Source organism: Melozone crissalis, unplaced genomic scaffold (assembly GCF_028551555.1).
Source record: "Melozone crissalis strain CALT ecotype California unplaced genomic scaffold, PUWL_Pcris_2 ptg000042l_1, whole genome shotgun sequence".
Lineage (NCBI taxonomy): Eukaryota > Metazoa > Chordata > Aves > Passeriformes > Passerellidae > Melozone > Melozone crissalis.
This window is the reverse complement of record NW_026535820.1, coordinates 36,476,907-36,621,085: the sequence shown is the minus strand read 5'-3', so window position 1 is coordinate 36,621,085 and position 144,179 is coordinate 36,476,907. Positions and strand designations below refer to the sequence as shown.

The 144,179-nt window shown below is 39.1% G+C and overlaps 1 protein-coding gene across 1 annotated transcript; it reads right to left on the bottom strand.

The window, feature by feature from the left end:
* Positions 1–71,960: 71,960 nt before the first annotated feature.
* TMEM245 (transmembrane protein 245) lies at positions 71,961–143,031 on the bottom strand. Its single transcript, XM_054285340.1, has 18 exons — positions 142,396–143,031; positions 132,524–132,641; positions 131,278–131,379; positions 130,265–130,372; positions 126,141–126,365; positions 121,899–122,068; positions 117,023–117,046; positions 111,478–111,582; positions 110,084–110,166; positions 107,827–107,917; positions 106,934–107,032; positions 104,935–105,066; positions 98,076–98,198; positions 94,228–94,373; positions 77,953–78,053; positions 76,473–76,647; positions 74,158–74,352; positions 71,961–73,139 (listed from the first exon to the last, which is right to left on the bottom strand). The coding sequence occupies exons 1-18, from the start codon at positions 143,029–143,031 to the stop codon at positions 73,094–73,096; spliced, it is 2,679 nt and encodes an 892-aa protein (XP_054141315.1). The 3' UTR covers positions 71,961–73,093.
* Between the last annotated feature and the right edge of the window lie 1,148 nt (positions 143,032–144,179).

The window sequence follows — 144,179 nt, the reverse complement described above, 5'->3', positions numbered from 1 at the left end:
TTTCATTTCAGCACTCCAGTGAATTTATTCAGCTGAGAACCAGGGAATGCTAAGTACTGTGGCCCTCAGAGATGTTATTCCTGTATTAACTGTAGTACAGTGGAAGTGCAGATACTGGCATTAACAGGGACTAGGCTTGCTCAGGCACCAGACACCACAAAATCTTATCAGTTCGCTGCTTTATCTAAGGCAATTAGCTCTGTTGAGAGGCAAAGTTTATTAGCTCAAAGTAATGCTGTGCTAACAACACCAAATTGCTTCTAAGACTTCACATGTTACATCTGCAGAGAACTGATGAGCTTCATGAATATAAATCTACTCGGGAAGCACAATGCTACAAGATTTAGGCTGACCTCAGAGGATACTCACAATTATAACTATCTTCAAAGTAACCACACAGCAAGAATGCAAAGAGGCTGACAACAAGACAAAAAATGGAGTTGCCTTCAGACTAACAAAATGGCAAGGAGCCACCTGCAGGCAGTATACACAGAAAAAAAAAATCTCTTTTTTTCAGTTTTATTTTTCTGGCAGCAAAGTCATTATATGCATATACACACATACAACCCAATAGGCAGAGATTAAGATTGCTAAATGTTCCAACCTGATATATAGCTGATTTTTAAGAGTTGTTTTCCATCTTCTCAAATTTAAGAAAACCTTGTGACTTTGTTCTTCTCTAATCCATTATTTCTACCAATCAGTGGCATTCAAAGGTGACCTGAGGAGACTTGATGTATTTCTTGTAACTGTGAATGCTAGACTGTATTAATGATGAGGCTTTTCATTGATTTACTGTAGCTTACTAAATAACACAGAATGAATGTATTGCATATGAGGCTTTGCACACAACAGCAGCAAACAGGATTCAAAATGTCTACAAGAGCAGATTTTAAGAGAGCGAAAAAATGAAAAGGAATCAAGAGTTCTCACTCCCTTCCCTTGCCAGCTAGTCGCCAATCCTTACTTCAAATAAACATATTTTACATGCATACAAAGGAACAACACATAAGAGATTATATCCTTCTAATTATCTTTTTTTTTTTACTATTATTGAATAAAAATGGTAACTAAAGAACATTTTCTTGATGCCTCCATAGTGCATTCTACAGACTGGAGGGTGAGGTGGCAATACCTATGAGGTCAGCAGAGAAGAGCTACAAGCATTTCTTGAGCTTTACTAAGCCATAGAGGATTTAATGCCATATGTTGCTCACAAAACAGTTTTTGAATTACTGCAGCAAGTATCGTTTTATAGCCCAGATTTAGATGAAAGAAGTGTTAGGTGGCTCAGAGGGTTAAATAAATAAATAAATCTTGTTTACTGCTTCAATACACATTTGACCATCTTGTCATGCCACTCTTCTTGTTTCTTTTCCTCAACCTCCAGCTGCTCTCTGACTTTTGTTTTTGGGCTTCAGGCATCCTCCTAATTCTGAAGGTGGAACATGTAACCTTGGAAATAAAACCTAAGGACAAAGGAGCCCTACATCTTATTGTATTTCTGCAGCTCGATTTGAAATATATGTAAAGCAGGAAGGAAAACTAGACACCTTTGTGTTTTGAAAAGCATCACACCTGACCCAAAGCATCAAGCAGGAATTATTTTCCCTCTGACTAAAGTCAAGGATCTTAAGAAAATAAAAATGGAACACTTCTTCCATGCAAGAACCCTGAAAGCATTTTTGGTACTATTTCAATTATTCTCTGATTTTAAAAAATGCTGCTATTGGCCATGCCATATTTAAATTACAATTGATAGCCTCTTGCCTCCTAAAATTTTTGTTACACATCTGTACTAGTTCAAAAAATATCAGATCTGGAAACAAGGCATGCAATATGTGATTTGTGCTGCTGCAGACAGGACAGCTGCCACAATTCCAGTCTGTTGTAGAGGGCTTTGCCTGCATTTATATTGCATTATTACCTTCTGTCATGAGAATCTGGTTGAATATCTTATCCAGGCTCTAACACATCTTCAGTTGCTCCCCAAAGAACAACTTAACAACCCATTCCACCATGTCTGTCAGCCTCACGGACTGGAATGACCATATTTTCAACACTCAGCCTTGCAATTACATCTGCTGGAAACAGCTGTCTGGACTGAAAGCCATTGCTTGTTTTCTGAAGAGCAACTTAGGAATGTTCATACCTTCTCAAGAAAGCAGAAGACTGCTGAGGATGATGAACATCCATCCTCCTGGCCATTACAGTTTTCCTCCCATTGCCAGTATCCTAGTGTACAAACTAGTGAGAGATTTCTTAAATAGCATACCTCCTGCAGATTAAACACATGCAGGAGTATGTAACAAACAAAAAGAGTTTACATGTACGAAAATCTTGAATGCAAAATTACATTTCCGAAGTACCAGAAAACAAAAACCTTATCCCTTGCCTACCCAGGGAGCACCTGTGTGAGTACAGTCATTTCCTGTACTAGGTTTTTGGCTGCTTTTTGAATGCAAGTTGTACTACATAAAGACTTGATGAGTAGACACAGAGGATGTTCCCACACCCACTCATGCCATGAGTTGAGCTAATAAGGAAAACACCAAAGCATGCTTCAGGACTGTGGTACCCCATGGGATGTATCTGCCTCATCAGGAAGCCAAGTCATTGGCTAATACAAGTATAAGTAAACGTGGCTAATAAGAAAGCAACATGATAGCAATTCCAGAAGAAAAAAAAAATTTTTTGACCTAGCTACTTTCATTTTCACTTTGCTCTCTTCAAAAGACAAGACTGTTTTAGATATTTTTCCTGAGTAAAAACCAGGTCAGTTTACTTAAAAACTCCAGGAAAAATTTCAAGAGTGCTGCTATTTTTCACTGACCCCCATTGTTAGCAGTAGATACATGAATTACCAATTTATTACACCCCACATTTTGGCTAGGATGTTCCAAATTCCAAACCACTAGCATAAAAGTGGATATTGTTACCTTAAAAATTTATTCTAAAAAAATCAATCTTGTACATGGGCCAATGGCTCATCTGTCAAGGGATAAGGTAGAAAGAAGCAAAATCTGCGATTCACTGTATAAAGCAAAGATTCCTTAATTTGGTAGACTAGAAATAGGGTTTTTTTCTGAACAGTCAATAAAACTAAAAACTGGGTGAATTTTCTTGACAATATTCAGAGAAAACCAAGTTCCTCACTTTGGGATTTGGGTTTCAGCAGGAAACCATAAATATATTGACAAAAGCTATCTCCTTTTGCAGGGGGTGAAGGGGTAAACATTCTTCTGATTTTTTTTTAGAACCATTTGTTTTAATCCTTTTGAGAGCTGATCACAAGTGAAGGGCTCACATGATCTAGGACCTAAGCCGATTCCAACAAAACATGAGATCTGCTAAGAATAACAGACAAAGTAAACCAACCTCCTGATGCCAATACTAGAAGGCTTGAACACAAATCATTCCCTTGGAAAATCAATACAGATACAAAAGATAACAGCTATTCCAGGAAATTGCATGACATCTATGGATGGTATACCCTCCTCCAGGCTTTGAGAAACATCTCATGCCCTGGCAAGCAGTCGAGGGTATGGCAAGACACACGGCTGCTAAAATGAGGTTATAGATACTGAGCCAAGCAGCACAATGAGGGTGTAACTGCTGAGTCCACTGGCATGGAGAACTCCCAACCCAGCCTCACCCACTGGAGCTGCACTTCTGTTGCTCTAGGATGAACTTTGCAGTATGTCTGCTTCTGCTCAGCTCCAAGAACCATGGGATAAGCAAGGCAAACCCCTCACCTTCAGTTAAAATTCTCTGGAGCTGGCACTACCTCCATTCCTAGGTGTTACATGGCTTTGCAAAGGTTCCTCAGGATGAGAGATAGACGAGAATCTTGGCTTCATGATCAGAAGGCTGGATTTATTACTTTATGATATATAATACATTGTGACTGTACTAATAGGAATAGAGAGAGAAGTTCAGAAGCTGCTCAGCTAAGAATAGAATAGGAATCTAAAACAAAGTTCTGTGTCCAGGCAGAAAGCAAGGACAAACTCTCCCATGAGTAGTCAGTAAATCCAAACACTCACAGAAGACCAATCACAGATGCACCTGTTGCATTCCACAGCAGCAGATAATTATTGTTTACATTCTCTTTCTGGGGCCTCATCTTCCCAGAAGAGGAAAACTTCTAAAGAAAGGATTTTCCACAAAAGATATCTGTGACACCTAGGAGAGCAACTTCCCGACTTTCTCACACTCACTCCACACAAGCTTAGGAAAGCTTGAAAGAATTCATAATGCTACCTTAGAGACTTGAGAGAGCAGACAGTTAAACAAGGACAGAAACATGTATGCTCTCATCTACAAAAGATTTAAGCCATTCTTTAATAAAGAAACACGTAATAGCAGTTCCTGATCTTAATTAGGTCTAGCCATCACACAGAAAGGGGAAAAGACCAGATCCATATTGCCCTTGGGAATTTGCAGGAACATTAAGTTGGAAAAATTATCTGCATATGCAACAGCACTCAGCCCACTCCTCTCAAGCACCTTGCACTGCATGTGCATGACACCAACCAGCAACTTCTCAGTGACACTGGGTTCAATTGTCTCAAAATTATGACATCAACATTCACACATTAACAAGAAGCTTATTTCCTTCTGTTTGAAATAATTATATAAACTTTATACTGTATGATAAATGTTAAAAGCCACAACAGAGATACATTACATGATTCAAAAGAGGAAACAAAAAGGCAAATAAGAAGAACCTGATGTTATTAAAATCTTGTGATTTCAGCCCGGTCTGTTGAGCTCAAGCCTTTCAAATACTTATAGCCACCAACACTATCTTGACAGAAGTTTCCATCATAATTATCATTAAGTTCTTATTGTTTCCAAGGACAAAATGTTACAACAAACTTCTGGTATTCAAAGATTCCCAGAAACGGCATCTTCCCACAGTAATCTCCAGAGTAGTAAAACCCATTTCTACCTCAAAAAAAGATAGCTTACATCAATAGGTGCACTTTTTTTAGATACACTGACAATCATATCACACCAGTAGTACTGCATGGCTTATCTGAGAAAGGTTGAGATGAGCCATGGGCCTAAAGCTCAAAACAATCCTCCAAGACCATCTCAGAAGGGAGGGAGGGACCAGGGTGGCACACCTATGCTGCAGTTTGGGCACAACTGATTCACTGTTAAAGTACTCCAGTAAGCTATCTCAGGGGCATCCATCTTGCACTGCTTTCCCCACAATTAGCCACATCCCACTAAAGTCCAGAGCCTTCGTCATGTTAGGGCACCAAGGACTGCTTACATTAGGGAGGCCTGATGAATTATGTCTTCACACATTCATCTATTTCGGAGACGACTACAATCCCATCTATATTGTGTTACGCTGCTCTCACGTACAAGCTCTTTGTAGCAAAGCCCCACTTCACAGAATTAGGAGTATTTTCTCCCTTATCACAAACTTGCCAAAGGGAATTTGGGGGAGGTCTCTTAGTGCACTCAGAGTTTCTTAAACACGCCTTAATCCACCTTCACACACAACAAGACACCTTCACCCATTAAACCTTGCCATGCATTTCTGCACATTTTTTCTTTCAGATGGGCTCAATATCAAGCAGAAAATGCAGTGGAAAAAAGCAAACACATTATGAAATTTTGCAAATTGTGAAAAACTCCAGTTTATGGAGGAACTTAACAGAAGTTCATCTAAGTAATATAAATTACAGAAGTTTTCACTAGTGAAATCACTGGAATTAGTTGATTGTTTATTTGGTTGGGGATTTTTTAGTCTTCCAATATATTCCTGAAAGGGAGCCATACCAACTGGGGACACGAGACACCGAGCTGGTAAATATTGTAACAATTAACTTTGCATTTATTTGATTACTTGTGGTGTTGTTTTTCCTGTGGGTACAGAGGAAACAGCAAAGGATAGATGGCTCATTTGCTTCTTCTCATTGCCCTTCATATCCTCCTCTCTCTCTCTCTGTTGAAGGCTGCTGAGCTGCTGCCCCAGATGCAGCAGCAGTGTGGTTCAACACGTTGTATAAACAAAGGGTATGCAGGCAGTGTTCTGCAGCAGCAACATCAGAGCCTGCTCGCATCTCTCCCCACAGGCTAGGACTGCACCAGTCCTCTAATCTACACTGCTTTTTCTGGTCTGGCAGCTTTTCTGCTGCCTTGCTTCCTGCATTAGAACAACACAGGACTTTTTGAATATTCAGAGAACCACAAAAAAAAGGTCTGGGAGCTTACCCAAATCTAATCCCCTGTCTCAGGTAAGACCACTAGACACAAACCATTCATAACAGTTTTGCCTCACCTCCTCTTATCAGCCTCCAATAAGGCAGTCACACCTTTCCTACGCAACCTAATCCATCACTGAGTTCTCTTTGTGGTTACTTTTCTCACCTAAGCCTACAAAATCTCTTGTGCTACAATGCGGTCCCATTATTTCTTGTAGTCCCCAGCACAGACATAGAGAACAAACAGTTCTTTCCTCTTATTGTCATTTTCATATACCAGTCTTCTGATTAAATTTGGTCTTGAGAGCAAAATCTCTCAGGTCTCCCTTGCTAATTATGCTCTGGATTCTCCATGTTTTTCTTTGGGCTTAGAGACCCAAACATGACATCACAATAAACAGAAAATGTAAAAATGCTAACTCTTAGGGTTATTCATGCCTTATATATATCCTTCCTATCTCTGATTCTACTTGCCAGTGAGAATATCAGTTTGGCAGCCATCATGAAAGTATACACTTTTTTTTAAAAAAGCCTGATCTTGCCCATGGGAAATCTGAGAGAAGAAAAAGTAGGTTAGAGGATAAGTTATATGTTACATCACCAAAGTTCAGAGACTAAAAAAGCAGAGCTTAAACATACAGGAAGTTATTACCATTATCTTCTTGTTCTTCGACAGCTGCGAACAGAGTCAGCTGAGTGAGCATCTTAACTTACATTTCAACCTCTTCCCTTGCTCTACAAACCAAGAATATTGCTTATGCTTCTCTGGCTACTTCTAAAAACAAAGCAGCCTGCCTGTGAAAGCCCAGGGCCAAGTCCTACAGCATGACCATGTCTTCTTGAGCATGACCAAAATCAGCGAAGTGCCTTGATATGAACAGTTCCCAGTTTCTGAGTTTCTTCCAGCTTGCTGACAATTGCTGGCAGCAGTAGAGTAACAAGTGGAATAGGCACCTTAAGTTACAACAAAGGGAGACCATTTATCACTTCTGGAGCACAGATCATCAAGGTTATCTGCTGGGCAAGCAAAGAGTCTACTGAATGCTTTGCCTGTTCTGTACCTCCAGATCCACAGCATTGTACAGCAGCAGTGCCCAAAACCAAGTCATCTAAAACTGTCTTACAGAAAGTGAGAAAGAACATCTTGCAGATAATAAGGAATAATACCTGAATGGCTTTACAGAACTGTAACACCCCCACTTGCAGTGCCTTCCCTCAGCCAGGCAGGAGGGCTTCCACCATGCCTTTCCTTTCAGTTATGCTTTCAGTCTTAATGCAACAGAATCATAAAATATTCTGAGTTGGAAGGGCACCATCAGGCTCATCAATCCAAGTAGTATCCTGTCTCTACCCCAGGCAGGCTAGGTCACCAATCCCCTCTCATCTTTTCTCAGGCCTGCTGACTACAAGCACCTGCTTCCTCCAGCTGAGCCCCTGATGGCTCAGGAGACAAGTGATGAGCCTCAGGGCAGGCACTGCCCAGCCCTCTCAGCCGCAATTTGAGAGTTAAGGCTCTCAGACACTGACTTACTGCTCTTCTCCAGGTTTCTGCAAATCCTGAAAACTAGTAGACCTTGTGGATCTAGTGCTAGTTTGGGAATGTTTGTCCAGACTCAAGAAGAGTCTGTACAAGCACTTAGATTCATTTGTATGCCATATATTGCACTCTAGAACTCATGCTTATTCCTATATATGTGAGCCCCAAACCACCTTTCTTGTCCATCTAGATACTTAAGTGTAGAAATACTGCACTTGCACAGATCCATTAAGCAAAAGTGAAAGTATATGAATAATTTAATAAGGGACTCAAAGGAAAAAATGACATTTGAAATGCTTTTCTGTAACCTTCAATACTGCAGAAACAGAAGAGTTCGCTCCCATGTCCCCAGACAAGGGAGTTCAACTAGTTGGCCTGTCCACACTCCAGTATAATTAGCAACCTCTTCACAGAGATCTTCCCAATATTTTCAAGTATCTTTTGCCTTCTTTTTAATTTCTTACCCTCAGCTGTTGTTGTTCCCTATAAAATAGCAGTTATGATTTAGTCTAAAAGCAACTGAGTATGCCTGCTATCAGTGGAATACCTTTATGTATTACATATTACTATCCACTACTGTTTCTTCCAAAGAAGCATCTATTAACCAAGACATTTATTCTTGTGAATAAATGCTGCTGGATTTTGGGGTGCCTTTGTGTGCTCTATATAGAGACACATGCATATTTGCATGTGTGTGTTTCTACATAGGCAGATAAACATACACAATGTATGTCACAAAAATGTCAATGGAAATAAGCTAGAAAAATTTATCAAGGAAAGAAGAATCAACTCAATGAAACACAGAGCTGATACTGCTATAAACAAAAGGAATAATGGGCCTTAACTATCTCTGGTAACAAGGGATTTAACAGTCTTTGTTAACAGGCCACAAAATGTGTATGAACTCTTGTCATGCCACTTAGTCTATGACTCCTGCATGATATCCCAAGCAAAGGGCACCACATCAGTTTTAACAAAGCTTCCTGATCTCTGTGTGTTTTAAGTGAAATGACTGCAGAGAAAAACCCTACAGGATGGAGCTTGGGAGACTCGGCAGGAAGCCTGGCTTGCACTCCATTTTTCCCTGCAGTCAACAAGCTTAAAGCACTTGCACAGAAGCAACTCTAAGATGTTTCTGCAGCTGCTGCTCCCTAAAATGTTACAGACCTAGAATAAGGTAACATTTACTGTTCAGGGGATGAAATTATGAAATAGCCTGCTCAGACATTGAGAGAAACCCGCTGTGGTGAGGAAAACATTTTGTTCAAGCAGAACAGGACAACATAAACATCGCTGGCCCTCCCAGTACAGTTCTGATTTTTGGATTTAAGGTTTGAAAACTTATCTCCTAGTTTTCAGCTGTTCGTAGTTCACTTTTATGGCAACAGCATGCACTGGCCTTTATTTGCCATGGGAGAAGACAAGTTGACATTGTTTAAAATAACATTTACCTACACTGTTGGCACTTAGAAGCACCAAAATACACAGCCAGACTGAGCTTTAATGAAGTTAAATGGATATGGAATTAAATTTTAAATTATGTTTTAAGTTGAACCCTGTTCCATAAGTTCCTCACTGCAGGGAAACTTTTTACAGGAGAAACCTTTCAAGATAAGAGGTTTTCAGGACTTGTGCAAGAAAAAAAGTGATACCTAGAACACAGTTTAGTGGAATCCAAACAATAAAAAAGATTACAAACATCAAGAGGAGATTATGCTTAATTTGAATTGTTGTACAATGAATAAGCTTTCAAGATTTTGAACCACTCAAAGGTTAATTTGATGTCTTTTTGTCTAATAAAAAAAGAAAATATGTGGTAAAACACTTAAAAATTCTAAACTGCATAAGCAGGGCTTCCTGCAGATTTGACATAACAGAAAAAAGGTTCATTATGTATGTTTTGTACTTCTAAATCAACATGCCACTCTGAGTATGTTAGAAAAGTGATGTAAGGAAACAAACATGGAAAAAAAGAAATGGTAAATACTAACATGCAAATCTTACCTCTTGGATTCTCATCACTTCCCTTACAGAAGTGATAGATATTGTTCTGGTTTTAATACATCTGTATAAATGAAGAGAAATCACGAGCAAAAAAAAAAACCAGTATTGTTATAACATGGGTCACGTTTAGTGATCTTTTCAATTAAGTTTTAGCAAATGTTTCTCAGTAACTGAAAGATTGTTGGCTCTAAGGTCAATTGTAATGGAGTTTTTAAGGTCAGTTCTTCTCCTTTAGAATTAATCCTAATTTTCACCCACTGAAAAATTATCAGGAAGAAGGCCATTTCCAAACACTTAAGTATATTTATTACTCCCATTTCCTCCCTGATTATGCAGCTAACTGACTAGAATAAACCAATTCACTGCATATTCTAACAAGGGTGCTGTTATTGGCAATCTACTTCAACAGAATGACCTACACTGGCAACCTGCCTGCAAACAGCAGTGAAATTCCATAAAAGCCAAAAGATTGCTGTGGGCACCTTTTTGGCACAAGGACACAGCCTATGGAAGGTACCAGCCTCAGAATGCATAGCCTAAGAGCCAAATGCGTGTGCAACATTGGGTCCAGGCCTGTCTTGCCAAACACACTTATGCCGATTTCCTCTGATTCGTCGAACGCAGTAAGGGCTAACAATGAACACTGAATCACAGAATTGTCTAGGCTGGAAAAGGTCTTTAGGACCCTTGAGTACAGCTGTTAACCCAGCACTGGCAAATTCACTTCTAAACCAGGTCACCAATTTCCCCATCTACACCTCCCTGGGCAACCTGTGCCAAAGTTTCATAACCCCTTTTCCATGAAGAAATTATTCCTAGTAGCCCAGAAAAACCCTCCTTGGCACAACTTGAAGCTATGTTCTCTTGCCCCATCACTTGTTATTTTGGAGAAGAGAGTGTTCCCTGCCTGGCTACAGCCTCCTTTCAGGGAGTTATAGGGAGAAATAAGATATCCCCCTGGGCCTCCTCTTCTGCAGGGTAAACAACCCCAGCTCCATCAGCCACTCCTCAGCAGACTCATGCTCTACACCCTTCCCCAGATCCTTTGCCCTTCACTGCAGCACCTCAACGTCTGTCTTGTATTGAGGGGCCCAAAACTGAACACAGGATTCCAGGTGCAGCCTTATTACCGCTGAGTGCAGGCCCATGGCAAGTGCCCTGGTCCTGCTGGCCACACTATCTCGGATACAGGCCAGGATGCCACTGGCCTTCTTGGCTACCTGCGTACATACTGGCATTTCCCTTTGGATTATGAGGGCTCCATTCTGCTCCCTGTCTCCGTCTTCCATCTCAAGAGGGCTGGGTACCCAGAGAACACTTGGTCTTATTATTAAAGGTTTACTATTAATGCAAAGAAGGCATTAAATTCCCCAGCTTTTGTCACTATGTTTCCCATCACATCCAGTAAAGATTGGAGATTCTCTTTAGACCTCATTTCGTTGCTGTTTCGTTACAGAAACATTTTTATTGTCTTTTACAGCATTAGCCAGATTATTGTTCTAGTAGGGCTTTAACTCTTCTAATTTTCTCCCTGCATTACTTCACAACATCCTTGTATTCCTCCTGAGCTGCCTGCCCCTTCTTTGAAGAACTGTAAACTCTCCTTTATTTTCTCTGAGTTCTAGTCAGAAAGAGCACTCAGATCTTGTCTGCTGCAAGAAGTGGGCCTTTCTGTCTGGTTGGTTGGCTTGATCTTAGAACCTTCACTGTGTCACAAGTAGAGAGGAATTAATTTGACCTGTAAAAAAAGAAATAATTAGGCAGGTCAGTTCAGAAAACAAAATTATCAAATTCTATTTTAGTGGGATTTGCTGCTTAAGGTAATTATCTCTTCATGATCTGAACTGGTGTGCCCTAATGCATTCAAACGAACACACCAGAGATCCAAGAATGAAAACTTCACATTTCTTTACTAGAAGGCTTCAAAAATACTTGAGGTCAGTGACATCTGAAAATGAAGTGAAACAAAATTGCCTACATACCTTGCACCTCTAAAATCTCCTATCTTACAGACTAAAGGCTTTTGCTAATTATGCCCTAAGCATAATACCTTTATAAGTCAGCAGGGTAAACGGCTAAAAGATTCATGTTAGCATAAGCCAAGCCCTCCCAGTCACTGGCAATGTTACACAACTGAAAGGAGGCAGGAGGGACACTTCTTGAAAACATATTGTGATTCTGGTATTCAACCTCAAACAAAACAGGAAAACGAAAAGCCACTTCAAAATTAATCGCACAATAAGTGTTCCTGGCAAAAATTATTTCTACTGTACGTCATGGCAATAGAACCAGGGGAAAAGTAAATGAAAATGTACAAATTGTTTGTTCCTGTATGAGGTATGAGAGAATAAAATATTGCACATTTAATACACATTATCTTTTGAGAATGATTGTTAGAGAAAGCATTAATCATATCTCTTTCCAGTCACATCCAGACTATGAAGTGTTTTATGCACAGTTATCCTATATTTAAAAGCCAGGCAATTCGATAGGACTTTCAAAATTTTAAGTTTGCTGTGCTTCATGTTGCATAATTACAAACTAGTGTGTGAATGCTACAATTAGAAACATATTCATTATCAGCAGCATTATAAGGTAACTGAAACACAAAAACCAGACAAATTGAGATTTTGAAGATGGAAAGAGACTCTAAAAACATCTAGTCTTAATCATGCACCATTATATGACAAAAATCAAGGTATTTTAGTGTATTAAACAGCCCCAGTCTGACAACATGATTGAAAGGTAATGCACATTCCACTCTAAATAAAGCAGCAGAACTTACTCAATTATAAATAAAAGCTACAATAAACTGAAAGTAAAATAAGAGATGGTGTCTGAGTCACCAAGAAAGCCACCTCTATAAACTAATGGATTTTATTAGAGGTCATTAAAATGAGTGAAGCAGAACGCAATGCAAAAGCTGACAAAAATAAATAAGGATTCCAGGGTAAAGAGTGTCAGTAAACAGCTTCAATACAATCATTGCTTTTGTGTGTGAAACAACTCACTCACAAAAGCAAAAATTGAAAAAAAAAATTGAATCCAAGAGTAGACTCTTTTATGCCTTAATCAGGGCAGTGTTTTGTACCCAGAGACGCAAAAGGATGGAAAACAATTTGGGAGTACAATTGCAGGAGCAAAATCTGCATTGGCCCCCATTTATTCACAAACACTACATGCAGCCCATGTGTCGTTCTGATGATTTGCTGCCATCTAGAAACGGAGCTTCATCTATGCAATCACTGCTTGGCTGGTCAAAGACTTTGATTTCCAAGCAAATCAATGCATCTCCTTTTATTAGTCCTAATGTCTTTAGTCAATAAAGTTGAAATGTTCTACATATTTTTTAAAAACCTCAACCAAATAAATTTAGGTATAAGTTAAATTCACCTAGAATAGCATGTCAGTAACAATCCCTAAGCTGTCCCCAATGTTCATAACTGACTAAGTTGCTTAAATGTGTCTTGTAACCACTGTATGATTTTGTTGCACCTCCTCATATTTCAGAGGATCTTGCACACCCCTGCTCAGGCTCACAGCTTCTTTACATGCTAACTGCTGAACTATTACCCAACTCACATGTGCAATTTCAAAGTGAAACAGAAATTATTTCTTAGGTAACCGCCACACATAGGAAATGTAGAAAGGAATGTCTGTATAGAAAGTATCCCCATGGCCCCTCAAAGGCAAGTAAATAACCCAATGGATTGGCAAAGTTTTACTTTTTTTTTTTTCCTTGAAAGCAAAACTCAGATTGTACTTTAGCAGTAGAGCTTTCAGCACAAAAAAATAACAGGGTGCTGTGATAATTTTGTGTTGTATCGGCAAACCAAAGATATTTTTTTCCCCTGGCTGTAGAGTGCCCTCACTTTTAATGTGGGTCTTTTTGAGGGAATGGGTTGGGTTTGCTCTCTGCTGCCAAAGCAGACTAATTCCAGTGCAACTATTTTTTATTTGTGGTGTTTTGTGGGGGTTAGAAACAGGCTTTTAATGATTATTAAGCAGTGAAGAGTGACATTGGAGACAGCGCTGTGACATAAATCAACCCAATTTATGATCTAGAAGCCAGGCTGTTCCAAACCAGAAATTACCTCTGTTCTTGGTCACAGCTGTGATAGCCTTACAAGCACAGAACTTTGCTCTGTTAAGCCTTTTCTCTAACCCATCCTTACTGGAAGGCAATGGTAAGTTTCTTCAGAAACAAGAAGTAACTGCATTCAGCTTCTTCTGAGGCAGAAGGAGAGATTCAGTCCATCTAACATAGGCAGCTAAGAGACATGTAAGCATGAGCTCTTTCCAAGCCATTCTTTAAAGTCAAAGTAGATAAAAAGGTATCTAAAGAAGGTAGGCAATTTCATCCTGAAACCACTTTCTAAAGAAGGTTAGAAGAACACCTCTCAGGAGCTGCCAGTTTTTCTCCAATGACAGTAAATGCAGGCTAGGGTACCTAGTGGCCATGTAGTTTTCAGCTATCTAAAGGCAGGAGACATAAATAGTGAGTGTCTGAAAGAAAGGCATAAAACTTCTGAGAGCAACCACTGAACCATCTTACTTTGTAAAGATCACACAGTGATGGCACCACCCAGAAACAAAGACCCTGAAGAAAAGGATTCTTCCTGTGCTACTACTTCACAGCATCTCAAAAGATTTCCTTCAAAAGGTTTCCATCAAAAGACTTCCATTTTCTTCCAAAAGATTTCCATCTTCCAACTATTTTTTCCAACTCTGCTTCAAGGTCTCCACTATGATGATAGCAGCCAGGTGCTCAAAGCAAATTACATTGATCTTATCGTGATGAAAGTCAGTTTTTGTAAGGCTGTTTCTTTTAAAATGTTTTCACATAAAGCACTTCAGAGTCCAGGTGAAGGAAGAAAAATAAGAATGCTCAGCTTAAAACATTCAAGCAACATCTCGTGCTTTAAAATAGGAATTTCAACAGTTGGGAAGACTGCTCTTAAACCCAGAATATTTTTTCTCATTCATTAGAGCACAAGTCCAAGTATGCCTTAGTCTCAAAGGGAAGATTTGTAAGCAAATAAAATCCTTAACTTGCACTTTATACATAAAAGAGAAATAATCTTTATAGCAATGTCCTTTAATAAGTTTCAAAATCAGTAACAGACGTAAGGAATGTGTGACATCCCTATTGTATATCATTCTCTTGAAATGTTTATTTTCCTCTTGGTCCTCCACAGCACATTCATGAGTCACACAAGTTCATATCACTTGATCTGCTTAACTGTACACTGTCCTTCCTCTGCCAACTGCAACCCACATGAGACTGAAAACAGAGCCAAAACCAAACAAGATCAATTTCAGAGAAACAAAGCAGGGCATCCAATGCTAATAGGGAATCTTGAGATCAAACCATTTCTAGTTTTACCACAATGTTTTAATGAGATTAAGCAGGCCTCTGACAATATCTACTGCATTTTCTCTACCTAGAAAATTTTGTCTTCTACCTGTACCACTCCCATTCTTCAGTGAAACAAATTAAGTAACAAGGCTGATTAAATAGCATTTCCAGCTCTCATGATGGGTTTTGAGTATTTTTAAATCATCCTCCCTATTAGCTTCAGTACTGTGGCTATTACCTGAGAATCATATTTCACTTCAGCGCTGCAGAGGCCTGGAATATGTGGTTTTAAAGCTTGTACATGTTTGCGAATATAAAAATTTTTCATAATCCTCAAGAAACTGGTTAGATTTTTTGATAGGCTTGCAGCAAAAAATAAAGTGAGTCTAAAATCACATCACAAATCTGTGCAAAGTCCCAAAGGCATCTTACCAGTGCTCTAAAAGGCAAATTGCTCCAAGATAGGGAACTCAATCTGAATAGCAGCAAAAGGTTGAAATCTCAGACAAAGGATCAACAGAAAGAGAAGACTCTATATTGGATATGTTTTAAGAAGAAAACTTGGAAAATGATGGCAGCCCTGGGTCTTTCCATCACAACATGCTCTGTTGAAAATTTATGACACTGCCTTTCCCAGCACCATACCTCACACTGAAATAGTTTCACAACAAAATTAAGAGGACCCACAACAGCTCTCCTCACAGGCACCTGGATCAATTTATAATTGCCACTTCAAAGAGCATACATTAGGACACCACAATTATTATGGCTATATCCAGGCAAGGAAAAAAAATTGAAAAAGCTAAAGCAAATTAGGCATAATGTTGCTAAGCTGTTCCACCAATAGCAAATGTTTCCCACAGGAACCCATGAAAACTGACTAACAGTATTTCTTCAAAAATTCCCTTTTCATCCTTGTTTTCTTCTCCACTATCTGCAAAAAAGGACTTTTAAGAAACAACTTTAAAAGACTAAAAAGACAGAAGATATTAAACCACTTAATATCTACTATGCATTTCTACAGTGATGCAAAAGCATTTTGTCCTATGTTTAAATAGCTAAACGCAGAAATGTGAAACAGAGCTTCAGAGCTCCAGATCTTCCTTTTACTTGCACTCCTACAGTGACCAGCAAGCACTGCCTATAAAAAATGCCTCCAATGGCCACTACTTTTTGAGAGGCAGAATGAACACTCAAGAGCTGGAAAGAGGTACAAGATCTAAAGAGAAGACCACAGTTTGAGCATCAGTTAGACATGTCCTTCACAGCTGTAAGCAGTCAGCTGAATGGGTATTTGCCACGGTTACACATGCTCTTAAGCAGAATCTTGCAGGTCTTGACCCCCTCATCAGGAAAAAAAGAAAGTTATGTTTCATTATATCTATTTAATCTCAGAAACTGCATTTTTTTAGTAGAGTGAGAGGACAGGCCACTAAATACATCCATGAGAGATGGCAGCCTGTGTTTTTTTATGTAGGAGAGAAAGTTTAGCAACACCAACCATTCATGGTGCCATTTTACAGAGACTGCATAAAAATCTCTAAGTCCTTTCTGCCATGACAAAAGAGCGATTCATGTGCAAGAGAGCAGGAATCAACCCTTTATATTAAGCAAACTTTTGATGCCATTGAAATTGAAACTAAGGAAGATGGAGTTGAATGTCTATGGGTAAGAATAAAGGGGAAGGCCAACAAGGCTGACACCATACTGGGGGTCTGTTATCGTCCACTCGACCAGGAAGAAGAGGTAGATCACTTATTCTATAAGCAGCTAGGTAATGTTTCAAGATCATCAGCCCTTGTTCTTATGGGTGACTTCAACCTACCAGACATCTGCTGGGAACTTAATACAGCAATAAAGAGGCAGTCCAGGAAATTCTTAGAATGTGTGGAGGACAACTTTTTGTTGCGGCTGGTGGGTGAACCCACCAGGGGAGGGACTATGTTAGATCTGCTGTTTGCAAACAGAGATGGGCTGGTGGGAGATGTGGTGGTTGGAGGTCACTTGGGGCAGAGTGATCACAAAATAATAGAGTTCTCAATATTTGGTGAAGTCAGGAAGAGCATCAGTAAAACTCTTGCGTTGGACTTCCGGAGGGCAGACTTTGGCCTGTTTAGGAGACTTATTCAGAGCGTCCCTTGGGAAGCAGTCCTAAAAAACAAAGGAGTTCAGGAAGGGTGGGCATACCTCAAAACAGAGATCTTGAGGGCACAGGAACAGATCATCCCTGTGTGCCGAAAGATCAGTCAACGGGGCAAACGTCCAGCCTGGCTGGGCAAGGAGGTTTTGGAGGAACTTAAGAAGAAAAAGAGGATGTATCAGCATTGGAAGAAGGGTCAGGTCTCTAAGGAAGTATTCAAGAAGGCTGCTAGAGCATGCAGAAAAAAATTAGGGAGGCCAAAGCTCAGTTTGAACTTAGAATGGCAACTTCTGTAAAGGATAATAAAAAATGTTTTTACAAATACATTAATGGTAGAAGAAAAAGTAAGACCAGCCTTTGTTCTTTATTGGACAAAGGAGGGAACTTAGTATCTGAAGATGAGGAAAAGGCAGAAGTGCTTAGTGCCTACTTTGCCTCAGTTTTTACTGGGAAGATGACTTGCCCTCAGACACCTGCCCGCCTGGGCTGGTTGATGGTGACAGGGAACAGAATGGTCCCCCCACTATCCAAGAGGAGGCAGTCACAGAACTACTGAAATGCTTGGATATTCATAAATCTATGGGACCAGACGGAATCCACCCCAGGGTAATAAGAGAGCTGGCAAACGAGCTTGCAAAGCCACTCTCCATCATTTACCAACAGTCATGGCTCACTGGTGAGGTTCTGGACAACTGGAAGCTGGCCAATGTGATACCCATTCACAAAAAAGGTGCAAAGGAAGATCCTGGTAATTATAGACCAGTCAGCCTGACCTCAGTACCTGGCAAAATAATGGAACAGTTTATATGAAGCACCATCACGCAAAATTTACAAGATGGCCAGGGTATCAGACCCAGCCAGCACGGATTTAGCAGGGGTAGGTCATGTTTGACCAACCTGGTCATCTTTTATGACCAAGTAACCCGCCTAGTGGATGCAGGGAAGGCTGTAGATGTTGTTTACTTGGATTTCAGCAAGGCCTTTGACACTGTCTCCCACAGCATTCTCCTAGACAAAATGGCAGGCCGTGGCTTGGACAGGAGCACTCTTTGCTGGGTTCAGAACTGGCTGCATGGCCAGGCCCAGAGAGTGGTGGTGAACGGTGCTGCATCCAGCTGGCGACCAGTCACCAGTGGTGTCCCTCAGGGGTCTGTGCTGGGGCCAGTTCTGTTTAATATTTTTATTGATGACATGGATGAGGGTTTAGAGTCCTTTATTAGCAAATTTGCAGATGACACTAAGCTGGGAACATGTGTTGATCTGTTAGAGGGACAGAGGGCTTTGCAGAGGGACTTGGAATGGTTGGATGGATGGGCAGAATCTAATGGGATGAAGTTCAATAAGTCCAAGTACCGAGTCCTGCACTTTGGCCACAATAACCCCCTGCAACGATATAAGCTAGGGACGGTGTGGCTGGACAGTGTTCAGGTGGAAAGGGACCTGGGAGTGCTGGTTGACAGTCGGCTGAACATGAGCCAGCAGTGTGCCCAGGTGGCCAAGAAGGCCAATGGCATCCTGGCCAGTATCAGGAACAGGGTGGCCAGCAGGAGCAGGGAGGTCATTCTTCCCCTGTACTCAGCACTGGTGAGGCCTCACCTGGAGCATTGCATCCAGTTCTGGGCCCCTCACTTTAGGAGGGACGTTGAGATGCTTGAGCATATCCAAAGGAGAGCAACGAGGTTGGAGAGGGGCTTGGAACACAAGCCATATGAAAAACGACTGAGGGAGCTGGGGTTGTTCAGCCTGGAGAAAAGGAGACTCAGGGGTGACCTTGTCACTCTCTTCAACTTCCTGAAGGGTGGCTGTGGTGAGCTGGGGGTTGGTCTCTTTCTCCAGGCAACAACAGACAGAACAAGAGGACACAGTCTCGAGCTGCGCCAAGGGAGATACAGGCTAGAATTAAGGAGGAAGTATTTTACAGAAAGAGTGGTCAAATACTGGAAACATCTACCCAGGGAGGTGGTAGAGTCACCATCCCTCAAAGAGTTTAAAAAAAGACTGGATGTGGCACTTGGTGCCATGGTCTAGTTGAGGTGTTAGAACATGGGTTGGACTCGATGATCTTAAAGGTCTCTTCCAACCTAGAATTTCTGTGATTCTGTGAACCCTTCCCTTCCAAGCAGGGACTATTGCTGCTGGCTGGCAGAATAGGGCACTTCATTAGGTCCTGGCATTCCAATGCACTTTTATAACAGAACCTTAAGGCAGACCCTTCAGAGTATTCAAATCCCATAGATCACAATTAGAGATTGTTTCTTTCACAGCTAACTTGGCAAGTTCTGCTGATCTCTCTGTGATGCAGCAAGCTTTCTGGAATACTTTACTGATCCAAAAGCCCTGGAACTCAAACCCGCTACATGTATGTTTTAAAGTTTAAAATGGCTATTTGTTGTAACAATTTTGACAATAATTGCAGTGTCAAAATAGCTACTGAAACCAGCCAACGTCAGTCCCCAATACACATTACCCTTATAATAAAGAGAAAAAAGCTAGGGGGTTAGGGACTGGGAAGTGAAATTAAATCTTGTACCATTTTTTCACTGAATGGTTTCTGAATTGATCAACTGAGTGAGGCAAATAAAAACAATAACCGAACCACCTTTTCTAAAAAAAGAAAAAAACTGATAGAAATGGAGACAGTGCTCTCAGCACATAAAAATTCTTCCTCAATCCAATTACTGGTGTCAGATAAGGTTGCTGAGGGTACATTCTACTGAATATAGCAAGAATGGATTTCCAGCAACTATGCAGCATATTTGACTGTACATGCCAGAGGTATCAATTTGATTAAAAAGTCACTCAGAATATGGTTTCTCCTAAAACATCAGGAATATTTTTACTTTTAAGTCAATCCACATTGAGGCAAGCCCCTTTAAATACCATGACTGAACCCACATCAACTCTAAACGGCCAAACTGACCCAAGACTATAGCAGCCCCACAAGGACCAGTCCTGTTCTCCCCCAGGCTGAGGAACATGCCCCCAGCAAACTGATGCCAGGACTTCAGTTTTCAGGGTCTCTGCTCAGATGTTAATGTGACTGAAAATTAAAATTTTAATTTTTGCTTGGCTTGGGGTTTTTTGGTAGGGCTAATTTTTCAGCAACATCTACTCTCTTTTGCAGGCAGTATTACTGCCAGCTGGGTTTCACTGACAGCTAGACAGGAAACTCCACTGGATTCCAGAAAAACCAAATAAGGTGTTACCCATACCTCTTATAACATCATGACTGCTAAGGAGAAGGGTGGGAAAGGGCATTTACCTTTGGCTGAGATGACTTTTACTCTGGAAATTGCCTTTTATTTCCATTTGCTATAAAAAGATGAGAGTGAGCAGCTCACAGGTACTTGTTTAACTTTGAAAATGTGCTTTCTCTAGTTCGGCAAATGAATAGACAGTGGGATGTTATGTCTCTCTTCTCACAGAATTTCACTTTGTTCTGCTTCCCAGTTACATTTCAAATACTTTCATGTTGGATCTATCTGTACCTATCTTTTTTAGGTGCCCACACTGGGCATAAGTTAAACATCTGAACAATTAAAGGCAGATATGCAAGTTTAAGATGCTCACCCTCCAACTCCTTTCACAGAAAATGGGAAGTCTTTTCTAAGAGGAAAAAAAATCAAAATTTATTCAAGCAACAACATGTTTCTTAAAACAAAGGTGGTCATAATGCAAAAAATACCCAAAAGTAAAAGATCAAAGATACTACTTGGTTCTGATATATAGGAATCAAAAGTGTTCTCTCTAGAGGCCGAGAAAGAAAGTCCACAAATGCAAATTGTGATGTAGGCATTTGGTGGGAATTTTTTTAAGGGGCCAATATAGAAGATGAAATGTTTAATAGATTGGGGGACGCATTACTTCTAAAATGATAAATAATTGCAGCAAAAATACTCCCCCTAGCTATGGAAAGTAAAATCAAACCGAATTTGACTTGTTAGCCAGATTATGACTGAGCGAGGTCAGGTAAAAACAAGCTGTGTTGAAAGGAATGGTAGATTCACACAGCTCAAGCACAGGTCAGAAGCACAGGTCAGGCAGTTAAACAACTGGAAATTATCAGTGAAATTTTCAAGAGCACTTTTGAAGCAGACACAGGCTCTTATGGCCTGAATATGATGCAGCAGCTTTAGCTAGAGACAGGAGAAGCACAAGCCAAAGATTATTTGATATAATAAAGACAATACACAAGCCAGCCTACTGTTTCTTTAGAGTAGGCAGGTTTTTGTGAGATGTGCTTAAGGAATTGCTGCAGGACCTGAATTAACCTAGTATTGGAGTGTTTTCAACCAGTGTACCCTCTCCAAGTATTCCAAAGCATACTGCAGGGACTTTTTAAAATGTGTTCTTCTGACATAGCAAAAGAAAGAAAAACTGCCAGAGAACTGAAATTGAGTAAGTGTGAGGCTTCAGAAAATAACAAAACAAATCACAGAATCTCCTCCTAAAACCTAGAAAATCTCTACAAAACCAAACTGCTGATGACTGGAAATAAGAGCAATATATTTATTGTGAGTCTGTAGTGCTGCATTGTTTAGCAAAGACACAGAACCACTGGAAGATGCAGGGAATCCTGACAGCCAGAGGAACACTGCAGCATTGAGAGTGTTGGAGCAGCAAGGCATGCCTTTGGAGCTCAGAGGCAGAGCAACATCTCTGATCAAATTTACCCTTGACTAGCCATAATTAGATCCTCAATCAGAGAGCTGGCTGAGGACAGAAGATGCTGACAAGGAGAAAAACATTTTGGAAACTTAGACAGAACAGCTATACGCATTCATAAACTGAAGGCTGGATCTGATAAAGGGTTTGGGTGAGCAGGGACTAGAGGCTGCAACTGCAGCTTCTAGTGCCTGGCTCCTAAAGAGGGAATGGCAGCAGGATGCAGTCTGACAACGGGAATTTACAGAAATCTAAAATCACAATTCTACACATCCTACCAAGTCTCACAAAATAATTAGTGAATCTGTGACTGTAGTCACACAAAAATTCATTCCCACCACCATCTCATTTGATTTCCAAACAAAACAGGAAGGCAATGCTACTACCCACACATCGTTATCACTAATTGCACAGACACAAAGGAGAAAGCAAACACCTATCAGGACAGAAAGTCAGGAAGCAGAAAACTTGACCACTCTCTAAGCCAAGGGTGACTCCAGCACAGGAAGCGTCATCATCACAGGGCCACAGTCCTGTACAACCTGAGGGCAGCAGGCAGATCCTGATGTTGAACAGACTCCACTGGCAGCCCCAGATATGGTGACGGAGCAAACCAGGTATGAGGTCTGTCCAGGGGTACAGCCAAAGGCAAAATATGAAGCAGAGACAGGCAAGAGCAGAAGCCTCCAAGGCAGCTGCCTCTATCCCAATGTGTCCTCCTCCTCCCTCTCTTCCTTTCCTGCGTGTGAGCCAAGGGCAGGAACAAGCAGCTCCTCAGGACAGCCAGAGCCAGACCTCAGCACCCATGGCACAGGCTGCCACCACTCCCCTGCCCACAGAGCTCCCAGGATGCTGGGAGTCACCAAGCCATCATGTCCAGCAAGATGAAGGATCCATAGGGGCTAGAGGAGAGTGGCCAGGCACTCCCCAGGTGCATTTCTCCAGACGGAGACAATCTACTCTGCCACAGCAGCTGGACAGCCTGAAGGGGAAGCAGCTCCAGCAGCAGGAGGCAGAGGAGCAGCTTTCCTCCCTGACATGGTCTTGGTGGCTCATTGGTGGCAGCTGAGTGCCAGGGACAGGATGGTATGGCATGGGACAGGACAGGTTACACAGGAAAGGATCCAGCGGGACTTGGAATGCCTGCAGAGAAGGAGACTTTGCAGGGCAGTCCCTTCCAGAGCTCTGCCACCCTCAGTGCAAAGAAGTTTTTCCTCAGGACCTGAGGAAGAACTCCTACAGAAACCCCCCTCTCTTTCTTCTCATCTGCCAGGTGAACTCAATTCTCAGCCTTGGGCAGCCAGGGCGGGCAGGCCTGGAGGGGCTGGAGGCCATCCCGAGCACACAGAACACACTGGAGTGGCTTTAGGCCCATGTCCCAGTGAGCCAGGGACCTTGGCCAAGGACTGGAAACACAATATTGACAGAGGCCTGTCCCAAGGGATGTGGAAAGACAACTTACAATCCCCAGTGCCCATGGAGATGTGGGAATGTTGTCATCTTATTGCAAAAGTTCTATACCTCACAGCATCTCCTCACAACACTGACTTCTTCACAGCACAGCCAACAAACTCCAGCTCTCCCACTCTTTTATAGCACTCATCCTTATTAGACACAGCTGTGGCCTGTTAAGGGCAGGCCTGTTCCTAATCTTTAGTGATTAGTACAGCTGCAACTCCTCAGGTGTGAGATTACCTTCTGCACTATCTTTATTTTCTTACATTCTATCCCCCCACATTGGAAGAAATGCTGGTTTAGATGGAGCTCTGAACAACTTGATCTAGTGAAAGGTGTCCCTGCCCGTGCAAGGGGGCTCAGAATTAGGTGATCTTTGAAGTCCCTTCCAACCCAAACTCTTATATGGTTCTATGATCTACAATAACAGTTCCACTCCTCTAGTTTATTTTCTGCTTCAAGGAGATGTCCAGGTTTTATAAAATTACTTCTTTTCCAGAAATAACTAAAGCTTGGATTGGTTTTACAAACATTATAGATATTTATATTTTCCTATTTTTCCTTGTCTTTTTTATTTTGGATTTTTTTTGTTTTTCTTGTTTTTTCTTTTTTAAAAAATAATGTATTTATTAAGAGATCTATTCTTATTTTTATGCATATGATAAATACAGCTGATTTTTGGAAAGAAAAGTAGCATTCCAAAAGAAAACTGAAGACACAGAGGAATCTGATGGCTGATCTGTATACACATGCCCCCAAACAGAAATGCACAAATTGTGATCAACACAACACCATCTCTCAAAAACACATCCTTTAACTCCTAAGAAAATTCTACAGAGTAAAAAATGGAAAAAGTTTTCTTAATGGGTTTTAGTGAAGGAAGGCTCATTTAAAAATCACTTTCTGGTTTGTGCATTAAGATTGGAGCTGTCAGACTCCAGAGAGGTTTTATATTTTATCCTTAAAACTTTTCAGCAGTATGACACTTTATGTCAATTTTCTCGAGGTCTCCTTCCTTCCTATTTTTTTAATGCATTTTAGTGCTTCTCTCTGTTGGTTCTGTTATCATACATTGCTGTTCCCCAGACCTTTCCTGTACCAGCAGTGGTGAGATTACTTGCTTCCACAAGTAATTCGTATATGTGAAGAATATCCACAGAATCACTCTCTCTCTGAACCCTACAAGCAGACATTTTTTGCACAGATACAAAAAAACCTAGAGAGTTCACAAATCAAATTTAAATCTACTTATATAACTTGCAACATGTTTTTTATTTTAGTGGGGTCAGAAACTATAAAGAAGTCTCTCCTGAAAAATAAGTATGTCAGCAAAATGCATGTACATTCATATTTTCTCTGTTTAATGTTCAAAAACTTGAACCTGTTCAAAAACCTGAAACTGTTTAATGTTCAAAAACCTGAAGGATGGACTGCACACTATTATTTACTGAAATACTCCAATAAAATAAATTAATCAAGACTGGTTTTAAATAATGAACATGGGAGTTTAAAACTGGAGAGCAGCACGCAAGCCTGGTCAGCAGCATCACACACAAGCATTGGCCATTTTTCCTGAAGAAGTGCAGCCCATGGAAAGACCAGTGTTGGAGACAGGGACCAGTATGAGGAGGGAGCATCAAAGTGTTATGCATTGAGCACAACCTCCCACCTCTCAAGCCCCCTGCACCATTCAAGGTTGAGGGGAGAAGGGTTAGAAGTGCGTGGTTGAAATAGATCCTATAAAAAAAAGGGAGAAGGTGTTGTTTTATATTTTTTGTTGTTTTTCACCACTCAAATCTGTTTTAATGGGAATTAGCTGAAGTAATTTTCCTCAGTTTGAGTCTGTTTCACCTCCAACTGTACCAACTGTAATTGGTAAGCAGTCTCCCTGTCTTTATCTTGACCCGTTAACTTTCTCATCCCATTTCTTTTCTCCCAACTTACTGAGGATGGGACAGTGAGAGAGCTCAACATTTGGCTGCCAGCTCACCATAACACCAAAATTCAACAGCCTCCTTACCTCCTAATGCTTTCCAAATTTACCAGATCTCTTCCCCGCATACTTCAGTTTGTGCAATGAGCTGAAAGGAGCTAGCTTACACAAAGTGATGAGTAAAATGATGACTCCCTTGGGAAATGGAAAACTAAATAAAATAAATTTCAGTTAATTGAAATAAATACATAATAACATCTAAAGTATTAATTAGAATAAAATTAGGCAACAGGATTAAGAGTTGTGAGCAAGGTCTCCTCAATCTAAAGTCCCAAATCCTCTCCTGCTAATGAGATATAGCTACATGTTGAGAAAAAAGGAAAAGAACATTGAGCAAGGGATCTTCCTTGGAGAAGTGAGAGAAAGGTGTCACAGTGGGCTACCTTTAATGATTTCCTTCTTAAAACAGCAAGCCAGAAAATAGGAGACCTGAGGTCAATGCTTAACTGAACCAGAATGGATTCAAATTTATATTTTCTGCCTCCTCAAGACCCCCCCTTACATACTTGGCTAAATGGGGGAGCCTTTTTGGGTACTCTGGGCCAGAGTGCAGAGGAGAGGGTGATAATCAGCCCATTAAGTCTTGCTGGTGGTGGTCATGAGTTCTGCTTCCTCCTTCTGTAAAGTCACTGAAGCAAACAAAAGCATAACCCAAACCACAGAGAAGGCCTTAATCACTGCAGTAATGCCCTTCCCTGTGCTCTCTTTCTTTAGATCAAAGAAATGTTCAATTTTATACTAGCCCTGTTTACTGGAAGGCAGCCTGATTCAGGCGAGGAAAACAGTTGCCACTCTGCACTTCCTCTGCTCTTGGAGGTGAGTAACAAAAGATGAAACTCCTTCAGGCTGAGAAAGGAATTTATCCTGGTCACACATTCTCTCTGCATGTGTTCTAGCCAATTAGGCTGTAATACAAAAGATGTGTAGCTGGACCATCACATCCCTTCTGCAGCTTTAGAAAGGATCTGTTTCTCATGAAAGAGTCTCTGTATGCAAGCATTAACTGAAATCTATTTGATCTGATTAAACTCCTGAAAGATGAAAGAATGACTGCCTCCTTTCTGAGCCTTTATCAGAGTCAGGGGGCTTTGGTGCTAAGAGAAATAGCTTGGGGAGAGCAAAGCTCAAAACCAAATCTTGGCCCCCATAACTGCCTCATCAACAGGGAGCTACATGTAGGGAAAGATTCTTAAACTTCTAGCTCTGTATTTTTGAAAGGAATTTGCCCTTATGATCTGTGCTTCTCCAGCACTGAACTGGATGATCCTGCTCAGTTTTCCAGATAAAAAAAACACAGCTTTATGTCTTTGCCTAGTTTATCAACCAGTTCGCTTGCCATTTTATCCAAGCACAGTGATTGCTTATCAGTTTTCTTTTCTGTCATGGACTAACCTTTCTGCCAAGCAGTTTGACTTCCAAAGTTCTTTTAAAAAATGCATAGTTCTCATTCTGAAATTAAATTACACCACAGGAGCATTGATGATAAGCAGTATGCACACCTGCATGCAAAAAAACCCAGGGTTAAATGAGCAGCTCTTTTATGCAAAGGAAAGAGCGAGCAGTGGAAACTCAGAAGGGTGAAATAATGAATCAGATACTTCACTGGCAGGCCAGCCCCCAGCCTTTCCCTCAACATCTGGAAGTTGCTGCTAAAGCCAGAAGCAGCAGTTATTTAAAAGACTTCTCTCCTAATTCTATCCCATTGACCAGGCTGAAAGAGTCAAATTGCAGGTGGGCCTGTCCCTTGACACTGAAGAAGCCCAAACTTTTTAAGTATTCTACTACCTATGCCACAGAAGCAATCACAGCTCTGTCTCTGAACAAGAAGACCCTTGTCTGCAGGATGTTCTTAATGATACAGCAGGATTAAGGACTTCACAGCAACACCAGTCTCCTCATGTCAGCCTCCACTTCAATTAAAAACCCTCTCACTTCAGCTTATCAACTGTGGGATCTCAGTCTCTCAGAACTGGGGTGCAGGGTGAGCAAGACCCCCCCTGGGGGGCTCGGGAGTCCTGGAATGCTGCCAGAAATGTCTGGTGGCTGGACTTTGATCCCACATGGGAGATGACATCAGTATGAGGATAGGAGGATTTCACTGGGGTGAATGGTGAAGGGACAAGTTAATTGGAGTGTGAGATACAGGGTTTAAGATCCCTGTACAGGGGGGTCTAGAGAGGCAAGATGGAGGGATTGGGGCGTGCCCTTCTCCTTCTTCTTCTTCCTCTAGGCCTCCATCTTCTGTGGTGATGTTGGCACTCCGGGATTGGACCTTACTAGGGGAACACTGGTTAATAAGGGTAGAGGGTATTGGAGAAAAATGATAAATATTGTATACATAACTCCGGGTATAAAGATAGGTGACCGCCCCAGGGGCTTTCAGTGTGTGCCCATGGCTGACTGCTGAGCAGAACTCTGTCAGGCCAAGAGAAAATCTTTTAGATAAGCAATTAATAAACACCAAGACCAAGAACAAATCTGAAGCTTCCTCTCGTCCTTTCGAACCCGGGGGCCCAAGGCCATCTTTGGGCTTTTCCCCAGACCATCTGAACAGCCCAGAAATCCCACAATCAACCATTGAAATACTTTTTTTTTTAGGGATCCAGGCTTTTAGGCATGCAAAATTACTAGGAACTTTAAATGATTGTCTCAAAATTGCCAGCAGGTTTTGACTTTCAAAGCAGCGTTCCCTGCCCATATCCACATAGCACATCAGGATGAGAGCAGGTTTCACATCCATTCCTCCCACTCCCTCCTATCCCTTGGAAGACCTCGGTGGCATAAGCAAACGATGTTCCGTGTATACTCCAAGATCTCTCCCCGATCCCATGAAGGATGTCTGGGGATCTGTGCTCAACAATACTCGCACAGCAGCAGACAGTCCAGGACAGGACATCTAACATGCCTACTGACTTTCAAAGCAACTTCATCCCAAAGCCACTTTGGCCTGTGGGAGAACAGAGAGCTTTCTGCTTAGGTTAGTAATCAAATCCCAGACTTCTACAAATTTCACTTCCTAAATCAAATAAAATTTTAACAAGAGCGCACCAAATATTTTAATCTACCAGAATCCTAAGGGACACCTGCCCTGCTCCCACTGCTCCACAAACTGCGCCTTCACCTAGTTTCGTCTGGAAATCCCATTTATTCTTGTCCATACTCACCATCAAATCTCAATGCTGAGTTCACCATGATTTTTTCTACTTATATTTTGAAGAAACATCACAGCCAAGTCAGTGTATGCTGAGGCTCTTTTTGTCAATGTATTTGTCACGATATCACTTGGAGCGGCTGTTGTTCTCTGCATAAGAATTTAATTTGATCTATCCCATGGGTTCACACGTGTCCATGGTCTAGCAACTAAGGCCAAGTTGCTTGCAAACTGAACTGCTAATTAATGATCAGAGCTGGGGGGAATGATGATGTTTCCAATTTTACCTCACTTCAAGATGGCAAAAATACCTGGAGAGCCTGGGTAATGTGAAACACCAAGAAAAACATGGCATGGACACTTACAGCACTGTACACAAAGCCACCTGTGCTCAAGTCAGTTTGAGGTGGGCATTGACTCTCCTAGACCCAGACTAACTCCACAAGACAGAGGGCTGTCTCTGCCCCAGGCTGCTTAGCTTCTCTACATTCTAGCAAGATCCATTAGTCTATGAATGGCAGTGGATGAGGCCCTTAGCTAACAGGCAAGCAAGACAGCCCAGCAGGGAGAAAGATGAGCTCTTTTTTATGTTACTAGGCAAGTAATTGTGGTAAATAAACAGTTAACCTGGACAGTAACTCACAAAAATTTTGGGTGCCTTCTGACAGCAGAAAAAATTTGCCTTTTTTTTTTTTCCAGGGCTTCCTCTTTTCAGTAAATAATTCACTGTTTGGACAGTGTTCAGCAGAAATTAGTCTTTAATTAGTATTTAACAAAATACATTCCTTAAGCTGGCTGGCTGGACTGCCCTCAACAGTCTCATTATCCTTCCTTAATGGGGTAAACAGCACATCTACAATCTTCAGGAGCAATTTAATATTTTTGCTTTTACTAGTAAAAGCGCCTTTATGTTCATTTCCTAGCATGAAATCAATGCCTGCACCATGAAGACAATGCAACTCTCCCTTAATAAGGTTAGTTGTGCCTGTGATTAATTACTTTTGGGTCTTAATGATTCTCAGCATGGGGTGTCTTTTCCTCCTGCTTCACTTCTTGGAACATTTGAGTAATTTTTTTCCCTTTCAGCTGTTGTCAAATATCACTGGTTTGGATCCTAATTAAAGTACTTAATTGTTGAGCTGACTTTGTTTTGTGCTAAGGTGGGACAAGACACTGTTTGCCTATATTATTTCTCTATTTCTATCTTACATCTTTTAAGGGGGAACTTTCTCATTGCATTCATTTAACAAGGGCTTTTACCTACTAGAGGTGAGTTTCTCTTTCCATCATATTCATTTTTCAGTCATTGCGAATATAATGCCTCTAATCTACTATCTGGCACGTCTCAATCCTCTGCTCAAATCACTTCAAAAAGGATTCCAGGCAGAATATTCAATTAGGAAGACATGACCAAAAAACAAAAATGAAAGTTTAATGATTTAGTTAAAGTCCATGGCTACTTCAGCTAGGCTATCTTCAGTTCAGCTCTCATGAGCCTGAACTGTATTCAATCAAAGCTCTTCTGGCTATCATCTATTCATTAGCAAACACCCCCCCTCTCCCCACAAAAAATCCCACAGAAAAACAAAACCCAACCAACCAAAACAAAGCCAAAAAAAACAGACACAAAAAATTCACACAAAAATGAAACAAGAGAAGGGGAAATAAAAAGCAAGATGTCTGATCATAGATCTAGATGAATATCTCCTGTAGAAACAGCAGATCCAGACATAAGAAATGACAATGACATGGAGAAGTGGGCTTCACATTGATTAGTGCTTATGGGACAAATGAGAGGTAATTTCTCACTTTTCACCATAGTGGTTCTTCTAAATCAGCACAAATGAATTGCTCAATAGTCCCTGTCCTAGCACATGAGTCACAGCATGGACTCCAGCTATGCTTAAGGATACAGGGGACAGAAACAGATAACCAAACTTCAAACAGGTGGAGCCCATCTCACAAATTGTTTCTATTTTGTAACCAGCACTCTCAGAAGATGTAGCACACAGACAACCTAACTGTCTTATCATCCAGACAGTTGACTTTCACCTTGCAAGGTGGTTATGATTATCTACTAGATTATAGCCTGGCAAGAAATTGGAATGCAGAACTGTACACCTACAGGGCTTCTGGCAACAGTTCTCAATGGGATCATTAAGGAGAATAAAAGCACACAAAAGTGGAAAAAGAGAACTTTCTCCCATGACTAACTACATATTTTATAAATGCCCAGCTATCATTAGTAGCTATAAATATTACTATCCCCAAAAAAAAGCAGAAAGGTTCAATACAAATAAGAAAAAAATCTTTTCAATATGTTGGTAATTAGAGGACTGACCGAGTCACAAAAGTTTAATGTGGAGGTAAGGGAAAATTCATTAAATGCCTGAGACAGAAAAAAACCCCAAGGCTATGCTATGCTTCTGAGGTTTCACAAGCAAGGTGGAAAAAATCTTAGCTAAAATAAAGTACCACCAGGGCCTCTTGCCAAATATAACAAACAGTGGGAAAATCACTCCTCAACAACAGGATACATGCAAAATGTCCAGGGCATGATACCAAGAAGGCTGCAGGGGATCAGGAAAACCACAGGAAGTAAGACAATCTACCTTGCTAGAAGATGTTAAAATATCAGCCTTGACAGAAACCAAAGGAGAAAAATTATCATTAAGGCCACAAGAAATTGCCTGACAGGAGCTTTCCCACAGTACAAGGAAATTACCTAGCTTACCTTGCTTCTGCATTTTAATCACACTGGTTGTTAAAATGTTATTTAAGGCATTGAAAGGATAAGGATTAGAGAGTACAACATAGGTACCTATGACAAGTCCAAAATATCCAACGCATTGCCAGAAGGGTTGTGGGGGCACAGTGGGGAGCACTGAAGGGTTACAGATAGTGAGAAAGCACAAGTGTATGCCATAAGCATTACCAGTCCTCACTACAACTCTGGATAATGCAGGCTCACATGAGCTCACAAAGAGTCTACATCGAGGAGGTGAACTCAGCACTGAAGGGGAATTAGACCATTAGTCTACAGCAAGCAAGGATTCCTGGAAATCTGTGATTTTAGCACTACACTGACAGATCATAATATATGTCTTATGGCAGAAAAAGTTCATAAGCTTAGGAACTCATGGATATGATGAAAGCAAAAAGGACCTGTGACAAAATAAACCCCAAGCCTCCATTTTGCTGAGGTGATAATGGTGTGGTGGACTTCATTAAAAAACCCACCAAAAAAAAAAAAACCAACCCAAAAAAACCCTACAAAACAAAAACCACAAAGACAAAAAACTCAAAAACAAACCAACAAAAAACCCAACCCCCCAAAAAAAACTGCACAAAAGAAATAATCCAAAACCCCCAAAGAAAAAAAAAAAAAAAAACACCCAAAAAGACAGCAACAAGAAGATAAAACCCAAAAAAATTAACCAAACCAAACATGTTTATATACTGTATGACTTTTCCAGGGGTTTGTGTACATGGATGGTAAGACAGCCACATCACTAAATTGTAAGACAGAAAACAAAAAATAATTTGAAGGCTCTAGCACTCATCAAAACAGTCATTTGGCATTATAAATGTTTCTACTAGAGCATTACCCATGCTGCAGATAATTTAGTAATTTCTACCTGAAAGTACAGCAGGCAGTCACTGAGTGCGACTATTCCAGAGTAGCTTCATGCTGCAGCATGCAACGGTGTTTACTATGCATTTCTAATCTTTTGCTACACAGATTTTGCCCATTTGGACTTTTTAACCCAAAAAGTGTTGTTTAGAAGAGGAGACCAAAATGGTTTTAAAGCATCCCTTTTGAATGTGGGATATAGGTTTGGCTGGGAGAGGGGAAGAAGTACAGTCTGAGCTCAGTTTCCATAGTGACTTTAAGAAATCACAGCACAGATAAAAACTTGTTCAGAATGATTCTAGTTTTGCCTCCCAGCAAGGTTTTGTGCTTTCCGCATTAGTGACGCTCTGAAATCAGTCATGCCTGCAGAGATAAGCCTTTATCATATTAAGATCTAGGATACTTCTACTTTTATGAAAACACATAATTTGAAATATTCATTTGACTTTTCTGCTTGAAAATTCTGGTTTTGGCTTCTTTTTCAATTTTGCTGCAGACCAAGGAAAGAAAAGTCTGAGCCTGTGTGGCAAAATTTTTCTGAATTCTCTACTTCTTGTAATCAGAGGGGAGAGGTCACAATGTAATGATAAAAATGTGGGAAGCCAGCTATGCTAGAATTAAATTAGAATTCATGCTCATCCTCTCTGGAGCAACCTGTAACTTCTCCTTTATTAGCAGAAGGAGGCTGAGAGGGGAATGCAATGCAATAGTATGATTTAAACTGCAAATCTGAAGAGGGAATGTGATAACCACAAGCAATCACTACCAAATGTGACTATATGGAAAACACCAGTATACAGTCATTTTGCCTTCATACATTTCCCTTAAGGAAAACAGTAAAAAAATTAGATGTTCAGAGATTTTGCAGTCACAGGAAACAAAATGCCTCTCGGAGTATTCACTCTGAACCAGTATCACATGACAGAAAAAGTACTCCAGCATTAGCTTTCAATCTTTACTCTGTCTACACCTAAGGAAAACCTGGAAAAACAACAGCAGACTTCCTTTTGTCTCACTCACCTACTTAAGAAACCAAGACATAGCATATGCATATCCAGCACTGGATATCTAAGGAGCAGAACCACACATCTATCTAATGAGAGCCTATCCATAAGGAAAACACCACACTTCTAGATTATATTTTATTGTGAATGTTGGGCATTCTCTGATCCAATTGATCCATTTCAGTGTATGATAAATTGTTTTCTGGGAATACACAAGGTTGCTTTCAAATGGAGAAAAATTAATTTGCACACAGCTCTTGGCATAAAGTGGTGAAGCCCAACAAAGAACATCTCCTGAAGAAATACTTGGGAATCTATTAAGAAGGCAACTCACTCAGGCTCTTCGTAACCTTCTCCTTGCTCTCTGTAGGGAACTCAGATGACTGTTGGCAAATACCTCTGAAGGCCAAGTCTCACAGTTGGAAGCTTCCCACAAGGCCATTGGAATTTGACCCTAAACTTGCTAAGTGCTGCACAAAAGGCCATCAGCTCTCTGCCCAGCATATGTGCCACAGGTGCTTCTCATTTTGGGAAGAATAAAATTGAATCTTAAAATGTGATCTGCCACAAGGCTTTTGAGGAAACAGGCAATCTGATGTGAAAATCAGATCTAAAAGGGCAGGCCTTGTATGTCCTCCTGTTGAATATGTTCACTGAGAGGGCAGATCTGTAACTTGTGAAAGAAAGAGGAAGAGTTTTCTAAGGTATTAGAAGTGTATTCCCATCTGTCACTAGCTTTCAACACCAGTGATCTAAGGCTAACCAAAGGGATGAGCTACTTCAGCAGGGATTTTTTCATACATATTTGAGGTATGAGAATGGATCATTTCCCATTGGAAGGATGGCCACTTCTTTCAGAAATGTCATGAATGCAGTGAGTTGAAACCTCTACTGCAAAAGTCGAATAGCTCTGTTGTGCTCTCTCTGTCTCCACACACATACATATACACATGCCATATATATATGTACACACACATATACACACTACTCATATTTTTTATATCATATATGTGTATGTTGCATTGTTGTTGAATAGCTGCAGTTGCTTTAGCCTCAAAGTTCTTCTGGACATCTGACAGGAGCAAAGTATGTATTTTACAGGCAAGCTAAGCATCTTCCCAGTCTGAGAACTGAACTCTGCAAATAAAATCATATTTTTCCTGTTGAAGAAAAACCCAGAACATTCATTTTTTTAACTCTTAGTTAAGAACAAGTGTTTCACTGTTGTAATTTTGATAGACCAATCTATGCCATGAGTCACATTAAGATTCAGTTCCAGGCAGGACAAATCGTGTCCTCTTCACAACTACCAGGGTGACAGGTGTCTTAGGCACTTGAGCAGCAGAGGACTTTTTGTACCTCCAAACTCTTCCCTTCACACTGTGATACACTCACTGATCCAGCTCTGAAGAGAGTAAACAAGTTCAAATAATGGCAGCACTGCTGGTAAACAATTTACAGACCAAAGCATAGCTCAAAGATCCTGCAAACATCTTGGCTGAAGCTAAGAGTTACCTGTATTTTTGGGTAGAAACACATGGGAGTGCCTTTCTTGCTAGGAAAGCCTCTGGTCCTTCCCTATGTATGAAATGCAAGGAAGAATAAGGAAGTTGACAGAAAAGTTACAAGGCTAGTACCTGCAGTCGTATAAGAGAGTTTTGATTGCCATTTGGGGGCGAAAGCAGACACTGATGAAATGGAAAAATTGAAAAATGGGTCACAGCACCAGGATATCAAGAGTAGCCATCCCCCACAGTAACAATATAGATCTAGTATCATTACCAAATCTCTCAGCATTTTGGATCAAAAAACTTCAGCCTTGATGTCTTTCAAAGCTTTAGTCACCTAAAATACATGGGACAATTTACTAGGAAAACAGACCCTCAGATAAATGTATGGACAAAAGATGATAGTAGGGACACCTTACTAAGTGGTGACTAAAGGATGCACTGTATCCTCAAAGGATCTCCTTGACCCTGGATCTTGGAGTGCAGGTACCTAGTTCAGGAACTGCCCTGTGGTCCATTTCTCATCCCATGAGCAGGCACAGTCGCTCAGCAGAACACAGACTTAAGAGCAACTAGCACAGGGCTGCTACAGCACTGCTGTTGACCTTGGATCAAGGATAAAACAAGACCAGGGCTCGCTGTGGGATGCTGATGCTTGTGCACAGCACCTGGCTTATCCAAACCACAGGGTATGGGAGAGGCTGACATCACTGATAGGACAGCTCAGGAAACAGATTTTTATTAATAAACTGCTATATCTGATATTCTCTGACACCCATACAGAGAGGCAGGACTGTGAAACTACTGCAGAGTAACAGTGATGTTCAAGGCCTGGTATTCACCAAAAGGAAGTACTGTCTCTTTTTTTGGTTTTTTTGGTTTCTTTAACTAAACTGCATTTCTTTCAGCACAGACATAAAATTCATTTCACTTCTATTTGACACTTACTGTCAACATAGGGTCAGTCCTTTGTGTGTTGGGTTTTCACGCAGTTCAGAGAAATGCCTTCATTTGTTTATTTTAAAATGAGAAGATTTTTTTCCCGTATCAGGCATAGTATATTTTACAGCTTATTTATACAAGATGTTAACGATGGGTGAGATTTAAGCTGACAATGTCTCTTTAAGTTAAGGCTAGTTAATTCCACAGTCTAATAAATTTCAGCGTTCCTATAAATATATGAACTTCTCCTTCACGCCAGGCCTAGCCTGACTTTGACAGTCTTTGAGAGAAGGTTACCAGGTCCCTTTATAAAGCTGGTACAAGAATGGAAAGCAGCCCAAAAGCTGGACCACACTTTGAAGGGCATCTCACTAGTATGATGAAAAAGAGCTGCTTTCCACCTAGCATCAGTATGACTGTCTCCTTCTCGCTTGCCAATACACTTAGAGTAATACTAGTAAAATATCATTCTTGAAATGGAGATAGTTCAGCTGGTACACAGGAAAATAATGCTAAAATAGTATTAAAAAGCAGCTTAAGGGCAAGTGAAAATATGACTGATTAGGCACACCAAATTACCAAGATACAGTTACTGTTTAAATGTGCCTGAAGAAGAGGGAATACCTTTTTGTTGCTTTAATGTTAACAGACTCACTCAGTTTTTTGCCACCATCAGTAGGAATTATTGCATTCATCCTTCATCCATGGATTCCTCACAGAGGAAGAATCTTGGACAGATAGGTCATGCAAGGCCAGCATCAGCAGCATAAACAGCCCAAGTACTTTGTCTTCCCACTCTGTTCTCCATCTGCCTGGTACACTCCATGCCTCAGGTAAGAGCAAAGAGGGGCCTGAATTGGTTACAGGGCAGATTGCCTTTCTTAGCATCCAGCCACGCACAGCAAAAAACTACTACTGCCTGTTACTTCTTGCCAGGTGGATATTGAAATGCTATCCTTGGTTATTTGGGCATAAATTGTTCAGGTGACAGTGCCCTTTGGCTGTGTCCTAATGTTTTTGCATTCAAACCTGTCATTTCAGTCTAAATCTTATGTGCAGCTGCCTACATCATAATGAATGAATTATTTTAACTTCCCAAAAATAAGTATTCACATCCTTTAAAAACATCTAAGCTATTTGCGCTGCCAAGGTCTTTCCCTGTCTCCTTGACATCTCTTCCTGCACTGGGATGTAAAACGAAATTCTCTGCTCCTTAGAAAAAACTGGAAAGAGCTAAAATGCAAGGAGAGGAAGGAGAGTTGCTTGTTGCCACTTTAAAGAAGTGTCCGTCAAGTGTCTGTAATTTGTCCTCATGTCTGTCCTTGCTCTTTGCTTCCAGTCCCCTCTGGCTTTAGCCAAGCTCAGCTGGACAGCTTCCAGTCATTTACAGGAATGAAAAGTTTAAAAATAAAATAGGAGCTTTGATCAAGAAAGAAGTTCAGCAAGGAAGGAAAAAGGGAAACACAAACACTGACAACTCAGGCAAAAACCAAGGCAAAAGCAGGTTCATTATGAGCTGACAGAAGTTTCTATGTCTGCTTGCAAAGCCAAAACCTTCCCTGCTGCTCTTTCTTCTTCAAAACAGTCTGCATTACAATGAAAATAATGTTCTGTTTTCACCTCTGGTTTTCCCCCATGTGGCAGCCTTCTTTGCTTTTTCAATCGCAAAAAGTTATTTTGCAGGAGACATCAATTGTACTGTGTGCTTCTGCATGTACGTATATCCACACATGCACCCCCAATCATCAGCTCTTGAATTCCTGTTTATTCACAGCCAATTCTCACTCATCCTCCTTTATTTACTCATGCCTTAACTTGAAAAGTCCATGTCAGCTGCTGTTAATGGAGAGACCTCTTCACTACTTTTGTGTTATAAAGAAGGCATAAAGCTGACATGGAAAGTACCAGGCTCCTCTCAGATTTTTTATTGTGGACATAACCTAGCACATTTTGTATTATATCACAAAATCCTCCACCAAAATTTTAAATATCCAAAGCAACCTCCACACAAACATCTTGCTTGCTTTAGTGAAAAAGATTGAAAAAACCTGCTCCATATGAGCAATCTGCATTGTTTGGGACCTCCAAAAATGCCACTCCTTGGGGTGTGCCCTAAACTGCAGACAGGATGAAGAGTAGGGCAGCTCTGGAGAGTACATTTGCAGTAGTTGGGGTAGTTATACTGCATTCATGACACAGGGGAGCCAACTGGCTACTGCCAGAAAAGTGGTGAATGTCTGCAGAACAGGCCTGGTGGAGAAACTTTTGGGCAAGAGGTAACAGCACTCTGGGCAGTATGCATTGGTAACAAGAAAAGCAGAACGAAGTTATTGCAATCCTAATATTCCTAGCTTCTTATCTTAAACCAAATATCTGCAAATGAACTCTGGGCGCCCCATCTTGATCCTTTACTTTGTTGGGTTTTTTTAAGACAACAAAATAAAGTAACTGTCACATTAATTAAAAGCACAAGTGAACCAGAGGAAGATTATACTCAAAGTCATAAAACTACAGGGCTTATTTGACTAATTCTTTTGTATATTGCACTTTCAGATCGTGTTTTGAAATTGAAAGAAAAAAAGCACACATAATCCAAAATGAATACACTCTCTGCCCTTCAGAGTTCACGTTGAGACACTGGAAAAATGCCCTTTCTTCAAACTCAAATACATGTTTTAACTTGTGACTAATTTTTTGCTTGGCTTTGTTTTTCACTTTATCATGAGAAGCCTAATTTGCAATAAAGAAAAATTACAGCAAAAACATCAATAAAGTAACTTCAGGTACTGGAAACCCAGGCATTTTTGAGTAATATCACATTTCTATTTTGACAATTACCTTTATACCCCATTTTTACAACTACCTTTATACCGAAAAGTGATTTTTTTTTAATTATTATACCTGTAAATTAAATCAATAAAAATTGCATGTGTCTGCTCAGTACTATGTATTTTGGAAAAGATGTTAAATATTGTAGAGGTGTAATCTACGCATATAGTTCAATATTTATTATTTTAAAATTCATGCATACATATGGATGAAGAGATGTGCTATGTGCACAGAATTCTGTGTTTTAAAATCAGAAATGACTACTAGATACTTTACTTCAATCTGCCATGCCATAAAAGCCTGTGAAGCCTGCTGCAACCCAGACATTTATATTTTGCTACAGCATATCTTGCGACAAGGCATCACATTCTTTGTTGAAAATTTCAAGGGCTTGTTGGTTTATCCCAAGAGTTAAGCACTCTCCCTGTTAAAATCACATCCATTGTCCCCCAAACTCAACTGTTTCTCTTCCAAATAGATTTTTTCTGGCTTTGATTCCTAGCCGTTTCTTCTTGTTATACTTCTTTCCACAAGATAAAAGCTTTTTAAGAACCCAGCATTTTCTTCTCATAAAAGTACTTGTGGAATTCACTCATCAAGTCACCTTTCTGCGCAATGAGGCTAAACAAATGGAGTTCTGTAAGCCCTTCACTAAAAGATGTATCTTACATTTTCCCAGTCATGCTTTGCAACCCTATCTCCACTTTTTCAATGTCATTCCCAAAGTGTATGCAGGAGATCCAAGCATGACATAACAATCTTGCGAGTGTGAAGCCATTACAATCCTCCACAAGTCAATAAACTCCCACCTATTTTAAAATTAACAAAACCAAAGCAGTGAAAAGGATTGGCTCAGCTCTTTGAAGAGCAAGTACTAGAATCAGGATAAAAATACAAGAATAATTTGGTCACAGACCTGATTCTCATACATTATATATGACTAAAACTCTTGCCTCTTCTAAAGCAGCTCCTAGGCAATGTGCTACAGTGACTCTTTGCAGTATTTTTAAAAAGGGCTTGTGTCAGATTCTGGGGAACAAGATTTTGGAGAGAAGTCCCACAGAAAGGGACCTGGGGGTCCTGATCAATGACAAGTTGAACATGACTTGCACCCTGGCAGCCAGGAGGGCCAAGCATGTCCTGAAGGGCATCAGGCACAGCATCACTGGGGAAGGGAGTGGATTGTCCCACTCTGCTCTGCACTGGGGCAGACTTACCTCCAGTGCTGGGGGCAGTTTTGGGTGCCAAAATATAAAAAAAGATAATAAATTATTTGAGAGCATCCAAAGTAGCATCACAAGAATGATAAAGGGTCTGGATGGGAAGACTTATGAGGAGTGACTGAGATAATTTGGCCTGTTTAGCCTGGAGAAGAGGAAATTGAGGGCTGACCTCATTATGGTCTTCAACATCCTCATGAGAGGGAGTGGAGGGGCAGGAACCATCTCTTCACTCTTGTGACCAGGGAGAGGACTCCAGGAAATGGCATGAAGCTGAGACATAGGAGGTTTGGGCTGGGTATCAGGAAAAGATTTTTAACCCAGAGGGTGATTCTTGGGGGATGGCCACATGCAGGTCTAAGAGTTGCACTTAATCTTTGTGGGTCCTTCCAACTCAGGTTATTCTATGATTTCATGGTCTGCATTATGGAAATTGTTAGAGAAATCATAAAACTGGAAAGTGAGTTACTTTCTCTCCTCCTTGCTAAGCTGCCCAACAGAAAAGTGAGAGACTAGGCACAATAGGCTGGAGCTCAGGAACAGTTCAGACAGGTGATTAGTAACAGGATCTCATTCCAGCCTTCAGCTAGTGCCAGCCCCCAGCCTTCTGCTTTGTGTGCACTGCTGAGATCCACAGCACCTCTACCCTCATATTCCTGAAAGGAGCCCAAGACACACCAACCCATCCCATTCATCTTCAGGCCTAGACCCCACCAGTTTCAGTTATCTTTATCTCATCAAGATACAACTTCAAAATACAGTAAGAGCAGGTCACTTTCAAGGAGATTTAAATGGCACTTATTCAAATTTCACCCTTGTCTAGATTTACACAGAGTACAGAGGAAATTCTCCTAATTAAAAAAGAACCAAAAAACGCAGAACTTCTTAAAATTCAAATATCAGAAAAATACCAATTGGAAGGATTAAATTGTGAATGGGAAAACTCCAGGCTAATTATCCATTGTAGATAAAAGTGAAGGAGTCATAAAACACCTCACAGACTGTAATTAGATTCAACTTGGTTGAATTGGGTCTAATTCAACTTGGTTGAATTTGGTCTAATTAAGGCTAAGGTTTCAGGAAAACTGCACACATACAGACAACTCCTTGTTAACCCTGTTTACTGCCTGCATGTGACCATCCAAGGCCATGCACATTCTTTTTCTATTCAGACTGGATGGAATCCACAGGAGACTGAAGAACTTCTAGAGGAAACTCTCCCATGGCTGAGGGACAGCATCCAGCAGCTGCACAGAGCTATGGAGAATGGCAGGCATGCCCTGGTGCAGGAATAGTCAGTATCCACCCACAGCACTGCCTCTCTCCAGGTGTCAAAGCGAAATGCTCACACTGAACAGAAATTAGTTGGCAGCTACATATGTGTGTGCCAGTTATAATCTATTAATTCCTCAAGATGAACAGTCCTAATACTGAGGGTTTGTTCAGTGTTTGGTTAGTTTTTAGAAGAAAACCAAGGCTTGGCCAAGTTTTCATCCCATAAAAATCAAAACAAGAATATATATAATGGTCTCACTACCTTTCTATTACAGGCTGCATTAGTAGTTGTGGTTGTAGTCCAGAAATTGCTCCTGCAGTTTAACAACCATCCAGCTCCATGGAGAACTGATATTCAATTTTGTTTTAGCCCACCCTGTCGGATTCTGTACTCATAGCTAGAGTAATTGCTGTTCCAAATTGAGAATGAATCTTATCTTCCCAAGATATCTATTCTACCCTTTTCTCCCCAGTCCCCACATCTCTCTGGCACACAGACAACCTGGTTGAACTCTGCAATTCAAAATTTTTTATGAAATCAGCTCCAGGGTTTGTTTTGTGGAAGTGGATCTAAAGGGTGGAGTAAAAGACGTTTAGAAAATTGTCAGCTTCTACTTCCTTTTAGAAGTCACAGGACCATAACAAATAATCTTGAGACCTCACTACTTAAAACCCAGTGACAGGATCAGTGCTCCAGGACAATGATACACATCTTTGTAAGGCAGGACAAGCCCCAGGAAATCAACCTTCTGCCAAAGGATACGAAATAATTATATTTTTACAGGGTTTCAGAGAAGGAAGTAAAGCACAAAGAAAGTGTCAATGCAACATGCTGTTCAGCTCTGGGAAGCAAAAGGCAGCCAGTTAAAAAGATAATGTCTCTACAATAATGATGTGCTGGAGTGTCCCACTTTCAGTTGAAAGAATACCCATTTAAGAGCTCACCCTGGGTATTTTGCCCTCATCAGTACTTGTTTACAGGGTTCAGTAATAATGCTTAATGGACAAAATCAACATTTTTCAGAAATGTTTGAAATTATTTCCCCAAATAACTGCCTCCACTCTGGAGAGGATGCCATGTATTGTTGCCCAGCGTCCGCTACAGACCTGTATAAAGGTCTCTGGCATCCCCGCTCATGGCACCTACACAAATGGGGTAGTGGGGCTTGCATCTCCCTCTGCAATGGTGCCTCACATTTTCCCACTCTGAGAAATGACATGTTGCACAAAGACACTTCAAGCATACTAGAGATTGAAACGAGACCCCAATTTAAAGACTTTTGCCACATTACTTTCAGAACAAAAACACCTACAGATCTATACACGCTGTACGTCTGTGTGTAAGCACTGCTCTGGTCACCACTCTTCACCTTGCTAGAAAGTGAAGCTACTGTTCAAGGCACAGTGTTGGAAAACCTGCAGGCAACCAGAATCCCTAACCTTGGAAACAAAGTTTAGTGATACATCTTCTACAGGCACCTCACACATGGGAGTGTGAAACCCTAACCTGTTACCTTAGTTATGTCAGCTCGAGTGATGGAAGCCTGGTATTGTATTTGCAGGGACCCCCATGGCTGGGAGCAAGGAGCAATCTGACACCATGTTCTCAGAAGGCTAATTTATTACTCTATGATACTACATTGTATTAAAGAATACTATACTATACTAAAGAATACAGAAAGGATACTTACTCAATGCTAAAAAGCTAATAATGAAAACTCGTGACTCTCTCCAGAGTCCTGACACAGCTTGGCCCCGATTGGCCAATGAGTGAAAACAACTCACACCAGAATCCAAGGAAACAGTCACCTGTGAGGAAACAATCCCCAAACACATTCCACAGAAGCAAAACAGAAGAGAAGCAAATGAGATTAGAATTGTTTTCTTTTTCTCTGAGGCTTCTCAGCTCTCCAGGAGAAAAATCCTGGGCAAAGGGATTTTTTTCAGAGAATGTGAATGCTACAACCTGGGACAGGTAGACATGGAACACATCCATCTTTCTTATAAAACTGCAGCCTGTAACTATGAAAGTTGATCCATGCTTGAATGAGGACTACAGAAGTAACCTTTCCTCTTGCATTCCATGTTCAACTACACAACTTCAACATTCTTTGGAAAGTTACTGGCGTTGTCCCAGCTAAGAGGACAGCTAATCGCCTCAGAGCCAGCAATGTGTGTTTTACCTGCCAGTGTGGGTTTAGTTCTGTTTCCATTTAGGCCAAGTGGTGGCATGTGAATGCAATATATTTCTCTGTCTCAAAATTAACTCATCATTGCACTTTGCAGTAGTTAGCACACTGGGTGGAAACCAGATATACATCAACCATGGAGATTAAACTCATTTATGTTTCTAAGAAAATTCTTTAAACTTCCACTTACATTTTTAGGCGTGCTTGCACATTTATATATGACAGTCACTTTTGCTAGTTAATATTCTCCCACAGCACTATCAAAAGGACATCTCTCACCAGCACTACATCCACAGTGTTAAATAAAAAGGGACAAGTGGTGTGCGAGAGAATTATCATTAGCGCGAGAAGGGTATCATCTTCTGATTTCTAGACCATGTCTCACACTGAGCTGTATAATAGCTGGCCACCAAATTAGTCCAGTCCAGGAATGCTACTTGAGGGCTTTCACTTAAAATAAAAAGGTCCTCAAGAGTTTTGAAGGTCTGCCCCAGCAGCGTCAGAGAAATACAGATAAGATCTGAGCAGCCAGAACCAAAAAAGAAAGGCCAAAAGAGGATACAATAGTAAGAAAATACATCACCTAGTAAAGAAATATGCTGGTGTTGCAGGTTCACCTCACCTGCAAAATCACTGCTTGCAATTTAAAAAAAAAAATCATAGAGCCACCCAACCCATGTCAAGTGCTCACAGCATTGCACATACATTCACCTTTCTTTCCAGAAAGTTAGATTTAAAGAGGGGAAAAAAAAAAAAAAAACAAAACAAACAAACAAACAAAAAAACCAAAAACAAAAAAAAACCAAAAAAACAAAGAAAAAACTCCTAAACTGTAGATGGCAAAGACAATGTCTAAGAGCTGCCACATTAACTGAATTTATTTCTATGGTCCTTAACCATAAGTTAGACTACCAGCCATCCTGGCAATGATCTTTAGTTAGCCTGAAATATGAAATATGCCTAGAATATATAGTGGTCTCTTTGCTTTTAGTTTTTAATCTATCAATTAATCTGCAAGATGGATGTGAAAAATGAGAAGTTCCATTTCAACTTACAGGTACAAATTGCTTAAACATGTCACAACACTTCCTGTACATTCATAAGTGCTCTCAGGTAGGCATCATTTAGAGATGAAGTTATTCTCTAAATTCCATTCAACCAAAGGCAAGAATGTGGGGGAAAGTAATGTGTCTTGATGGGTGATTGGTGAGTGGTTATCTAAGAGTTGTTTCAGTTGAATTGCAAAAGCTTAGACTTGAATTTACACATGATAATTGAGGAGGTAAATAGTATTGATTGCAGCTCAGTATCTTCTTTCCATCGAAGGCCAGAGAGAAGCAAGACTTGAAACATTCTAACCAAATCAATTTTGTGTAATTACCCTTGAAACATGACTTTACCATCATGATTCTGTCATGATAGGGGGAAAATAAGACTGTCAACCCAAGGCATATGATAGAAAAATGTAGTCATGCAATATAGATATTTCCATCACCTCTAGTTACAGCACTCATACATGCAATTTTTAACAGTCACATTATCTCATCAACACCCCAATCCTCCCCAGAAGTGTCACAAGTAATTTTAGAAACAGTAGAAAAATATCAGCAGAGAGCATTTCCAAAAATTGATGCCTCACCTGTCAAATTTGCCAAGCCTCAGAAATATTTACTCTTTCACACACCTTAAAATATACATATAATAAGTCAGTAATCTGTGTCCCTCATTCTGACCTTGGGAAGAAGTCAGTAGTGTCACAAAGTACTATTTTTAGGGCAATTAGGCCTTACATAAATGTGTGTAACCAACTGGTGGAACAAGTATTTTCGTCTTTTCCTTTTTTCTAAGGAAAAAACCTCAGAAAATTTAAGCCAAACTTCTCAGAGAAAGTTGTAACAAAGCCTTCCCCGATCATGCTAAATTTCTTGTCTAAATAAAACAATACTGTAATCTAAATCAAGTGTGAAGAAATAAATAAACAGCTTTTAAGTTATCCACCATGTAAGAAGATATACAAGAGTGATGTTTGTGAAGTTGAAATTGAGACAAATTTATTTAGTATTCTTGAAACCTCTTGATAATGGTCTCACAGAAGCTTTATTTGGAAAGCTCAGTCCATCAAACTTCCTTTCATTAGCTCACAGCATGGCAAAAAAAGCAGGAGACTAACAGAAACCAAACAAATAAAACTGAACTTGATCCAACTCATAGCAAAGCACAACAGGGTGGTCACAGGCATGAGAAGAAGTTCATCTACTTATTAGTGACTCACAAAGAACACCAAAACACATTTTTTGGTGACAATGTTTCCTAGTTGTTAAACACTGTAAGAAGTTTTGGAAAAAAAATCTCCCATGTTAAATTAAAGAACTTAGCCCCAAAATGACAGAAAAACTTGTTTTTTATACATTTGTAGTAAATAGAGTACTAACAAAGAGCATGTATTCCTCCCACACGTGTTAGTACATACAGTTGGAATATATGGCAATGTTCAAGAGTCAACTGAGACAGCAGTGGTAGGTCAAGAAGGACATTTCAGTAAGAACTGAGGAAAAATTTGCAGCAGCTGAGCACAAGCTCAGCCTGGAAGCCGCTGGGAAGCTTGGGTTGGATAAATGCAGTATCAGAAACAGCGATGTGAGCAAGGAAAGGGTTGTCACAAATCATGTTTGGGGGTTTGTCATAGTGAGCTAACCCTCACTAGGAGAATGAGGTAAAGCATGGGGGTAAATGGCAAAGGTGAACAAGTGCCGTTTCCAACATCTACGGGCTCACTGAATTAGAACAGGTCCACACCTACGTGATACACACAGGGCAGGGGCCATGAACAGTCTGAGCAAGTATGCCAGGGGAAAATGAAGCATCTGACTGAGCACTGTAAGGTCTGAGCTTCAGGAATGATGGGAGCTGCTGGTGTTATTATGCTCAAGAGGAAATAACAATGTGTTGTGAGAAACACATTAGGGCTCTACAAACATTCAAGACAAAACAAACAAGCAAGAGAAAAGCAAGTCACTCACTATAATCTGGAGTCCCAAGAGCTGCCACAAAGTCAGCTAAATTATAAATTATACTAGGTACAACTTGCAGAGGAAACAGCAGTTATTAAAAAAACAACACAAACAAAAAAAAAACTCCAACCAAACCAAAAAACACCCAGACAACTAGAGTACCCTCTAAAGTTGCCATCAAAAATGACATGTCCAGAGAATCAGGTGATAACACAAGATGGAAAATAAAGCACCCTAAGACTCTAAGAGGTCACAAAAAACCTAACAGTAGATGGATCTTTTGATTTTGTTATCAAAGAGAAGAAAGGAAAGCCTAGACGTTTCATGAAAAAGCACACAAGCCATGTACAGACTGGCTGTAATATGACAATTAATTTAAGAACTACTCCCTATAAGACCTGACTTTATTAATTTCAATGTTCACAACTTCTCATTTTTATCACTTCTAAGCATACTTTCAATATTTTATTTTCTTTTGTTTTCTGTAGATGTTAAAAAGAAAAACAACCACTGTGACATAGCAACCGCAAAAATGGGTAACAATGCCTGCCATAGGAATGGAAGTGTAATTGCTTGAGCTGTATTTTCCCTTATTGACTTTTTACTTTTACCTTCTATCTGTTACATTCTACTTCCATGACTATCTCTATTTCTGTCAACTCTATTACAGGGCTTTTGTACATACCAGATATTTTTTATTATAAGGTCACAAAATCAATCTGCTTGTGTGACCTCAAAGAACAGATTCACAAACCCTCAAAGGTTTCACTCATCCCAGCTGACTGCTGCCTTTGAAAAGGAGTATAAAATGTCATCTCAAGGCATTCCTCAAGGCATCCAAGTCCTCTGTAAAAATGAAAAATTGAAGCACTGACCACTTGCGATTGTAGATACAATCCTGCAGGCAAGGACTAACCCAAACTCACACAACCTTTTCTTCTCCCTCTCCTGTCAGCATATTTGTATATTCCAAACAGGATTGAGTGCTTGCTAATGAATTCACAATACCTTTTTGCCCCTCTTTTTCCCAGCATCAACACAGCTGCATCTAGTCCTCTGTGCCTCCTGAAATGCATTTAAATAGAAGAATTGCAAAAGGAGAGTTCTTTTTATCAAGATACTGTCTAGTAATGGTCAGTTATGTTGTTGGCAAAGAGATGAGGCAGCTGCCTCCCTAATAAGATTGGCATATACCTCTACCCAGACTATTCATGCTTAACTCCTGTTTGAAGGTTGACATTTATTCTTTCCCTCCTTCTTCAAAGCATATCAAAGGTAACTGATTTGAAACACATGATCAGTCTTCTACTTTTCTCTACCTTCCTCCTGAAATATTCAGGAACCTGAAAGTTGAGAGATTCACCATACTGAAACTTGCTGTATACAAAATCTGGTTTTCACTTTACTCAAAAAATATCTGCATGTCACTTAAATATCTTTAAAAAATTATACATTCTATTCTGAAGGATATAAGCTATCCCACAAACTCTGCCTCTGTTTTTCAATTCTAAAGGTAACTCAAGAATTGTCTGGAATTACAAAGTCCATCTCTCATTTTTCCACCTCTAAATTCTTTATTTGTGTCTTGCCCTGTATCTGTTTCCTCCTATCCAGTCTCCACACCATTTCTTCTCATCTGGCCGACACGCTGAAAATAATCACAAAGTGTCCCCTGTCACTGCTGCCGCATCACTTAATCCCTTAACTCCATTATCAGAGTGCCTTTACAATAATCTGGGCCTTAGCTAGTCATTCAAAGCTCTCCAGTTACACCAGCAGTGTACCAAAACTCATCTTCCAGAAATCTTCTTACACTCCACTGCATCCACATTTTATTTACCCCTTTCAGTCACAATTCCCTGGGGTCTTCCCAGCTGCACTGCTGGGCACTGCTGCCACCAAGCTCCACTTTCCTCAGATCCCACTCACTCAGGCTCTTCTAAGTCATCTTGATCTGAACAGGCTCTCTCACAGCACCTGGTACATCAGTAGGTTTGGAATGCAAAGCAAAGGGGAGGGGTGTGGAATTAAACAGAAGAGCCCATGTTCAGGGAACTGGGTATGAGCAAATGAGTACTGAAAGGGGGTGAACTACAGGATTGCTTCCAGTGCAGCTCCATCTCTGCTTGCAGTGACACCATCCTCACCCTGCCCAAATGGACCATCACCTTGTTCCAGCAGCACAGGGAAGACTGCACAGGCCTCATGGGCAGGACTCATTGTGCATCTGAAAAATGTCAGGCAGGTCTGGACTGCAGTAGGAGGTGAGAGGGGACAGAAAAAAAGATATATTTTTATTTAGCTCTAATTGAAGTATCATAAGAGCAAACTAAAACACAGGTCCAAGTAAACATGCATGATATCTTGAGAAGTCACTCTTTTTCGTAAGAAGAGTCTGTCACCAATCACTTGTCATTCTCTCCCTTTGCTGGTACTTCTCAGCAGATATTTCAAACACACTTCCTATCCCAGAATCCTGGCATAAATGCAGAATGCAATGAACCTGATCCTTGATGTGGCAGAATCTGGGCTGCTGAACAAGTCTAAACTTGAGGCCAGGTCTGTCCATAATGATTCCTAATTTTTGCCCACATCATCAGAGCAGTGGCAGAGTGGACCTTCAGACCTGAAGGTCTGGGGGTGCTGGAAGAAGCTGGCACAGAGCTGCTGCCTCTGGGCACTTTACTGCCCTGCAGAGCAGCACCCTCACAGCCCCACTCACAGAGGCAGAGCCCTTCTGGAGAGCAGCCCTTGCAGCCCTGAGGTTATTAATGGGTTAATACCCCCTGCTTGCTCTCCCAGGTGAGCTCACACAGGAGCAGCACAGCCTCTCCTGTCAAGGGCAGAACCACCCTGAGAGCAGCAGGGCTTGCGGGCTCCAGGGGAGGTGCCCAAACTCTTCAGATGTGTCAGCACAAAAAGTCAGAACCACAGCTGACAACAGAGGTTGCTGTTTGGCTAAATACTCTCTTTCCTCACATTTACTGCTGTGCAAAAACACTTCCCCTTGCTTTAAGCTCTTTTATCAAGTGTTTCCCTAAGGAAATATTTCTTATTATCCAAATCAATATCCACTGAAGTGGATTTAAGAACCTTTAAGGCCTGGATGCCTGCTATTAACATCAACTTAGATAGCTACTCTGTTAAACACAGGCTTTCAGTGGTGATTCATTTGCTAGAGTCTATGTGCCACAGGCAGTGAATTGTTTTTTCACCAGAATACTCTGCGCCAGCTTCTAGAAGGCATCACTGGATTGTCACTGCTTGTGGCAGTGATTGTTCTATTAGAAAGTAAAATATTTTCATGAAAACACTAGGTTTCTTCCTCCTGTCCTATATTAACACCCTGAGACTCCTATCTACTTGTGAGATGGTGCCATGAGTAAATCATGCCCACTGCCTATTGGATGATCGTGAAGCATTCAGAATAGAAAAGGAAGTCACAAATGCTTTACATAAGGTAAATACCACATTTCTTCACATTTCAAATGAAGAAACACATTGTAGTTTTATGAAAATGTGCAGATGTTTTTTTTGGGAAGCTCGTGTTCACCTAACAAACTGTATTTGTGCCTGCATTTTCTCAAAAAGTAAACACCATGCATACTTATGCAATAATTTCCCACATGAATCATACCTTCCTCTTAACAGGCTTTGCATCATGTGCATACTCCTTCAACACATCCATGCATCTTCCTTCACTGCTGAGAAGGCCTCCTCACAGAGGGCTTGACCTCCTGAAAGGAAAACACTCCTGGCTGCCACTGATTGCTCACAGCTGCAGGTGCTCAGCATTTCCCAGAACTGAGGTCTTAAAGCTGTCAGCTTGAATTGATTCCAAGGAAAATATTATCAAAATCAAATCTCATTCCTACCTTCATATATACCTCCTCCTTCACAATGTATAGGAAACCAAGGCTGGAAGACAGTAATTAACCTCACTTCACCTATTTATTCTGAAAAACTAAGTGGTCTGCCAAGCTGAATGTATTTAAATTGATGGACCCTCTATCTGGTTTTAATCTTTTAAAACTTGCCAAGTTGTTCTTAAATTGTAGATGAATTATTTACTCCAATATTTATACAAATTCCTGTCTGACTAGTACACACATAGAAGAAATTGAAGTTTCAAAACTGAGGAATCTGATAATCCATCCTACATGAAACATTCCAGATGTGGAATGTGTTCACTGAGTGCCACAGGTGCTGATGCAACACTCTTTAACTTAGTTAAAAGTTGAAGAATTTAGCATCCTTATGTTTTATAGCAGGGTGGTTGATGGCTTTTTTTGTGGGTGGAGAGAGAAGTTTAAGTATTTTTTACATTATTACTTACATTACCCAAATCTCTCAAACTTGTATTTAATGTTTCCTTATTTAAATTTTACTGAATGTTTAAAAATCAAATATGAAATTTTAATTACACTGTATCTAAATAGGGAAAATGTATCAACTTCTTTTACACTACGAGAAAAAATGTCTTTAAAAAAGAAAATCCAGTGTATTTACGTAGCCTTAACTATACTTTGCACCTGCATAAAAACACAACCTCTAAGAAAGTTTAAATCTTCATGAAAGTCATATTTACCAGCAATTTTTCTTTCACACCAACTTGTAAAATATATATTCAATATATTCACGGAAGTGTGACATGGAATGTTATTAGATACTTTTTTTGGTTTTTTGCTTGGTGCTTTGTTTGGTTTCGTAGGGTGTTTTTGTTTTTTTACTACAGCACTGCTTTTGCACAATTTTTCAGACTGAAAAATCTCATGGTTGACATTTCATCAGACAGCATGTGACTCTGTTATTTCCACAATAGCAAACTGCATTCTTATGCTCTAAAAATCTCAGCTCTTCATGACACTGATTCAGAGGGATGGTTACAAATAACCAGTGGGAGGCACTAGCTGTGTTCACTGAAATGGAAACATTTGCAGATGTTTGATAAACACACAGATGTAATTATCACTTCAGATTTTTCAGCTAAAGCTAAATAAATTCTTTGCTGTCTCTGCAACGCAGGCACAAACACACAACAACTACGATATTTTTTGGGCACAGCCCTCCAGCTGCTTGCTCATCCGATACAAAAAATTGCTTTCATCATTATTCTGCATAAACATCATTCATATTTATAAAATGTTTTTGCATTTATTCCACTGCAAATGATGCAAAAACAATCATCTGATAACTGTTGTACTTAGACGTTTTGCAGCAGGAAAGGCAAGAGGAAGCCAAGACAAATGAACACGTAATTCAATTGTGCCCCCCACCCCGCTTTCTCCTGCACCTCAGAACACCCCCTTGCAGAAGGACAGGCTGAATTCCCTCTTTTCTGAAGCACTGTTGAGGCCTCAAGATTATCATACACAAAGGATATCTGTTATCAGCTCCAAGGCAGATCTCACAGGGTGTACCACACAGTTTCTAGATAACAGCATCGAGCCCTCATGGGCTACACTGAAAACAGTATTTAAAGAAGTCAGACTTATGAAACTTTTACACTTTTAAAATATAAGTATTACAAAGTAAATCAAATGGTTTCTTAACTTTTCCTGTTAAAACAAATTAAAACATCAAGTTTTTAGCAAAAAACATTTATATTTCTGTGCTTTACTATGCATGAAAAAAAAGATTTTCCCCTGTCTTTTCTAGAGGTGACACCTTAGGGCTTGAATATGCAACCTGGGTCCTATGAGCACTGAAATATCTGATGGACATTCTCCAATACGAGGGAAGAGACAAAGGTAAAGCAACTCTGCTGAAACACACTTTATTAAATCAACTTGCCTGGCATTTTCCCTGGGCTAACAGCACAAATACAGGCAGAGCTGTTGTAACTCAGTTCTGAGCCTGAATTTGGGCCTTGACAGTACAACTGTCAGAGGGCTCCACATTAACTGGAGTGGAGAGACTGAGGAGAATGGTAAATATCTCCATCCCTGCACTCTCCACCTAAAACCCCATCATCAACTGCAGCTAGAGCATTTCTCTGCAGCTTAAATAATTGTTAGATACAAAAGCAGAAACCAGTAGCCTGCATCTGCAGCAAGGAGCCTCACTACCCACCTGCAGAACTTCCCCCTACTGCAAAGCTGAAGCCCAGGCCAGGGCTCTGCTCAGGGTTGGGAAAAGCACTGGATGAAGAGCATTATTATCTCAAGGGGATCTTCCTTCAAGGATACCTATAAACATGCAGTCAGTGCTGGCTTTTATATTCCCATTTCATAAATCCAACTGAACCACGTTCAGACGTGTACAATTCATGCTCTGGCTTATTTGCAGTCTCTGGATTCCTCACTTGCTCAGGATGCAGCTAAGCTCTCCAAAGATAACCAAGTACTCAAAATGAGACTTTCCTGTACCATTTCAAAAACATCCACAGGCAGTGTGGGGCTGATCTCCTTTCCTTTGGCCAAAGACAAGACAGATGGCATAAAACAATGGAGAAAAATGTTACAGCAACGCCTGAAAATCCAATGAAAACGTCAACAGCAAAAGTACTCTTTCCTTGACAGACTTCAGAATGAAACTGGCAACAGCATCATTTTCTATGAAAAATGTATACTTGAGGTAGAAATGATCAGCTGTCAAAGGAATATTTATGAAAAGTTGTGTAAGAGTTGCCTAAATAGCTGCCAGCTCTATTATGTATGTAAAAGCCATAGGCTGAGATTTGAAAACTATTTCAAGACAAGAAATAAAAAATTATTCAAATGCATGCCAGCATTATCTGTTAAATGCTAAAGATTTTCAGTGACCTTTGCTTTCAGGTGTTAATTATGCATCAGACAACACAGCCTTCCAAGTTCCTGCTAAGACAAAGCCAATCAACAAATACTTTCCCCAAGATAAAACAGCCTTACTGTACAACAGTGTAAGTCTCTTGACAACACTGCATACAAAATTCTGAAATAACCCACTGGAAGTAGCAGTTTCTCCAGAACTGTTGGCTCAAGAGTTAGCCAGTAATTGCACCTGATAGTAAGCTGCTCCTAGGATGAAACTGTTTGCTGACTCTGATGATCATGGGATTATTATTATTTATCAAGTGTCAATGAGATAAAACTGTAATATATGCAAATACCACACATCTCTCCCAAGGTATTTACAGTACATATTAGAAAGATAACATAGTTTATGTTAGCACAGCAAGTAATTAGATAAGTTCACTGCAAATCAGGATCTCTCTCCTGGGAGCCACTGTTTTAACAATGTAGCTAGACCAGGTTTGCAAACCACACTTCTCCTGAACCAAAGGAACTACCTTTATTTTCTAAGGTCACTACCGAGTGCCTGTTTTACAAAAGCATTTGGATTATAGAAGTATATTGAGTATATAGTAGACTTGGAAATTTCTAGCTTGGTGAGCTACTACTATATTCTAATCCATTTTATCTTCTAAATAATCTATTTGTAAGCTAAGGATGGGAGCAGCAGCAATGTCTTTATGCAAAAAACACTATTTATGAAGTTTAAAGCATATTTGTGCTTTGCTGATCTAGTATCTTTTCCCTTCCAAGAATGCTGGTCTCCCCAGCAGCATGGTTATTTTTTTTAAGAAGAAAAATATACCATAGCTGTAAACTCAGGAACCATTTGCCAAGTAAGTGATAATATTGAATAGAAATAATAACTGTGCATGTTAAACATAAGCCTTAAGAGAATTCTTATGACATCACTTCTATCTGGTTTTATTCACTGAAGTCTGTGCCTATTTCTCAAATACACATTTCTATAACCAAACACAATTCACTCTTTCCTATCAACCGTTGCACTCATCACCTGCTGTGCCTACAGATTCACTTAAAAGTAACACATTCATAGTAACTATTCATATCTAACTTTAATTAATGTTTTTAACTGTCTGCCTAAATGTCTATTTAAGCTCTCTTAGGCTCTTCCAGGCTGCTTTGAAGAGGAAGGTAGTCATGAATGAATTTGGGGTTCACAATAGGTAGGTGCTGCATCCTGCTGCTCACCGTGTTCCAGAGCAGCATATTTTAACTCTTTCTTAACTTGACCATACAGTTCAAATCAAATATATCAAGGTGGAGTAAAGCAAGCACAGAGACTTGAAACCTCCTTCTTTCTCCAGAGTCTTCTTTAGACTGTCATTAAGCATGAAGCTGCCTACAGAGCATCTGTCTCTCCCACAGCCACCAGCCCCTGCAGCAAGGCACAGTAAAGCCCTGGGCTGGCATTAGGTTTGCAGGAGCATTCCACAATGGATTCACTGTAAGAACACACAAAGTACCTGAAGGTCAACAGATCCAGCACAGTCCCTAGAGTGCTCCTTACCAGAAAGGACTTTCCAGAGCAGAATCAATGAAAGTTTTGACTTGTTGCTTCATGAAATGTGAAACAAGAAGTGCACTGAGAAGCATTCTTCCACATCTTTTGGCTGTTGTTGAAGATAAGATGACATTTGTATTTTAGTCTGGTGTGTCCCACAACATGCCAGCAGTAAATTTTTCTCTGATGGACTTCTTTGGCTATTCTCCCATATTCTCTGAACCTGGGACAACCCAAAATTTTCCATCAGGAATTCACTTCTTAGAAGTTTGTTAGTGGATTTATTTTCCTGTACGGGGACATGACAATACCTAGCAAGTATTTCAGATAATTGGTGAGGAATATTCCAGTGAAACTTATGGATTCAATGCAAATATTAGCCTGCATTCACCTTGGGAAAAGTAATTTGAAACTTGGTCAATGACAGATGAAAAAAACCCTAAATTCAGTTTTCAGGAAAACCCACATTTTAAATGGGCCATTTCAGGTGGGGAATGCTTGCATTTGCATTCTGTGCTATTTTCCGATGGTTTCACTTCCTGTTTTAATCACAATTTCATTCTAAAACATCAAAATTCTTTACAAGATAATAATTGTTCTGAAGAGCTGCAGCTCCTAGAAAGAACATGATCATCAGCACAGCCACAAAAAGCAATATCAAAACTTGCTAAACAAAGATCTTGAGAAGTTTCTATAATGTAGGCTGCCAAGTAGTTCTTCATTTTTAACTGTGCAGTCTCACCCCAATCTGGAAGAGTTTAGTCCTCCATGAAAATGGGGTACAATGCACAGCCATTGACAAAATGCTTTTCCTCTGAAGAGCAGTGTCTGCATTTCATGGAGTTCTAACCCGACCAGGAACCTACTAAGCAGATATTCTGGAAAAGGCAAGTTGAGTGGGCAAGTCCTACAGAATTCAGAATCATATCTTTGAGTTTTTTCCTTCCCTCCTCCTCCAACACAGACAGCCATGCTCTGAGCTCTGCTTACTGGACATTCAGGCAAAGATGTTTCACAATCACCTTCACTGGTGCCTCTGTTGGCACTGCTGGGGCAACACTTTTTGGCTTAGGACTAAAAGCTTGGAACCTCCTCTAAAAGCATGTTTCTGGTGGACAGAGCAGGGTATAATTCTTCCCTTAACAAGCATCAAGAAGAAAGGGGATTGCATCCAGCCTGTTTCTTACCCAGCTGCCATGTGTTAAAAGACCTGCCTGAGAGGGTTCAATACTCTTTGCTGCCTAAAACACCAAGACATTACTCTTCCCTCCTAACTGCTTTCGCCATCTAGAGCTGGGAAGGTGGTTTCTTGGCTCAGTTAAAGCTGTTCTGTTGCCCACTGAATATTTAAAAACCTATTAAAATGGAGTGAGCAGCAGCCTCTAGCCTCCACATATAAAAATAAATTCATCTACTTCACATGAAGTTGTTAGAGTAGCAGCAGCAAGGAAATAGGATCCCATTCCACAAAGGCTGCTTTCAGGAAAAAGATCTTGCATCCCCAATTAGTGTTTAAACCACCAAGCTAATTTTAAAAATCCCATATATAATGCTTATGTTGGCCCTGCTTTACAAGACAGCATCAGTCACTTCTCTGTTGTGCCAGGAGCCCAAATTCAAACATGCAAAATAAGTCAGCTGAGAGTATGTGCAGCTGCCAGATGCAGAAGAACCACTCCTTGTTACAGGTTTGGGAGAGCTCAGGTGTGTGTTTGCTTCTGAACTGCTTAGCTTTGCCAAGATTCATCTAAAACCACCTTTTAGCTCTGCCAAGATTCAGCTAAAAAGAGATTTTGGGGAACACAATAATAAAAACAGTAATCCCACAAATTTCAATTTCCTCAAGGATTAAAATGAACTCAGGAGTTCATCATAGCAATTGTGATATTGGGCATACAAATCCCAATTCCCTTTCCCTCACTTTGTGTCTCTGAGTGGATGTATAGCAACACTCAAATGATATCTTCCCTTGCTTGTCTATATTTTATACTAGTTGGCGCAGAAAAGAAATGGGTTGCCTGGAGAGAAAAGGAGGAATGAAACCCAAAAGATAATTAACACTCTCAGTGGTCAGAATGAGAGTCCAAGACTTTAACTGCGACAGAGCCTGCGGAAACCCTGGTACAGCAACACTGCCAGAACCATCAGCAGAGCCATGATTGCTTTTTTAGCCTTTCAGTGGGGAAAAAGCAGCTGTAAATCCTCAGCAGGGAAAAGGCAGCTGTAAACCCAATCTGCAGTGGGCAACAGGAAGATTCAATAGTTTACAACTGGTGTGAACTTTAAACAATCCCTCAGAAATTACAAGGGTGTCCACCAAGTCAAAAGACAGCTCAGACCAGATCCAGGATGGGCGTGCCCACTTCCCACAGGTTGCTTCTGCTTTCAAGAGCAGAATGCCACCAGGAAACAGGCAGCCAGGGGGCAGCCACATGGATTCACCCCAAGGCAGCCTCGCCCCTCCAGGATTTCCCTTCCTTTGGACCCCCCCTGAGGCACTGGCTCTTCTAGTTACACCTAAAGGGCTCTTTCCCCCTGGCTACCCACATCACTCAGCTTCATCTTTACAAGAACCCACATTGGCTCCTGGTGAGGCAACATCCCAAAACCTGTTTCAGGTAAAGCAGCTTTGGTGGTAGCAGACACGTGATGTAGTCTGTATTCAGGTAGGACCCACAGGAAAACAAAATTCTGATCTCTTCTACTGATGTGCCACTGGCTTTCTCCATCTTCAAAGTGTGCTCTGCAGAGTGGGATTTTTCAAAATGACTTAGTACATGGGCTTAACTCTGGTGCCTCTGAAGTATCTGATTTAACTCCTGCTGTTTGTAATGAAAGCAGTGACATCAATGTTATTTATCCCACCAAGAATTTCCCACTGCCTCATTTTATCTGTGAATAATAAACACTTAATAACAGTCCCCTGCTTCTCAGTAGGCTGCAATCTGCTGCTAACAAGTTACCCAAATACCCTAATCTGGAAAGACAGAAAAAAGAACTGTCTGGTAGTAGGAATATCCATCTTTTTCCACAAGGAACTCCATGTATCAGCAAAAATGTAGTTTTTTGCTTTGGGAGTTTTTTTGATTATGAGGGGGCAAATGGTTTTAAAGATAAAATTTAGTCATGAGCAGACGATACATGAAAAGGGTCTGTCTGTCTCTTTACAAAAATTGCACCACTGCCTCAGTATCACCTAACTGTGATAAAAAGGCTGCCACCAGCAACAGTTTACCCAGTTCATCTTCTGAACTGGATTTCATAAGGATTAAAAAACAAAGCCAATGGAATAAACAGTCAAGGCAGTGGGACTTTCTTATACTTTTCCAACTCAGCAAATCTGCAAGGTCATTCCTGCATACTCTTGGGCGCGATGGATTAGATTGCGCCTTCACTAAGGAGCAATTAATACTTGGAGGATAAGTAGTAACTACAGGCCATTCCAGAAAACATACTGGCTCTGAGGAAAATGAAGCAGCATCTAAGCAAACCAGAAAACTTGACAGCATTTTCCAGCTCCTCAAGCAGCAAATGCTGCTGTTAAGAGACATCAAGGCAAGGCATCATTTCTTTGAAAATGACAGAAAATACAGAATGTTTTTTCATTCAACATCACAGGTACTTATTTGGAAAACATGAAAGTCAACAAGCTAACATCAAAGTGAAACCATACAGCGCTGAAAAATTTATCTGGCTTCAGCATGACTCATGAAACCATTTCCATTCCTAAATCCCCAGCAAAAATGCCCTTGTGCAGCCACCATTTTTGTGTTATAATAAAAAGATACATTAAAGGACAGGGCTCAGTAGCATGCAAGGAACTGTCTTGAAATTTCAGATGCTGATCTCACAGCTACCAAGACAGCAGGCCTTGCTTATCTCTTCAGACAGCTATGAATGCTTTAAATACAAGAGGGAATTTAACTGAATGAAACATTCCCTATTCTAAGTATTCACAGGATTTTGAGATAAAGCAATTCTTCTAGGCCTTATTTTCCAGCCTACAAAACAGCAGCCATAGGACTTGGTTAATTCAGAAACTCAGCTGTCCTAGACAGTGCAATGAATGATTTTAAATGCTCAAGGATGATTAATTCCTTCATCAGTGAGATTTTTCTGTTGGTTAATTAGTGTTACAACATGTGCCTTAACTCGAGTCCAAATTTGTTTGGAATCAACTTCTAGCTACCTGATATTGACATTTTTTCTACTTGAAAAGAGGCCTCTTTGATTTTTCAATTTGCTTTTCCCTAGACTTTGATCAATCCAACATCAATGAGCTTTTTCTTGGCTAAACACCCAAATAACATTATTTTAATCTCACATTAGAAGAAAAAAATGTCAGGACAGAATTGCTTTTTTATTTCAGAACCTTTTTACAGTCGAACACCCTTTCCAGTGCATGAGCCTCAGGACTAGCCTGAATATTTTCTCAGTTCCATTATTGCCATAGACATACAGGGTGCTATCATTTTACACATCCAAGGATTGTACTTCACATAGTCAATTTGGTTGGACAGGACCTCTGTGATCATTGAGTCCAACCTGTGATCCAACATCAACATTTCCACGAGACCATGGCACTGAGTGCCATGTCCAGTCTTTCTTCAAACACCTGCAGGGATGGTGACACCACCGCCTCCCTGGGAAGGCCATTCCAATACCTAATCAACTCTTCTGTGAAGCAATTTTTCCTAATATTCAACTTAAACCTCTCCTGGTGCAGTTTAAGACTCTTGTCCTGTTCGTTCTTACCAGGGAGAAGAGGCTGATGCCCACCTGGCTACACCCTCCTTTCAGGTGGTTTTAGAGAGTGGTAAATTCTCCTGCAGGCTGAGCAACCCCAGCTCCCTCAGCTGCTCTGGGCCCAGCCATGCTAACCCAGCAAAGGCCCCTCCTGTCCAATCTGAGGGCTGCCAGCTTTTCCAGGAGGCTGCTGTGGGAGATGGTGTCCAAGGCATTGCCGGAATCCAGGTAAACCCACACACAGCCTGTCCCTCACCCACCAGCTGGGTTGTCTGGTCAGGCCGGACCTGCCTTTCCTGAACCTGTGCTGGCTGGATCTCATCCCTTGGTAGTCCTGCACACACCGTGTGGTCACACTCAAGGGGATCTGTTCCATGACTTTGCTGGGCACCAAGGCCAGGCTGACAGGCCTGAAGCTCCCTGGATCCTCCTTGGGCCCTTCTTACGGATGTGTGTTCCATTGGCCAACCTCCAGTCATCTGGGGCTCTCCAGTGAGCCAGCTCTGATGGCAAATGACAGACAGCAGCTTGGAGAGTCCTTCCACCCACTCCCTCATCACCCTGGGATGGATCCCATCTGCTCCCAGGGACTCGTGAGCATCTAAGGGGCTCAGCAGGTCACTGACTGCTCCCTCCTGGATGACAGGGGGTCCTTTCCTCCTCCTGTCCCTGTCCACCAGCTGAGGAGGCCAGTGGTCCTGGGGATAACATGCCTTACTGCTGAGGCAAAGAGGGTGTCAAGTACCTGAGCCTTTTCCCTCCTTTGGTGACTATATTCCCTCCTAACACCTAATAAAGAATGGAGGCTTCTTTTGGCTCGCCTTTGTTTCTAATGCATTTAAAAAACCACTTTTTACTATCCTTTACAGAAGCAGTCCAGTTAAGCTCTAAATGACCTTTCGCCTCCCTAATTTTCTTTCTGTGTGACATCCTTAAACACTGCCTGAGTGGCCTGCCCCTTTTCCTAAGGTGATACACCCTCTTTTTCCCTGAGCTCCTGCAAAAGCTCTCTTCTCAGCCAGGATGGTCTTCTTCCCTGCCAGCTCATCTTCTAGCACGTAGGGACAACTTGCTCCTGCACCTTCAAGATTTCTCTCTTGAAGTACATCCAGCCTTCCTGAGCCCCTTTCTTTTTAAGGGCTGCTTCCCAAGGGACTTTTCTAACCAGTGTCCCAATAGGCTAAAGTCACCCTCTGGAAATCCAGAGGTCTTTGTCTAACACCACCACCATCCCCCCCCCCCCCCCCCGCCTTACTTCCCTAATTATTGAAAATGCCCTCATTTTATGGTCACTGTGTCCAAGGCAGCCTCTGACCATCACATCTCCCCCGCAGCATTCCTCGGTCTGCAAACCACAGTCTAGTGGGGCATCGCCCCTGCAGGCTCACTTTTTTCCAGCTGTGTGAGAAAGTTCTCTTCTGCACACTCCAGGAACCTCCTAGACTGTCTCCTTGAGCTTACAGGAGACATCCAGGACATTAAAGTCTCCCACAAGAACAAGGGCTGGGGATGGTGAAACACCAGCCAGCCACCTATAGAATGATTTGTTTCAACCATTCATCATCCAACACCACTGATTTTCACCCTGTAAGATATCTATACTGAACCCAGAATGCTTTAAGGGGGATTAGCTTCCAAAATATAATCCTCATAAAAGATGTGTAATTCTGAATGCACTACCTTGCATCTGGTTTTATTAATGAGATCAATTTGGCAAGCAATCAAGATTTCTAAGAAAGAATTTTTACCTGTCATTGCAAATCCTGAGTTGTTGTCATCTTATTACAAAGCTCCCATACTTTCTCCGTGATTTCTCATAGACAACTCCTCACAGCACTGACTGCTCCTTCTTCACAGCACAGCCAACAAACCCCAATTCTCTCCTCACCCAGCTCACCCACTCTTTTATAGCACTCATCCTCATTGGACACAGCTGTGGCCTGTTAAGGGCAGGCCTGCTCCTAATCTTTGGTGATTAGTACAGCTGCAACTCCTCAGGTGTGAGATTACCTTCTGCACTATCTTTATTTTCTTACATTCTATCCCCCCACACTGAGTTATTGCACTTAACCTTCAAGTAGTTACAATGTTTCCTCAAAAAGTAGTCTTTTTATTATTGCTGATTAATATTTTATTATTTCTATTTATTATTTCTATAGTCACTTACTATGTTTTAATTAAGTTTTCATGTGTGTTACCAATTTCTTAATCTTGATCCTATTTTGACATGGTGTTTGTCAGGTCTCACAGGAGTCCACGAGATCAACAAAATTCTTGACAATCCATCCAAAGGGAAGCATTCCCTTGGGCAAGACCTGCCACACAAATGACTGCCCAGAAGACAGGAAACCTCTTCATCACTGAAATTTAGCCAAATAATTGCTTTTCAAATTTTATTTAATTTGTATGAACATTCAGAGTCCTTCTACTTTGAAAGATAGGACTTAGGTGTAGAAAACCAGCTGTTGCGTCTAGGGAAGAGGCTGGTATCTTTGCTCTATGGCCATGGTGAATTTCTTACAGCTGGGAGAACTAAAACTCATTTTCTTCAAATATTTATTCCTGAGAGATAAAGAGAACAGAAACATTTGAAAATGCACAGGCAAATCAGATGTTCTCGTACAGATACTGAGAAAATTCTGTTTAGCTACTTAGTAGCTACCACTGCAAGTAGTATATTCTGGCTAGTAAATTAAATATATTGGAAGCTTTTGTCACCACAGGGCATTCATTTAATCTCACAAAAGAGCAGAAGTGTGTTGAAGGCAAGCTTTTAAATGCTTTGAAACCAGTGGTGATGGTAGGCAGAGAGTTCAAACTAGCTGACACTTTCCCAGATAAATACAGCCAGGAAAACATATTGGATTCTATCAATTCACAGTAACTGGCAGCACTTCAAAGGGAAAATCAAATTTATTTCCTCTTGAAGGGAAAAAAAAAATTTTAAATCTTCATGAAGAAATTGGCTTTACAGTGTACAGGCAGCTTATGTTTGTCAGGACATACCAAAAAATGGGAGCAGCAAAAGCACCACTGCAATAGTGCAGCAATGACAGCCTGGCTACACCCACCTACTAACTGTGTTTCATAAAGCAAAGAAATAACTTATTATATGTCAGTTACAGACCACCAGGAACCACAATAAAAGGTTTGGCATTCCCAGTGTGTAAGCTGCTGAATTGCCCTGTCACTGACACTTCTTGAAAGCCTCCAGCTAAACCAGCATTTGACAAAAGCCAGTAGCCTTTACTTTACACAGAACAGAATTTGTTTGAAAAACTCTGTAGAAGATTAACTTAAAAAAAAAAAAAAAAGAGAACAAAACTGAAGAAAATCTGACATTGTTGCCTCCTGAAGGGGATATAATTTGGTTTTAGGCTTTCCATCAGACATCTGAACAGGATGCTGTGACTTACCATGTTGAATTGAAATGAGTAGAATTGAACTGTCTTCACCAAGAAAAAGTTCCAGCACGTCTCAGGGAAGGATGACCTTTTAGGACCTTTCTTTGACAGGCATCTAAGCAACTATTTGCTTTGATAAAAATAAGATCTAGATTCCCTTTCTGAAATGCCCAGACTGGTTCTTTGGGTTTTTTGGGAAATGCATCATATTTAAGCAAAATCTTACAACAAAAGTCTGCACCTCAAAGTTCTCTTGGACCTCACATTGTTCTCACTCCAAGACTGATATTCCCATTATCACAAAAAAACCCCTGCAGCTCCTTTCAACCAGCAAACATAAAATAATGAAGTTGTTCTTTAACTGTCAATCAATATTACTAAATTGTTTTGTTCTATTTTTGGGGGCTTGTAACTGTACGTGGACACTTACTGAACATATATCATCTTGACATTTACCATGTAAGCCCTCCAAATCACCAGTCCAGTGCCAAAACCCCTGGAATGATTCTGGCTGGTGGGAGGTGGGACTGCTATTTCCCAAGTTTGCCATCATTAATTTGAGTTCTGAAGATAATGAGACTAGGTCTTGAAAATACCTCTAGTTTGATAAACCCACCTGGATATACTCCCTTGAATAGTAATTATAAACATATTCATCATTACAAGTCACTGCACCATCTTACAAAAGATTAATTATTTTAACTGTGACAGTCCTGTTACTTTTCTTTGTACAATTGAGGTAGAAGAGAATTATATGGAAATGCTTCTTTGCCACAGTGCTTATTGTTATTTGGTGATCATTGACCTGTTTGTATCATTGGTCACTGATTAATGTCTAACTCTCCATATCAAATGCTCCCAGCCTTTCAATCCATAACCCCAGATGGGAGGCAGCAAATTTAACTCACCAGCATAAGGGTGAATGTCCCAAGAAACTGCAGGACTGGTGAAGGGTCTGGAGAGGAAGCCAAATGAAGAGCAGCTGAGGTCACTTGGTCTGTCCAGCCTGCAGGAGACTGAAGGGAGATCTCACTGCTGTTACAAATTCCTCATGAGGGGAAGAGGATATCTTCCTCTGATGTCTTCTCTGTGGTGACCAGTGACAGGACCCAAGGGAATGGCCTGAAGTTGTGTCAGGGGAGGTTTAGGTTGGATATTAGGGAAAGTTTCTTCACCCAGATGGTGGATGCACACTGGAACAGACTCCCTAGGGGAGTGGTTACAGCACCAGCCTGACAGAGCTTAAGAAGTGTTTGGACACTGCTGTCAGGCACATGGTGTGACTCTTGGGGTGTCCTGTGCAGGGCCAGGAGATGGCACTCAATGATCCTGATAGGTCCCTTCAAACTCAGCATATTATATAATTCTGTGGTAAATTCAAACAAGCCAAAATTTACCAAAGTTTACCTTTTCTAAACAAGCCAGATTACACTCAGGACCTGAGAATGAATTTTTTTTCTTCAGAAAACTGAGAAACATGAGGTACAAAATTTTCAACCTGACTTCTCTCCAAGAAGCAATCTCTGAGCAATTCAAGTGTGCAGTCAGCAGTTCTGTAAAAAGGATGTGCTATATTAAGTCATGCAAAGCTTCTAAATTAAAATTTTCTCTCTCCCATAAAACAAAAGGAGGGCTTAAGTCAGGTCAGCCAAGATTATGTGTGATTTTCCCTAAAACTTGTCAGACAACTTCAGCTGAAAGATACTTATCAACAAATTCTGAAAGCACCAAAAGTTCTCAAAGTTTTATCACAATGTTCTCTCTGCTGTTTGTCTTCTAAAGCAAAGAAAAGCAGGTGTTTGCCAAAGCTAATCTTGGTTTTACTTTATATTAATAAAAAAAGATGAGATTCTGGTAAGAAAGGCAGAATTAAAGCAAACAGTTATCTAAGGCATAAGGATTTGATTCCATCTGTGAATCAAGAATGCACATGTGTGCGCAGCTGTAAGTCTACAAAGGAAAAAAAAAAGAAAGAAAACCCAATAAACCACCCCACACAGCTGTTGGTGCAGACTTTTGAGCCCTGCTTTCACCTGCATGTATTGCAAGTACCCTCAGTGTTTAAAATGAAGTTATGCTGAAGGAACAGGTGTAGATTTTTATAGTTATTGTTACAACAGCAAGAATGGTATAACAGCAGTGGAGGAGACTGGTGTGCCTAACCTGCCTCTTCCTTCAACTATCCTGCATCTGCCAGCTTCACCAGAACACTTGCAAGGGTGAATGCTCAGGTAGCAGCAGAGGCAATGGCAGCACTAATACTCTAATTTCAAAGATTACCTCATGTAACAAAACAAAAAGAAGAACTACTTGCTATGATGTGAAACATGAACCTCCTTGAGAAAAATAGTTTGCTCAGAGTAATTTCTGGTTTGGGAAAGTAGAATAAAGCTATTAATAGTTTGATATAAAGCTATGCCAACTGATATAAACATCCTTCAGTCAGAAGTATGGAAGCTGAATTCTTCTTGCATTTGATATGATTATACTCTATAATTCAGTGGCAGCACAAAATTTTATACACAGCATGAGATACCATCTTGGTGCCTTTTTAAACGGCTTTCAGTTTTCTTGGTTATCATTCACCATGTGTTTGGATGTCAACTAGATGTATTTGAATGTCTAGGGTATATTTTTTCTCAAAATGGCAATTGCTTTTTTCTATGTGGCAAAGCCAAAAGACTGCAATCTTTTAAACTCTATCTCTGGTCAAACCCAAAAGCACATTTTTTGCTTGTTATCTGCCTGATAACTCCTCCATATTCTTTACTCTCCCACTCCCAAAATGTTAATGACCTATATTGAACATTTAACTCCTGAACTATTGTGAAGAAATGGTTGAGACTGAGCGGATAGGTTGGTACTACATCACTATATATTTATCTGAGAAAGGTGTTGAACAGAACTCCTTATTTTCTTTAATAAAAACACCATTATGTGCACAATAAAATGACTAAAAAAAACCCATGCAAGAGCTAAGGAGTTCTCACAGAAGTCGATGTGCTTTGGCTTGCCTGATTACAGGTGCATTTGGTTTGGTGCTAACTTAAAAGGAATTCTGAGAACCTTGGAAAATTTGCCTCAATTAAAAAAAAATTAAATCATAATTATGTTACTAGAGTCAATTGCATATACACTGCTGTATATACATTAAACAGGTTTGGCCCCTTCAGAGAACTAAGGGGATACTAGCTAAAAGTGAGTCTCCTGTAGGAAATACTGCAAGGCTACTGCTCCCAGAACAGCGAGAAGGGTGGAAACTGCAACCATCAGCCATATCTCATTTTTAAAGGTGAGCAGTCATGCAGGGAGGATCATGCAGGATTTTAGAATGATCTAAAACTCCACTTAGGCACTAAACAACCATTTCCAGTTCAGAGAGCAGGCTATAATGGAAGCCACTTGAATTACTTACAGGTGCTGAATGGGAGTGTTTGTGGGCTCTGGATGTGTGGCTGTGGTACTGCAGCACTGCAGCAAGCTGCCAGGTGCCAGCTGAGCCACAGCTACCCTGGAGCCTCTGTCCTTCCCCTTCCCACAGAAAATGCAAGGAAAAGTGAAGTATGGCTTCTCTCAGTGACATCAGTTACACACAGGAGCTGCAGATCCAGCTTTGCCTCCAGCACACCTTTTATTTCACCACATTAACTGCTGCCTCTGGGGCTGATTCCAAAGAACCCATCATTCAAATCAAACTCAGTTCTCTTTATGTTAATAGCATTTTATTTCAAAATATATTAACCATTCTGTGCTTACAAAGGACTGCAAGTGTGAATACAATATCAAGTTAAAAGCTTCTTAAACCTGCTACAAAACCCATTTTTATTAGGATGAGGACTGGTGCATACAATCAAAATTATTTAGTTTAAATACCTCTGCAGTCTACACAAGTAGTTCTCAACCTTAACTTACACATTTCATTGGGCCACAGATGGACACAGGGGTTATATTGTCAGTATTTTACATGCACAACCAGGTACTCTATCAAACCCAATTACTGATCAGTTTCGGACACAGTTCCATTCTGAAGATGTATCACACATACAGACAAAATTCGTGTCAACAGACAATAGAAGTTATTGCTCCAAATCCCCATGGGGCCTGGTAGGAACACACACTTTAGAACAACCTGTGCTCTGTAATGCAAAACATCTGCTGTTAGGTTTGAGTAGGATGTAGCCAGTCTAAGGATAAGATGTCAAAAGTTTCTTTGGATTTGGTTTGGTGATATTTCCCAAGGGGAAAAAAACTCCAACCCTCCCACATCTTTTGACCAAAACATCAAATGCTAGCTAGCATATATAAATATATATATATAGGCAAGAACCTAACTACTGATATAAAAAGTTGGTTTCCAACCATCCAACCATCACTAAAGCACAGAAAATTGGTGTTTAAAGGCAACAATCTGAACAAATTGAATGCTTGCTGAATATACACATGATGATAGATGACAAGCTGAAAACCCTGATCTACACAGACAGTAGGTTATGAACAACACAAAAGTAGTTTTTATTGATACTTGAGAAAGATTCTGGTTTAGGCGAGACTGGCAGGAAGAGTAGTAAATACTGGGATTTTGTTTTTCCAACCTTATGGCCCAGATGCCAGTTCTTAAGCCTAATGAACTTTTGCAGCGTGGCTACTTTTTGGCTTTGTGATATCTCTTATATTTAATCTACATGAATACCATGAAACATTTCTCTGACTATAGGTTCTCATTGGACCACTGTCTATGACACTCTAGTGGGTAAAAAGTGAGGCTAGGAGAAGAAATCAACTTTTTGCTTTAAAAGCATCATTCTAAAAATTCTTCATATTTATATATACATATATATATAGATGCTAGAGCACTCATTCTGCTTTATCAGCTTGCAGATTTCACTCTGCTGCAAGCAAATCTGCCCTGCATCTCACTCAAACTTCACTTTGGTGTCACCAAATAGTATTTATATTAAAAAATTAACCTTCAATTCAATGCAACATGAATTATATTTGTCCAAGTTCATCCATCTGCAGAGCAGATCAAGGATGCATTTATTTCCAATTAGCACTTCCTTCCTTCCTGAATTGGACATATTATTTCCATATGGACACTAAAAGCATGCCTCCAGGTGCTGGAATCAATTCCCAAAGGTGGACAGAAGCAATACTCTCATGTACTAAATCATATTCCAAACAAGATACCAGAGGGGGTGTGGATGAGTTTAAGAGTCTGGGGAACTGAAGATGTATTTCATTACCTAATTATTCTGGCAGTTTTTAGAGGATGTGTGCAAATACTTCCAGGAACAGCAACCTCTCAGCAATGCATTACTAGCAGCTTTTCTCTACTCTACATGAACTACAATAAAACAGTGGTAGTCACGCTACCAGGATTTGCTTGGCTCTTCCTCAATCTGTATCAAGTAAACATGAATTGTAGAAAATGTTGCTTGTTTTCATTATGTACAGGCACTATTTTGTTCTCAGGTATCTTAAAAATATTAGGACAAAATTTCAGTTAAAGTCTGATTAGGACAGAGACTCTCAATATTTATATAACACTGCATATCAATATATACATTTGCAAACCCAGAATCCTTGAATATATTTATGACTTTTGGCATTGTTTCTTTCAAAACCCTAATTTTTTTTAAACTTATTTCCAATTTTATCACTTAAAAGCAATTTTGGAAAATTTTACCATAAAGCATTAAGGTACCTTAGTAAAATGACAGATAGACAGTACCAGGTCAAAGATCAAATCTCCCTAATGTTTGTTAAGAGTTTTAAAAGATTCCGGTTTTGTACAAATAGAAATAATAAGGAAATTGTTGAGTTGGCTTCAGCAAAAAGTGTAAGAACCAAGAAGAAAACCTTTGAAATACAAATCAATACATAGTTTATAAAGATGATGCATCCATGGATTTAAGAGATGTCAGCTGACACTCCATAAAGATTATCTGGCAAATCAATTTTCTCTTGCAAAATTGCAAACTTCAAGGTAAGCAACTGCATCTCTGGAAGAATGCTACCTCTGCTATTAAACCTAATGAATGCTACCACCAACCCCAGCACCCTTCAGCACCTTCAAAGGAAATCATAGCCACTTCCAGAGGTAGCATCCATTAAGGTGGCACCATCCACAGACTTTAATATAATATAAACACAATATAAATTGTGTTTATATTATATTAAAGTCAATATAATATACACACAATGTTTGAATAAAGGCAGCTGTGGAAACACTCACTACCAACGATGCAAAGCTATGGAATCTCAGTAGAATAATGGTATTTTTCCATCCTCAGTGGATCAGGTCCACAGGAAAGGCTACACTGCAGTATTCCTAGTACTAGGGATCAGCAGCAGAGCAAACACAATTCAGCTGCTGCTTTTACTGGAGAACAATTTCATCCAGTTTTGTTTATTCAGGCTTTCTGAAAAACAATGTTGAACACTGCAGCATACACCTATTTCAAAAGTTATGCCTATACCCATAACGGAAAATACTGGAGACAGCATCCAACTTCCCCTGAACAATGTTTTTTTCTTATTTTAACTAAACAGATTATGGATTTCCTATTCCAATAATCTCTGACAAAATATACATGAAGTATATCCTCCTCCCCTGTGTCTTTAAGAGAAGCCCCACAGAGCTTGAAATCAGACAAGCAGAAGTGTACCTGCACATACACATGTGCACATATCTCTGCATAGAAATAACATGTGGGTATCAACTCAGCTTCTGAAAAATGTGCATCATATGTATTATTATAATGTTAAACTGTTTCTTCTTAAGCAGCCTTTCAAAATTAGTCATTTCTGCTCCCAATTGGTCATGGTGCACCTGTGCTGAAAGCCACCATATTGTAGTAAGGCTGGCAAAATGAATGTGTGCCAGGTTCTTGCCCATTGCAGTCTGCTCCTTGATGGATCCAATTAAGCCAGTATGTACAGTGACCTGAAGCTAACATGACACAGTCACCTGGGCCAGCTCTGCTACAGCAGTGCTCAGACAAGGTACAGGAAGGAAAGGCTAACTCAGACTCGAGTGCCACAAACAGCACCAGCCCTTTGGCACTACACTTGATTGCAATTCCCCAAGGAGAACGATAAAAACCACCACAGTTGAATTTCACAATACCTTAAGACCACATTGTCTTGCATTACTATGACCATTCCCTTCTGAACTCTAAATTATTAAACACTAAATGTACTAAATACACTTACTAAGTACCTGCTCCTGGAATGACTGTTCACAGTAAAGCTAAAGAGCATCAACTTCTTGCCTCCAAGCAAGCAGAAAAGATGGCTCTCCTTAAAAAACCACACTGCACAGAGTGGTGGGGCTTTTTTTATTGGTTGGGTGGTTGTTGCTGTGGGATCTTGGAGCAGGGAGTTGAATTGGTTTTTTTGAAAGCTACAATACATGTACTAAAATCTTATCCCACCGAACTGCTGGTTGTTTTTGCAGATGAGGCAATACAACCATGAACTGGCAGTTTTCAAAGACCATATGTCAAAATGACCAGTTTGATTATTTTCAAGACTGATCTATACTAAACCATTCCTACAAAGGCTGAGTCTGCTCAGAAAATAATATAGATTGCTAAATACTCAATGACAAGTTCTTCTATTTCTGCTGGTAATTAGACACTTGCTAAACACCAAACTCAAATAATCAAAGTATGCTCTTTCATAAGGTGGTATTTTGTGGTTTTGGGGATTTTTGTGGTTTTTTTCCTAAACATGGTGAAAATCAGTGATTACTTCCTATTCCAAGAAGGTGTTATTGGAAGTTTTGTTCTTTATTTTTCTTTTCTTTTTGGTTGTATATGTTACTGCACCATTACTGAACCATATAGTTGGTTCCTCAATCAAGTACAGCAGACAGCACGAGCTCCTGAAGCTACATTTACTGACTACATTTACTACATGTACTATGGATGGTTCTTCATGGCAAGTCTGAGCTGAATTTGGAACAGAAAGCATCAAAATGAAGCCTCATTTCAAAGGAGGACAAACTAAACAACATTCCATCAGATGTGAATCCTCTGTATAAAGGGATTCCACGATGGAAAAGGACAATTTCAAAACAGCAATGTGTCTTCCCAGGTGATTTTACTCATTTGCATTACTGAAGTTAACGGAGTCTCAATCATGGTTTTAATTTTCACAGCAAAGACCCTTCTTTGATCAAAGGCAACTGGTTGAAGGGGAACAAGAAAACTTAAAACCAAACAAAATAATGCATTTTAATGACTCTAAAATGACCGAGTTGAGTACCACAGGAGTATGAAAGATTGTCTCAGAAAATGGGATAGCAAATGTGGACAATAAACATGTCTTGACCAGTGAGCAAAGAGGTGCTTTCAATGCTGTCTACAAGAAGCTACAACAAGAACACAACAATTCAGTGCAAAACTGTGAACTAAAAAAAAGTAATACAATAAAGAAGTTGCCTAAATATCACGGTGGTCTCATTCCACCTGGTTAGAAAGTTGCAGGAGTATTTTAGTAAAGCCTGAGGTTTCCCCACATCCTCCACCCTAGCCACCAACAATTATAAAAATGTGTTTCACTTAAGCTTTTTCATAAGCCACAAAACCAAGGAGATGAAACAGATACTTGATTCAACCAACACATTCTTCTTATTCACTTAATGATCTGTAGATCTTTCAGAATTTAAAATATTAAATGGTATGTTTCCATGTTTTGATAAACCTGAGTCATCCTACTAAATTAAGCTCAAATCTGTCCCTCAAACACATACCTGCAAGTGTGCACAAACAGCATACTTAACTCCTTTCATTTAAAACATACAATTTTATAAAGTAAAATTGCAGCAGTTTATTTTGAAAATCTGAGGAGCAGAGTATTTGTGTCTTGTTAGGCAGCCTATTTATTGCAAACCTACAGCAGGACTTTCTTCTTTACTCAGTACCAGAGTGCTTTCCAATCACCTTCCAAGGCAATGTATTTTTCAAAACAATGTAAAAATACATACAATATCATAGAAAGAACCTTCCAAATCTGTCAGCACTCCTAGAACTCACGTAAAACAAACATCTGCAAGCTGTTTGTGCACATATCTTAGATATCCTTATCCCTGGATAAGATCCCTTTGTTTCAAGCACTGAATTACTGTCAACAATAAATACAAGGCATGCCTATATTTCGTACAACTCATTATCAATCAAACTCTGAAATCAATTTGAGTTACTGGAAATTGAATGGTGGTTCTTTGGTTAAGCAAGTGCATCTGCTACTTTGTACTAGGGCCTCACTGGATTTGCGGAAAAGCTGTGCAAGTATGAAATATTTACCAAAACCCCACTTTTCATTTACAAAAAGGATCCATTTGTAAAGATCCATTGTGTCAAAATGCTTTGACAATCAATACAAAAGGCCTTAAATGTCACCAAAGCTGCATTTTAAGTAAAATTACATATTCAAGATCTTTGCTTATTAATAAGATGCACCTTAATATATTAAGATATATCCTATAACTCAGCAAGATATGTGGCCAGCTGCTTTACAGGGTTAAAAAGCCCCAAATAAGCTAAACCAAAATCTATGTTCTCTCCCATTTCTTTCTGGTACTAAAATTTGTTTAAAAAGTGAATGGAACTAGCCACAGCATTTGAAAACCAACATTAAACAATCCCCATGAAACTTCTTCCAATTACTGGAAGGACATGTGACCATCCTACATTACTACTGTCTGAAAACACTTAAGGCCTTTGATTAAATTTAGTGGACAAGATGACTCCACTGGGAGGGTGGATAAACAGCAAAATATTATCAGATTTTGCTGAAAATGGGGGCAAGACTTAAACTATTTAAACAAGTCTTCCTATGTCAGTAAGAGGAAAACTCACATTTAACAGTTTGCATTTCTATAAATATCAGGAAGATTTTTAAAATACCAGTCTCCAACAACATTAAATTTCAGTGCGTGTAAGTGAATAATATTTAAGTGTTATTATGAGTTACAGATGATGGTTGAAGCTTATAAAGAAACACCTTGAGGAGAAGCAAATTATTACATTATACTTTCATTTCACAATGAGTGGTTTGCCCTTCTTTTGCCACCAGATTGCCTAAAAATAAATATTTTGGAATTACAGCTTTCTTTAAAGCTACTACAGTTTAATAAGACAAATAATCCAATAAATAAAAGCCAAGTTAGTAATTTCAGCAGATAAGATAACGACTCCAGTGGATGTACCTGTCCTCTTAACTATTCTTTTGCTAAGACAGAAGGTCTTCAAAGTCTTCAACAAGGCAGCTGACTGTGTGTTGGTATGCAAAGCCATGGGAAGTAGACATTCTCTCTGAAGAGGCAAAGTGCACAATAATGTAAGGCCAGTGCTTTCTCCTAAAACGCAGCCTATGCTTCCCTGTGAGCTGCCCCCAGGCACAGCTGGGAAGGACAGAAGGCCATCCATGGCTGTTGTGAACCCAAGACAGAAGACAGCGATTCCCTCATGTTGCAGGGGTACAGCCCAGCACCTCCCTCACTCTGCAGACATCTTCACCTCCTCAGGGCTCTCTCTAGGTGACCTGGGAGATGGAGGGAGGAAAAGAAGTGAAAAGTAAGACACAAATCTGCCCAGTGATTCCAAATAATTGTTTCTGATAAAATAAAGGAGAACCAAACACACATGAAGATTTTTTGTGTGTACTTGGAAGCTCTATCTGTTTAACACAGGGCAACTGGAATGTAACTTTTACAAGCCAGAGACTACAGACAGGTCCAATTAGGAGTTTTTCTCCTTAATTACACAGATGAAAGGAGACAGCATTATTCATGTGAATAAGGCAAAGAATTATTTCTGACAAGCAGAGAATCCTCTTCAAGTTACATGTATAATGAGCTAACCTACATAGTTTAACAAGACAGTAATAACATTAAAATAGCTACTATTGTTAATATTGCCACAATGTGATTTACAATTCTAAGTAGTTATTCAATTATGAGTTTATTCCTAACTGTATTATTATTATTATTATCCCATTTCTAACTGTACAGTTTAAAGACACATTTCTATATTCCATAATTCTGTAACTTCAATAATGACATTACTAAGGACAATACTTTTAAATGGAAAAATGGCATATAATGATATCACATTTTTTAAAATCTAGGTAGGTTTATATTTTGTAGTATTGTACATTAGGACATAAAAAAGGAAGTAATTTGGGGCATGCCCCTTTTTAAGGGCAATGAACTCTTAGATACCCATAGTAAGAGTTTAAAAATTATGTTCAATCATCTCCTAGCACAACAGCAACATATAAATTAGAGGACATAAAGGTATTATCAGCAAATTTTCTAAATGAGCCTTCTGTAAGAGGCTGAGAGACATTAAACAAACACTTCCCATATACATGTTCCAGTGAGTTCTTTACTTAGGTATACTTTTTATTTCTAGAATATGGGACAGCTGAATCCTCTTCAAATACTACAGTACTCACACACTACTATATAAACCCGAGGCACACATTCCCTACACCTGTGAATAGGCACAGTGATGTGTGTGAAAACAGAACTCATACAAGTAAGGCATTTCCAGCTCACCTGTAAATCTGCAATGGCCACGCTGCCTGTGATGGAGTGGGCATAGAATTCGTTGGACTCACCAACATGGCACTATATATATTGGAAGCAACCACAAGTATACAAAGGAGAATTGGTCCTATGATGGCCCCTTCCAGTCCCAGGTAATATGCTCCACCAGCTACTGCAAGGCCTGTCAGGTAAGGGTGACCCCCTCTGCCACAAGAACGACATTAAATTAAGAACAACAAACACAGCATTATCAATTAAGAAATGTGAATTAATACTGAAATTTCATTAAGCTTAGGAAATGACCCATCTAGGTATAGCTACCCATATTTACACTATAAACTGCTGTCTGAATGACTGCACAAAGGTTCCAAGCTGCATTCTGTGCTGTATTCGCATGACAGATCAAACACTGTTGTAGCCTGGAATGCTGGTAAGATCCACAGTGGAATAGTTACTTTACAGACATCTGCTAAACAATGTCTGAAGGGCTTAATGGCAAACACACTTCCATTTTGAGAGTGGAAAGTGGTAGGTTACACAGATTGCTCATGCTTTATGGTCAAGAACTGTTGAAGTTTATTTTAACACAATTAGCAACAGGTAATATGAGGATCCCTGAGCAAAGCCATTCAGTTAGCTGATGACAGCAACTTGAAGTGCATCTTTTAAAGAAAAGTTAGCATACACTTTTTAAATAAATAGCCATGTCTTCTCACTTCGTTATAAAAAAGCCTCTCAGATTGAGTGTTTGCTATCATTAGCTTTTCATATTTTCAGATGAAAAACAAAACCGGATTTTAATGAACATATTAGTGGAAAGTTGGGGCCATAAGAGCTTTTTGATAAGAGCTCTTATGGCAAGTAAACCATGCCATTTTTATCTTCTATATCTCAGGCTCACATTTTGCACCTGTGTTCAGCTGCGAAATGTGAATCCTACCAACAGCATCTACACAAACCCTGCTCATCATTCTTCATTCTTTATACCTAAAACAATGATGGCAATATGGTATTGTAGAAGAAAAACTACAGTTGAAACTTGGCACACAATTCCCAGGAAGTTCCTCTAAATTCTGAGTGTAATACATAGAAAATGCCAGCTAATCAATTCAGAGCTCCAGCAGCTCCTGAGGTTTCTACCATGGTCCTACTCAACTCCCAAGTTTCAAGTCTTCACCTTCAACACAACCATGTGCAAAACAAGGCCATGAAACATGACCTATTAGATCTGACACACCTCAATCATGTCTCAGCCAGATCAAACTTAACCTACTGGCAGGACCAGACTGCTCTCCTGAGGAGACAAACGTGGCCTGAAGTTTTATGTTTCTGCAACAACAGACATTATTAATTTCTAAACCTTTAAAAACTTCAATTTTTTCCCAGCATTTACATCAGTTTAGACATTCTTTTGTCTAGTTTTCTAAATTAAACAACAGATCACATAATGAAATAGGACTACAGTATAAAGGTAATCCATTTGGAAAACCCTGCATAACCTAATTACAGCTATTTCAAATAGGTTTAATCTAATCTGCAAGACATCATGATGCTCACTGTTCAATTTATTGGGAGGAACACAATTTTCCTCCACTGTCAGAAAATCTATTCCTCTCCCATATATTTTCTGGACAGTAAACAGAGTTTGTATCCTCTACAGTCCAAAAAAAAAATGTATTCTAGGAAGCAGAAGAATTATTGCCTATTTAAATAGCTACTAACCTTAAATTTATCAATGATTTATTGTTGGGAAAAAATGTAATTTGATTATATTTCACTGTTAGGTTTAATTAATGCAAAATAACTAGAGGCACAGTCTATGAAAATTAGTATTAATATTTGGCATATTATCATTAGGTACTCTCTGTTCAGTGTAATTATATTTAGCAAACAAAACTACTAATTTATAACAACACAGAAGCGAACCACTTTATTCTACATTAACTCTATTTATTTTTTTTTGTCCCTAAATAGCTCATGGTTTTTATCTGCTCTGCAGCATTATCTGGCATTAGGAGATAAGAAAATGCTACACACCTTTACTCAGTAATTAGATAAACAGAAAACAAACTAATTCTAACAACCCAACTGAAACAGTTTATTTTGCTGATGTTGAGCTCAAGACCTCTGAAGTGTCAAAGCTCATAGAAAAGTGGCCTGGGAAAATGAAGGCACTTAGGCCAGTAAAACTGCTTACTATGAGGTTATTCCTGAGCTTGAAGATACTGTTTTGCATGCTTCAGAAAAATGAGTTTAATCAAAGGCATCAGTGATTGTCAATCATTTTTACAATGCTAATTTTAAAAAGTGTTCAATGTACTTACCCTGATATATCTGAATAAATTGCTGTATCTACAAAATAGGTTGGCAAGAGGTGAAAAACCAAGAGCAGAAGGGCTTTGCATCCCTGTCCTTGCACAAGCCACAAATCTAGGACTGCAGGGACTGCTGCCCAGTATGTCCCCAGAAATGGCACTGCTCCAAGGATTGCTGCTAATGCTAGAGCACACAGAAGCAGAAGTGAAAAAAAGATCACAGAAACATATTTCACAAATATATTTACAGTTACATTCTGACACTTTTGCCACACCAGTAAGTCCCCCTTCCATCAAGTGCTATAAATAAAGCATTGAAGAAGTGCCACATGAGGCTCTTGGTGTTTTACAGCTCAGGTTTCGGAACATTTCCCATACAGAAGAGCTTCAGCAACTGACAGTCATAAGGAGTTAAGAGGCATCAGTTTAGAAAAACCTGAAGTTATACCAATCATGTACATTTCTTACTGTGTAAAAAAGCAAATGAACCCAAGTCTCACTCTAACTTACTGCGTCTCCTGCAGGCATCCATAATAGTGAGAAAGCAGGAAAACATGAGATTTATGACATATATTTCTGTATGCAAACATGTGCACACAGCTGCACACCCTTCTGCTTATAACAAAGACCTGTTGGTAATTTAAGCAATACAGATCTGCTGCCACCATAATTTAATGCACCTCTTGTATAATAAACATAATACAAAGCACAACTAAGTGTTTGGTTTTGTTTTTTTTGGTCTCATTAACCAGAAAGCAAAAACCTTTAAAATTTTGCATATAGCTGAAAAAAATAAGACTGATTACTTTCTAAGTAGGTCTCTCTCTAAGTAGGTGACAATCAATGCCTTTAAGACAGTTGCGCTTTACAATACAGCCATTTCCCATTATACTGGGGTTTGTTGCTTCATAGCTTCCCCTTATGCCTCCTTGTACACAAACATTTTGCAATTACTATTATTATCATTCTTTTTAGTGAAAAAAGGGCAAAGAAGAACAGGGGAGAAGGTTTTTCTCCGATAAGCCAGGTTTAAACAATAAAAGAAAACCAGAGGCTGGTAATACAGACAGACAATGATACTGAGAATAAGAAGCATTCCTTTATCATGCATTTCCATGATAGCACATCTTCCTGCATTTAGGCATCTTGAAAAATCAGCACCTGTCAACTGTGAAAGAAACCAAAGCCAAGACAGGTAGAATAAAGTTAAAATCCAAAAATAATTGAACTGAATACAAGAGAGAAGGAATTAGACCTAGCAAACAAAACAGAAAGAAGAGGTAAAATAGCTGGCAGGGAATGTGTTGTGAAAACAGAAAAAGGCAAGGCTCAGGGTAAGAGCAATCAAGGCCTTCTCTCCACCCTTCACACAGCCAAATTCTCCAAGATCAGACAGACCTAAGGTTGTCAGCAACACTTAATATTTCTGATTTTGTACAATAAATAATTACATAATATTAGTTATGAATATAATTGCTCAAATCCTTACCAGATGGTATGAAGACTATGTTAATCCCAAATATAGTGTGAGTCAGCCAAGTGTAGAGTCCATAGAAACCAGCCATTTTGAGGGAAGCATCAAACACACCTCTAAAACGATTGAAGAGACTCTGTTAATTTTTATTAGCAAGAGGATTCCAAGAACTACGAAGACACACACACAGGTTGCTTTGAATAACTGAAAAGTGTCACAAATAACACATCTCAAAATGTAACACTGAACCCTTTGTACATCTGTTCCCCCTGAGAAGAATAAATATTCACCATGTACGTAATTAAAAGCATTTAGACACAAAAAAATGAGTTCTAGGGATAGATGCCCTGAAAGAAACTGCTCAAGTATCAGACTATATTCTCTATCAAAAATAATCTGTTTTCTATGAGAAGCAGTACCATTCTACATACAAAGTACTTTTTCTTTCCTCTTTTCCACTTCTAGGTGTTCATTCATTTTCTTTATCTGCTTACATTCTGCACCTGCCCTTTTTCATTGGATCCCCCCAGCTTTTAGGTTGCTTATTAGGCTACATTATTAAAAACCAAATGGTAAATCTGGGAACCTAATTAAATCCTGCTGAAACAGGACTATATCCAAAGCTGTCCTCTTTTAAGCGTGACCACAGCTTCATGAGACAGCGAACAGGAGCTAAGTGCTGTGACATTTTTACAGCGTTAGGGCAGGTACCCATGTGGAATATCCCATAACTGAACTGGAAACCCATGCCTTAGATCTATAGTCACAAAGCCCATAATCTCAAACTACTAATAAATTTCATTATTGTATTATGTCAGTTTCTCACCCATATTTGGTGAAAGCCAAGTTTCCTAAAATCACTATTTCAGCTTGAATGCAAGAAAACAAGTCCCACAGCTCAGAACAGTCCTAACAGTTCCATCACTGCACAAGTGGCGGCCCATGCACCCTCTTAGCAAAGATCAATGTCTCCTGATGTTAATTTTCCACTCATGTTAATTCCCATAACTCACAGTGATTGTGTCTTGGCAGTTTGGGAACTCTGGCAGCAGGGCAAAGAGGACAGGAAGCCATACAACAGCAGTCTTTGAAGGGCATAGAAAAACTGCTCTTTCTGGATCTAAAGTCTGTAACAGCACAGTTTCCTTCTTCCATTGAGTCCATAAAGCCATGTAGCAAAGAAAACTGTGATTTTGTGATATTAAATTACTAGGCAGAATCTTTTCTGAGCTACCAAGAAGTAGTCCAAAACTCCCAGTTTTTGCTTCTTTGGCCACTATCCTCATTTTTATTTCTGTAGGCAGTGTGCATATTTTTGCCATTGTTTCCTACCTAAGGGCTCACTTTTAGATTTCTACATGACTTCAGAATCAAAATTATCTTATTTAAAATTCATTCACTGGAAGCTATGAGTGCATAATAAACCTCACACATCAACACTACTGTTCAAAATGTGAGATTCTCTTAACAGACTAACCAGAAACAACTGTTGTCAGCCATTTTCCCCTCCAAAAGAGGGAAAGGAAAAATAAAGAAAAAAAGCAAGCTTTAAAGAATGACCTGAAATAACAAGTCTAATCTTTGACAGGATATAATTACATGGTGCTAAAAGAAAGGCAGAGAACATTTACAAATATGTGGTGGCATCAGTAAAAAAAAGTGTCAATACTTCCTCATTTAGATGAACTTTTAGAATATTAAAATGGAAGATCAGACCAAAATATATAAAATCTACAAATTTTGAAGAATGACATACTCACTTGTATTTGAGTTGAAAGAAAAGAAGTTTCAGTCTTTAAAAAATTTGGCAAGGAGGCAAGAAAATCCCAAGACCCAAGGCCACAGTAACAATGTTAAATGTGGATTTGCATTAAAAATTCAAGATACTTTCATACTTTAGCTACTCAAAAGTCCTAATTTTCTGCATTTTTGTGACATCTAACTCATGTCTACTCTTTCTGAGTATATCCTTCTAAGAAGAACCTGTGCAGTAATCTTCAAGCAAATCTTTTTCTTATCCAACAGGAACTGTGGCACAAACACACCACAGTTGTCAAAAATTTTTATAACAGTCCTTGAGTATCTCCTTATTTTTTCCAAAAAAGTTTTCTGTACTGTAGTAAAATTAACAAGGTCTTGACGTTTTCTATATGTACGCACCAAAACTACATTTCAGTATACAAGAGATGAGACAAGCCTCTAGCTTGAGAAAAGTATGTGAAGTATCAACTTCAGCTGAAATTAAAAAAACCACCTACAAGCAGTCATTTTAGATTTTCCCAGAGAGATTACAGAAGGAGGGAAGACAGTGCTATTATGGTAACCAAAAGAGAGACAGCAACCCAGGGGAAAAAAACATTGAAGGTGTCTAGAAAACGAGTTACTTTCTTAGTCTCAGCTCAAGGACTTGGCAGAGAGATGCACTGGTAGAACAACAGGAAAACTAATCTGGGACTAACAAGTAGTCCTGGCCTGATGTCATTCTGCAAGTTGACACATAACATGTTTCTAAGGCCAAACAGTGCATATCTCTGACAGAGTACAGAACAGTGCAGCATCTCACTGGCTCTGTGCTTCTAATGCACACCTAACACACTGAGAGGAGAAGCCACCTCACAGTGCTGGGAAGTTGGGAAGTGCCAGGGGTCAAGCATGAGGAGAAAGGAGGCTGCACCTAGTCTCATTCTCCTCCTCTCCCTTCCCCTGGTTTGTGTCTGCCTCAACCGAAGTCATAAAATGCAGCAAAGGCACAAGGGATGCTACTTTGTGGCAGATGTGGACCATGAGAACCTTAATCTGTCTGATAACTCGTATTTGTTACTTTCTGGTAACTGTCACAAAAACTAAAAATTGTATCCTAAAGTCTGGAAATTCATATCTATTTTGCTTCATGGTTAAGGCTGCAAAAAAGAAAATTCTGAAAACACTAACTAAAATCTTATCAGCAGTTTGCTTCAGCTACTCTGCACCTGAGATACCAGACCTTAAAGATAATGTGGGTGTGCCAGCGCCACATGAATTTATTACCATCTGTAAAATGCAGACCTTCCTGGTGTAATTATGACAGTAAGTAACTTTCATCTCTTAATACACTACTGGCACATATACAGCTTCTTTTTATATACAAGAGTAATTGAATGATTCAGAAATCAAAAAATCCAATTGCTGCTCACGTCTCACTTTGGCACTGTATCTGGATGAACCACTTTACCTGCAAGAGCTGTCATCTGCAAATGTGTAATTTATGAGCACTTCATGCCAATTTGGCACAAGGCATACTCAGACATACATATTCCATTCTAGTGAGCTTTGAAAAGCATGCAAAATTAAAATAAATAAAAATCAGAGGACATGGGTCATGCTACGTATTATTCAGATTAAAAATGGAGAAAGTTCTGTAAAATGCTTCTGCACAGCTGGCTTACTTTTTTTATTTTTGGGTAAAAGTTCCTTCTGCTAAGTTCTGTCCCAAAAGTAGTGAATTTGCTTGTAGACTCCACAAGGGAAAGGGCCACCTTTTCAGGGCTTCATGGATTTTTTCTTCTTTTTTACAGACTGGCCATAAAAGTCTAGAGCATCCCTTTTATAACTACTGTAGTTTATATCAAATGCATGTCCACCTGAATTCAGGTGCATTTCACAGAGCCTGCAGGTAAAGTCTGCTCATTGTTACTGAAACAATGAGATTTCAAACATTTCAACCTAATGCTGCAGCAACCCCAGCTGAAAAGAGCCCTTCAGCTCAGATCATGGATTTTTTGACCTTGGAGTTAATCTGATTTTCTAGATCTCTCTGCTCCCAGAACACTGGAGGAAAGAAGAGCATATGGGCTGAAATAATGAGAATTTGAGTTACCAGAAAGATTAGAGTAAGCATATCATAAGCTCAGAAGAGGGATTTTCTGGTTATTATACTAAATTTATAGGAACAGGCATATGAAGCCTGGCTTGTGAATGGGCATGAGAGTAAAAACTAGGAAAAAAAACCCTGGTATTCATCTTTGGAAAAGTTTGGAAGAAATAGTGTTTCTCTAAATTCCTTACAAAATCCTTTACAATCCATACAACAGTTTATAATCCAATTAAAATGCAAGCTTGGTAATGGGAACACCCTCAGCTAAAGACACTGTTAGAATAAGAAAATTTCACTCTTGTCTTCTTCCTCACACCACTGATGTTTGGTATTTTCCCATATTCTCTCAGTAGACACTAAAAGGATTGTGCTACATCTTTGTTGCAAAACTTTCTGTACAGAGAACTGACTAATTCAAAATGATGCTTTAAGAGACCTCAGCTCTTCAGTTTCTCTTGGGAATACGACCATCACATTTTAAAAGAGAGTTCAGAGTGTAAGAGAAATGCATTCAAAACTTCACAGCACGGTTTCACAATTTATCTTCAGAACAGGTTAGCTCAGAATTGTCCCAGGAAAGGAGCCCTTCCATTCCCCTGTTCCAAAGATTCACTTCTGTCCTAGATGAACCTTCCTCTACCTGCCAGGAGAGTCTTCATTATGTGCCATGACACTTTCTACAATAAAATCAGCTTTTTCATTTTTACAGTGAATTCATGACAATGGTTACATGATGGGTCAGTTTTAACAAAATAGCTCAGGTCCCCACTCCCCAGCCAGCTCATAAGCAGTGACCCAAATAGCTGCATTCCCACCAGGAAAGAACAGTGCACTCATGGCTGGAGAGCAAGAACATATCACTGCTGTCTTACCCCAGCTGAAGTTAACACTCACTGTCACCACAACTTCAAAACCAAAGAACTCTCTGTGGTGTGCAAAGAACTTTCTTTCTTCACACACCACCAAGAGCTGTTGCAAAAGACAAGTTGCCAGTGACAGCTATTGTCTTTGAAAAGACCAAAGTATTCTTCTTCTACAATGATCCCCCAAATTTCAAGTGATCACCAGGTGAACACTGAAGAATGAAATTACTTCAAGAAGTCCTTTTGAAAAAAACCTATTAAGCTGTTCTTTGATTCTCTTTAAGGGTTCTGTTCTTTTAGGGATAAAAAGTGACTCTCTTTATATTTCAGTTTCAAATTTAACATGAAAGTAAGCTAAGTGCACTAAGACAAGACTCCAGCTACGAATAAAGCTGAAGTGGCAGGAAGCATTTCTTGACAGAGTAAGATCATCTCAGGAGCAATATAAATATGCAAATTACTTTCAGAGATGACTCCATGACAAGATTTCAACAGTTTTGCTGCTGAAATTAATTCCTCCTCATGAATGATACAACTAAACAAAACAGCTTCAACATATGCAGGCTAGTAATGACACTAATCAGATAAAGTGATAGAGTCTTCTATCAAAGCATGGTTCCTCCAGATGGTATAACTGATGTAAATATTGCATACATCTCCCAAGGCAGGACAAGGCTCCATGACTTTATCAAAACACCACTGAAGTGTGGCAACCAGTCTGAAGTACACATGGCACATGAATTTTCTTCCCTAACAGACGAATGTCTACATTCTGTGAAAAATAACAATTACTCTGTGAGAAATTCTGTATCTGACTATTTCTTTAAAATACCTCTGTATTTGTAATAATTTTTTAATTACTACTTTGGCCTGTAATTGTAAGCTTACAATTATTCTTCTGAGAAGCACATTTGAAAGGACCAGTTATGTCTAACATTTCCAGATTTTTATCAGAAGTAGACAATTTTTACTAAGTGCAATACTGTACCGGTCTTAAAATTGATCTTGGAACATAACATAAAAAAGGCAAACTTGTTCAGACGAAAGATCTGTCTAGCCAGTTTCCCATCTCCAACAGAGTCAAGAAGCAGATGTTAAGGGAGCAAAAGAAATAGACAAACCTCTTTAACAATTCCCCCTGAGCATTCTTCCAACCTCTACTTCCACCTCAGGGGATATTATGAACCTCACGCAGGCTTTCTAACAATTAATCTTCAATTAATGTATCTTCTTAGTGCTCCTGTTCAATCCTGCAGGTTGCTGCAACTCCAGTGTTCTTTTGCAAGATCTTTCCCATGCTCTTCTGCCTGCTTCATGAACCAATGCATTATTTGGAAGTGCCTCGTCATGTTTTGGTGATGCAAATATTTTATCCTAGAAGGCACCATAGATAGTCCAGCTCAGTCATCCTTTTTACACTGGTTCTGATTTTAGAAACTTCAATTGTGTAACTTCCTTTTTTCTAAGCAGAAGAGTCCCTCAGCCATTCCTCACAGAGAAACTGATGCATGCCTTCATTTCTCTAACCAGTCTTGTTGCACTCCAGGCTTTTGGAGATGCATTTCTCTAACCAGTCTTGTTGCACTCCAGGCTTTTGGAGATGCAACCAGAATGGCACACAGTAACTCAGGGTACAGGAAAATCATAGTTTCATACAATGGGAGTACTATTCTGTGTTTCTGTTTTCTAGGTCTGTGGTAACAAATCTTAACGTTTGATATGCCTGGCACATGTTTTTTAAGTATTACCAAGCATGGAGCTAGCCTGTGTACCAGAAAATACAGCTCCCAAGTGATGAGAATCAGCACAGCAGTAATCAGTTTATGTGTGAAGTTAGGACTGGTTCTCCCCCACATGCATCACTTTCATCTACACTACATTTCATCAGTCATTTTACTTCCCAGACACCGCTATCTTCTAACTGAGTTTGTCTACAATCCTGCTGTACCCACAACTTCTCTGGGAAACCTGTCCCAGTGCCCCATCACTGTCATGGTAAAGAATTTCTTCCTTATATCTAATTTAAACCTACCCTCTTCCTGCATAAAGACAATACCCGTTATCCTTGAAAATCTCAGGAAAGCAATACTGTAAAAAGCCTTTATTAAATTTTGGTAGAACACAGCACACAGATGAACTTATTAAGGGTCTTGCTTGCCCACACTTCAAAAAACATGAGGAATGAGGCAGAACTTCCCTTCTGTGAAAACTCAACCAATTCTTTGCAACTAAATCATATTCACCAGGTGCTGGTTCCTACTAAGCCTTACAGTACCAATACCCATCCAGCTTACAAGTTTGTACTTCCTGGGTTTCCAGGAACAATTTTTTTTTAATTTTGTCCCTGAGATTTCCATAGTGACTTATCATCAGTCATTCCCAACAATTTGCTATTGCTCATATAATCTGTTTTGTTCTAGAAGCTCCTCTATAGTCACTGTGATTTCTGAGAGATTCTGCTTTAGCTCATCCATAAGAAAGGTTTTACAATGTGGTTCCCTCTAGTTACCTTCACAGCCATAAGCAAAACAGCATCAATTTACCTCCCCCCTGCAACAACCTGAGACTTGTGGTTGCAGAGTACCCCTTGTCATCCTCTCAGCCCTCTGACTGCTTGTTGCTCCTGTCGCATGTGAAAAATTATACTTTTAATAGCATTTTATGGAGCTTTGAGTAAATGAATCCAACTCAGCACATATTTCTAGGTGCTTTATGCCTATTTCTATCTACTGAAATTTATGATACTTTCATTTCATAGCAAAAACTTCAGCTTTTAAGAGGATAGTTTCTCATTTCCATGGCCTTTAATATTTTGCTGTTCAGATATGCATTCTCTTCCCTTCAGCCTTAGTCAGTTATTATCATGCACAGGCATTAATATTTATTGCTCCCCACTTGTAAGGATGTAAATTCTTTAGGATTGCCATTTTAGCTTGAAAAGTTCATTAATGAGAGCAACAGCTGGCTTGAGTCAATACTGCTTGAGATCCATTGCAGTCTTATATTTAGGAACTCTTTGGCTGTTTATATGTTCATAATATTCCTATTATAAAATTATGCAACACAAGCATAAAGAAGGGAGTATTTTCATTGTTTATGTTGGTGGAGACAATAAACAATGGATTGACCTTATAACTCGAAAGTGTGAAAAGCTAAAGCTCTGATGCTGTCTTTGAAATATCAGGAAATCCTGAAGTTTTATATCAGACTTCATGCTCTCTTCTTACACTACAATAGATCTGTATTTTAGACAGCAGAAATCTAACCAAGATTATAATAACACATACTGCAACATTAAAACACACATAAAGAATTATCAGATGTGCAAACATAGAACCCTGCAACATTATACTAAAACTAATTCTAACACTATACTTTTATTCTTAGAAATACCTGATGGATTATCTTTTTCCTATACATTTAATTAAGTCTTTCAGCAACCTTCTTCTTTCCATCCCTTCCAATTAGCCTGTCTTAGAAGCAAAGAGAAAAACTAGCTGGCTGATCTAAATTCCAGATGTAACTTAAGCATCACTCTCTTTACTGGTAAAGTTTATGTTATTAACAATTAATCATTCAAATATTGGGTTTTGAGATATAGGTAACTTCTTTTTAAAAGCTACTATAGTAAAGAAAAGTAGTGTGTAAATACAAGCCTAAGTGCAACAGAAGGGACTCATGTTGCACTCAGGCTAAGGGACTTGTACCTAAAATGCAGTGTAATTACATTAAAAATTGCAGGAAAATCTGCTCATGTGTTTAAATGTGCTCCCACTCACACATGCACCAACCCACATCCTCTGCATGTTTACAAATATTTTCAGTCTTAAAAAACACTGGACAACCAGAGAATAAACCACTAAAAATATGCACTAGGACAAGCTACTGTTAGAACATACAAAACATGCCACCTGCAATATGAAAGAAGCCAAAGGCAAAATATCAGCACTGTCCCTCATAAAGCAAGGAGTCCTCAGTAGCCTCTCAATGTGTTTGATCCCAGCCTGCAGGGCAGAGAGAACAGAACTGCCTGCTTCAGCACCAGCTTATGCACTAAGATAATCTTGTGAGTTAAGGGCAGTAAACTGTAAAATTCAGATTAAATTTACAGACTGTGACATGCTTCACCAAAACGATAAATGTATGATAATGACCATTTTTTTCATAGTTTCATGTAAATTTTGGATTAAAGATTAAGTATGCACAAATAAATTATTTTCTGAAATATTCTTTGAATAACTGATTGAAATCATGTGTACATAAGATAATTCACAGACATCTTTTGTGTTTAAGAAGTATTTTCTATATAAAAGGAAATATGGATAAAGACAAATCCTAGGGTGGTTCTTTTTGCAAATATGAGAAAATTTAAGACTAAAAAAGTGGTGCAAGCAAGTCACATGTTTATTGCTACTAAAATAGGCAGCTTAAAAATACTATCTACCCCACTAAAATAATCAGGTTATGGTTATTTTCAGTTTGGCTGAGCATAGGTACTGAAACAACGTGGCAACTCATAGATTTACAGACCACATTCTACTCTTTTTCCAATAACTCAGCTGAAGCTTTCCTTTCTTCAATGTAATGAAAAAGAAAAAATAACTGTCTGTTATTCCCAATGTTAGTCTAGGCAATTACTTCATTAGAGAATCATACAATCATTCAGGTTGGAAAACACCTCCAACATCATCAAGTCCAACCTTTGACCCATCACCACCCTGTAAACTAAACCACAGCACTAAATGGCATGTCTGGTTGTTTCTTAAATACTTCTAGGAATGGTGATTTCACCACCTCCCTGGACAGTCCACTCCAATGCTTGACAAGCCCTTCTGTGAAGTAATTCTTCCTAATGTCCAACTTGAATCTTTCCTGGTGCCATTTGAGGCTGTTTCCTCTCACACCTGGGAGAAGAGGCCAACCCCCATCTGGCTGCAGCCTCCTTTCAGGAGTTGTACAGAGTGATAAGGCTCCCCCAAGGCCCCTTTTCTCCAGGCTAAACACCCCTGGCTCCCTCAGCTGCCCCTCACATGACTCGTGCTCAGAGCCTTCACCAGCTTCATTGCCCTCCTCTGGACTTGCTCCAGCACCTCAATGTCCTGCTTATATTGAGGGGCCCAGAAGTGGACACAGCACTCAAGGTGTGACCTCAGCAGCGCTGAGCACAGGTGTCCTGTTCTCACTGGCCACACTGCTGCTGATACAAGTCAGGATGCCATTGGCTTCATGATTAAGACAGAGTCATTAAGACAATTGTTCAATTCTATTCCCATCTCATAACATACGCTTTAAGTAAAGCTTGAAAAATTTCAGTAAGGTCCTGTTAAATGCATTCCTGTGACATAACATTTCAGCAAGAAGTAACTCCTGCTACTAAAGAACATTCACTGCATGCAAAAATTCTATCAAAACACAATCAGTTAACAGTTTTCTTTGAAAAATTTATCTGAAACAAATTATTAATGTTGCAATAAAACAAACAAGATCACACATTTTGCTTTTTCTAAGCATTAGCTTAACATGCTGGAAGATTATTGTTTTCTGTGGGAATTGTATCATTGTCTCATTTTCTCCATAATCATTGCCAGGAATCCACAGCAAACCAATTAGATGTTTAAACAGCTGAGATTTTTATTTGTTTGTTTGTTTACATGCTAGCTCTTTACAGATCTCTTTAGATGTTGATAAATAAAAGTTGAAATTTCATTAAGAACCTCTTTAATTCATCAAGATGCTATAGGTTTTTTCCACATCAAACATTTTTTTTACTTTCCAACCAATTACAGCTAAGTATAACAATTTCCTCTTTAGAAATACGTAATATTTTAAGTAACTTTCTTTATAATCAATGAAATATCTGATCAAATTTGAGATGTGCATGGCAAATGAAGAAAATGAAGCAAATAATGATAACCCTTCTCAAATTGAAAACAAACAGTCCTCATCTTCCTGGCGTTACTGAACAAACTTCCACTACACATGTTTCAACGCATCACTCAAAACACTGATCTGGGCTTCAGACCATGTCACAATGTAATCAGGCCCCACCAAAACTGAAAGCTGCAGTAACTTTAAGCCACAGCCATACCCGTGTGCATGCACTCATGTGAAAGTATCGCACACACTAAATTGCACTGAGGCCGTGAGAACATGCAACTTAGTAATGTGCAATATCTCCACCAGAGCAAGCAGAATGGGAGCTTCAGGGAACAAGGGTATGGTGCATTCAGGAAGAGAACAACATGCTGCTCAGGGTAAGGAAAATGGTTCAGGCAAAGGTGTGCATGCTACTACTTGGAAATCTGTGATTCAGAGAATTACTGCTTCATCCATTCAGGACAAAAACAAAACAAAAATAAAAATCCGAACAAGAGCACCCCCTCCCTAGTTCAGGGTAAAGAATTTAATTTTCCTACTTTAGCAGTAAAGTAGGTGACTCATAACCAACTTTATTTTACAGAATCCTTCTGAACAAAGCAAATCTCATACTGTTATGGGCAGATGATGATTCTCTCAAACCTTCAAAATACTACATTATTAACTATAGTTACAACGAAGAAAATCACTAGCTACTCTTGAGAATTAAAATTATCTAAATACAGTAAACTCATCCAAGTAGTTCTCCTGTTTCTAAAGCAAGCCATCTTCCTAAACCTGACAGAGTGGTGCAAAAGAATTCCTGCAGCTCAACCTACTCTGGCATAAACCTTCTGCCACAGCCGTCAGGCCCCTCCCTGTTTCCCTGTCTTTGTTCCCATGGCTGACTTTAAGTGGTTTCAGTGTAAGTAAACCATGTATTTACTAGATTCACAGGCAACTAATCACTGCTGTCAGTCAAGGGAGACTCTCACAAATGATGAAATGTTACCTTTGTAATTCATCACATTTTTGTCCTGATACCCACTTATGCAATATGGAAAACAGGCAAAAACCCAAAAAAACCCAACCAACCAAAAAAAAAACCCAAAAAAACAAACCAACAAAAAAACCCCCCAAACAAACAAAAAAACCCAAAACAACAAACAAAAAAAGAAAAGAAAAAAAATGGAAAGAAAAATAAAAGGAAATAAAAAAGGAAGAATAAAGAAGAAAAAAAAAAAGACAGAATTGTGGAGGGATTAAATGCAAAGGACAAATGAAGAATATATCAAGAATTAAAAAAGAGTAATGAAATGTGGCCACATGAAGAAAGTTAGACTCAGATTGAGAACAACTTGAGATTGCAAACCAAAGAAAAAAGAAAACAGATACACCAACTGGCTTGAAGGACTAAAACTACTAGAGAACAGAAGCTCTTTTACTGCTGAGGCACTAGCAGTATTTGGGATGATTATAACTTTCCTAAATTTTTATTTCCCACTTATAGGCAATGGCACATGAAGTTCCAGCATGGAATTTTGAATTGGTTGATTTGAAAAAGAAGCAGTACTTCATACATCAGTCAGAAATCCCTGTGGTCACATATGCCATCAGTAGTAATCTTACTCCCAGATTTTTTACTGTGTTTTAGGGAGTCATCACATAACTACTGACCTTTCCTCTTCCCTCTAGATTAAATGCTGCCTTCCACAGATGCAAACAATGAGGAGACACAAATGCAATGTATGACAACAAAGCACACACAAGTGTTTAGTCTAATCATAGGAGCATTTTCATTATGAAAGTTACTCAAAATTGGGAAAACTGGTTTATGACCAATTTGCAAATCTGTTTGTTCCTTAGTCCAAACACTGCCAGTTCCCATCTGGAGGGCTGCTTGCAGGCAGGCCGCACTGCCTGGTACAAAGGCATGTGTCTGGGGTAAAGGCAATGCCCATCTAACAGTCACATTCACAACACAGGAAAAGCCCAAACTAGCAGCAGGTCATTCCTTCTATTGCCATTTGCCTTCCAGTCCCAAGGGAGATCTAGGAAAGACCTTTTCTGTTGACTGTCAAGGGTTGCATGGCCCCTTTCCTTCCCACTGCCCCTCATAAAGAGGTGCCATCTCTTGAGCACTGTGGCCTGAAGGATTGGGGAGTGGAGGACCTTCCTTCCATCAAGCTGCTGTCTTCCCCACCCGGCAAGGGACACTCCCATCAGCTGTCCTGCCCTCCACAGATGGGAATGGATACCCATAACCACGCAGAAGGTGATCTCCCACCATCAACCCAAGGCCTCACTCCAGTCCATCACCAGCATCGGCCCCATCACTGCCCTGAGTCACACTACCACCAGCAGCATCTCCAGAGCTGGAATTTGTCCTGCTGAGCACAGAGCAGAGCTCCTACAGCCATCCCCTTCTCCTGCCCATGCTCACCCAGACTGTGGCTGTGGGAGGCTGTCACAAGCCTTGCTGAAGTCAGTGCAAGTGGCAGTCACTGCTGTCCCCTGGTCCCACTTAGGACAGTCGCCTCCTCAAAGCAAGGCCCCTGCTTTTCCCAGTACAACTTGTCCTTGTGGAGCTGTGCTGGCTGGTGCCTCCAAGCGATCTTCTGTCTTCCACATCTCTGCCTTTGTACCACTAGGTTTGCCAAACAAGCTCTTGGCTCAGGCAGAGCATGATGCTCTTGTCAAATCTCTGCTCGATCCCACCACCCGATACATGCTACTGGCATTCTGCTTCTCTGGCATCCTGGATGAATAAATTTCCTATCAAAGGCCAGCAGGGCAATTCATCCCATGGTTTGCAGCAGGCAGTTCTTGGATTACACTCAGCTTCTTCAAAACTCCTACAGTGTCACCACAGCTGCATGTATTTTCTCCCACTACTCAAGTTCATTTATAATCTGTGGTATTTTGACAGAGACAGTGAGATTCAACACTTGGCTCAAAGCAGCCTGGAAAGCTGCTCTTACCCCTATACAGCTCATAAATCTATTTGTGTGAACAGAGAACTGCCACTGTATTTGCAAACTCACCATCAAAGGAGTTAGAAAAGTATTTATAAAATTTATAGCTATTTATAGTCCATAAAATAAAAAACACAGCCCAGTTCTGATGAGAGAAACTGAAATGGGAAAAGGTCTTTGTTTAAGACCTCATTGGGTAACATCTTTAAATTAAGGGATTTCAACAGAAACAAGTTGCCAATTGCCCACCTCTTCTCTCCCCCTTGCTGTTTTCCTCTGAAATAAATGGCAAAGCACACAAGGGAACAGACTTCCTTTATTACATCCAAGTTTCCTAGTGCTTTTCACAAACACATTTTAAGTAAAAGAGCACAAGCGACTAGCAACATGGAGGATGATTATTCTTATGTCATTTGGTTTATGAGCAACAGAGAGATTAGGTCTATCACTTGCCATGAGGACCCCTGCCCTCTAGACAGGACTAGTTAGATGCTGTCTTAGCTTTGTGCACATGGCATTGTCCTGGTGAAGGGTGGTGGGAGCTGGAACACAGCTGGTGATCTTTGAGATTTATTAACTGAATCTCTTTGGTCAACTTGAAAGCATGGATATTTTGAGGGTGAATTCATATTGTGCAATGCTGTCATAGTCTAATAATGAAAGCAAACTACAGATGTTTCACTATTGGATAATTCATAACACAAATGGAGCCTCTTCCATCCTACCACCAAGCACTAATATCCATTTTGCATGCCATTTGCAGATGAGGTGAAGAAGCCATTATTAGGTTCCTACCACTGCAGCAACAACTCATCTCTGAAAAGAAAGAATAGTTGCTACTTTGGGACAAAAGAAAGGGCTTGAAGTAGCAATTGTTTTTCATATGACAAGAGATTGGGCATGCATAAATTCATGAGAAATTGTTACTACACTCGTCATACTTATATACTGAAGATCACAATAAGTGTTGAGTGTAATGCAAGCTAACTGAGAATCATTAGGATAAATTCTTGGGTACAACTGAGAAGTGAGGAACTTCTAAAAATCTGAAAAGAATCATTCCAAAGAATTCAAATAAGGCACCACGTACAGGCTACTCCAATCAAATATGAGTGCCTGATCCAGGCCACTTTAATGAATACACAGACCAAGGTCCCTTGTGTATGACAAGCTGCTTCCCATTCCACATTGTCCAAATTCTCCAGACACTGGCTTTTTCTCATCATATTTGCAGTTACTGATGCATGCTGGCTCTTTCCTACTCATTTGCCTGCAGCTTCTCTAAAATGATTTTCTTTCTTTCCTCCACTCCAGTTCTGAGAAATACCTTGGGTCACCTGTGTCACATACCTGTAAACTTGTAACTGCATTTAATACAATCCTCCTCACATTGTATCCATGCCCAGACAAACCATATCCTAAGTATTCCACACTGTTCACCTCTACCCTGGGCTAAAGAGAACAATTTGTGAGACTAGTATCAGTTTCTAAATCCACTCTCACTATTCAGAAAAGATAGTGATCTTTTATAGTGAAACCATGTGATCAATGAAAACTCAATAGCAGTCACTCAAGAGAAAGGCTATTAACTTTTTGGCAGAATTCCAAATCTGTTGCTTTTTACCTGAATTCCCCCTTCATTTCAAATGACTACAGCAGTTAGCATTCTTGTTCAAGATCCTACACAACATAATACAAATTTGCCATTGTTAAAATTTAACATTTAGCAATGAGTTTGAAAAACAGCTCTAATACCTCTTCAGCTTACAGTCCACTCATGTATTTTATGTATGCAGAAGACACAGAAAGCAGTGATGTAAGAGGCAATGACTATACAGAATTCAGCATGAAGTCTGTTAACCTTGCCCAGACCATCAACTTTTTTGAAAAAGTAAACCTTGACTTAAACATCTTATTTAAAATCCAGTTTATTACATTACCAGCATGTTAGTGTTTCAAGCTGCTAACAGGCGAAAGCTGATGATTTTATTCATCTGTGATGAATGAACTTTACTGCACCACCCCAAAAATAGCTTTCCTGTGAAATCTTTGTGAACCATATTTAAAAACATTTAAAAATCTCCTTTTATTACTGAAGTACTTTAGAGCCAACACACAAAAATGGTGACTCAGCATGAAACACTGTGGATCCCCTCTGTAGGTGCAGCACAGTTGAGTTCCAAGTGTGATAAGGACAGCGCCCCCCTGGTGTTCCCTTTTATGTAATTTGCTTTATGGAGATCATGAACTAGATTTCTTTCAGGTGAAACTGAACTGGAAAATATTCTCCAGAAGCATATCTAATACATTCCAGGTACAAATGGGTGCTTATTCTCCAATATTAGACAAAATACTTTAAATTAAATAATTCTGAAATGTGTACAGCACTGGTGTCAGGTCCTCAATTTCTACTGTTTTGCTGCATGCATCTGCTCCTACTGAGCTGCACCAGCTGCTACTGCCAACACAACTCCAAACACTGCTTCCTGATGAGTTAGGGATGTCATGGATGTAGCAGTTTTACAAAACACTACTGTTTATAACAGCACAGACCTCTGAAAAGTTTTAGCCAAGTCCAATCAAATTAACAATCAAAGGGGAAAAAATCATCAGTGCTAGGTTCTTAAAAGCATTTTTACATCTCATCTTTGAAACACAAGCTGTTGCAATTGTTAATTATTTGCAGCTGAACATCAAATTTAAAGAAGAATTTTAAACAAAGGGCAAGAAATCAGTAATTTACCTTATTGCTTCCTCTACAGATTGGCCAACTATATTTGAGGAGGGACCTGGCTGAGACAAAGGTGTCAGGCTTATCACCCATTTTACTGGCTTGTAATATTCATCACTGGAACTCAACAGGTAGAACAGTGTGGTCAGAAAAATCACCTGCAAAACAAATCGAAGTTTTAAATTACAAGGTAATAAATACTTCACAGAATTAGAGTATGCAGCTATGCTTCAGATATTGAATTTTACTGAAAAGGAAGATACTCTTCCACAAGCCTGGATTTAGAAAAATAGAGCTGAAAGAATTATTTACTCCCCTGCTCCACAAAGGACTTAACATTTACAGCTAGACATTATAAAACTTCTGCCTCTGTTCAGCTCCTTTCCAAAGTCACATCTAGACCAAACAATTATAGTTGTGGGGCTTTTTGGTTCTTTTTCATCATGTTTAACAGATCAAAAAATTGCTGAATAGTTACATCTATTTTCAAAACAAGCAAACAAAACTGCCAAATACATTTGGGCTGTCTCAAGAGTCATTATGCAGCTGGGTATCAGATACGAATTACACAAAAATTCACAAACATAAATTTTATGTTAAGTTGACAATCCTAAGTGAATATTCCTCCTGTGAGTTTGATGATGAGTCTCAGCGGAAGTGATGGCAGTTCCACTGCTTTAGTTAAAAGACAAAAAAATTATATTCAGATTGGATTAGTTTCCTCTATATTGCAGTCAACTATGTTTCTCTTATCCTCCTGTTAGTGGGCTCAGCAACTTCTTGGGTAAGAATCAATCACAGAACTGTGTCCATCTTGAAACAGAATACCTCAAACAAGAAAAATCCATTCTGTATGCTCCAGATGTAAACTATGGCTTATATTTGCTTTATGTACACGACTCAGGTATTTTTCTTTTCCTCCCAAGATTAGAAAGAATTCTTTCACTTTCCTTGTTTCCAACCTACTTGTATTCTAGAATAAACCACATCTTAATCTTTTCTTTATGAGCCAAACAGCCTGATCTCCATAAGTCTCTTACTTTCAAGCATTTTATCCAGTTTGCAGACACCTCATGCTCTTTTCCTTCACTCCCTCTGAAGACGCTCAGAAAACAAAATGCAAACGGTGCTGCAATATTTCACTACCAATCTCAAAATGACATCTCTCTGTTTCTAATTTCTTTATACTCAGTAAAATGCTACTACCATTTTCCTCCTACTCTGCCCTCCCAAACTTAAACTTCAAAGTCACATTCAACTATTAACCTCTAATGACCCCCGTCCAAATTGCCATGTATTGGTTTAGGCTATATTCCATCTCCCCAGGTGTTTAACTTCCTTCTTGGGAGACAAACCAATCTAGCTAATAAAACAAGTCATTATATTAGCAGATTTTAATAGTATGCTGTTAACACTAATTTTGAGCTTAAAAAAATAATAACAATAATTAAGCCTTGCTTTTATGAGAGATAGTCTAGCACCAGTAGCAGTATCAGCTATGTTTTGCTACAGCTTCAAGTAAGAGAATCTTAGATCACATTTTAACATCCTTTGTAATTCTGAAATTATGGCTATTTTCCTTCCTTGATGGGCTCTGCCATTTCTAAGCTACTATATTTCCTGATTTCAGTAGAAAATTCTATACTGAAGCAGGAACCCAGATGATGTTGTGTCTTCCTTCCACTGAGCAGATCCTTCTGTACATGCAGTTTTCAACAGAGAGAGCAGCATATTGCCCTAAGCACAGTAAGTATAATGTCTGCTTATCCTGACTGTTCTTCTCCAATGTTTACAGAAGAAACTTGCTTTCTTAAGAGACACAAGATAGACATACCCACCTGCAGGGTGAAACCAAAGCGAGGGCTGGGAATGAACAGCAGTGGAATAAAATAGCATTAAGCTGAACTACAACACAGGAAAACTTACAAATCCTACTCAATTTCTGCTAAAAAAAGATGGAACACACAAAATTCACTTTGGAATTTTGGAGTAGCTGCCTTTTAGGAAATTAATGCATTTCCTTTAGCACAACAGATGCAGAAATGCAAAAAAGAACCTGTAGTCACAGAATATAATAATGTATTATCAAATGGCTTGGTGACTCTTCCAACGAGTAGAATAACCTCAATACTACATTCAGCAGCAAAAGATATATACTGTCTTAGAGCAACTGGAGGCTAAAAGCTTTCAGACCTCTTGTACAGGATATCTGAGGTACCCAAATTGTTTCCTAAGCAACAACTCAAGATCCTGCTGATGACTATGTGAAAGAATTTACCAACGACAAAACAGCATGACCTTTCCATAGTTAAACAATTGATGGATTACTACTTCATGAAATACACAACCTAACTGCGTGTGCATCAGGTCCATTGATTCAGTAAATATTTTTGTATCTGCTTTTAATACTCAATTTTCTGCTGAAAAGCTTCAGGGTCTTTGTTTGTTGGGAGGTTTTTGCTTGTTTTGGGTTTTCTGGTTGTTTGTTTAGTTGTATGTTTAACAGCATCCAAAATCTGTGCATTCCCTGCAGGACTGTAGATGCCCATCAGCCAAATGGAGCTTTTTCTCTTCCAATCTTAGTAACAGAAAGCAGCAGAGTGAGTGAGAGTGTACACATGTGAGTACACACATGTGCATAATTCTACAACCCCACAGAGGCATATACATACATCCATGTGCACATGTGTGCAGACAGGAACTTGTATTCAGAAATGAAATACAAGTGACACTTCTGTAACTAATGATCAGTTTTCAAAAGTCTTTGAAAATCTGAACACAATCTTACTGGATTGTGGATGGATGTGCTACACAGATTAACATTACTACTTAATTTTTTGATGGAAGTTGTATTTTTCAAAATTGAGCTTTTGAACAAAGTGTCCATTATTTCCATGCTTTAAGGAACAAATTTTTAAACCTAAAATAAAATTCAGTATTTTAATTTCTATTCAAGATAGCTAAAACTGGATTGAAATGTAATCAGTAGAAAAGCTAACCACTTTGAGCATTATCTTGTTGGAAAACTTAAGTTAGTGTGTGCCACCCCAAACTAGTAAAAACTTTTCTGTGGCAACTAGGAAACCTGAAAAATGAGAAAATAAAAGTACATTTCAAACATCTAACCATTAAAAGAATTCCAACACAGCAAGATCCCAACTACCTCTGCTAAACCAGCTGACTGCACAAGTGCTCCACAAGAGGCAGGATGCTGCTGGCAGACAAAAAGTCAGGATCATGCATCACAGAAACAGCACGCAATGAACTTGATGTGAGACATTAGGCATCTAAAGATAAATTTTGTATCTGAGCCTGAGTGCCTTGAAATCACTGGCAATTAGTTCCCAAGCTTGCAATTTTTGTATATTAACATTTTGGACACAGTTTTAAAGGTGCCATCTTGGGTGAAGTTGTGGACTAAGGAAGAAATAAAATGCTCTCATGCAATCTATTTTTATGGAAGACAACTACAGAACAAAATTGGTGATTTCCCTGGAAAAATTTTTTCCATCTCCTGAATGCAATGGCTTGTATATGGATATGCTTAAGCAGACATGTCATAAGATTTCAGCAGTTATGTAGGACATTACAAGCTACAGCTTAGTACCTTCAAAGCCTAAAACAAGAATTTTCCACTAACAAAATAGTGAAGAGAGGAAGACTTACTACCTCCTAATCTTGCCCTCCATCTAGAATGTCCCCAAACAGATAGCAAATTTGCAAAAGCCTACAGAATTTTGTTATTAGGTAAGCTTAGAAGATGTTTTCAATGTTTTAGGTTTGAGTTTTCATTGTTACAATATGTGCAATTAGGTTACTCCAGTAAAATGGACCATGTAAATCAATGACACACTACTTACCACTGAAAGCACAAAATTGAGAAGAGCTGTCCCACTGTGGAAGAGGATTGTCACTAATGCTGTAACCGTAGTAAACAAGAGGCTCACATTGCGACTCATCACTATCCACAGAGACTCCAGGATCTGAAAAAGGAGGGAGAAGACATATTTAGACACTGGAGGCTATTAGCAAGGCCAGAGAATTACTTGCTGAGTGATTAATCTCCATCAAGCTAAACAAAGATGTCAAAAAAAAAAATAATCTTCCCTCACTCCTGTACTACAGCAGGTTCTATCAAGTGAAAATGTCCACTTTACCAAGGGTAAGTTTCTATGTAGCTGATTATAAGGTTTTGGAATTTTTCTCTCAGTATTCAAAATTATTTCATTACGCAAAATTGAAAAAAAATAGATGTGGTGACACTTGTTTACTGTGATTAACATTCCTGCCAAGTAGATCTTGTCTTGGGAGAAAATATTCACCTTCTCAAAAGCAGAAATGTTAAGACACGAAGAACAAGGAGTAACATCACAAGGCAGAAATAAATATGATGCTCCCAATCAAATAATAAAATTACTACTTCAATATATTTGTTGTTAAAAGCTTTCATGGTAATGAAATGCATGTTTTTAGTAATATCTGCACAGAAATGTAAAAGTTGTGACTTTGAGTAAGGCTACATCAGTTAATCAAGTAATTATTAAAAACTAACAACTACTAGTCTTGGTTTAACAGATAGCAATTAGACCAAATTAAAACAAAACCATTCAACCAACACCCCCTAAAACCAAGAAACCCTTCCTCAGCAGTCAGCAATTGTAGAGCAGACAAAGGAGTATAAGCCATGTGATCACCTCCCCTTTAGAAGTGAGTGAATCGTATTAAACATAATTTATTAAGCATGAACTTGAGAGGGAATAAGTGCTGGAGGAAATGACAGGGAATTATAACACAGAAAGCCCTACTTAGTTCATGCTTCCTACTATTTAATGGGAATTATGAATGTTAAAGCTCATCTTTTGTACAGATTGTATTAGTGTCTCTTGAGAATTCAAGTGATGTTGGAAGTGAAGAGGACACAGCTGAAAAATGATATCCCACTGGCACCTATCCCTTTGCTTCTTCTATTGACTACAAACTCATTCTGGGGGTGTAGCAGTGCTACAAATTCATGCAGCCCCATGGCAACATTATCATGGGCACATTATGTTAGGAGGACTGTAGACACACAGGACAGTGAATTCTGAAGGAGGGAGTGGTTTGTAGCTAAAGCAGAGGCCTTCCAGTTGGCATTCAGGAAGGATAGTGCAATCACTGTTAACAGCAGACGTTAAGTTGTATGCAAGGTTCCCCTCCCAGATATTTAAGCTTGTTACTAGAACTTGGTGTGTGAACAGGAGCTTCTGAGCCACAGGTCTTCTGTTATAATGTGAAGCTTAATCACAGAACAGCAGCAAAGGCCTTGAAAATAGGGACACAGGTTGAAAAAAAAGGTCCCTGAAACAGGACTCAAAGCAGTGCTTTGAGTAAGAAGGTATTGAAGATGCACAACTTTGAGCTAGGAAGATTGCTTTTCCTTCAAGAAAATGAGGTAGGAACTAAGAAAGCGGGGAAAAAACCACAACAGGCTAACAACAGGACAAGGCAGCTGTCATGACCTGGAAAAGTAATACTTTTCCCAAGTATCACAGCACACAGTCCAGGGCAGAGGCCAAGGGGCAGGAGCTGTCTGGAATAAGAACACCTTATGAAAGGACAAGCTCCTTAATCTGAGGGAAGATGACATCCATAAAGTTCCAGCTCTGCATATCTAAAAGCTCTTCAGTCAGTTCATTTACACTTCTATGACTCAGCCCATTAAGCAAAGTCTCTGTTGGTGACAACTACACAGCACCATCATGATGGTTTTTTAGCCTCACAGCCCATGTAGGACATGACTGTTAAGAACTGACCACTTTCAATACAATGATAATGATTAGAAGACTGCAAAGCAAACCACGGGCATGAAGCATGTGGTTAATGAAAAGTGGTCTAGCAAAGTTTTGCTCTAAAGAGTAAAACTACTCTGATTTAACAGCCTTCTAACTAGTGATCACAGTAATTGTTAAAACCTTCACTTGCAACACAAAAGCTGAGCTGATACCAGCGAGAGTTTACAAGGAGAGGAGCTTGTTCCATCTGCTAGAGGAGAGCATAGAATTGGTGGGACTGTGAAAGTTTTCAAAACAGGATGTTTCTCCAGTATAGGCAGGATTTATTGACCACTCTCCCTAGAAGCTTAAGCCTGAGGGCTGACAACCAGGAGTATCCAACTGCAGGTAGTCTGAATGTAGGTATCAGGTTGTTCCATTAACTTCAGAAATGGCTCTCCTACATGAACATCCTTGTTTCCTGGAGTCATTGATTGGAACTGTTGAACCAGTAATCACCAGCATTAAAGCAAGTGTAGATAGTGCCTTTCTACAGCTTTGGTAAGTCTTATGAAAGCAACTGCATCTTTTAGGACTCCAACTTTTAGTCTCCAACTACAGAGACCTCGTTATGCATATGTATCATTAAAATTTCAATATACAAGCTTTTCATAGCTAAGGTCTGAGAAGACAGACATAGCAGACACTAATCATTACTGAACACAGCGTTAGAATATGCTCAGATACTTCCCTACCATTCACAAAATAACAAAATTACATGCAGCTGCACCTAAGAGTTCATAAAGCTGTTTGATTCCCAGAGCCTACTGCAGCTGTTGATGAGGTCACCTACACATAAAGAATTGTTACCACCTTGCCAGCTGAGCTCTCCAAAACACAACAAAGCGTGACTATTTATGCAACAATGTTACATTGCTTTTAGTTACTTTTTTCCTATTAAATAAAGAAAACCACACCTCTTTCCCTAAACCACTGCTCTGTAAGCAGCTGTAAGGGATCAGTGTTTAAAAGAACTATAAATCTGTACAGAATTCAGGACTCTCTTATACAGCACACTGTATCACCATCAGCATCAGTTACTCTGCCTTTCCAATCTGTAACAGGCAAGAAAGAAAAATTGCACACAATATTCTTAGGCATCTAAGGTGTCCTCTTGGCCACTTTTAAACTAGTCAACACTCAAAAATGAGGGTTAAAAGGCACTTGATCAAAACAGTAATTTACGGAGAACTTCAAGTCAGCAAGCTTCTGGAAGCCAGATAAAACTGTGTCCCTTACTCAATTCTGTATAAAAGGAATAAAACTAGATACAAAGATGTGAAAAAAAACCCCAACATGCTAGTTGATATATTACTGAAAAATGGATTGAATTAACTATAAACTTATGAGATTACTTGAAGAAACTACTGGAGCCAGAGAAAAATATTAGGATGTGTAGTAACTCAGTGAAATATTTGAGGAGCTGACTTGATTTAAAATGCACAGATCAGTCATGCTAAAAGCACAGGAAGGGAAACCTAACTAAGCTGTAGCTTGCTGTGAATATCTCTGTGCAAGGTCTTCAGTCTTCCTGTCTGGGAGATCTCTGAGTGAGATACCACCTGCTGGTGGAATGATGAGTATTCTTGTGCAAGGAGCCAAAAGATCAAATTAAGAAGACATTAGCAATGTCTCATGTAACATCAAGGGAGCTCTGAGTCATAATTCACAGATTTAGCCAGCAGCAATTCACTTTCTCAATGCTACAAGCATACAAGAAATGGAGAAAAGGGTTTATGAATGGAAAAACAGATGAGTGAGGAAAGAATGAGTCTTTTTTATTTTTCAGAAATTAAATCTTAATAGTCCAGCTCCATGCTGCCTATTTCATGCATCTGATTAACTACCTTGGAGTAGAGTATGGGGTGCAAAATAAAAGACAAAGTGAGGCTTCACTCTTGCTCTCTCTGCCAAGAATGAGATGAAATAAACCCCACTTCAGAAACACACCACTGATTATACTATGCTGGTTTTTAACACTACTGCTTCTAATACTGGAAAAAGGCAGCAATGTTGCTAACACCAAGGCTTTTAGAGGAAAAAAAAAACAACAAACAAACTTGAAAAAGCTTATCTTCATATTAAATCTTCAGGCAATTTACATGTTTATATAGTAAATTTCTTTAAAATAATTAAGGTCTGTCTACATCAAACTACAGCTAAGCATAACTGCTATAATTAACAACACATTTTGGGGGGGGGGGGGACAGAAGTCTTCCAAGCTTTACCTGATACTCAAAGTTGCAAAGTTGAATCGATGCATGTTGTTACAAATTAAATGAACACCAGCAATTCCCCAGCACACCTACATCAGTAATTTAATTACATGCCTTCAACTCTAAAATGAAAATATCTTCCATTACAGGAAAAGCCTGAAGTGAAGCACTAGCATCTGTCTTCTCTTAACATTTTTCTTACAGCAAACACTACTCCTATTAAGAAGGAAGAACACTTCCTTTGACTTCCATCAGTAGAAAACAGCTTATCTGCTTGTGGCTGTAATATGACATTGTCAAATAGCTGTATTTTCAGAAAAACTGTCATCTGCTCTACTCTGAAATACTTCAGAAAGCCAAGGGGATAGCAAGACAGTTATTTTTTGGTAAACTCCGTCTATGCATAAATATTTGTTACATGTAAGTAGTGTAATCACACACATTTATTCTTTTCCTAAAGTGGAGGAAACCTCATTAGAGCTTTGTATCTGCTTCTTTACACAGTTCTTTACAGCTATCTCATTGTCTTTAAATTATCTGTATGTTAAAAAAACCTGTCAACACAGCTTTGGGACTGTACTGTGTCTGGCTATATTCTTAAGAACTGCGAGCCAACATTTATTTCAAGTGTTCAGCTTTACTATCCCCACAAACAACACACTCAACCAAAAAATAAAAAGATAAAACAGCTTGGGTTGGAAGGGATCTTAAAGATCACATGGTCCCAATCCCCCTGCCATAGGCAGGGTTACCTTTCCTTAGACCAGGCTGCTCAAAGCCCCATCTAATCTCATCTAAATCCCACTCAAAGTTTCATAAAATATGAAAAAAGCAAACAAACAAAAAGCCCAAACTAAAGAATCCAAGCAACAGAAAAATTAAATCCCCAGAGCATACATTCCCAGAAGCACTCACATAATTTAAAATATTAACCCTTCCCAATTCAGTATGCCATTCCAATAACCCATTGTTCCACTTCAGAATACCAGGAGAAAGGTTTTCATGCTCTGCTAAGAACATAAATCCTGAATACAGTAAGGCTGCTTTGTATCTTAGGACAGGTAAGAAACTTGCTTAAACATATCAGACTTAAGCAAAAGCTATTCTTATTTTAAAAATCTCCAAATTTCATGACCTAAACAAGAACAGAGACTGTATTTTCATCAATTTTAATTAAAAACATTAGCGTGAGTAATATTTATGCAATGCACTGTGGATGAGCAAGCCAGGAAAGGAAATGCTGCCCAGTAAGGATGTGAAATCAGGATTTAGAGCTTTATACTAAGCTGACTGGTTTACAGTCTGCCATTAAGGACATGAGTACATGGAGAAAAAAGACAGGTGTTTCCCCAGTGATGATGAGTAATGAGTTCCTGGAAATAAACAGGAAAGCAAGTCATTTGCTGGCACTTTTTTCTTGAACTTTTAAACCAGGTTTTAGAAGTAAAGCAAGCATGTTAGCTAGATGAAAATTTTAATGTTAATGTTTTTCATCCTTAAATATTTATTCTCTTTACACTTTTCTTTGCCTCTCTCTAGCCTGCTAAGATTACTGAAGCACATCTTACATCATGGTTTCTGAGCACTGTGCAGCAATGCTGCAAATGACACACTCTTATCAAGTAGTTTCTCCTCCTTCTGTGCCTCTTGCCTAGAAGGAAACTCCACATTGATTTTAAATCAGGATGTGCTGTGCATTTTTAAAACCTTTGCCTCAAGCATGCATGACCAACTTTGAGAAAGTACCAAGCAAATTTCATAATTAACTGAAAAAAGGTTTACTGCAATAAGGTTTCTCTCAACTCTTCCTTGTCTCACATCTTCTATGGTAGGAGCGGTAACAATTTAAGCAGCAATTGGGGGAGGACAGAAAAAGCACACATGCCTATCAGTCTAAACCAAGGACTGCTTGGAGGTAAATATTAGCTTTAACTACATCCACAGATCTGCTATAGTGCCACATTGGTATAAATAATAGTCTTACAAAACTGAAGATAATGTAATGACAACAGCTCAAGGCAAGGATGAACTATACTGGGGATTGATTCTATGTATGAAGCATTTAGGATTTAACATGATTTTTTTTTGTGAAACACCTTAATTTGGATTGCTTTCAATGCTTCCTCTTTTTCTCCTCATAAGGTGAAATATTTTTATTCAGAAATTCACAATGTATAAAATATCAATTTCATTCTCCACAGAGATTTCATAAAAGAAAAAAATAAGCTGCTTTAAACTCCACAAATAATAGTAATTTGAGGTAAAAAAACCAAAAAGACCACCCCTCCACTTTTTTTGCTTGGTTTTGTTTTCACAACCTCTAAGTCAATAGCTTCTCCAGTTATAACTTAATTGTTTACTTCTTTAAAGAGAAAAGACTACATAAAATAATGCACTGAAAATCAGCTTGCAGGTGACACAGGTAACAACATGCCTCAGGAAGACATGTAGAAAGCTGGTATCCATGAAGATGCTGAAAGCACAAGAGCTTCTTTCTCATAAATATTTCTGTTTGTTTTACAGCTATATCTTAAATAGGCTTGCAACAATTGCTTAGGTAATTGTAAATAACACTAACAGCGTATCCATAATTTTCCATTTACTTGAATCCATAACCTTAGTGGTACTCCAAGGAGAAATTTCTATCAGTTAAAAATCAGACCAATTTCATAGTAAGTGCAAAGAATACGTACCGAGAGAAACGTTTCGATGTTATCGTGAACAAACGACGCAACATCTTGCCAGTCCAGAATATCTCCAAGCCAGCTGTGCTGACGGTTTATGTGCCACTTATGTCCTTTGTGTCTTCCAGAATGTGTTACATTCTTAAAAACAAAGAAAATAGACATCTAAATAAAATTTAGATATATGAGAAAGACAAAAGCTAATGCTTTAGACTGGTGTTTTCTTAATGAGGAATAGATCCAACATGCATCTAAATGCTTAGAGCTGCTTTAACTGGCATCTCCTAAAATAACTGCAAGTCCTCTGTACACTGGAAAAATGAAAATCTGACAGAGAACTGTAGTTAATTATCCCATTTAATTACATATGTGTATGTTGTATTGATTAACCTCAGTTAAAAGTTAAGTTTACTGCTTCACTGATACAATGGTATCTGTTTTGCTCTTAATGAAAGCACGTAAGAAAGAGGTAATGATTTCAATTATTGCCTATATAATTTACTGTTTGCAACACACAAGTTTTCCCAGAACAGCTCATAAAGAAAAATGCAACCACAAGTCCAAGCAGCTAGTTTTCTCACTATTATTTTCTACCTCTCCAGAGGAAATGTTCAATCACACAAAACCTAAAATCTAAACTGGATGCAGGAGGCTCTCTTCTGACTACAGACCTTTGTAACTGCAACACAACAAGACAACAGGACATGGCCATAAAAACAATAGCTAATTCCTTAAGTGGCTCCTCCCTAATTATGATGCTGCTATTGTCCAGTGAATAATACCTGATTATCATCTTGAATGCCACAGGCTGGGACTGTGACAAGTGTTTCAGAGAAGGATATCAAAATTCTCTGAAAGCAAGCTTAAGCAAACTCGCTGACTAAAACATCCTAGTCTTTAATAGAAGAAGACTTCTCAAGTTCTTAACTCTGATTTTTACAATAAGCATCCCACTACTTGTTAAATTTTTCTGCACACTTTTAGCCTTAGCAACCTGCATGCAAAATGGCAGTACCTTTTTTTGCCACACATGGCAAATAACATTCCAAGTGCAGTCCCTGTACTGATTTATCTAAGAGTATTACATTTTCTGCTCATTATCAATTCTCTCTAGATACACTGTTACACTTTGTGATGTACTATTAGCAACCCTCTATAACAATCCACTACCAACACAGAGATCTTTCCTGTGAGCTAGCAATTTACTTAGAGTAGAAACATATGAGTAGTCAAAAATCTCCCTCGAATAGGCCTTCTGTATTTGTAAATATTTGTATTTCTGTGTAGAGACCTATCACCTCTTCATCTAGTTCTACACCAAAACTATTATTTCTTTAGTGCTGAGATATTTTTGGAACTTTAGAGGTACTTGAAGAATAACTGCATAAAGAAAAGTGTTAATGTAATTGCAGTCATTTAAATGTACAGAAGTATTTCAGGAATATGACTTCTGGATTTGATATTTCCATTGCACGATGGCTAATGAATTGCTCTTTCCTTTAAACTGTAGACAGCACTGGCAGCATAACAATGATTTAACTCTTAGGAACTTTTCAGGATTCATTGTACAGAACACATTATAAGATGGCTGCAAAAATGCATTGTAAGAAACTTAATGAGAGGGCAATTACTTTCTCACAATTTCAAATTAATAAAAGTTACACAAATCATGCAGAAGACCAGTTGCCTTTTCCCAAGACCTCAACAACTTGAATAACCGTCAGAAAGTGCTAAACTATGAAATACTAATTATAAAAAGTGAGAAAACTATAAAATGGCACACACAAAAACATACTTTACTACTTGAATGTAGGACACAACTCTGGCTATACTAAAACTGTGACTCAAGAACGATGTGTCTAGCACACTCGAAACTTTTACCTTCTTTTTACTGACCTTTACTTAACCTTCCAACTTTCTGCTAATCTCTTCCTTAGAAATGCATACTTAGCATAATTACATCAGAGTATGATAGTTTACATGAATACCATTTAAATGAGTTACTCACCTTCACAAACCAAGAGTGATAAAGCCTGTCCCAGAGCTCCAGCACTTGTTTTTCAATCACAGCAGTGTTATTTACTTTTTCTCCTAAAATCTTATGGAGCTAAAACACATAAAAATCCATTATTATACAGGACAGAACAAAGCAGGCATCCACTGATGAACTTCACACTCGATGAATAACATAAGATTGTCTGTAAAGGCACATTTCAAACCCAAGTTATTAGAAAAATTAGTATCAGCATGAAATACACACTTCAGATAAAACTGTTCACAATTCAAAGATTTTGTTAAAAACAGTCTGCTGCGCTGAGGACTTCTTTCTGCACTGCAAAACAAACGCTGTCTCTAAAATCCTTAATCCAAAGCCCTTGATCATATCTTTAGAGTAAATATTTCAAATAATTTGAGATGCTAGACATCAAATATATGAGTAAGAATCTTGGCAAATTCTTCTGAAGAAGAATATAGCTAACTATACAAATTATGATTTAAAAAATATCCAGTGCAAAACCCCCAGCCCACACAGAAATTAGGGGAGAGGGAGGGGCAGTGGTCGAAACAGAAGTTTACATGGTCTCTAATACAATAGCCAAAGCCAGTTCAAAAAAAATTACTTAATTTTATTTGATCCATTTTCACTGGGAATCCTTAGAATTATGACAGATTCTTCAGTTCTTAAAATAAACTAATCCCTGAACAGAAAAGACTACTGAAATCACTCCCACTCTTCCTTCAAAAGTCCCAAACCAGAGTGGAAAGATTTGTCAACAAAATGGTTAAACATATGGAAAAGAACTACTGACAAATGTATTTTAATTTCTTTTTACTTTTATGAAATACAAGAAATTAAAGCAAAAACCAAAGAATTTGAGCTTTCTGACAGCTCACTCTGACCTTGTGTGTGATCCATTCTCGGCCATACTGGTATACGTTGTTGGCTGCAGAATTGAGCGCCTTCTGAATGACCTGGGCCTCTGGGAGCCAGCTGAGGGAAAACAAAGTTAACTGTTATATTATACCCACTTCATTACACTCAAAACACATTGCAAATTAACATTCTGAAACAACAAATCATTATGGCTAAATACATATAAAATTACTACAACTCAAATGTCTCCTTCTACATATTAAGGAATAAATTTTTCCATTTAAATCTAGGGCATGCTATTGCATTTAAAATCCTCCAAGGTTCCTGAAACCTTAATTAATTTGATATCTCAACTTTTTCAGAAGAGATTTGTTCTTCAACCTCTATGTGTGCTACTTACACAATATTATTTTTTTCCCAGAGTTTCCTGAAAATACCGTATGAAGCAGTCTCATCGAGCTGCAAACACAACCTTTTGAAATTACAAGCTGAATGTAAATTGTAATTTACAATTGTAAATTGTTAACATAGTTTCCATGAAAAAGCAACCAGCTGACAAAAGGTCTGGACATCAGTTATTTCTAAGTCCTCACCAAACCACTTGCTAGCAAATTTCTTCAGGGACTCACATCACTTTCAAGCAATGTACCCTACTGAGTTGTCAGCATTGTACTACTTGTGAATACAGGCCACAAAATCTCTGCTTTCACTTTCTTTTTACATCTTGATTCAATGGCACTTGTTGGGAGCCCTTCCAAAACAAAATGAAAGCATTTCAGGAAACAGAAATGCTGTAGTTGTTCACCTGACTAAAGACCAACATGGAAGCTCCTCTGTCTGTATAATGCTTCAGAAATGTTCCAGATTGGAATTCCAAGATATTTCAGTCACTCACCTCTAAACATAAAAGAGCATCGAGCTCTCAAAGCTGGTAAAGCTTCATGGATTTGGCAAGAGGTACTCTTAATGAACTAAAATATAGTGTTATGGATACTTCAAATTTTAATGCAAACTAAATGCAAACTTCTCTAGTTTAAGAAGTTATACTAGAATTCTGCAAATTATTTAACTAGCCAAATGCTGCCAATTATTTAACTAGTCGAATTCTGCAAATTATTTAACTAGTAGTCCACTAGTTTCATTATGCAATTAAGCTTGTGACAGTCAAACTTCCATCTCCATTAGACCCACTTATTTTCATCTTATAGCAAAACAGAAAGGCCAAACAACACAAGAGATGCCATGAAGGAATAAAACCAAGTGCTTTAAGTGCTTTCTGTTCTCATGATTGTGATTACTTCAGTAGTGCTAAAGGATGTATTACCACAATGGTTATTAACTATATCCTTTTAGTTCTGTTTTTGAAAAATTGTTTTGCTCTTATAATGCAGCATCTGCTTTCTTTCAATCTTCTTAAACTACCATCACTTTTATTAAGTGCCCTTGAAAGAGTCAACCATTCTTATTCTGGAGAGATTTTGTTTTTGCTGTCATTAAATTGGTATCTCACACTTGCCCAATGTCTGTTTAGCTGAATCGGAATGAAAGCCACCTGGAACATGCCCCTGTTAAAATCACACTTTTCAATCTCACCTATTCCCCCTCTGCAATGACTCCTTTGCTCACCAGTGTGCCCATGTTTTCCTCTAGATGCATTTCTCTCAAAATCATCCCTCTCCCTTACTACTTGTCTTGGTGCTTACTTTGGTCAGTACACAGACCAAACCTTACAAACTTCCCACTGCACACACTGCACACACCTACTCATAATAGAAATGTCCCTGCCCAACTGAGTCACACCAAACCCCCCCCATCCACCCCTGAACTCTTCTTCAGTTCACTCCAGGAACAATGTCTTCAACTCCTATTCCTTCAAATGCACTCCACATCCACCTCTCTACATTTAAAAATAATTTAGCTCTATCTCAAAACTTTCTAGAGTATTCTTTGTCAGCACTTTTCTTTCATAGAAAAAAGGGACAAAATACAGATCTCTTCATTCTCTGCACTATACAAGTTTCTTCTCCGTAACTGTAGCTAGGAAAGTTAATGGAGTCGTCCTTCACCTCCAAAACCCAAGCAGTCCTCAAATGAGATAGCACACTGACAGTCCTCCAGAGTGATGCACAAACATCTCTGCTGCCTGAGAGTTTAGCTTTCACATCTGCCTCTGAGCACATTTCTGTTCACCTAGGGAATTTTTTAAATTAAAAACTATGCATAAGAGCACCTGGAAGCTTGTTCATCCACCCTATACTATTCGCTTAACTTCAGCATTCTTACTTTGCCCACTCTGGGTGACTGGCTACTGTCTCATTGATCAAGCTGCTTGTGACTTGAATCATGTGAACGCTCTCTTGATGTACCTAAATTAAAGACAGAGAGGAGAAATGTTATGCAATGCAAACTACAACTCTTCCTACATTCAGAAAGAATTCTTGTTTTTGGGAGGAGGAGGAGTGAGTGGTGGAAGAGGAAGGAGGATGGGGAGGAGGGGGAAGGTGAGAAGGGATGCAGTGACCAGTTTGTATATTTAAAAAAATAATTCTTCCAGTGCAAACAACTCACTAGGAAGAAAAAAGTTCCATTAACACAAGAAATACCTAGTCAATACAATAATAAATTCTGGTCAATAGTAATAGCAAATGGAAATTTAAACCTTATCCCATCAGTGGAAAAAAAAATCAAAAATAACAGCAGTGCTGTCAAGAGAAGTACTAATATACAAAGAAAAGTTTCAGATACAACTTTTTAAGCCATGGATCAAAGAAGTGTAAAAATTAATGAATACTTAGTTCTAACATGACCAACCCTGCTATGAAGTGCCTAACTAAATAAATTCTTCAGCAAGAATGATAAAATACATCTTTCATAAATATCTTAATACTCCTTCTGTGACTGTAAGGGAGCTTTAGGCAGGAATGTTTGCACAACTCCAAAAGTCTTTAATTTTAAGTATTCAACATTACATATGCCTGCATTCTGGAAAAAGGAGACTGACATCAGAACCCATTGATCTTTGTTCCTTAACTGTATTCAAGTCAAACATTCAATCTCCATTGACCATTTCAAGTATGAACACAGCTCCATTAAGGAAAAAGGGAAAAAAAGGTACATGAGTGACCTCTTCTGGTGAGCAAAAAAAAAAAAACCCCACCCAAACTCAACCATAAACCAAACATCAATTTCAGAGAATACCTGATCATGAATCTCAGTACATTTAACTCAGAAAAGGATACCATGAGGTTATTACAGGCAATTACACAAACAAATTGACAAACACACCTTAATTATTTTGCAAACGTTTCTGATGTGAGATAAGTTAAAGAGAAAAAAATCTAAGTGGTTCTTCTGTTGACAAGGGAAATGTCAACAGGGTGCAAAACAAATCTGTTCCTGTAATACATAAGCTAGTAATTCTTTTACTAGAATAAATTTTGTATTTACAAATGTCTACATATTAGCCTTGTCATATAGGTAAAATCCACAGAGATACAAAGAAATAGAAACATTGAGATTTTTATATATTTTTGTATATTTTACAGTCTTGGAATGGTGACAAGTTCAACTACAACATTTAGAAAAATTCTTTAAGCTACACAATCCCGTGTAAGTATCAGTAACCTTCATCAGCAACAAAAACGAGCTTTATGATTGCATTTGTTAGCACACTGTACCTTTGCAGTAAGGAGAAGAGCTAGCAGAAGGGTTCCTATCACCAGCACAAATATTATGAAAATGCTGATTATTTTATCTAGCATTTTCTCCAGCCACACGATAATCTGTGCAGAAAAAAAAAATTATAGCACATAAATCAATCTTTAATGAAAGCAATGCTGTATGCTATGCAACAGTATTGTTATTTTTATTTACAATCACAGTACAAAATCAGGCTCTAATCAAACAGCATTTATGCCCAAGCTTGGAAATGAACAATTAACAAGCAATGTTAGCATGATTAAGGTCATGGTATGACATGTGATTTTGCAAAAAACATGTACACATTACCACACAACACAGCAAGCTCTCTGCAAAGCAAGCAATAATTCAACAATTACTTACTAGACCTAGAGAAGTACCTAAAGAAGACATTCATGTCAACTAGAACCCAGAAATTTGTCTTTGTTTCTTGTCCTTCAACAACCTGGAAACTTACAGATATTGTCTGCACAGGACTTCAAAGCTATCAAGGTATACTTTAAAGCACAACCATAACTTTCAGATTTGAATAGCTAAGAGCCATCTAAATGACAAATGAGGTATTTTTGCAAGTAATAAAATTTTTAAAGCTGCCTCATCACCTTCTGAACTGAAATAGGACAGGTGGGGCTCTGCATTATTGAATATCAGGCCAATTATTCAGCACCAACTATTTCTATCCACTTCCAGTCTCAGGAGGATGCTCAGCATTAAGCATGCATCAGCTAAACTGACTGATACAGGAAACAGGCACTTGTTCTGTCAGTTCACAAAAGGCCCATTCTATATATGTCCATAAGCAAATGGTAATACCACATTTGAGTAGAGAAATTCTGATAATGTCATTCAAAACAATCAAACTGCTCAGTCACATGACTTTGCAGAGTGCTCTGGAACACGGCAAGCTGAGCTTCATCTTGTACACAAACTGATTGTTTACATAAAAAGCTGTGAAAGCACATGCAAGCATGACCAAATACATTTTTCTAGCTCCTATGGTTCAAACACCAGATCTATTTCTATTCCATTTAGCATTACTACAGGAAAAAACAACAGCACAATTGTAAAATTTGTGATTCATGAGAACTGAAGTCAAAATCCATGTGCAGTAAGCGAAAGTACTTCAAGTCCAAGTTATATATTCAATGATTAAGTTGGTAACATTTTAGTTAGAGATCTTATAAAACTACTAACATGCATGCTAATGGTTTACATTAGTTCTTTCTGCATTATTTACCCTATCCCTACAAATGAAATTGACCCTGGAACAACACACTTCTCAGACTGCTCCGTGATGACTGAACTGGTCAACACTGAAGTCAGATCTCCTATTTGATAAAAGCAAGGATTTTTTGTATGTGTGTTCATCCAGTAGTATCTGAGCACTTTATATAAGTCAAGTAATTATTTTTAAATTCCAAGTTTTTACAACCAGCTCCTTGTTAGATCTAAATTAACAAGTTCTTGTAACAAAGTCTGTACTACATTAAGAACTGCAGAAAGGAACTCGGAAAACACAAGGAAGTGTGAAAAGTCTTTTGTCTTAGGTATTTTTAACCTAAGTTTGGTTTTCAGCATTGTTAACAGATTTCAGCCATCAGAAATGCATTGCCAGTGGTGAGGGAAGTGACCTGCCTGCAGCAGTACGACAGCTCTGAAAAACTTTGAGCAGCCCCTGCACAGGGCATATATATCGGGTTACCTCTTAAGACTGAAATGAGATTTGCTGTATCCTTCCAAGCCTCATGTACATCTAGTGATTATGCAAGAGAAGCAAGAAATGAAAGTTCTTGTTTCAAAGGACACAAATAAAAAATATCACCAAGAAAACACCACTGGATAGGCAGGGGAAGAAAATTTTATAGCATGGACTTGAAAATTAAGCTATTAAAAATTAAAACTGCCCTCATCATTTCGAAGTTCAAACTACTATTTACTTTTTAAGTCAGAGTTTAAAGAAATCCAGTAGTCTTACAAATAGTACTGAATCAGATTTACTGCAGCTATGTAATTGGAAGTACTGTCAGAGATTTCAAAAAATGCTAGGCTCAATAATTGTGTGAGGGGTATTCAATAGGTGAAATCTCAGTGGAGGTGAGGCTGAATGCTTTAGATGTTTTGCCATGTAGCAACTAATGGAAGGGCAAGCTCCAAAAGACCAGGATGAGGATTCTCTCCAAGATGGCACAAGGCATCTTTCCCAGACACTCATACTGACAGTTCAAATATGCCTGGACTGCCATTAAGGTGCAGCTGGAGCACATGTAAATCCTGGATTACCTTTAATCTAGTTAGCAAAGACGTGGCAGCACTGATGTTGCACTGGTACCAGCAGCAGCCTCAGCCATGCCAGGCCACCCTGTCTCTATTTACTTGGGCAGGTAGCCCAAGGAAGCCTGATGAAAGCCAGCTTTGGCAAGCCTACAGGTACTGCAAGTCTCAACACAGACTTAAGGGGATCCAAGTTATGCAGGGGTACAGACACATCACAGCAGAAGACTGAATTGGACTGAGTATTGTGCAAGTAAAAGCAGATGGATATTCACTTAAGGTTATATTTATTCTTTCTTTTTTCTTCTATTAAAACATACTTCCTTTCCCTACATCAACCCACAACACTTCCTTAGCAATCCCTCACCTTTTCACACTCCTGTTAAATAATGCATAGGTGCAGGTAAGCTACTCACTGCAGGAAGCGGCACTGTTAAATGCCTGTGTGGTCGTATTTATCACTGAATCAGGTCCAGACTTCACTCTTACCTCAACCCTGCCAGACCTCCCTTTACACCCTTCCTGTAAACCATGGGCATGCACACAGAGACAAACATGTACTGACTAAACACACTCATTAGCCAGAGGTCATGAAATTTTATATTCGGTTCCAAGCTTCTAATCCAAAGGTTAGTCAACAGCAGAAAGCTGAGGCTGCCACAGCATCTGAGATTATGCAAAGGTAAAGGAAAGCCAGGCTCCTAAGCTACAGAAGGTCAACTTGTAAAACCAAACTGAAATATTACTGACTTGTGATAGTTTTTTGTGGACAGTCTATCTTTAATTGTTACAGTTTTGAACTGAAAGGTTATCAAGGTTTTTATTTTCATTTAGCTCACTGTAAAAGGGTTTTTTATGATTGAGTTACATTCTATTAGAAAGCTCCTCAATAATTTGCAAGTACTCCCTCTTTCAACTTTTGGATGATGACACGAAACCACATTACACTAAGCTGTAACACAACTGCAGTCCATACTTAAAAATCAGAAATCCTACTATCTAAACAGGCTCTCCACATTTTGCAGTATGATACATCATCTATGAATTATTATTTTCAGGTTTCATACTGCATAGCCTTTGGGGTAGTAGTTTTTCTAGTATGTTTAATTTACTACATTACCCAAACAGTAAAGCACACCTAGGCATCTACTTCATATTTGATTAAATCTATATAAAAAAATTATGAACATGGACTTTTATTTTTTTCTGTAAACAGCTCCACTATTTATGAGGATTTTTTCCCAAGACATTCCTTAGACTTCTCGTTTCCCTTTTCTTAGTTAATATTTGAAGATACCATCTCATTAATATAATCTGCAGAGAATAAGGGAAGTCTGTAACCAGAGGTTAGGGTGAAATGACTCAGCTGATTAGTTAAGCTAGAAAATGTAGGGAACAGTCTGTGTGAGGTCTCAAGTCTACCTACACCAGTATTCCTGCAGAAGCAGCAGAAGAATTTAGCAATTCCTTCTAAAGACTCCTGACATGGACAATGTTATTAAGAACCAATTATGCCAGACTGATTGAATCTATTCTATATTTTGGGCTATATATACCACAAACAGGAATCAAAAAGCCAAGGTTTTACACTAGTAGTCATAATCAACTATCATTTCAAACTCTACCATATCCATATGACTTTAAATTTCCTGTTGGATTATCAGAAGTTTATGTCTGTGGTCTCTGAAGTACATCCCTTCAAAGACAGGCAAAAAAGGAATCACCTTTTAACTGCAGACAGTGTTCTGTAGCACAAATCCCCTCTTTTTTTATGCCCCTAGTAGAGTGTGACATTTCTTCAATTTTTTTTTTTAAATCACCAAAACACTACACACAACAAAATTAACCCACTGGTTGCACATTTTTTCACTTTTTTAAAAATCTTGTAATAATTATAAGATTATATAAGATTATAAGATCTTATATAATTAAAAATTATAATATTATTACTGTATGTTCATGCACAGAAGTCAATGCTGTATGTAATACTATCAGGATTTCAGGATTTCTACTTATGAAACTGTAAAGTAAACCAATAGTTTTCAAAGATAACTCCAAGGAACTAAAAAACCATGCTCTGTTAAGAAATTATATCCACAGGGTTCTGCCAAATAATGCGAATTTCTAAACTAAAAATAAAATCCAGACATTTTAGCATTTAAAGCTATTACAGTTAAATTGGTTTGGCAACCTACCAGTATTAAGGAGGGGGGAAAACCCCACCTCTACTCATGAATTTTCAACAAAATGACAAATGACAGAAAAAAAGCAGTTGAGACTACTCTTTCTCCTGTGGCTCGCCAAACTCAGCTCTTTACCTGAACTCTGCTAACAAACCAGTATCTAATTAAAAAAAAAATTATGACAGGTTATGGTTGCACATATTTACTAACCACAAGTCACTCACATAAGATAAACATTTCATAGTTGAGAAATAAAAATGTGATTTTAAAACAGGAGAAATACAGTCAAGGGCAAGAGAACATTAAAAATGCCCCTCTTCATGGACAATTATAACTCAATCATGAAAACATATCACACAGTTTTAAAAGCCATACAATAGGAAAAAAATTAATTTTAGCTATGCCAACTACCTATTTTTTTTTTTTTAAACTAGCCTTTTTCTTTCCTTCAGACTTGTTAAGATTCAGCAGTTCTGAGGCCATGCAAAGTCTCATTTTGTATGCATTCACTCCTGGTACACGAGGTACTGTGCCTGTGTACACAGGCAAGTTTGGCACTGCAAAAGTAAAAGACTGACAGCACTCAGTGAAACCAGCCCATGCACCATTTGCAAGCACTTACAGAACTACAACTGTGCTTCACAGCCTCACCACCCCCCTGGTAATCTGGTTAACTGATGCTTTCCCTGAGCAGAGAACAGCTCTCCAGACTGGGAGACAACTGGTTTCCTTAGGGGTACAAGTGGGGACCAGGCAGGGATCAACTATTCCTTAAATAAAAGTGCCCCTAAATCACTCTACCCCTTGAAATGCTAATGCAATACTCTGCTGTGCTAAACATTTAACTATGTGCATTCACTGGAGTAGAAGAGATCAGACAGAATTATATGACCTTCAGTAGCTTATACCAAGAGCTGGAAAAGAGGCATTTGAGAGAGAAATTTATATGAAGCAAGGCATGTTAAGGAGTGTTCATGCTGCAAAATAAAAAAAAATAATAATTAAAAAATCAAACTCCCCAAAACCACAGAATCCATTAGCTGGAATCATAATTTTTCTGTTTATTTACCTTCTTATTAAGCCAGTGCCACAGCTTGTCAGTGGCAGGCGGAGATGGAAGAAAAGGGAAAAAAACACAACACAGTGGAAAATTATTGAAAAATGCAGTAATAGGGAAAAAAGCAATGAGAGGCAGGCAAAGTCATCCACAGAATGAAAATGAAATTTTTCTAGACACAAAGGTAAATTGCAATAGGAAGAAAAGATCATAACAAATTCTAATGCAAGAACCTGGGTTTTACTACTAACATGCACTTTTGAAACAAAGAGGGATATAACAAATATGAACAACTTTAATGGCATTAACAGAGCTATCAGCATAATCTGGACAATTCCAGCTTAATTATACTGACAGCTACCATCACTTCAGAGCAGGACTTGTACTCTGAGAAGGACATTTCAGCAAAAGACCAAAACTTGACATGAGGAACTTGTTTATGGCATTAATACTCCCATTGCGGCATTCAAATATTCCCATTTTACGCATTTCAAAACACTCCTATTATGTCAATTATTCTTGGACAGATTTCACATGTTTTTTTGGTACAACATTCATATTAAAGCACTCACATTCAATGGCACAACATCAAACACATAATTAAGTCTGATATACATACAACAGCAAACTGTAGATCATATAAATGTACAGATTTCATGTAATTCTCCTTGCTCTTCTCAACAGTCAATTTCTCCTTTTGCACTGAAGTTATTTTTCATTACTGATGCTCATCCACATGCTAAAGTATATCCATTTCAGGACCTAGTTTATGTAGGATTATACTCCTAATTCTAACCATCACTAATCATTAGTAGCATAATTAGAACAGAGAAGAGCTTTAACATTGTTATTCATCTCTGTTAGAGATTAACATCATGTAAGTGAAGTTTGTTTCTCCCTGAAAACAAGACACTGAATTCTCAGTAAATCTAACATGTTCACCAGTTGCCAGAAATTACATTAGGTCCCAACGGAAACAAAAGGCATGAATATTTCATATTTATAAAAATCTCATAATGTTAATTAAGTTAGAAGCAGATTTACAAAGAATCATGAACATTAGGAAATATGAAAATAAAATACGTCATAAAGCACCCATGTTTACTAGCTTTTGCTACTTTTGGAAAGAGTCACAGTCAGAGAAATCAATCAAAGGTATCAAAAGCCTCAAACTGACACTGTAGAATTTGTTTCTACTTTACCTCTTCACCTATGGAGCAATTTATCCCCTGAAAAAAGGGAAAGTTGTTTTCTGATTAAATGACATACTTTTAACCTTATTTCTCCACTTTAAAACCTACTGTCTGTACCTGAGGTTTGTTTTGGAAAAAACATAGATCTCATGGCTGTATTGCTCCACTTTGCAATCCCATACTAAATACAACAAAAGAGCCCTAAGATTTTAGCTGAATGTGAAAGGAAAGCTTTGGTATTTTTCTCTAATTTCAGTCTCTGGGAATTGGATGATAAATAGAGTAACTAGAAAATAACATTAGATGTCCAAAATAAAAATATTTTTTATCAACATTTAAGACAATATCTGGAAGGCTCTACCTGCCTATTAGCTTACCAATACTGATGTTTAAGTAGTTCTACAAATGTAATCAACCCACATTTGAAAACAGGCTACAGCTTAATTCTAATCTTCAAGTCATCCAAAACTAATAAGTCTGCAGCCACTTTTCCAGTATTTTATCGGAAAACTATTCATCTAAGTTCTTCCATGTGTATGAAAGTATTTTCTATAACAATATAACTACTGGCAGAGATTATGCTTGTTTTCTGTGCTTGGTTAAACTATGTAATGAACTTGGTACCAGAAGAAATAGAAGCTGACTTTATCCAAAATGCAAAGAATCTAAATAATCTACATATAAAATTCTAGTGCACTATAGCTAGAAAAAGCATATGACAACTACATGATTCACTCAAGTACATCAGAGAACATGTATGTAAAATATTAGTGCATTCCAAGGAGTAAAAGTCCAGTGCATGCAGCTCAGCCACTGCCAATGCTGCTAAACTCCCTCACAAATTCTATAACCAAACTGCAGTCATTTTGTAAGGCAACAGTCCTCTTTAAAATAAAATTTAAAAAAAATGAGTAAATAAGATTAGTAATTCTCTACTGTTGATAAGAACAACCATGTTATCCCATCTGGTGAGCTTAGGATGGTTCAGAGGCTGACAAGAGACACCTCCCTACTCTCTCCTCCAGGAAGTCTCTCACATCTGAACTGCTGTCTGCTGACTCCATGAGGCAAATGCACAGCCAGGAACAGTATACAGTAAGAACAGGATACAGTATCCACATCCTAATCTCATAGTCCATTCTTAAACACACATTTATACAGAGACTGACCTACTGCTTACAAAAACAATAAAATGCAATGCCCTTTTCTTTCTCATCAGAGTTTCTCTGAATTTCAAATTTCTCTGCACTTCCAGGAGAACCAGGGGTAAATGAGAATTGTCAAAGAGAAGCATTTCTTTTCTTGATGGTTTTGTTTAAAAAACAGATAGAATCAGTAGAGCTCAGATTTGCATGCATGAGCAGTACTCACCCATTTCTCACAATGGGCCATTTTTCAGACTATCTACACTAGCCTCCTAAAATTTGTTTGGGAAAAAAACATGCCACTCTAAGATATGTTCCTCATTCTCATTACATTTCACTCAAATCTGGAATTATATCCTATTTGGACATACCATGTTTGCCAGCCCAAGTACTACCACTAAGTGTTTGCATGAAAAAGACCTCATCAATGGCTGGCTGTACTTAGCTAAGATCCTCAATACATCCTGATGCTAAGATTCAGTTTCCAACTAACTTTGCATACCAACAAAAAACCAAACCAAAGAAAAACCCTAAGCAGATTCAGCTCCCATGTAAATAAGCTAGAAACAAAATATTAAAAATTAAACTTCTAATTGCAAAGGAAATGATCCCTCAGTCTTGGTTTCTCACACACCCCCAATAAAAGGTAAGCTGTAACAATTTACTCTTTAAATTTCTATTTTTTGTGTTCACATATTTTTTACTTTCTCTTCAACAGTGCCTACTGAAGCAAAACATTCAGTAATACAACTTAAAAAATCTTGCAAGGATGTAATTTTCACTTCTCTTGTTTCCCTGTCCCTACAAAAAATGTAACTGCCAATAGCCTGTGGCATTGCTTCCCAAATTCTGAGATACCATGCATCCATCATCCTACAATACACAGAATGAGCACAGCCAGTAGAAATTAAAAAGATATGGACGTATTAGTGTGATAAGCATTGGAAGACTACATATAATCCCAGCCACCCATGATAAATGCTGGCTGAAACAGAATTAAAATAGGCACAAATGAGGACAACAAAATCATGCAGATTATCAAGTGCCCTTCTAGTAATGTCTGGGAAAGCTTAAACTGCTTTAATACACAGAGCACACACTCAGGAGGAATACAGGTCTCATCTAAAAAATGGAGGGGTGAAGGGAGATGGGGAAATGAGTTGGTCAACACTATTCTCCTGCTTAGACAAAAACAACATGTAAATAAACTGACCTTAAGTACATTTAAGCTGAAGAGCGAGAGGATCTGCTGCACATTAAAGCCCTACCTTCTTTAAGGAGAAAAGACTTGCTGGAATTAGGAAGGATACTGTATCATACAGTTATACAATACAAGGATACCAAACTTGACAACTCATGAAACAACAATACATTCAACATCGTGTCTAGAGTGGCTTCTTACTTACAGAACAAAATCTTTTTATGAAAAGCTTTGTATAATGTAAGCTTTTATCCCCGCATTAGTAATTTTCACTCCCTTTGGAAAACCACTTCATCGTTGTTTATAGGGGTATTTTGAAAGACTTTTCCTTTCTCAAATTCTTCCTCAATGAACCCTGTGAAATCATTGCTTTTTTCCTACAGCCATTTTAATGTTTTTGTTGACCTTTTGTCATCCATTCACCCATTAGATCCAGGCTTAAGCTCCTCCCTCTCCTATAGGAATTTAGAGCTATAAACTGCAAGACCAATCTGCCAAGGTACAGATGCTCCAACAAATGTACTTACAGGGTTCAGCTCTTCAGTTATAGAAGTCCTAAGATAAGGGCTTTTTCCAGAGCAGAGAATACTTCAATGACACATTTACAGAAAGCACATTCTTACACAGTGCCACATCTATTACAAACAAAATAATCCATCTATCCGTGAAAATTAAAATTCTTAATGAGAGAAACTTTATAAATTTCCTGGAGCTTTCCAACTATGCAATTTGCAATGCAAATGTTGGCATATTTTGCATGGGGAAGAAGGAAGGGGAACACAGAAGCCTTATTCTGTGGCAATTCCCAAATACTTTATCCCACATATTTCTTCCTTTACAGAGGGAAGACTCATTTCTGTACCACCATAGTACTGTGTGCAACAACTTTGCTTCCACACAGTACAGACAAATATGTCTGAACTAACTTGGACCCTACTACCCAAACACAATGGTCTGCTTTTTAATTAAATTTTCACATTAGAAGTAGGAACATCTTATCCTTCAGACTAAAGCTCACTAGGTTTAAATCCAAAATCTTTGTAACCAGGTAAGATTAAGAGAACTTTGCCTTACTCAGATAAGGAACCTTAAAAAGGTGATTCAACATTTTAAAAGTGACTTCTGTAAAGGTCTGCATGCAACCATTTAACAAATTTAACTGTGCACTTAAGTGTGAATAGTGATAGAAGAGACATAATTTAAAATACACCATAAAACAGATACAGTTTCACATGAAAGACATATCCATTAGTGACAGACACTTATTTTAGAATTAAAGCATCTCAGAATATGGTGAAACAGAGAATAAAACAAACTTTGAAGTGGCTTAAGGAAGTAAGTAGAAATACCTTACTGTCAAGCTTTAGCATAACACTTCCAAGTCCTCTGATGGGCCGTGGAGCAAGAGCTTCCTGCCGTTCCTTCACAAAATTTTCAACCAGCTGCCACCAACTTTTGCAGTGCTTTGCCATGAAGTTCAAAACTCCAAAATGAACCACGAATTTTTTAAGTGCCCAAACTGTAACCACAAGAAGGAAATTTACTATCAGAGATCTCAGAGGAACACCACAAGACTACTTATTTATTCTATTCTGGAAGACTGATGAAAAAGAAAGGAAAAGACTCCTGAGTTTTATTTCCCATTAAAAACTTGTGGAATTTGCCAGTGTTTTTAGTACTAATCTCCTCACTATCTTTGTAGCTGTGCTTATCCATATGGAACTTAGATGATAGCACAAGAAAAGTGACAGCACACTACCCAAAAATGCAGCTCAGACTTGATCAAGGCCTGGGATAAGAAGGTGCCACTCCATTATTCCAGTACAGTGGATTTCTTCCATATCCACACACATACACACTATGCCAAATGGCTCCACATAAAGTACCACAATCAGAACTTAACAGCACTTTAAACATAATAGAAAATCTTCAACCTAAATTCTTAAGCTTTAGGCCTTCTAAATTATTAAAGTGTATCTTTCCTTCAAGAACTGACACCACATCATGCAGAATTTCACAGTAAGGAAGCATCCATTTAAATTTTCTTTTGAAATATTACTGATAAGATTTTGCTTTTAAACCTTAAAGAAAGCTATTTGTGATTAGCATTTTATCTTGGCAACACAGAGTACTGAAGTTTCTATCACTACCTGTAACTTTATTTTTTAAATAAATCTTTTTCTTTTAATTATTGTGACTATTCTCCAAACCAGATTCATTACTTACTGCCATACATGAGCTCCACAACAGTTGGCAGTACATCACTTCATCATAAAAAATTCACATCATTTTTCTACTTGGAGAAGTGTAAAACGGCATACATAGCCAAAAAGGTTAACTTTCACTGCCTACAGGGCATTTATCCAAAATCCACAAGAGCTTATTCTCTGGAAGCCACCTGTGTAATAGTTTATATTCTTGTTTTGGAGAGCCAGTGCAATGATTTGCTGACATTTAGTTCACTTACACTCTGGCACCACCGTGTGGCAAATATGGGATTTATTCTCTTGAAGAAACAGAATAATCCAATAATTTCTCTAATAAAAAGAGTGGCAAAGATACAAAAAAGGAGAAAACACAGTGCGAGTGCCAGCACTGAACTTAAAGGCTAAAATTTTGTATGATGAAATTCACCTCATGGCCACTACACAAACTGCTGCTCAGCAAAGTCAGGCAGGCTTGCATTTTACAAGGTGAACAAGATCCTCAAATGGCATTCTAATCTTCCACTGTTACTTAAGTGTAAGTGTTTACACAGTATCTTCTAAAAAAAAATGTATTGTTACTCATTGCAAAGGAGGTGCTACAGTCAATCAAACAGCTATAAACATATATATATTAACATATATATAAACATATAACATATTAAGTTAAAAGAGACAAGAGAGGAAAAGATACAGAAACTGTTATTTCTAACTGTTATTAGAAAGCACTGAGCAAAACAAGAAAAAGTCTGTGTAATAACAAGTTCCAAACATCTGCAGGAAGCAAAAAATTACCTGACAACAATTAAAAAAAAAAAAAAAAAAAAGATACAACAGAAGTAGAAAGGAAGAAAGTGAAAGATCTTTAAAACAGACAGTATCAGGATTTCCAGGCTCAAATCACTCAGTAAAATGCTGCAAGTGTTCCACAATGTGTTTCTTTGCTTAGCTTTTCAATTCATAGCAATTCTTTCACCTTTTCATTTTATGGTATAATTATGGTATCATTTTCCCACCCTCTACACTAAGCAATTTTAAAAGACCATTTCATTCCAACTGAAGTATAAATGCAATCAAGGAAAAATGTTAATGGCACCAAGACGTTTCTAATAATCTAAATGCTACTCTGTATGAGTCCTCTTTACCAATATAAGGAACTCTAGTGAAATTAACACCTATTTAAGGTTTTGGGGGGCTTTTACATACTAGAAGCATCCTCTTTAAGGTTTCAGAAGTGCCTCAAGTTATTATTAGTCCCTTTAAACTTGAACCATTGCAAGGAAACTTGCTTTATTAGCCTTCCTATTTTCCTAGTATTTTTACAATTCCCTCTCTTTCAGCCATGCAGACTATCATTACTCACCTTCTGACCTTTAATGTAATCCACTGTTCTAAGTTTGGCTCTGTTCATCATTATACTGCCCATGTGTGTAATATCTTTCTGATGATTCAGTTCTATGCCACAAAAAAGCACGTCATGGCCCAGTGTCACTGCTTAGGCAACAAGTCACAAATATTCCCAAAAGCAATTTCTCTTTTGGATTAGTTTATTGTTTGGGTAGTTATTTTAGACCTAATGACTGTCAGGAGCACTATTCATCTGTCTCATTTAGATATGGATTTTAATCCAGACTTGTGTGGCTCAAGCTTAAACCATTCACTTCTGTCTAGCTGCAGAACTGCTGTTTGCCTTTTTCCTCACATGTAGGGGTTTCTGAACAGTGGTTAAGTTACTCCTTGAATTTTCACTGAACTAGCTCACCTAGTTCTAGTTCACAAAGCTCTGCTTCTAGTAAGTCTAAAATTTATTTTCTAATTGCTTTTTCAGTCATGATTGCCATCTCCCATGACACCCAGACACCAAAACTGGGAAGTTCTTTCTGTAGCAGCTATACTGGAATGAAACAAAGGTCAAACCCCTCTCTGCTTTACCCTGCATCCAGCTATTTATATGTCTTGCCATCACATTACCCTTGAGCTGCTGCTCCAGTGCCACAGCCAAAGGTGCAGCTGTTCCCTTCTCCATGCCTTGGAGTTCACAGCCCTTCCAATCTCTAAGTGTGACGCCAAGTCACAAGTTCCAGCTGGTTTACAGAGCTTTGTGTCTGTGCACAGATGTCAGGCTTTGGTGGTGCCCAACATGGGAAGAGACCAGGGGTTGCCTTGTCCCAGACACAGCTCCAGGTGGCTCCACAACAGCTCCATCCCTGGGCAAAGCTGAGCCCGTCAGGCACGGGTGTGGTGCTTCAATGCAAATGTATCTAAGGAAGGGCAGAAACCCTGGGCAGGGACAAGAGGAAGGAACACAGAAAAAGTGACTAGAGAGGAAAAAGGAACAGAGGGTTGAACAGAGGTAATGAAAAGGCCAGGGAAGGAGAAGGGCTCTGCAGAGGAGCAGAAACACCACTCAGAGGGACCCTGAGCTAGAGAGGATCCATGCTGGAGCAGCTACACCTCTTGAAGGGACTGTGGCCTAGGGACAAAGAAAATCCCAAGCCCATACCTCCATAAAGGGAATGCAGCTCACAAATATGCCCACACTAAAACACTGGTGATTGGTTTGGAGGGTATTTGGCCACTAGCTGAGGTCAACCCACCACACTTATTAAAAAATAAAATAGGTACATTCAAGTGATAAATGCATTTTAAAATGCTAAAAACTAGCATTTTAATTGAAGTTTAGAAAAAATCCAAGTAAACTAGGAAACTCACTTTGTTTACAGTAAGGGGATGGGAAGAAATGCCTTCCAATTCACAGCAGCTCACACATACTCTCAGAGTTCCCATTTTCCCTTTTCACAGCCCCAAAAAAGTAGAGGAAAAAGTGGCAGCCAGTTTTAAAATAATATCCTTTGCTAGCTATTTTAACTACTCCAATTCTTACCTGATATATAGGAGAACAGATGCATATAGATGTGAAGCAACAAAGCTAATTAACCTCAGACCTAAAATTGGAACTACATTTATCTTGTCACTCATCCACAGTGCCTAGCAACCCATTTTTTACAGAAATTAAAAGCTAACATGAGCTCTACTTCACTACTGAGTAACAGCTAAACTATTCTTCATTTACAGGTGCAAAACTATGAAAGAACTGACATCAGGAGGAAGAACTAACTGGTCTAAACCAGAAGTATTCTTACTATGTAAGGTATGGCCCTAAATTATTTAAGGCAACTACAACAGTCAATAGACAAAGCAATTTAACAGAGTTGTCCACTACTAGGTAATAGCCAGGGCACGTCAATTCTCCTTTTTGAAGCTACAGTTCATCTTGTCTTAACAAGTCATGAAAAAGCTTTTATTTAAAGCTCATACAAGCCTACAAGCCTTTCCTCCTGTTTTATTTAACATGATGCCAAACATTTCTAGTAATTGGATTATTACCTGCAAATGGCACTGGCAACAGCTGCACAATCCAAAAATTTAGCCAGATCTGAACAATGACAATGGCCCACACAAGAGTAACAAAGTAAATATCACTAGTTTTCTTTTTTCTAAGAAAAGATCCAATCTCAGTTCTTTGTCTGTTCCCAGAAGATGATGAAGAGGAGGTGCCGAAAGATGATGAAGCTCGTGGAGGTGGAGGCTGATCACTTTCTGCTGTTGATCCTAAAACAAACACATGCAAACAAAGAAATGGAAATTATCACATTAATATTCACCACAAAACAGAATATGTTCCCTATTCCCAAATTATCTCCTTTTTTTTTTTTGGAAGGTGGAGGTGAAGGAAGGGACAGCAGCAGAAGGTGTGTTTTTGTTGGTTTGGGGTTGGTTTTTTTCTTTTAATTTCTCTAAAAGACTGAGACAGCCTTGGCACTGATCTGCATTTTGAAAAGCTAGAACAAGGCTGTGTAAACTCTCCCACATCCTGCATCACCATGCCAAACAGTGCTGAGAGGAGGAGAGATGAGAAGTTGCTACAGCCTCTAAGAGGGCTCCTGTCCCTGCAAGTAAATTACAAGCCAAATATGTTTTATCAAAGAACCATAAGACTATGAAAAACACAAAATAAAATTAACTTCTAGAAAAAAATCTGAAGCCTTAAAATAAATCTTTCACTTCCCTTTACTTCAAGTACTTAAAAAGGAATCTTAGGAATCAATACTCATTTAAACAGAACAAAAAACATAGAGTATGCATTGAAGAGAAATCTTGTATCTTACAACTGTCTCACTGCTTTTCCAGATCATTCACAACACAAACATAGGAGCACTCACACCATCATCCTAAATTCCTTGCTCTGTGTAACAAATATTTGTAACATCAAGCACAAGTTAGTGGATAATTTTGTGGATTATTTATTGGAAAATTCAGTGGAAAATTTAGTGGATAAATTTTGTCAGTCTCTCACTCATAAGTTAGCTAACAAGAAATTAAATTCAAAAACGTAAACTGATGTGTTAAAGACCCTATACATAAACAATAATCTTTTCATGCAAAAATATTGTGTTCAAATTAAAATTTTTGGATGCAGAACATGCCTATTTATTTATTTATTTGATCCTTCAGTTGCTGGATGACACCAAATCCATCTTCAGCCACACTGTGTAAAATCTCTCCCTGAGAACAGCAGCAGCAGCTTTTACTGAGGCTCTGTGCTGTTGTCCAAATGCACACATTTCCCACATATCACCACTTGAGGAAAGTCTGCAGCAATAGTGTAGCAAGGCACACACAGAAAAACCTGAAAAGTTACTCTGTGCTGAAGCATAAAAGGCAATTTAACATGCTGGTACCTACCACACAGCTGGTAAACAATGAGCACAACTCTTTCACTGGACTTGTGCCACAGACACATCTTCTCCCATGCAGAAAAACTGCATAAAAACTGCACTACAGCATACTACATGGACAGAGTCAAACTGCTCGTGTTCCACACACATTTTTGGCTGCAGTGTGTCACCAAAACCATTCCTAGCCTAAAGCATGACAATTAAAATATTCAAAAAGGCAACACACATTTGTCATACAGTAAGAGTAAGTAACAAACTGCATCCTCACACAGCAGATGAACACTTCTCTTTTCTTGCAGAAACCTGGGCTGGTATTCTAGGTAAGTGGAACTACTTTTACAGCTTATGAACACATCCCCACCACACCAAAACAACAGTGCAAATCCATTGATTCACCCAGCTGGAATTGACACTGGATGACAGAAACATCAGATAGTTGCTGGTTATGTATTTGGTGGAACTCCAGAATATTCATGAAGGAACTATGGCATGCAACCTGAAAGAAGGAATTCTGCAAGCAGCCAAGCACAGCAGAAGCTTCAGGTGGGGAGGTTCTTGGCAAATCAGTGCATATCTCCAGGGGATGATGGCCAGCCCTACTCTACAACTACAAACAACTTTTTGTAAGGGGACAGAAAAAGTTACTGTAAACAGAAATTTTCTTAAAAAGACAAAGTATTTTTGTCATATGGAAGAGGGTCCATGAGTCCCCTGTACTTCTCAGTCTATATGTAATAAAGCAGAAGAGAACTAACAGAAACAAATGGATGCACTAAAGAAACACAAATTTGAAAGCAGTATACCCATAATAAAGAATTTTCCCCTTCAATTTATTCAACACTTCTTGTTCTGCTCCAAAGTTAATATAATCAACATAAGAAGCAATAATACAACAAGCAGAAACTCATATATTTATCAAACAAAAGGAAGCACCAAAAGCAAAACCAGAATCATTAGCTGAAGTCTATGCCTAAGATGAAAGTTATTCAATATTTTTTGCCCAAAAACTCCTTAGTAGAGTCAACCTTTGGGAAATAAAAGAGAACATTCCTTCTTTTTGTAATGAAAGATTTGATTGACATATTTTTGCAATGAAGAATGATTTAATCAAATAACAGCAACAGTAATGTTAAAAGCAGTAACAATTCAACAGGCTTATTTCTTAGAGTTTCCCTGTAAGCAGACTGTACACAGAACACAAAACAGAGGGGCAAGAGTTGAGGGAGTAAAAAAGGAAAAGAAAAAAAGAGGAAAAGAAAAAGGAAAAAGTTCTAGGGCATCCCAAGGCAAGAACTTTTTCAGAATGCAGTTATCCAGCAGTAAATAGTCACTCCCAATGACCCAGTACTCTCCTCATGACAAACACAGGCCTGCATCAGAACTGCCATTTAGATGACTCTCATAAACCAGTTCACAAAGCTGATCTGTCCAGAAAAGAACCAAAATTGCAAATGAAAAAAGTCACCTTCTGCTGGCAAGATATGCTCTGCAAACCAAGGTGTGAGTGCCTTGTCAACACAAAAAGAAAAACAGAACTGTCAGTACAGTGATTTTGAGTAACTTCAGTTTCTGTAAAATCCCATTTAGTGTGCTTCCTATTTTGTGAGATGAACCCTGAAAAACACCTTTCTATCTTCCAACTAATGAGAGCATGACAGTCTAAACAGCTAGCACAATACTCAGGAAAAAATTCTAGCAAAATCAGAATGAATGGTACTTCTCTGAACAGCAACAAAAAAAAGAACAAATTTTCCAGGCTGGCTTATTAAGATTTTCATTACACAGTATGTTCTCTGTCACATCAATTTCTGCTCTCACAGAATTTTGAATTATTCTCCCTTATTCTCCCAGCTTAAAAAAATTTTCATTTCCAAAATTAAAGACTGGACACAGAATTACAGGAGAGCTGTCACCATAATGCTCTGATCTCAAATTTCAGGATATAATTCCATTTATCATATCTAACCTATCCATAGGCTTCTATGTTTATATTGATGATAGTAATGTAAAATGTAGAAAAAAAGAGTAAGTTGTCTAAAGCTGCCATTTTTAGATTTAAAAATTAAGTTTTGGAAGTTCACATTCTGTCAAGATTAGTGATCTGTTTGGTTTGGTTTGCAGGAAATGGATGAAACTTTTCAATTTCCAGAGATCACAGTAATAGCTTAATTTTCTAGTATCACATTTCAAAGACTTACCCAAAAAAAAGATGGTAAAGTTTAAAATCATTGATGGACATGTAAACACTTTGTCTGAACTCTTAAGCCAAATGCCTTACACAAAGTGAAAGTATCATGTGACTCAAGCTACAAAGCCAAGTAAGCTCACTACAGGAAGGACTTTGAGCATGCCATATTTAAATTATTGGGTTTTTTCCTCACTGCAATGTACACAAAAATTCCTCCAGTCTGTCTGTACTTGGTCCAGAAATCCAGCTATGCAACATGTAACTGCCAACAAATCAAAGGCTAGAAAAATTAAAAGAATTAACTGAAGAACAGGAAAAAAATCACACCTTCAGTCTAAAAAAACTCACAAAACAGTAATAAACCCTTCTAGTCAGGTCTTTAACAGCCACATAAACTATCCTTTGCTAGCCAGCTTTTATACTAGCATCTTCTTGACATTTTTTTAAAAACAGATAAACCTGATTCACAATTTGGAAACTATTTTGAACAGAACGAAGAGGCTATTTTGAAATTTTATCTGAATTTCATCCATTTTCATGCCTTTAGAGCAAATTCAAATGTTTCTTACAGAGTATTCAGTCACCTGAGGGTTGGGAGGAATGTTCATTATTGGACTCATCTTCTGTCATTGAAATTGCCATAGCAATTGTTGAAGCAGCAATGGAAATCATCTGACCAGGAAGCTCAGCCCCTGTAAAATATATACATGCATGTGAGTAACAAAAAGCTTAAGCCTTAAAATGTTTTATTTGGTGTTAGATATCCACTGGAGCTGTCAGGCAGCAGAAATTATATGCACAAATGCTGTGAGTGTTTAGTATGTATTGTAGTAGTCAATATGATCAAACAGGAATGAGTGCTATTAATTTTTGTATTACAATACACCTGCAGCCAGAACTCAAAACCAGTTATTTGCTTAGTGCTTTTCTTGATAATGAACTTCTACCACCCAAGACATTCACAGTTGCTGACAGTCTAATTATTAAAAGAATTTTTGTACCAGTTAATCATCTTTACTAACCAACTAAAACAGCCAGACAGGAAAAAGGTTTCCTCCATCGGGAATTTATGATGCCTTTGCGTTTTTCAAAACTGACTTGCAACAGGAAAAAAAAGATTCTTCTTAAAATCTAAACACAAAACATATTTTTAAGAAACTTATTTAAAAACAAATGACTGGATATTGGAAACTTGCTGGATGGAGTTGTCTTGGTTTCTCTCATAGTCAGCATTATAGGAGCTACTAAACCCATATTGCTCATTTCTTTCAAAATTAGCCTCTGATTTCAAACATCCTGAGCTACCTTCATGCCTGAAATTGCATATTGAAATCCATAAACTCAAGGAATTTAGCTCAATAATGAGTCACTACTTTACCATGGAAACGAAACACCAGTCCATGGCAATCACTTTCTGCAAAAGAATCCAAGATTCACTTCAGCATGAGTAAACCACTCTGAAACACAATAAACATCCTATCGCAAACTCTTGCAATCCATATGCTATTGAATTTATGGGGATACAGTCCAGATTATTTCATGTGACTTAAGTGAATTTTTGCCTCCAACAGTAAAAGAAACAGTGACTTTTCCTTACCAGAAGACTCCTTTCCATTCTGCTGTTCATGCAACATGCCTACTGTCATCAGAACAACTATAACCAGAAATACAGGAATTCTCCAGGAACCTGCCACAGAAGCTGAAAGATACAGTATTGGGATTTTTTTTAACAAGAAAAATTACATCATTAATACACCCTACATTTAGCAAAACCAACAAAGGCAGCACATCAACCAAAAAACAAAGAAGTCATAAAACAAAAGGCTTTCTGCATTGAAGAAAAGGAAGAATAGAAAATAAACATGAACAAGTTTCTCAATGAACAAATCAAGCTGTTACTGTTCCTAACTTTAGTGACATTATGTTGATATACAGAACAATTTTGAAAACAACATTCAAAATCACATGAAAATACACACAGAATTAAAACATTTTTGATAACATAGAAAAGTCATGTTCCCCCCAAAAATGTGTATTTATGTTAGATCTCCACAGAATTGGATTTTTCTTGGATTTTGCCTATTCAGCCTGTACTACCAGTAAATACAAGACTGTCAAAATCTAGGCAAATGCGAAGTCCCTACATATAGCTTAAACCTCAGGGAAGCATACCCACATGGTCACAACAACCCTTGAAACCTGCTGCTAAAGTAAAGTAAATCATGAGGTACACTGTGAAACCTTCTTTCATGGTATTCTTCTATTAACTGCATGATTCTTCCACCATAAACTCTGATATGAGAACATCTATTATATTAAATGTGTAACATAAATCTAAAAGATTACTATAATCTTATAGTAGTATTAACAGATTATAGAGATTACTAGCAAATGTATTTTATACTGCTGATATCATCCTGATATGCTTGTTGACTACTGATAGAATTTTTTTTTTTTTTGCTTCTGATACTACTATTAAACACATTTTGCAGCTTCAGCCTTGGTTAATGGCGGGCTTTCAAAAAAATATCACAAATGAATGTCTAAAGCCAGCCTCATGTGACCCCAGCCTTTCCTCATTGTCAAGAAGTTCACATTGTCTGTGAACCAAAAAGGGGAAATCATGGGAAGTACAAAGGTATGAGGAGTGGAAGACATAGCTCAGCATCTTGATGCCTTCCCATTCCCTACTCTAATGCTCCCTTCTGGATCACAATTACTGAGCAGACAAAACAGTTTGCATTTCAGCTAAGAGTCTATTTCACAGATTTAGCAGAGGAGCAAGTGAGGAGCTTTGTTTACAGAACCCTCAGTTATCAGAATAATAACTTCTTGTTACTCACCTAAGTGAAAGAGCAGCATAATCCAGACAGGAACAGAGACTGCTTTTAAGTAACGTTCAGTGCTTATATTCCACTTGAATGAAACCATCAGCAGGTAACCAACTACCAGTGTCCATATCTTTAAGAAAAAGATACACATAGGTATGTATACATATATCAAAAGAGAGATCTACTGCACTCATGTATGTGTGCACACTCATGCCCACACCCATAACTGTCACAGACAGAGAACTGAAGTCAGCTTGCAAGCCTTTAAGAAGCCCCCATTTCAATTAATTATTTGAGTTCATTAGCAGCACCTATGTGGCCACAGGGAGACAGAGCTGGGCAGCACAGCATGCTGCACTCATTCCAGCATGGAGCAATTTGCCAGCTCCTGTGTTTCAGTCCAAAGAGACAAAAGAGAGCTTAAGCCAAAGAAGCCATTAGGAAGCACAACAAAAACTGCTGCTCCTCAGTGGTGCCGGTTCACAAAACAGATGCCTTTAGAGGACATGTCATTTTTCATTTTTTTAACTAAAAAAACCAAAGACAGGAAGACATCAGTGACAACCTGGGTTTGCTGCTTCTAACCGCCTTCTACCACTCTACTCATCAGATAAATCACAATAGATTTGGAGTTAAGAATCTTGAGATGATGAATTTGAGCTAAAAAAAAGAAGGAAGCAGGAAGAGGTAACAGAAGATGAAAAGCTGCTACTCAAGAGAGGATGTGAAATAAAAGAAGTACAAATACCTGTAAAAATTAAAACCCAGTGTTTCATTCTTTAAATAAATAACTGAAGACCTTTCTCACTCAAATTCAATGAACATTCCGTATCCATTACAGTTAAGTACATCTTAAAATTTACACTTATAAATCCATAAATTCCAATTAAGTTTGAATAGAATTTCTATTAAGAGAATTTGCTGAATCAGACATCACTGTAAGAAGGAAGAATGCACAGGCAGAGACACAGAACAAGCAATTAGGAAGAACACACGAGGAGTTTTCACCTCTACTCTGCACTATACAACTCATGCTGAAAACACAAGTCTCTGAAAAGCAGGTTTGAGTGGCTACTGCCACATACCTAACTGGTGGAGAGGAAATCTTAGCTGTACTGAATTGAGCAGACAAGCAGTGAGTCATGTCCCTGATAACTTCAGTGGGAATGACTGAATATACAAGATTATTTAAAATCACTTAAGATATGTGAACAAAGGTATACCTGCCCTTTGCACACTAATGCTCATCTAAGCAGATCACTCCAACTTTTCACTTGTTTCTAGTTTTGCATCAACAGAGTTCCATAATGCTTATGGCCAACTGCAGACTCAAAATAAATGTCTAAAACTAACACAACCCATGAACATCAAGACTAAAGTCACAAACAAACAGAAATTTTTACCAGAAATGCACGGTAGCACTTCTTTAATAGGTTGAAACATAAATTCACTCAAAGGGCACTTCACAGCCCAGCTCTAATTGCAAGAGATAACTCATCACAGAGATACTATCCCACTCCCTAACATAAGCCATACAGCACCTCTGTACGATGAACGTTCCAGTTCCAAGCAGATTTTCTCATTAGCTTTTAAATTTAATGATACATTACAAACAGGAGACTCAGTGTGTTCAGTAATTTAAACTTTCTGTTCAAAAACAAGTAGGAGGCTAACAGGGTATAAGCCTATGTTTAACAGCCAACAAAGCAAAACACACCACACTGGTTGTATCCATGCATGTAGCTGAACATTACAGGGCTTAGGTATTTAATAATTTGTGTTTGAAATTAAAAAATTAATCAGTTATCATTTCTAAAAGCCTAGCAAATGATCAAAGTTGAAATCTTTATTTCCACTGAATAGAGAGAAATTGCTTACTTCTAAATAAATCAGTCACCCTTTTTGAGAGATCAAACAATAACCTTCCTGAAGCTCTGTAACAAGAACTGTGTAGTCAACTGACTGGGGCAAGAAGTTTAATTTCAGTGACACCACAGAATAATCAGCTCTTTATTGCTATGGCCAAGCACATCCCTGGACTGCAAGAACCAGTGCACAGGAACTAGGGTAGCCTACTTCCAACAGTTCATAGCTGAAAGCGACTGACAAGTCAAATTAATTTAAATTGACATGGACTAGGATTTCATCTCATACTGACTTGGCAACAGCATACTTTTTTCTTTTCCTTAACCCTTTAAAAGCGTGTTACATAATCCTTCCCATTGTTTTTCTGGATGGTCTCCAAAAGTTTTGGCTTGAAAAGCATGGAGAATATTAATAGCCTCTCTCTATTATATGTCATTCTCAAAAACTGACATAATTGAAACAAAGAATGAAAGACTGCCTACTTTCACTAAAATTAAGCTACTGCAATTATTGCACTGAAACTGTAATTGATAAGGTTCCATGCTAGGACAAAATGCCTATAAATTTAATTTACAAGGGTGTACAGCTAACCAGGTAACTAATACATACACTTCAGATTTTGCAGAACGTGTTAGCTATCATCAACTATTTATCAAGCTGAAATCAATTGCAGACCCTAACTTTCACCATGTACTCTGAGATGTTAAATCACTCCTTAATCACAATTATTATTTACAGGCATGCACAACTTCCATACATTGCAACTTTGGGATAGTTTAATCCTGCAAGCTGCCCTTCTTCCTTCCCTTGCCTATCTTAACAGACGGCCAAGACCTCATTTTTCACATCTACTTTGCATTTTGTAACATCTGTCACAAACTGAACTAAGTGTTGCTTTGCCTTTAGACATGTAAAACTGCCCACTTTTCCCAATAAATAGTGCTAAGACTGCAGAGTAACTTCTTGGATTTTAGCATCCATTTCTGTGTTAAAGTGGCAAATTTAAGAGGCAGATTTAGAGACATCTAAGGCGACTATGAAGGGCTTTAGTTCTCTTTAAATTGCCAACTAGAGACAAAATGACACCACAGAAAGATGCAACTTTTACGTAAAACTCAAGCATCTGCTTCAGTGATTTTTCTTTGAAATTTCAGTGCTGGAAAGTCAAGGATTTATCAGCATGAAGTATCACGAACATTACTGAAAGTTTGTTTCTCCTTGCTGTTGAAGAAATTGAAGTTGAAGGATTTGAAAATCAGAGCCACTCTTTTGGCTTCGATCTCATTTCTCAAGAACAAACTCTAACTACTTAACTTTTGACAATATTTATACTGATTTATGTTGGAGAGTAAAATTCCTTATTTACACAATTCACTCCCCTTTTTCCTATCAGGAAGTTAACCTCTGTGGGGAAGGTTTTGCAGACGAGTGCATTCAACAGCTCACTGCTACTGGAAGTGGCAACTCATTATCCCCTGCTGCCAGCTGGGCAGTCCCACCTCTTCTGCACAACACTTCAACATTCATCCAGCCAGCTCAAGATCCCTAAGCTCATAAAAAACTACCTGTAATTCAGTTACAGCAAAATAGGCTCAGAATATGGCAGGCACTAACAAAAGAGCAACAGAAGCACATGCAGAAGTGGAATAGGCAAGAAGAGCTTCCCACTGCAAAGCTATTGGAACGATTTAGTCTTCCTTGGAATGCTGCCCCAACACCTCAACATCCAGCAGCAAACACATTTCCCACCTGCTTCATGTGCCTTCTCAGGCACATGTGGTTGTGACAGCCTGGTCAGAGAGAGAAAGCCAGATAAACTTTCCCAGGAATTGCTCTGGGAAAAGGTATGAGAAGTTTAGAGAAAAGAATTCAAACAAATCTTATCTTAAGGCTCTGCAGCTGGTGTTCTGAACAGTTGTTTCTCATTAGATGTTTACCACAGGGTGGTTTCTTAATTAGCCAATGGTGACAGTGTTTTAATTACAGGACCAATCAGGTTCATTTGCATCGGAACCGTGTATAAAAAGAATGGACTTCCTAATAAAATTATTATTAGCCTTCTGGAGCCCTAGAGTCTATGTGCCACTCATTCACCCGTTCCTGACCCAACAGTGACAGGCACACCATATGATTCTTGGGGTGGTCCTGTGCAGGGCCAGGAGTAGGACTTCAGTGATCCACCTGGGTCCCTTCCAACTCAGGATATTCCACGATTCTATAAACCATCTCACAAGTAAACACAACAGTGAAGACTGAGAAGATGAACCAATAGTTAATTCTTCTGATACACGCCTGGCCAACCTGCCAAAATTCCTCAGCTTGTAACAATTCAGCACCTAGAAAACAGTCTGAACTCCTTCCTTCTCTTAATGTAGCTCTACTCTCTCCTGTGGCCATTTTGAAATGATGTTTTCTTCCCTGGCTGCTCTTTCCCACTTTTTAAGAGTTTTTAAGAGTTTGATTTAAGTTTTGGTTTGTTTGGGGGATTTTAACTGATCTTTAAATTTAAAACTGTTTGATGGAGCTACAGATCTAATTCAAATTGCTTTCTATTTTTCAGTCTCAGTTTTTTTGCAGGGGGTGGGGAAGAAAAAAAAAAAGGCCAAACTATCTCATCAGTTCCCCTTAATATTTTAAAATTTTTCATTTGGAAATAAAGATTTTCATTAGTTTTTCTCAAAATAAAAAATAATTTAAAACATGACCAAGCATTAACACAGCACTTTTGCAAACTTTTAAAACAGCACTGCAGAGTCAAGATAGTTTAAAGAGGTGATCTTATGACATCAGTTCACTATTTCTACAACACCCTCCTCAGTGGTGATGCAGGCTGACAATGAAAACGAACCTATCACAAAAGCTGAGCAGAAGAGTGCTGGACTTGAAAAATGAAATTACATAAGGCATATAAGGCATTAAATTCACTGCTAAAAACCAAACTGTGTTTGCCTTCAAAAGAAAAATAAAAAATCAGTGTTTTCTTTATCTGCCTGTTCATCTGAAAATTATTTTCTAAACAACATAAAGAATTATAAGGAGGCAGGTAACAAATTATGAAGATGACATTTTGACTCCAGTTTTCAGAAGCAAAATTAATTTACTGTAGCTTTAGTGCAGTTTCATTAGCACACAAGAGGAAACACCCCATAATGTGCAGAATAAGTGTGTAACTGCCTGCCCTTTAGTAAGGAGACAGCCTTTATCAAACATAAGAAAATACCCAAACTGCAACTAATCACACATGTAAGACTATTTTTCACCTCAGAGCACAGACAAGCACCTCCTCCCTTCACTTAGGAGGCCTTCATTTACCTAGAGCAGGTTCTAAGTGGACACAAATTCCTTGCCCCAAGTCCAAAGGACTTGAACTGTGTGCCCATTCTGTTTCTTCTAGAACCCCCAAACGTGACATATATCCACGCTGGTATTTCTGGCATTAAAAAAACACAGACTAGTAAACCACATGAAACAGAAACATGGTGTTTAGTGAGATCGCTCATTTCTGAAGGGATGAAAGTATGAACTTATAACTAGAACCCTGGGGCAGGGAGAAATTGACGATTAAAATAACACTGCCACACATGGGCTGAAAATTATTTTCAATGTGTCCTGCAACATCTCCTACACTGAATTTAAGAAGAAAACATAAAACCTAAGATACCCAGAAGACTGAAGCAATGGATGTTGAGAATACTTCTCATTTAGTTCACTCTTCCTGTCTTAATACAAAAGCTACTTATGAGAAACTAGTAATAAAAATGCTATTCAGAAATCAAATGTATTAAGATTCTCTTGCAAAAAGAGGCTTCTCAGAGAACATCAAATTCTTTCCTTGCAGACAGAGCACCACTTCTCTGACATACTTCATGGGTAACACTTTTGCAAGAGATGGCTCCTCAACATACACAATTTCTTCACCTTCTTTTATTATATAGAGCACAGTTAAAATTTTGCAGGACAGTTCCATAACGATCATTCCTTTCAGAGATGCTGGATAAAGAAACATCATTGTGTTCATCCAGTACATATAAATACCAGTAAATAGCTAATATTACGTAGCATGTATCATTAGCCTTTAGGCTACTGCCAGCTCTGAGGCTGTAGTTCCTGCATGTAAATTGGAACAAGCTCCTTGGCTTCTCCAAGAAAGGTATCTCACTGCAGGCTCTTCCAAAACTGAGGGTGGGTGTGGAAGGCAAAAACAACAGTAGAAAACACTATCAACATCCCAGACTCTCCCTGCCTCTCCCCATCTTGTTTTTCAACAGGCCACATGTGGTCTCTACACAGTTTATCTCTACCACACAAAGTTGTGAAAACACACCAAAATCTGTGGTTTTGGTAAGATGTGTTTACGGTCAGTACTTGGCTGTATCATTTATAAGCCAGGATACCATAATACTAAAGGATAATAAACAGCAGAAAGAATACTCAAGAGTTTGTTCAGGCATTTGTTTTGGTTTTGGGGTTTTTTTTAAGGTGGGAAAGTTTTAGAAACGTGCAAGATTGCTCTAAGAAGAAAGGGAAGGAAAAAAAAGCCTACCGATGCTAAATCCTCAAAGAAATAGAAATTGTACGCACATTAAAAATCAGAAGTGTGCCCTTTTCTTTAACAGAAGAGAAATTGCCCCATCAGGTGAACTCAATAAAACATAGATGGTTTTTTGCCCCCACAGGTGATATTCAATAGGACTGTAGAAGACAAACATGAAGAGCATGAAGCCAAACAGAGCATGAAGAATGTTTGGAGAATTTCAGTCTGCAAGGGCTGCTGGGGGGTGACATTTAGTACAACACAAATGGAGGTTTCCCGGGTGGATGTCTTGCACAGAACCCCTGATGGGGGGCAGACAGTACACCAGCCATAAGAGGCAGCATGTACTCTGACAATATTCCACTCCAGCAGTCATGGCAATGGTGGGCAATGGCGTTTCCAGATCTGCCCAGCACCCTGGTGAGGATAAGACTGATTAGGTGCTCTAACTGCATGGAAACCCCCAGAACAACACCAGTTATACCTCATACAGTCAGAGATATAAAAATACACTGACACACACATGTGACTACACTGTTGTGAGCCTGCAATAACCTATGACAAACCAAGGAAGAAAGACTGGCCAGAGAGAAAGATTTCAACAGCCCTGTAATCAAGTCCACTACAGAAGATTCTGTTCATTATGATTAGATCAAATTTAATTTACGAAGATGAACCTCAGAGCCAACACAGAGCAGCTGTATAATTCTTAACATCTGCTGGGATCCACAAACTATCTGTTTCCCAAATAAATATGAGCATGTAAATTCTTCTTCTTCAAAACCAGAAGAAAATATAATGAATAGCTGGAATCGGATATATATTAACTTAAGTGTAAAACATCAGCCTAAAGTAGGTTGAACTCTTGCCACAAAGCAAAAGAATTTGGTTTTTAGATACAGTGCTGGACATAGGCATAGCTCCTGCAAAACTAATGAAATTGCTGCAGCCCAAGAGAGTGTAGGACTATACTCAGTCCACTACAGGACAAACTCACATCCTTCCCAAGAAAAAAACTATAGAGAAAAACATTCCCCTTCCCTATTATATGAAACTGCTGTTTGTGCAGGGCCCTCTGCATAAGAATTCTGCAAATAACCAAAAGAAGGCTGGAGTCAGAACAAGGAACTCATCTGGAATTTTTAATCAGCCTCTAATTTAAGGCCCAGCAGCCAACTACACTTTTTGAGCAAGCTTCTTCAAAGATTATAAAGCCTGAAGGGAAAGAAAAGGAGACCTTGGGAGCACGATGCTTGTAGACTAGCCTAAGATCTTGAACTTGCTCTCCAAATGCAGTGTTTTGCAAGCAGCTATCAAACAATCCAGTCATGGAAGTACCCAAATTCCTGAACTGCAGGTGTGACTTAAGAGCCACGGATGGGAACACAGGCACTTCTGAATCTTGACTCACAAACGCCATGAATGGCTTTGCCAGATGTGAGGACAGCAGGACAGGAAAGCTCTTTAACACACTGGTGCCAAGATACACCTTACCATGTCATTGCCACATGCAATTTCTGCATTTAAAGAACTTTCTTTTTTTCTAGAACTTAAGAGGAGAGTTTCTGTCTCAGTATCATGGCCTAGTAGATACCATAAAAATACCTTTAGTTAGAGAATAACCAATCAGTATTCCAAATGCCCATAATTCTAATGGGAGGCATCCACTCACTTCTCTAGCACAGGAGAGAGAATCAGAAAGAGAGAAGACAATCATGCATACAGAAGGAACCATGGAGGATTCAGAGCCCAGAGAATAACAGTACAATGGAGAAACCAACTCGTAATATCCCAAATTCCTGTGCAGCTAACAAGCAGAACATATGCATGCAAACGGAGCCCTGCAATATAACACAGCAATTAAATGGCTTTTAAAGTGCTTAACTGAAGTTAAAACTGGCACTATTAACTGATCCAGCTCAGGGCTCCTCAGCAGCATGGATAAAATTAAATTACCCTGCTACAGTTCTGAGATAATACACATCAAGCACTGCAAAATTAAAAAAAAACTGGACTAAGAAAACACTGCAAAGTGTACAGATGATGCCAGACTGAGCAGCAGCTATTTACAAAGGAAAGCCCACAATTTTTTTCTCCTATAAGGCCCAGAAAGAGACACAGACAGCTTGCCTAGAAAGCAACTGGTTTGCTTAAGGAACTCTGTGATCAGTTACCTTGACACAAAAATCCTCCCAAGTAACTCAGGTCTGAAGAGTTCTGGGAGCTTACTATGCTTTGTGCAGTTAATTTTCTACTACAGTTCAATGAACACAAGTGTTAAATCAGAAACACCAGAAGGATCGGAGACTGCTAAACAAGGTTTCACTGAGCAGGCACAGATATCCAGCAGTGCATTACAGCCACAGTTACAAACCTCAATAAGTGCAGCTTCCTTCAGTACCCTTATATTTACACAGCATAAAGTATGGCTTAATTAAGAAACTTTTAATAAAAGCCTGGACTTAGCCACATCAGTTAGTGCAGCAATATTATATATTTGTTAAAAATAAAACAAAGAGGTCAGTGCAAAAAAAAATCTTAAAAAAATTTTAAGCTTACCAAGCAAATTGTGTGGCAACAAGTCAAAGCTTCCTACTAGTACCAGGCCATGCTTCAGCTCTGTTACTACTCAGCTGAAAGTAAACATGGTAGTATCTTGCCTCTTTATAAAGAGAGAATGTATCTCTGTCTACTTAGTCCTAATTGTACTTCTGAGGACAAAACAGACCAGAAACACATGTCCTCTGATATCTTCCAGCACCAAATAAAGTCAAGAAAATCTTTTCCTCCAGTGTTTACTTTCAAGAGGCTAAACACATTCTCCTGTCCATTCTATTCACACTAGAGGCAGCCTGTCAAAATATTTTCTGTCAGTCCATTCAGCAGCACTGATACCTAGGGAAAAGGCACACTTTTTTTGTTTAAAAGACAGAGCCACTTTTGAAAAGTCTTTGACACTTAAGAAATCTGAGCATGCCAGTTGCACATTAGTATTTAACAAAAGTACAACTTACTGATCTGATCTTTCACATATCCATTTGCTTCTGATATGTAGCACTTTTTGTATTTTCAGTTATAAGTAACAAAGTGTAAAAGAGCTCTGCCAGAAGTTCTAACTATGCTACCTACTGAACAGAAGACAGGGAAAAGTAGTCTCCCAGGATTTGTTAGCATCAGTAACATTCCTAAGTTAAACTGCTTTACTTTTTAAAGCTCAAATTGCCTTTACACTGTTTGATACGCTAAGAAAAAGGAAACCCTACACAGCAGACAGAGAAATAAGCCTTAAGGCGCCTTCCCCCATCCCGGGTCACTTGTAGAGCTGCGCTGCTATTTCGCAACACTTTAACACACACCTCAGATATCTCAACAAGCCTGGATGTTTACCCAAGAGCTCGCCTGAATCACCTCTGCCTAAACAGCATCTCCAGCAGCGGGGCATGCCTAAATCGCGGCAGCGGCACACCGGCACTCCCTCACTCACCCACTGGCTGCTGAAGTAGTCGAGCCCCTGGCAGATGATGCGGGCGGCCTGTGCCAGCAGCACCTGCACGCCCAGCGAGCTGCCCAGGCAGTAGAGCCCGTAGAGCAGCGGGCCCCCGGCGCCCAGCAGCAGCAGGAGCCGCCGCCGCCGCAGCACCTGCTCGCCCAGCGCCTCCACGCCGTAGTTGGCGAAGCAGATGGGCAGCAGGAGGGCGGCCAGCAGCACCGGCGTGCGGGAGCGGTGCAGGCGGCCCAGCCAGCGCCGCCCCAGCGCCGTCAGCGAGGTCTTGAAGGGGTGCAGGAAGGTTCCGCAGAGCACGGCCCAGAGCAGCGGCCGCAGGAACGCCTCCAGGATGAAGTACACGAGGACGGCGGCGCCGCAACACAGCCCCGCGAACAGAAGCGCCCCGGTGTTGTAGAAGGCCTGCTTGATCGGCTTCTCCAGCCGCGGCAGCGACATTCCCGCCGCCCCACCCTGGCCGCCCAGCGGCAGCCGCGGCATGGCCGCGCCCGCTCCGGGGGAGCCGCCCGCCCGCCGCTCCTGCACCGGCGAACCCGGAGCGGCCGCGGCGGGACCCGCGTCCGGAGCCGCGGCGGGAGCGGCGTCGGGAGCCGCGGGCTCTGCGCTGTCAGCCATGGCGGGCACGGGCACGGCCGCCGCGGGCGGGCGCGGAGCGGGGCCGGAGTGCCCGGGCGGTCGTGCCCGAGGGCGCGCAGGGGCCCTGGGCTGTAGTGCCGCCGCCGCGCGGCTCCGGGCGTGCGCCCAGCCCGGCGGGAAAGGGGCGGCGCCGGCCGGGAAGCGAGCTGGGAAATGTAGTTCTGCTCCGGGAGAGCGGCAGCCGCCCTCCCTACGCCCGGCAGGAGCTGCGGGGCTGTGCCCGGGCCCTGAGCCTGCCCCGTCCCCGCCGAGCGCGGGCCCAGCGCCTTTGTGGCGTCCGCTGAGGAAGGCGGTCAAAGGCTGGGGCACGGAAGAGTCCCGCCGCTCCCCATCCCAAAGTGCAGCCCTGTCCTGCTTCGCTGAACGCTCTGCTCTGCCTACTGCTGCTGCAGTCTCGGGGAGCGGAACAACTTCGGAGATCCGGAGTATCATTGCATGCTGGAGAGCAAGACTGGTTGGACCAGCTGGAGCATTTCGTCTGAGCATGTTCTGGCAACAAATTGTTTAACAAGGAAGCGTCTGCTCTTTTACTGGAAGTCAGGCCCACTGAAGAAGTAGTTGTGCTGTGTGGTTTTTTAGAGCTGACACTATGGCAGTGGTTTTTTAGACCTGACATTTATGACACTGTACCATCACATGCTATTTGCAAATAATCTAGAGAGGAGCTAACTTCCTGCAGCTGGCATACACCAAACACCTGAGCGCGGGCATGAAGGCAACTGCTAACATTCTGCAAATGGTCTAAATGCATCTGTAATAAATACACATGGTCTGGGCAACTCTTGCAAGGGCCAAAATTCATGACATTTGAACTAGCTCAGTGCTGGCACTGTGCTACTCAGTTTTCCTTCCATGGCTTAAGAAAACCCTTCAGAAGGTACTAAAGCTATTGGTAATGCTGCCATAAAACCCTCAGAGAGATCTTCCCCTTTCTTTTCAAGCTTATCCTCTAAATCATAATAAAGAGATCACATGCCACTGAACATATAAAAAGTACACAGATATTAAAAAAACAAGGAAAATAATAAAATCTCTGTATTTTTAGAATTTTACATGCAAGTTTAACATTACGTAACTTCATATTAGATTGGAGTCCATGAGGACTTTAGTGGAGCATTTCTTCCATG

Coding starts and splice junctions, on each gene's coding strand:
- TMEM245 (XM_054285340.1), bottom strand. CDS start 143,031: ATGGCTGACAGCGCAGAGCCCGCGGCTCCCGACGCCGCTCCCGCCGCG. Junction 131,380..132,523: donor TATGCTGCTCTTTCACTTAG/GTGAGTAACAAG, acceptor TGTATCTTTCAG/CTTCTGTGGCAGGTTCCTGG. Junction 122,069..126,140: donor GTTGCCAGTGCCATTTGCAG/GTAATAATCCAA, acceptor TTGTGGTTACAG/TTTGGGCACTTAAAAAATTC.